At 51.8% G+C, this 113,088-nt stretch overlaps 8 protein-coding genes across 17 annotated transcripts; 7 read left to right on the plus strand and 1 right to left on the minus strand.

Moving 5' to 3' along the window:
• The first annotated feature begins 11,521 nt into the window (after positions 1-11,521).
• Positions 11,522-21,826, plus strand: FRMPD3 (FERM and PDZ domain containing 3). Its single transcript, XM_058196971.1, has 13 exons — positions 11,522-13,246; positions 13,725-13,827; positions 14,187-14,232; positions 15,098-15,202; positions 15,882-15,989; positions 16,256-16,387; positions 17,327-17,446; positions 17,708-17,844; positions 18,182-18,308; positions 19,741-19,830; positions 19,942-20,121; positions 20,309-20,453; positions 21,489-21,826. The coding sequence occupies exons 1-13, from the start codon at positions 13,081-13,083 to the stop codon at positions 21,692-21,694; spliced, it is 1,665 nt and encodes a 554-aa protein (XP_058052954.1). The 5' UTR covers positions 11,522-13,080; the 3' UTR covers positions 21,695-21,826.
• Positions 21,827-26,389: 4,563 nt separating this feature from the next.
• Positions 26,390-29,941, plus strand: PRPS1 (phosphoribosyl pyrophosphate synthetase 1). Of its 2 annotated transcripts, XM_058196973.1 has the most exons (7): positions 26,393-26,815; positions 26,916-27,099; positions 27,178-27,276; positions 27,473-27,597; positions 28,230-28,403; positions 28,657-28,816; positions 28,896-29,941. In XM_058196973.1, the coding sequence occupies exons 1-7, from the start codon at positions 26,694-26,696 to the stop codon at positions 28,986-28,988; spliced, it is 957 nt and encodes a 318-aa protein (XP_058052956.1). In that variant the 5' UTR covers positions 26,393-26,693; the 3' UTR covers positions 28,989-29,941. The 2 variants fall into 2 exon arrangements, with proteins under 2 accessions (XP_058052955.1, XP_058052956.1); XM_058196972.1 differs by having other exon boundaries at positions 26,390-26,815; positions 26,916-27,276.
• Positions 29,942-30,061: 120 nt separating this feature from the next.
• SLC25A53 (solute carrier family 25 member 53) lies at positions 30,062-35,540 on the plus strand. Of its 3 annotated transcripts, XM_058196975.1 has the most exons (3): positions 30,062-31,969; positions 33,880-33,967; positions 34,358-35,540. In XM_058196975.1, exons 2-3 carry the CDS (start codon positions 33,933-33,935, stop codon positions 35,241-35,243), a joined length of 921 nt encoding a protein of 306 aa, XP_058052958.1. In that variant the 5' UTR covers positions 30,062-31,969; positions 33,880-33,932; the 3' UTR covers positions 35,244-35,540. The 3 variants fall into 3 exon arrangements, with proteins under 3 accessions (XP_058052958.1, XP_058052957.1, XP_058052959.1); XM_058196974.1 differs by having other exon boundaries at positions 30,062-33,967; XM_058196976.1 differs by lacking the exon at positions 33,880-33,967.
• A 1,619-nt stretch (positions 35,541-37,159) lies between these two features.
• On the plus strand, positions 37,160-39,005 carry LOC131205203 (thymosin beta-15A homolog). Of its 2 annotated transcripts, XM_058197219.1 has the most exons (3): positions 37,160-37,533; positions 37,819-37,955; positions 38,598-39,005. In XM_058197219.1, the coding sequence occupies exons 2-3, from the start codon at positions 37,856-37,858 to the stop codon at positions 38,633-38,635; spliced, it is 138 nt and encodes a 45-aa protein (XP_058053202.1). In that variant the 5' UTR covers positions 37,160-37,533; positions 37,819-37,855; the 3' UTR covers positions 38,636-39,005. The 2 variants fall into 2 exon arrangements, with proteins under 2 accessions (XP_058053202.1, XP_058053203.1); XM_058197220.1 differs by lacking the exon at positions 37,160-37,533 and having other exon boundaries at positions 37,621-37,955.
• A 4,793-nt stretch (positions 39,006-43,798) lies between these two features.
• On the plus strand, positions 43,799-47,131 carry RAB9B (RAB9B, member RAS oncogene family). The gene is given in 4 exon segments (XM_058154604.1): positions 43,799-43,891; positions 44,667-44,746; positions 45,001-45,061; positions 45,064-47,131. Coding segments are annotated over 2 exon segments (735 nt in total). The 5' UTR covers positions 43,799-43,891; positions 44,667-44,746; positions 45,001-45,021; the 3' UTR covers positions 45,759-47,131.
• Positions 47,132-49,018: 1,887 nt separating this feature from the next.
• PLP1 (proteolipid protein 1) lies at positions 49,019-63,740 on the minus strand. 3 transcript variants are annotated; one of them, XM_058197199.1, is made up of 8 exons: positions 63,593-63,708; positions 58,870-58,977; positions 56,971-57,157; positions 55,719-55,875; positions 53,601-53,769; positions 52,993-53,066; positions 51,093-51,158; positions 49,019-50,754 (listed from the first exon to the last, which is right to left on the minus strand). In XM_058197199.1, the coding sequence occupies exons 1-8, from the start codon at positions 63,594-63,596 to the stop codon at positions 50,683-50,685; spliced, it is 837 nt and encodes a 278-aa protein (XP_058053182.1). In that variant the 5' UTR covers positions 63,597-63,708; the 3' UTR covers positions 49,019-50,682. The 3 variants fall into 3 exon arrangements, with proteins under 3 accessions (XP_058053182.1, XP_058053181.1, XP_058053183.1); XM_058197198.1 differs by having other exon boundaries at positions 55,614-55,875; XM_058197200.1 differs by lacking the exon at positions 58,870-58,977 and having other exon boundaries at positions 55,614-55,875; positions 63,593-63,740.
• A 9,495-nt stretch (positions 63,741-73,235) lies between these two features.
• LOC131183865 (glycine receptor subunit alpha-4-like) lies at positions 73,236-89,956 on the plus strand. Of its 3 annotated transcripts, none has more exons than XM_058154605.1 (9): positions 73,236-74,353; positions 76,342-76,472; positions 77,932-77,999; positions 78,376-78,599; positions 78,697-78,779; positions 79,339-79,479; positions 80,365-80,645; positions 83,814-83,963; positions 85,673-89,956. In XM_058154605.1, the coding sequence occupies exons 1-9, from the start codon at positions 73,488-73,490 to the stop codon at positions 85,949-85,951; spliced, it is 2,223 nt and encodes a 740-aa protein (XP_058010588.1). In that variant the 5' UTR covers positions 73,236-73,487; the 3' UTR covers positions 85,952-89,956. The 3 variants fall into 3 exon arrangements, with proteins under 3 accessions (XP_058010588.1, XP_058010589.1, XP_058010590.1); XM_058154606.1 differs by having other exon boundaries at positions 80,365-80,579; XM_058154607.1 differs by having other exon boundaries at positions 80,365-80,507.
• A 9,278-nt stretch (positions 89,957-99,234) lies between these two features.
• TSC22D3 (TSC22 domain family member 3) lies at positions 99,235-106,736 on the plus strand. 2 transcript variants are annotated; one of them, XM_058197086.1, is made up of 3 exons: positions 99,235-99,716; positions 105,279-105,330; positions 105,750-106,736. In XM_058197086.1, the coding sequence occupies exons 1-3, from the start codon at positions 99,424-99,426 to the stop codon at positions 105,996-105,998; spliced, it is 594 nt and encodes a 197-aa protein (XP_058053069.1). In that variant the 5' UTR covers positions 99,235-99,423; the 3' UTR covers positions 105,999-106,736. The 2 variants fall into 2 exon arrangements, with proteins under 2 accessions (XP_058053069.1, XP_058053070.1); XM_058197087.1 differs by lacking the exon at positions 99,235-99,716 and adding an exon at positions 102,922-105,185.
• Positions 106,737-113,088: the final 6,352 nt, after the last annotated feature.

Below are 113,088 nucleotides of genomic sequence, written 5' to 3' on the forward strand. Positions count from 1 at the left end.
AGTAGCGGGACAGCGGCCGCTCCCCGTTACCCCGGCGCCGGGGAAAGGAGCGCGGGGGGGGGGGGGCTGGAGAGGCCCGGGGAAGTCAGAAGCTTCTTTTGCAGACCCCCGGCCTCCCCCTGAGAAAGGAGCGGCCTTCTCCATCACCCAGGCAAGTGAGAGAGAGTCTGGCGGCCTGGGCTGGCGGTTGCGGTGTCCTTAGCAAGAGGTGTCCTTGTGTTGCTGCCTGCCAGGCTTGGAGATCGAGGGTTGGCCCGGGGGAAGGCTGAGACCCGGCTTTCCTCTCTGGGATCTGGAAAACTGGCGGGGTGATTTTTTTCCCCCGGAGCCAGGGAGGAGAGATCTCTTTCGTGCTCTTTGGTGGACGCTGCTGGGGGTGAGGTGGGAACAAGCGCTTGTCGGTCCATCTTGCTCTGCTGCTCTCCCAGTAATCGGGCAGAAATTCCGGGCCCCTCTTTCTATTCGGCGTCATCCTTTCCTATATTCTCAGTTTTCGGCTGGGAAGGGATGATAGGCATTGTGTCACGCGGGGTGGGGGGGCACTAGGTGAGCTGAGCATCGGAGAGGTCTCACAGTTGGCATGGGTGCTGTGGAGCAGGGGTCTCCAACCTTGGTAACTTTAAGCCTGGAGGACTTCAACTTCCAGAAGCAAAGCTGGCTGGGGAATTCTGGGAGTTGAAGTCCTCCAGGCTTGAAGTTGCTAAGGTTGGAGATCCCTGCTGTGGAGGGCAGGAGGCTCCGCTGTGTCTTCTCTTGGGGTAACTAGGCAAGCCAAGTAAGCAGGGCAATGGGGGAAGGTAAGAAGGAGGGCATGCCTTAGCCGGAGCTTCCAAAGGACTCCTGCATGGGGGGAGTCGTTCTGTAAGAACCCAGTCGCTTTCAGCTTGGGGTGCTGAGTTAGGGAATGGGGAAGGAAGAGGACTGCTAGAGCACAGAATTGGCGACTCACTCCGGGTAAGCCTCTTAGGTGCAATTGGCCATTTCAGTAAAGATTCCACCCAATATGTTTCAATGTGATGCATCATGCCTGTTGTATCACCACGGGCACACCTGTGCATATTTACTCTTCTAGCTTGTTTCTTCTAAATTATATTGGTAGACAAATTTATATGAGAATTTTCTAATAAAAGGAAGTCATTGGTATGGTGGAGTCAGGGAAACCAGCAAGGATCCTCCATGAAGGCCACAAGCAAGGAAGATGCTGAGCTGTTGGCTGTGAAGCCAAAGGTGGCTGTGCTCTCACTTCCTGGGGCGGAAGCCAGGGGGTGGTGGTGGTGGTGGAAATCTCTTGCCATTTTATTTCAAACATGAAGATTTCCCCCCTTTCATCATAAAATGAAAACAAAGGGTTTGGGGGCTTGCATGAAAAAAAAAGGGGGGGGGGTTTGAAGCACTTTGTGAACAGAATTGAAATCTTGTTTTTAACCCATTTAACCCTGTTGATTAATGGCTCCCTTCTTTGCACCCCTTTCAATTAACTGAATGCCTTTTGGTATGTTAAAAACAACTGCAAAAATGTATGATCATATAACTAATAAAGGTATTTTTGGCTGCCAAGAGATGGCTAAAATCCCCAGTTTTGCATTTAAATTGGGTTACTTTGGATATATATTCTAAAATCTGACACAGCTGTAGCTCCTTCACATACATACATAGACAAAAGTAGTCTTTCTCATGACTGAACTCTCACACCTATCATCCCTAGTATATTATGCGTATGGGGGAGGGGAGGGAAGGCACTGGAGAGCCCATGTTTCTGTTTGCATTGCCTCATACCAGTTTACCATTCAGGCTCTTTTTCCCAGGATCAGTGGGCTTTTGCAGCTAGAAACCAACTTCTTCCAGAGAATAGCAAGGCAGGGAAGCCCACCCATATCCTGCCTGGCACCTCACAGGCCCCCTTTCCCTTTCTGACCCTTGAAATGGGAGGGCAACACCAGGCTCTGCTGGGTGTGAGAGGGCAGTATCCTCGGTCGAGGCCAATAAATACCCCTCTGCAGTGGCTAGAAAGAGATCTGAAATGCACAAGATCAAGCAACATCTAAGCTTGAGTCTTTGGGTCATGATAAAAAGTTCCATCTGTGAGGCAGCCAAGAATTCAGGCAGTAGCAGAAAGGTGGAGGCAGAAGGGAGCCTTGGGGCACTACGACCTCGTCCTGAACCCAGCCCAACAGGCCTTTCAAGAATCAGGTGAAAGCCAGGTCTTTGTGGAGGGGCTACTGGCTTGGCAAGAAAGCCACAGGGCACTGCTTTTGCTGGAAACACTCTTCTCCGTTGGGGGTCTCAGCAAAACGCTCTTGGACTGCAGTCCTGCTCATCAGCCCCTCCATGGAACTTAGAATTAGAGTGATGGGGAGGCTGCCCTGAGCAACAGACAGGAAGGGGAAGATACAGAAATCCAGAAGGCCAGGATCCTCCACTTCCCTTAAAGGATGTCTGCTGGGCAGAAAGCAACAATGAGAAGAGGGTCTAGACCCAGGCAACATGAAAATGTTGGGGTGGGGAGAGATTGTGTCAACTTTGCAAATAAATGGGGATGGTAGTGACATCACAAGGATCATTGTGGGGTTCTTCTTGGGGTTCTTCTGAGGGATGTTTGCTATCTCCTCTCTCCTTAGGACTATAAGGCATGGTTTGTACAATGGGAAATAAATGATGAGTAAAATGATTCGCCAGATATGGCCCATTTCTAGCAGAATGGCTGGTGGAGAAATCTGCCTACAGTCTGCTGCATTGCAGAAGTCTGGCTTAGTTTCTGACCCTTCTCTTGGATTTTAGGGCATACTTTGGAGACTCTGGAGCTTGAATTCTGCCTGCCTTTGGAAAGAGAAGGCAGGTCCTGGTGCACCACACCTCTTTTGGAAACAGATGGTCCATTATCAGTTAACAGTAGTTAGTCCTCGTCCTAGTCGATCAAATTTATTCCTCTCGCTGGAGGGAATTCAACACATAATTTCCTACTATTCCAAAAACTTTTTCACATGTACTGTTGGCAAACCAAGAACCTGAAGATTCTTCAGGGCAAACCTTTGTAGATATCTGGTAATCATCCCAGCATCTTCAGATGTTCAACGGTTGGTTGCCTTATGATTTCCTAAGAAATCTTCCTGGGTCTAACTGGTCCATAGTTCCCCAATTTTTCCTCTTCCTTCTTTCTGAAGATAGGATCAACATCTGCCCTTCTCTAGCTATCTAATACTCATTTTCCATGACTTTTTCAAAAAATTCAGCCAAACTATCAGTAAGCTCCTTCAGGACTTGAGTGCAACCTATTTGGTGCGGAACATCTGCACATAAAATAAATATGGGGTTCTTCACTAGGTATATTGAAGGCTCAAACTGCAACCTGCTTTTCATGATTGCCTGGTGAAATATAGACTCTTATTGAAGGAAATAGTCAAAATTTCTTTCTTTCCTTTGTTCCTTGTTATAATTTCTCCATCTCCATGAAGCAACTATACAGTACACTGCTTTATTTTTTTTCCTTTCCTTTGAAAGAGTTCCCCCAGCTCTCTCCTTCTGGGTCTTATCCTTGCTGATGCTTCCTCCAACCTGTCCCTCTGGGCTCTTCTTCCGAGGCCTCTTTCAAGCTCCTTATTTTGTCTTCCTGTTCTTCAGACCTGAACCAAACTTTTTGTCTTGTCAATTTTGCCTTTTCTTTGCCTCACTGGAACTGCTCATAATTTTATTGTCCACCTTAAGCTCTCTTTTTTTCTATTATCATAAGGTATCATTTCATAATTGCCCTGATTTTATTAAAATTACTTCTCTTGGAATCCAAGCCATATATTTGATTGCTAAGTTCAGTTTCCCTTAAAATCAGGAAGGTTGTTTCATGGCCTCTTTCCTGCTTTCCTGTTCCTGCTGCTTCCACGCATATGTCCCTTGACCTCTGATCCTACTTCCGTTGTTCCATCAAGGCACCTCCAGGAAGGATAGAGGGTCACCCACCCCAGTAAGAAATCTTTGGGAAGACGGGCCCCGCAGTATTCTGCCAACAGAGGCCTAGGAAGTAAAATTCCTCAACCCACTGTTTCACACCTCTTGGAGAAGCTTGTGATTTGCTTTGGGAAAATACCACCCACACTTTCAACAATATTGTATGCACTCCATTTTCCACTTCTTTTTACTCAAATAATTTTTATTCATTCATCAAGTTTGCCAGCCTCATTCTCTTTGGCTGTTTAACATATTTGGATACTTTGGAAATGCAGCATAATTCCTATTCCCTTTTTATTGTTTCTGCTCCTCCTCATCTAATGGGATGTTCATTCTATTCCCTGTTTAAACCTTTAAAATATGTGTTGAAATGAAACTGCAGGACACACAGCAGAGACCGAAGACAGGCAGGGAAATGATTCTATAATACGTGGAGAGCCTTCTCACAGTTCTATTGGCACTGCTGTGGCGGGGGGGGGGGGAAGGGCCCCAGTCTGCAGAAGCACTTACAACAAACCAGAAATCCCTTAATCTTTGTTAAGTATTATCTTGGTGATTCAGAACCATCCGTGGTGAAGATTTATCAAGATTTGTGCACTACAGTAAAGCGAACTACCCATCACTAAAACCACCCTCCATTTATCATAATGAATGTCCCAATTTGGCTCTTCTAGAAGGAACTGGACTATCTCTGTATCAATTGCAAGAGGAAATCCTGGTGATGTTTGTGGAAAATAACCTAACTTGTCCTTCACCATCCCCACAGCATTTATTCCTTACTCGGCACTCTCGTGTGGAACTCCCTCCAATGTTCTCTTTCACACTGTATTTAGAAACTATGACTGTACAGGCAGCCCAGTGTGCATATATTCATTCATTCATTCATTCAGTATTGTGCAGATAAAATCGGTCCTCACCAGTGATTGAATCTGAAAAACAAAGAGGTGGAAGAATCTGTGCTTGTCTTGGAGCACTGGGTGCTTTTAAGGAAATGGCAGCAGGAAGAGATTTGACTGCATTGCATGGGAGAACAAATGAAAGAAAAACACCTGAGGGTTTAGACAGAAAATTATATTTAGGTGTCAATAACATTGAAAGCTGTAGATCAGGATGTGCTTCTTTATCCATAGGATGAAAATCTCGAGTATGACAGGGTAAATGTTTTGTCAGAATTTTCTAATTGTCTTGGGTTGATAAAGAACTGAATTCTGCTAACAGTCAAGAATTTGTCACACTGAATAGTCTGTTTCCAGGCAACCTTGTTAGCTCGTGAACTAAAGCAGTTTTTTTTTAACGCACATAGAATAAGTGGAATAAATAAAAACAGGAAATGGAACAGTGGCTAGAAAAAAGTGGAAGAACCACTCCAGCTCTGTAGATAAGGCAAGGACCCTCATGCTGACAGTAAAGCGAGCTCAGGTGCAGGAGTCTCCATCCCCTGCAAAAGGCTTTGTGCATCAGCCATGATTCTCTGGAGAAAAACATGAAGCACTGCTGGCCAGAGTCTTTCCAGCTATTTTAGGCTGTGAAGGACTCTCCTGCCAGTAGCTCTGATACAGGCTGCTTGCCAAAAAGAGGCAGACAAGGAGGGGGTGGCACTACCTGCACCCATCCTTCCTCATGCTGTCGGTGAACTGCCAGATCCAGAAGCGGGGGAGGACCAGCCTGTCTGCTGGGCAGCTTCAGGAAGTGAAGCTATCTTGTGGGACTCCAAACAGCCAACAATGTGGCACCGCCATGCCGAGACTGACCCAATCTTACAGTATTCAGCCCAAGTGTTTGGCTGTAAATGCAGCTTCCCCTGCACTAATACATAGTTTGGTAGCATCACAAGAGGCTTATGGGTCTCCCCTTGCTCTAAGCTGTCTCCCCAGATTTCTCTGCTGTGGGGATGGAATTTGCTATCCTCCCCCTCCCCCCACCGCTGCCCATCCTCTAGTTTCTCTGGCACCAAATTTGGACACCTGTAGTCTCTCAGAGGCAGCTGGAGATCTGCAATGGCACTGCAGCAGCGGACAAGAATCCCTATGTTCCAGAAAAAAAAGATCCAGCCTCTCTGGGACGATTTCTTCTTTAGAACCCACACAAGGGATCCAAAAAATTCTGCAAGACTTTGTGTGCTCCTTAGGCAAGCTATGAAGTTTCAGAACCCCCTGCGGAACCCCAGGAAGGGCTGGGCATGTAAATCAAATCCCAAGGTTGAAAGCCTCATGAAATCAAAGATTGCTTTTCTTTATCGCAAGAAAAGGATAGCAAACCCATCCCACCCCCCAGCCCATCCCGAAAAATGTAATTATGAAGAGGAGCATAGTCTTTAAGACAAATTAAGCATACAGGATCATAAACCTTTAAATTAATTCAGGAGCTCTAATACCTTGAAATCATTATATACTTATAAAAGGAATAATTTGTGTTGTCTATGCTTATAACTGTGAGATACATAAAAAAAACTAATGTAAAATATAACAAATGGTGGTTGTTTTTTACATATGTTCACTCACCATTTCTTTGAATCTGCATTTAGTTTTACATTATTTTATGAGAATTGTAACATCTTCACTGAATCTGGCTTCATGCTAAGTCAGCCTTTGCTAAATTAAGCCATGCTTCCTTGGATTCCCATGTTGCCTTAAGCCAGAAAGAAAACTTAAAAAGGAAAAATTGTGGCTGAGGATCCCTCCCTGCCATGACTTTTTCCCTTGCGCTCCCTAGTAGAAACGGAGTAGATGCCTGCTGATTCCACTTAGCCCTTTGTAACTTCAGTCATTGCCATCCACCCCATCCCATCCCATAAAACCTGAGAACTTGTTCCTCCACATTCTAAGCTCCCTCACAGCCTGCAGGGGATGGAGGAAGCCTGCCTTGAGAGCAGCTGTGCCGGAGGACTGTGGCACATCAGCTTGCGGATCATGATTGAGGAAGTCGGGTGAGCAAGCAATGAGGAAAGGGAGATGTTGCCTTTGCCAGAAGAAGCACTGTTTCTGGTGGTGACCTTTCCTCTGGCCAGCTGGGGGTTGATGCTGCCTTGGGCTTTAGGGGCTGATATTCCTGGGCAATTCCCGGTCTCCTTTTCCTGCTGCTGCTGAGAAGGGGCTATGAAATAGCAGATGCTCAGAGACAAAAGCAGCAGCAGCACCATGAAGGGACCAGAGCACCTGGGACCAAGGGGCTAGAAAGCAAAGCAGGCAGGGAGACGGAGGCTTTGTGCCTGCGGTGGAGGGGAAGGGAGATGCCTGGGATAATAAACTGAGGGGTTCCACTAAATATGAAGACACATCCTTTACTGTGACTATTAAATGAGGCTAATTTTTAATAATTTTTATTAATTTTTAAATAAAAGTATTAATTTTTAAACAATTTTAATTTTAAAAATTAATAAATTCTCATGCCACCCATCTCCCATATAACGTGATCCTGTATGGGAACCAGGGACTCTGGAAGCTGCAAGCAAACAAATATGAAGCCCCCTGGGATGGCACTGGAAGAAGGTTAATTTGCTGCCAAACCCTGCCAAGTGATGCGCTCCCCTTGCCTCCTCTTTCCTCAAAGTACTCCTTGCCACCACAGACTGAACCTTGCTACACCTTCTGCTGGTGTCAGTTCAGATCAGGCAACTTGGAAAGCACAGGAAAATGCATTTTAGCTGTCTTACATGCTTCCCTCTCAACACTTTCACGAGCAAGCTGAACAGTGCAGGCTTTCTCTCTCAGAAGTTAAGCATTTCAGCACCCTGGCCAGCACCCTTTGGAGGGAACCCCGACAGGCATCTGCCACTTCTAACGGGTTTTAAAATCATCCTACCGCATTTCAGTGCCGAGGGATGCCTCCTGTCATCATAATGTAGGCTCCAAGCCCAACTCATCTCACCAGCTCCTGTCCAAGGTTGTTTCTGAGTCTTCCGTGGGGGAGGGGCTCCCGGGGGTTATTGCTCTCCCTTCTGTTATATCCAATAGGAAAAAGATCAGCCCTAAAGCAACTTGACTACATTAATCAGAGATATAACAACCATAAAACTATACTCATAAATCCAAGATTAACTCGAAGAAAGCCTACATTATTCAACATGGGTGTCCTGCGCAAGGGGTTGCTGAGAAACCAGCTGTCCTACTCACCTGCCTGCCTCTAAACCTTTTGTATTATGAAAGGTGCAGGGCATCTTTAAACAAACTGACTCTCCCTCGCCGATTGCCAAACGCTGCAAGCCACAGGCAGGGCATGGAGCAATTCTCTTGCCCTCCTTTGCTTGGCTGTTTGATCTCTCCTTGGATTTCCTCCATTTGAGTATGCTTCTCTTCTAAGCTCCTCAAGTCTCAGTCCTTCCCCCAGTAGATCCTGGGCTTCTCTGGAGGGTCCGGGGTGCAGGGGAAGGAGATGCCTGGGATAATAAACTGAGGGGTTCCACTAAATATGAAGACACATCCTTTACTGTGACTATTAAATGAGGCTAATTTTTAATAATTTTATTAATTTTTAAATAAAAGTATTAATTTTAAACAATTTTAATTTTAAAAATTAATAAATTCTCATGCCACCCATCTCCCATATAACGTGATCCTGTATGGGAACCAGGGACTCTGGAAGCTGCAAGCAAACAAATATGAAGCCCCCTGGGATGGCACTGGAAGAAGGTTAATTTGCTGCCAAACCCTGCCAAGTGATGCGCTCCTTGCCTCCTCTTTCCTCAAAGTACTCCTTGCCACCACAGACTGAACCTTGCTACACCTTCTGCTGGTGTCAGTTCAGATCAGGCAACTTGAAAGCACAGGAAAATGCATTTTAGCTGTCTTACATGCTTCCCTCTCAACACTTTCACGAGCAAGCTGAACAGTGCAGGCTTTCTCTCTCAGAAGTTAAGCATTTCAGCACCCTGGCCAGCACCCTTTGGAGGGAACCCCGACAGGCATCTGCCACTTCTAACGGGTTTTAAAATCATCCTACCGCATTTCAGTGCCGAGGGATGCCTCCTGTCATCATAATGTAGGCTCCAAGCCCAACTCATCTCACCAGCTCCTGTCCAAGGTTGTTTCTGAGTCTTCCGTGGGGGAGGGGCTCCCGGGGGTTATTGCTCTCCCTTCTGTTATATCCAATAGGAAAAAGATCAGCCCTAAAGCAACTTGACTACATTAATCAGAGATATAACAACCATAAAACTATACTCATAAATCCAAGATTAACTCGAAGAAAGCCTACATTATTCAACATGGGTGTCCTGCGCAAGGGGTTGCTGAGAAACCAGCTGTCCTACTCACCTGCCTGCCTCTAAACCTTTTGTATTATGAAAGGTGCAGGGCATCTTTAAACAAACTGACTCTCCCTCGCCGATTGCCAAACGCTGCAAGCCACAGGCAGGGCATGGAGCAATTCTCTTGCCCTCCTTTGCTTGGCTGTTTGATCTCTCCTTGGATTTCCTCCATTTGAGTATGCTTCTCTTCTAAGCTCCTCAAGTCTCAGTCCTTCCCCCAGTAGATCCTGGGCTTCTCTGGAGGGTCCGGGGTGCAGGGGGGGGGAAGGGGAGGGAAGGAAGCCACTTCCCTGATGCAACTCTGCTGTGAAAGGATCTGTGAACCAGCCAGCAAGCAGCTGCTTGGCACATGCTACAGCTTCCCCCTCACTCGCTCTTTGGCCCCCGCCAAGTTCTGGGGCTGAGCCAGGCGGCTTTTTAAGATTCCGATCACAGATGGGGCTGGATTTCGAAGGCTTGAGAGCTCAGAGACTCCCTCGCTCTTTCCACAGGCGCCGCCATTGCCAATGACAAGCGAAGGAAGCAGCAGAAGCAGCAGTGAGCAGGCCGGAGCAAGCTGTCCCTGCTCTTGGCTGCTGGATGCCGACAGTGAGTACCTCGCAACCAGAGGAGGCTGCTGGGGGGGGGGTCCAGGCTCAGGCCGCTTCCTTGTGGGGGAGGAGTAGTGGGGCAGTTCGCTTTGGGGTCTTCTGCTATGAATGGAGTGTTTGGTTGTGCCCGCATCAAGGTGGACCCTCTAAAGCAGCTTCACCCTCCCAGATTTACTAGGAGGAGCCGGAATTGCTGAGATAAAATTCCTTGGCTGTATCCAACCACAAGCAGGCAGCAAAAACTAGGCATGAGGAAGAAGATAAAGGCAGAGACTGGGCATACAGATATTAATGGATTTTTTTGTGTGAAAGTCTTCCAGGAGAGGCAGGAAAGAAATTTCTTTGCCTGGAACAGCTGGGACTGGCACTTGGTAGGCCTGTTCTTGAGCCAACCAGGAGCTTCCTGTTCTTAATTCCTGGCTATTATCTTCTGCTCTGGCACCTTGACCTGTCCCTGGATAAGGAGGGTCCACAGCATCTTGTAGGTCTGCTTAGTCCAAGCAAGGCAGTGGAGAGTGCCTTCAACAGGCAGCTCCAGCTGGCCCTGGCGATTTTTCCCCCCTTTCCTTTCCAGAAAATGTCTTCTGGTCTATTTTTGGCTGGTCCTGGAGCAATGCTTTTTTTCCCATGGGATTCCCCTCCTAGGAAACAGCCCACCTGAGGACCAGTTCCATGAAATTGGTTGGTCCAGAAACAAACTGCTGAAGGAAGATTAAAGTCAGGCTCCCCACCTTCTGGGCCGGTTACATTTAGCCCTGGCAACTGACTGGACCAGCCTGGGTTGTCCATCAAATCGCAAAAGGGTTTCAGTGGAGTTCTGGTGCACAGCCCATATGGCTCTTGCGCTTGTGGATCTCCCTTCCTGCATCTCCTCCTGGCAAAGGGCATATGGTCAGGAAGGTCTGCTTGATCTGAATAAGGGCAGCATCTCACAATGAGAATTTCACCTGGATTGGGCTCTCAGAGAGAATCCAAGAAGCCAGAAGTCTTTGGGTGAAAATAATTCCTCTTCAGCACATCTCAAGGACTTCTGAGGGAAACGGCCAATCTCTGAGCAGGGCTACAAACCCATCCCACACAGGCACGTGCACCTGGAGCACATCTGTGCCAGCTGTGGTGGCACTTCAACCCTATTTATCTGGAGTAGGACTTGAGCCATTTTGCTCTGCTTCCTGAAGGAGCTGCCTGTGTTGGTCCCGGGAAGCTCTGGTGCAGCCTTCCTCCAGCTGGGGCAAAAAACAGTCCCAGAAGCATTCCCACCCAAGGGGCTGAGCTACCAGCAGGTAGCCTTAGCAAGGACTCGCTTCGCCTCATTCTTTTTGGCTTGGCACTTGGTGGCCAAGTCCTGCTGTCTTAGGGATGTGCTGAAGTGTAATATCCCAGGAAGATTCCTTGTGATTTGTCATCAAACTGACAGCACCATCCATAGGGCTGGCACCCACTGGATCATTCTCAGCAATGTTTCACCCGGGTTTTTCTGTAGCAGAGATCTGAGAGATCCAGGAATATCACCGCTTGCTTGTAGGATCTCCATCCAGCTTCGTTCCTGGCTATGGGAACATTTTATTTGCCTAGAACTCTTAACGATATATACTAATTATGCATGCTGTTCACAATACCTTAATCAGTGCAATGCACGTTATTTTCTTCCTGTTTCATCATGCTCAGGAAGGAGTAAAGAAAGGCCACATCTTTCACTCCCGTGTGCTTGCAGGTTGTGGTGGTGGAGAGGTTGCAGCTCCTTTGCCCAAGTGCTGCTGGCATTTTTAAAAAGGAAAAGAAGGAAAGCGGAGTGAATGAGACTTTCCCTAAAATGCAGATTAGAGAGAAAAGCAAGGAATCCTTCTGTGCCAGAGGCAAGGACCCAGCTGAGAGAGGCAAGCTAAGCCAGCCAGCCAGCCAGCCCTGGGGCCAAGAGACAGAGCAACCAGCCTGCCACAAGCATCTAAAAGCCCTAATTTTTCAAGAGTCCCCTGACTCCCCCACATCCCCCAAGGGAGGCTGGGGAAGCGGGGCTGGAAGTGGGGCAACTTGGCTGGGCCAGAAGCAACGTCTCTGAGCAAGTGGAGGCAAGTCCCTCCCCTACTCCTTCTTATTAATCTTGGGGCCCTTGGCTGCCTAGCTATTCTGCTTGGATTCAAAGGCAGAAGCAAACCAGTCCCCCTCCATCTTTGGTGTGGGAAGTGTTAGATTCAGTTTAGAGTCTGCAGAAGTGGAGAAACCAAGCAACGGGCTGCTGCTCTTCCTTAGCTGGCAGACTTTCCAGCCAGCGCAGGGGACCTCCAAAGGAGCTGAAGGACAAGTTGACTTTGTATATAATATACAAATGGATGAAGACTATTGCTTAACATAGCATAAGCTACCCTGAGTCTTCGGAGAAGGGCGGGATATAAATGCAAATAAAAAAAAAAACCTGAGGCAGGCTGGGCACCATTGTTGCTCCGCCACCTTCAGCCTGAATGCATCAGTAGCTATATTGTCTATGCCACCATGAACCTCGCAGACCCTCAGCCCAGACAGGTGGCCTTGAAGAAGGTGTCTTGTGGTGAAGTTGGGGGAAGCAGGTGAAGGAAAGAGAGAACACTTTCAAATATCAGCAGCAAGCATGAGATCTAGTGACAGAATTTGAATTTGTACTGAGATGCATGAAGCTGCCAGTCAGCCCCAAACACAGCCTTTCCCTGGCAGTGGCAAAGAGCCAGGGACAGCCTCTCTCCCCCACAGCAGCCACATTGGGCAACAGAAATCTCTTCTTGGTATAAGATACTCTATAAAGCGCTGGATGTACTGAGCATTGGCACCCTGAGAAAACAGATGAGAGGAGGACAGGACCTGTTCCACTGCCTGAGCATCTCGAAGGGTGAATCCTGCTTGCATTCTTCCTCCCTTCTTGCATTTCCTGTTGGAGCTGCTTGGGTAAATCCACCACAGGGAGCAGCCTCGCTTCGGGATAGGAGTCCAGCCCTCGGCCGGGAGCGTCTTTCCTCCCTCGGGACTCCTTTGCAGATCTTTATTTATTTATTTATTAAATTTTTATTTATTAAATTTATGATCTTAGTTGTCTGGCGTGCCAAAGTGCCAGGAGAATAGGCAAGGCTTTGCTTTGGAGAGAGACGGTTTGGTCTGGGAGAGAGGCGATGTCAACTGTGGGGCTGACCCCTCCACTGGCGCGGTGGTGGCCTCCTCCAGCCCGGGTGGTGCCAGAGAGGACCTTGTGGTCCCCCCAGGCTGTGAAGAAGAGCAGAAGCTTATCCAAGGCAAAGGGCGCAAGCAGCTCCCACTCTCCTCTCTGTTGTTTTGTGTCTCTGCATGCCCAGGCATGTGACTCAGGCAGAGTGCTGCTGGGATGATATGGAATGTGACCAGTTGTCTGCAGAGGCCCTCCGACAGGTGAAAGTCCAGCGTCACCCCGTCTATGGATTCGGCTTTGTGGCCGGAAGTGAGAGACCGGTGGTAGTTCGCTCGGTGACTTCAGGTGCGGTGGGAAATGCCCTGAGGAGCGGGGCGAGTGAAGGTCACAAGTACAAGGAGTTGGGCACAGGGGGCTCTGTTCACTGGGGGGCAGCTACGCCAGGAAAACCCACCCCCTTCACCAAAGCCATAAGTGGGAACAGGACAAAGTGGGAATGTGCAAAATTTCACAACAGGCAATTCTGATTGTTCTCAAGTCACATCATTTTAAGATCAAAACAGTTACTTTTAACTACAGAAAGCTTGGGTCAACCCCCACTCACTCCCCCCCCGCCCCCGATGGTAAGGACAGCCTGTTCCCAACACCAGGGATTCCAGCTGCAAAGGAAGGTGCAGGCAGCCAGAGAACACAGCCAGGCAGTGGCTGAGGTGCAGCAGGGCCACCAGCATGTGAGGGAAGCATCAAAAGCCACAGGGGGGCTGCCATGCCCCTCCCCCGGTCCCCTAGCCATGGCTCACAGCAACTACCCTTTCTTTGGCAGGAGGGCCATCTGAGGATAAGCTGTTGGCAGGTGACCAGATTTTGGCCATAAATCATGAAGATGTAAGTGACGCTCCCAGAGAGAGAGTTATAGAACTCGTCAGGTAAGAGTGGGATGGCAGGATGAAAGGGGAGGAAGGAGACCCTCCAGGGCAGCTTTGGAGAGCGTGGACTGCCTTAAGCCCACCCAGGGCTCTTCCCAGAATTGACTGCTGGGACGTTCTGCAGAATCTTTGGGGCAGGGAGAAGTGCAATCTGATCCCACCCACTGAGCTCGAAGGCCGAGGCATCCTAAGCAAATCCGTGATTGGGGGTGGGAGTAAAATAAAAACTTGGCTTGTGAAAAGGAAAGGCCGAGCCAGGGAGTGACTCCATCGGGGGCAGGGAACAGCCAACTCCATCTCTTGCTGCAAAGCTTCGCAGAATTCTCCTGAAAGCAGCTGCTTCTCCCTTCTCGTTGCAGAGGCGCCAAGGAGGCCCTGGTCCTTACGGTGCTACAGACTCATCAGGTGGGAGCCAAACTTTGGGGTGGGAAGGGCGCCACCTTTATGCCAGCGGCTCTTGTTCATGTCACATGTGAAGAAATGGCTGGTCCCCCACAGCAGGCTGGACTGGCGGCTCCCTGATCCCACTCAGCACCTGCTGCCTTGTGCGAAAATGACACGGGGTGGAAGGCAAGCTGGATGGCTCTGGCTGTCTGAATGTGCAACCCCCAAGCCAAAAAATGGCCAGGGCATCAAAGTGAAACTCACCCCCTTTTCAATGATTATTAGCAGCAGCAGCAGCAGCTGATCTTGGCTACTACAGTGGTTCTGCCCCTGGAAGGGCCAGGGCCTTGTGTTCATACTTTGACGAATGCCAAGCAGAAGGTGATGCAGCTGCTCTGCAGCCTAGAGACAGCACTGCTTTTCTCCTCCATTGATAAACTGGAGGTGATGTGGAGCCACCTGGCCACCCACTGTGGCATCCCTAGACCATTCTGGGCTTGGGTTTTCTCCTGCTTTCTTGGGGCTCCTTTGCTCTGGGGGCGGGGTGTGTGTGTGTGGAGAGACAACTGCTGGCATTTGTTTCCCAGACCACCAGCAGAACAGCAGGGAAGCAGCCCAAGTGGCAGTTCCGCCTTTAGTGATGAAGGGCGGTTTGAGAAGGCTCTGGACAGCCAGCACCTTTCTTCCTCAGGGGCTGTGTGGCCGCTGGTTGCATCCTTTGGAGAGCAGCATGGCCAGATCCACTGTGGCCTCAAGCAGCAGAGGCAAACCCCTTGGGCCATCAGGACCTGAAGGGGCGGGAAGAGCGTCCAGCCCAGGGAAACATTCTTGACTTGTAAGCTTGTTTGGCTGGGCAGAGCTCATCTGACCTGTGTTCTCTTTGCAGTCCCCCAAATCAGCCTTTATCAGTGCAGCCAAAAAAGCAAAACTGCGGTCCAATCCAGTGAAAGTTCGCTTTTCGGAACACGTCACCATTGGCGAGACGGATCCCGTGAGTGCCTCCCCAGGGGATCCCGTGTAGTTCCTGAGAAAGCATTGCTCAGTTCCCCCTCCCTCACAGCAAGAGTCACCTTTTCAACTGATCTAGAAAGCACAGCGGAGGCCAGCGGATAGAACATGCATTACGTACCGATTCCCATGCCCAGAAACTCCGAGGTGGGGTGAAAAAGGCCCTTTGAAACAATTGAGCCGGTCCATGTATCTCAATTTGGTATGGAAGTAAAGGGGGCCAGGCTGTTTCTGGGGACATCTGTCAAAGTCCCCCAAGATCTACAGGCAACCGTTTCAATTTATGTTCCAGTCCATGTGAAAGGTCATGGTTACAATGGTTACAACTCTTTTGAGCCAGTCAGGAGGCAGCCGACACCTCCTCACACATCCCGCAGCAGCTCCCAACAAAGGCCAGGACCAGGCATGCTTGCAGCCACCTCCCTGCTTTGAACCTCTGCCCATTGGGGGCCTCCATCTGGTCTGCCGGCCCAGCTGAGAGCACCCCTAGAGATTGGGGTGGCAGGGGTGCACATCTGGCCAGTCCTCCCACAGTCCGTTCCCCCACAGTGGCTAATCTTTAAAACCCAAGTGTGGCTGATGCAGTCTTCTCTACCCCCTCCCCCTTTCTGTTTCCCTCCCCCTCTTCTCTCTGCCCCGCCCTGCTCCCTCCTGTTCCCAAGGACATGCTGAAGAAGGAAGCTCTTCTCCTGATTCCAAATGTGCTGAAGGTTTTCCTTGAGAACGGACAGATTAAGTCTTTCACCTTTGATGGCCGAACCACCGTCAAGGTAGGGGACTGCCACAGAAGCCAGGAGACCCGTCAGGCTAGTCCGGGGAGAGGCACAATACAAACGATCCAACCAAGATGAAATGGTAGAGTGGGGAAGCAGTGATTCCCTCCTGTCTGGCGTCTGGCCTCATTCCTTTAATTCTAAGAACTGCTAAACTGCTGGACCCGTCCCTGGGGAACTGCACCACCCTGGGCCTTCCTGGGAAAGGGAGGGATATCTCTGAGCATCCCCTCCCATTAGCTCCTCTCCTCCTCTCTGGCCAGGATGTGATGATGACCCTGCAGGATCGGCTGTCCCTGAGGCAGATCGAGCATTTCTCCCTGGTCCTGGAATACTCCAGCCCTGAACAAAGTCACAAGTTCCTCCTTCTGCAAGACAAGCAGCCCCTGGCCCATGTAAGTGCCTGCCCCTTACCCCACCGCTTCATTCTCTCTGCTGCAGGGATTTGGCCTCCTCTTGGAAGGGCTGCCTGCCTGCCTGCCTGCTCTGCTCCTGGCATGGCTTGCAGGAGGGGAGGGATAGAAGGGGCTGCAGATAACACAAAGGGGGTGGGGAATGCCCTCACCTCAGAAGACCGGCTCATGGCTTCATATTACTGCAAGTCAGCAGTGTGCTTTAGCTGCTCAAAGAGCCAGTGCGGTGCTGGGCTGCATCAGCAGAGGTAGGATGCTGAGATGATGCCACCACTGGTCAACCACACCAGGAATACGGTGTCCAGTTCTGTTCCACAAACTACAAGATGGATGCTGAGAACAGAGAAGAGCAACAAAACTAGTAAGACTAGATGCTAGAAAGAACTGGGTACATTTACCCTAAGAGAAGGCCAAAAGCACACGAGAGGCTGTCAAAACTTTAAAAAGGCTATCCCAGGAGAAAAAAGGGGGCTTTATTCTCTGTAGGGTAAAAGAACAACCAACCACCGGGTAGTAGCTTTCCAGAGAGAGATCCAAGCTTGAAATATGGAGCAATTTGATGGCTACAAGAGCTATTAAGGACAGCTTGCCTTCTGGAGTCATGGAAACTCCATCATGGAAGCTCTCAAGCAAAGACTGCAATTGGAAAGCTGCTTTGGAAGATTTCCGGCCCTGGGGAGATTTTGTAAGGTGATATTGCCAAGTGTCTTGCCTGGGAAGGAAGCAGATCACTGAAGGGGGTTGAAGCTGGCACAGGGTTTAGGGAGGCAGAGGATGCCATGATGCCATCCCGGGCCCTCCACTCTGCTTAGAAAAAGTGAGTCAGTTCCCATCTGGCTCTGCCACATAGGGACCACATCAGCCAGATGCAGGCCTCCAATGGCGAGGGTTGCAGGGAGGCTCCCTTCTGCTTCTCCACAGGTGGTGCAGAGGACACACTACCAAGGAATGCGATGCCTCTTCCGGGTCAGCTTCTTTCCCAAAGACCCTGTGGAGCTGCTGCGAAGGGACCCGGCAGCCTTTGAGTACCTGTATATCCAGGTGAGCGGGGGGGGGGAGCCCCAGGTGCAGGGCCTTCCTGCCTACCAACAGCACAAGGTTCCTGCTTGCTTCGCAGCAGAGGGGCAGGTCCTCTTTCTGCCTTGGCCCAGGGTGGTCTGCAACCACTAGCCAGCTGCCCCGGGAGCACAGTACTGCTTCCCCAGAGCGCTCCCAGAGGGGCTGCCAAGACCTGGGGAGGGCCTTCTTGGAGGGGGATGCAGGGAAGCAGCTGTTCTGAGCAGCCTCATTCTCTTTCCCCAGAGCCGCAACGATGTGATCAGGGAGCGATTTGGGATGGAGCCCAAGCCGGAAATGCTGCTTGGCCTGACTGCCCTGCACATTTACATCACGGTTTCAGCCACACGGCCCAGCCAGAAAGTCTCTCTCAAAAACGTGGAGTAAGTTCAGCAGCGAAAGCTGCAGCAGCTTCCCCCTCCCCCTCCATCCACGCACAAGCCCCTTCTGAGTGTTCAGAGTCTCCCTCCCACACACTAAGCTGGCCTTCGTAGTGGTATTCTAGCAAGGCTTTCGGCCTCCTCTGGCCCCAGGATCTGACCCTAGAATCCTTCCCTGGCCATTGGCTGATCATTTGCCCTTCCCACCTCCCTGGTAGATGCTGCATGCCACAAGCGAGCCAGAGGGTCCTATGCCTGTCCCCACTAGCCCAGGGAGGGTAGGGGGGAAGGAGGGAACCCCGCCTGGCCTGCCTCACCAGCCCTCTCTCCCTCCTGCTAGGAAGGAATGGGGCCTGGAGCCTTTCCTGCCCCCCTCGCTGTTGCAAGGCATCAAAGACAAGAGCCTTCGGAAGGCACTGTCTCAGCAGCTGAAGGCCCATCAGAACCAGCCCCCCTGGGGCACCAAGGCAAGGCAGGGTGCAGGGAGGGCGGATGGCCTGTTGGGCCTAGATGGCTGCCCGGGAGGGGGGGCAGAGTGACCCTCTGGCTCAGAGGGTGCTCAACAGGCTGTGAGCAAAATGCATCCTTCAGGATTCCCAGAGCCCTTCCAAAGTGATGCTGCCTCCTCCCCCCAGTTCTCCCCTCTAGCCAAGTTGGCATCCTTTTAAACAAGGCTCCGAGGAGGGCTAGAGGGCACCTAGATGGACCTCTGTAGTTGGGTTGCTCTGTGCAGGCTGATGGAGAAACAACTTAAACATAAAGCAATCCAATCAATTTCTTGGTTACCAAAACTGAGTTTCTTGCTGAAAGGTAAACTGGATCTGGAAACAAATTCTGTTCCAGGATTTGGGAGCTTTTATTCCCGATTATTAGGTGGCTCATGTGTTTAGACAGGCTATTCGATGTGCACAATCTACTAAAAAAGATTGTACAATGGCTTTCTTTTTTCTACAAACGGTCTTTCCCCTGGACACTCTTCTGTAAACAGCAATAAATGGCATAGGAAGATTAATAGGCAATTCTGCATAAAATGTAAAACAAGCCGATGCAGAAAAACCAGTTCGTTTTTCTCGTCTTATTATTTTTATAGATAACTCAAGGTGGCAAACACACCCAATACCCTTTTCTCCTCCTATTTCCCCATAACATCCCATGAGGTGAGTTGGGCTGAGAGATATGAATTGGCCCAACCAGCCAGCTTTAATGCCCAAGGGGGAATTAGAACTCACCATCTCCTGGTCTCTAGCTTGGCGCCTTCCCCGTGAGATTGTTACTTAACCCCTTTCTCTCCGTTCAGAGAAGGGGCTGGGATGCAAACTTCTTAGAAAGTCCAAAAGCAAATTTTTCTTCTGGAAAAATCTCTCCTGGCTTCACACAAGCGGGCTAAGGCTGACAGGAGAAAGCTGACCAAGCCTCCCTCCACAAAAACACGTTTCCATATCAACAGCTGTAACCTCAGCACAAAGGAGACCTCAATCCAGCATGGGTCAACAGTGCTGCAAAAGAAGCCACCTGCTCTGCCCTCAGCAGCAGACTGGCCTTTGGGAGGGTGCCTCCTGCTGAACCAGGCAAATAGTCCCTTGGGCAGTTGGGCCGCAAGCCATCTAGACTTTTAAAGGTCAACGCCAGCATTTGAACCTGTGTTCAGAAAACAGCTGGCAGCCAGTGCAGGTCTCTCACTGCAGGACTAGTTTGTATCTGTTCATAGCTTGGCTGCCACAGCAAAACCCAGGAATCCACTGCAGTAGTCAAGCCATGGAAGTTTGCTAGAGGTGAACTGCTTCAGCTTCCAGAAAAGCCATCCTTGCCCTGCGTTGTTGTTGCCAGGGCAGAATAATTCTTGAGGGGATCTTGGCCTCCTGGCACTCTGACGTAGAAGGGCACAATGTCTCTTCCCAGATCACCACCACCCAAGCGAAGCTCCACTACCTGCGCATCCTGAACGAGCTGCCAACCTTTGCAGGCGTCCTGTTCAACACAGTGGGACTGGTACAGTAATGCTGGCGTGTAAGGGAGGGGAAGAGCAGTGACGGGCCCCCAGCCAGACCCCAAGGCCTGCCTCTGCCCTCCTGTCTCTGACTGGCATCTCGTCCCGCACAGGATGAGAAACAGCCAGCCACCACTCTCCTGGTGGGGCCTCGCCATGGCATCAGCCACGTCATCGATCTGAAGACAAACCTCACCACCGTGCTGTCCGAGTTCAGCAAAGTCAGCAAGATCCAGCTCTTCAGGGAGAACCAGGGGGTGGCCCGGGTGGAAACAAGCATCCTGGACGCCAAGGTAGCTCCAGCTGCTGCCTCTGGCTGCCATCCTGCTGGAACTGGAAGGCGAGCCAAGGGCAGGTCTCCTGGGAAGGGCACCTGTGGAGCCTTTCATGCCCAGGCACATCACCTTTCCCACGTGAGGTGGTTGTCCCGTGGCCAGGCAGGCTTCTGACCCTTCGGCTTCTCTTCCCTTCCCTTCCCAGCCTCTGGTGCTGCTAATGGAATGGCCGGAGGCCACCAACTTCACCTGCCTCATCGCTGGCTACTGCCGCCTTCTGGTGGACTCCAAGCGGATGATCCTTTCCCGACACACCAGTCAGCCATCACCGCTTCCACTGACCAAGGCAGGTGCGTTTCATCCTCCAAAATTTGTGCCCCTTGGTCAGGTTCCCATATTATCCCTCAATATTGGGGTTCCAACAATGGGCCTTTCCCCCAGATGGCTCTGTAGGCAGCAGCAGCAGCCCAGTTGGGACATCTCAAGCACGGGGATCCCCTCACCAGGCTGAGGTGGAGGCACCCGTGTGTTGGCCACAGAGCTTTTCTGCGTAACAGAGCTGCAGGCAGCTGCACTCCTCCCCCCACCCCTTTACTCACCCTTTCCTCATCCTGCAACTGTTCAGACAGGGGCTCACTGAGCACGTGGGGTGTGTGCACACAGTGTCATTGGGAGGAGCCAGAGGACAAGAGAGGAGCCAGGAATCGGGCCTCACAAGGGAGCGGAGAACATTCCCCAGCAATCACTCTGTGCTTCCGCTTGTGGCTCTTCCGAGAGTCCAGAAGAGTCTTTGCCCAGGTCCCTCGAAGGGAAGCAGCAGGCTTGCCAGGACAGCGGCCTACCCCACAAGAAGCACATCCTGAAGGCCCCCGTGCCTTGAGCTCAGCTGTTGCTTAAGGGAGGGATCTTTTTCTGTGCTTCTTGGTGACCAGTCGAGAGAGCCTGGGCAATGCAGAGGGAAGAAAATCCTCCTCTGGCCACATAACTTCTGTCAGTTTGGGGAAACAGTGGCCAGGCATCAGCCCCGCCTTCTTTCAGTGCATTTCATCTTCCTATGGGTGTATTGGAGGGGCAGTCCATCCCTTAACACCCCACCACAGCTCCAAATCTTCCGATGGGAAGCCATTTGCCAACAGAGCTCCAAAACTGGCCATTCTGTGATTAAGCTGGAAGTGCATGAAGGTGGGGGAGGGGGCAAGGAGCAGAAGGGAAACTTGTGGCAAGAGCATCTTCTTCAGCTTATTCTGCTCATGGGGTCCCCTGCTGGCCCTCCTGCCAAGTGGGCAGACGCTGGATTCTTCGGCTGCCTGTCCACCAGCTGCCTTCTTGGGAGCCACGGCAGGAGTGCATGTTTTAACGGCCCATGTGTGTTTTGCTCCAGACAGCAGCCCGTTCCTCGGTCATCAACCTCTGGCACCAGCAGGGCACCTGGCTAAGAAGGAGAGCAGGCTCCTGGGAGGCTCTCTCCCAAGCCCCGGAGGGGGTGGCCCTCCAGATCCCCTGGGCTCGGAGCTCCTCAGCTTTTGCTACCTGCACCTGCGGGAGCACAAGAAGGAGCGCAAGAGCGGGACTGACGTCAATGAAAACCTGATCCTCTTTGAGGAGTCCCGGCCCCGGACTAAATCGGATCCCACCTCAGAGAGCTCCGGGCGAGACTGCCATGTGGCCGCCCAGTACTGTGAGCCCCACGGCCCAGACCAGGAGCACTGGGCCAACAGAGCCAGGGCGTACACCCTGGACAGCCAGCAGGGCAGCCAGCCCCAGCAGCTGTACTGTGACTCCTGCAAGGCCAAAGTCAAGCGCCAGCAGCCGGCCCCTCACCGAAGCGGCAATCCTGGCCCCAAGCAGGACAACATGGTGGACCTGACCTCCCTCCCCCCTCCAGGGAGCGATGAAGAGGATGATGAAACCACATCCCTTCTCCCCATCGCCGCACCGCCTCCCGGCTTCCAAGACAACAGCTCTGACGAGGACGACTCTAAGCGCCGGGCAAAAGGGCAGGAGCCAGGACGCCAGCTCTGCAGCCTCCTATACGAGGAAATCCCCGTGACGCTCATAGATAGTATGCAAACACGGACTGTTCGAGATCACGCCCAGGACCTGGACGATGCTCTGGTCTCCACGCTGCAGGCCCTGGAAGCGCTGGCAGCCTCAGAAGATGCTGCGCACCCTCAGCCGCAGCAGACGGCAGGTACCCCCTCCTTTTAAAGTGGTTCCCATCAGAATGCACCCATCAAAGCAGCAGCAGCCCCCAAAACCTGCAAGTTTAATCCAAAGAGAGGGGCACTAGCAGCAGCATAGCTGCATATGGGGGTGTGGGGCAGAAGGACCTTAATTCCCAGGTCAGAGGTGTAGTGAATGGCTGGAGTCTTCCCAAGAGCTCTGAGGGTAGCCATCAGCTGCACTTTGGAAAGACTGCCTCTCCAACCCCATTTTGGAAAGGGAGAGGATTCAACCCTGTAAAATTCCTTGTGCCAGAACTTGGGCCTCCCAAAAGACAAAAGATCCAGCAATAGCCAGCATACATGGCTCCTCCCGTCTACCACTTGTTTACAGCCCCCACCCCCATTTCCCCCTCAGCACAGGAGCAGCTTTGCCTTTGAAGCAGTGGCATGCACACGCGCACACACACTATAATTCATTAGTGTGTGGGCCGGTTTAGCTCAGGCTGGTAAGGCCTGTTATTAAGAACACAAAGCCTGCAATTACTGCAGGTTCGAGCCCGGCCCAAGGTTGACTCAGCCTTCCATCCTTTATAAGGTAGGTAAAATGAGGACCCAGATTGTTGGGGGGGCAATAATTTGACTTTGTAAAAATATACAAATAGAATGAGACTATTGCCTTATACACTGTAAGCCACCCTGAGTCTTCGGAGAAGGGCGGGGTATAAATGTAAACAAACAAAAAAAAAATTAGCGTACTCTCCCCTTCCTTTTGCCTTCTCTGGTTGGCTAGGCCAAACAGCCAAATTCATCCAATGGCCAAGGGTGGGCTTGAGCCTCCTTCGGGAGGAGAGGGGCTTTCCCCGCCAACTAAAGAGCATGCCTTCTTCTCCTTCAGGCCTCATCGTTCTGGCCACCATCACTCCAGAGTCATCGATGGATTCTGGCCACGAAACCAACTCCTCCGAGATCCCCCACGTCCCCGAGATTCTCACAGCTGTGCAGCAACGTCAGAATGCTGCCTTCTTCCTGACTCAGCAGCTCAGCAAGGAAGCCCTCTTGGCCCGGAAGGACTTTCCTTTCCACATCCAAGCTGGTGGCGCCAAAGGGCCACCTCGGTATCGAGAGCCAGACCAGACCTCCAATGCCACCTGCACGGCAAACAAGCGAGAAACAGAGAAAAGCTGTGCCCAGTCCTCGTTCTCTCAGCAGTTCAATGAGCCCAATGCCAAAGGAGCAGTGCCTGAGCCCAAAGATTCCTTCTCCTGTGAGGCAGCTGCAGACCCCCACACCACGGCTGTCCCTGCCCTGGGAAACAGCCACCCAGAGGGTGGGCAGCAGGACCAGAGAGGAGCTCCTGTCCTCGTCACATCAAGTCTGCAGACAGTCGGTCACAAAGCCTCCCTTTCTGCAGCATCCTCGCCAACTGAAGGGAGCACTCCCCCCTGGGGTCCTGAAAGCAGGCAACTGTCTAGTTCCCAGTCCTGCTCTGTGGGCCGGCTCCCCTACAGCCTTCCCTGCTCTCAAAAGCAGCCAAGCAGTGAAGCCTGCCAGCAGAACCCAGGAGTCTCGGGCAGCCCTGCAGAGGCGGTTTCCCCTCCCCTGCCAGCAGCAGAAGAGAAGCAGGTGCCCCAGAGCTGCCAGCCAAAGGGGGCAGAGGAAGAGGGTGGCAGGCCACCTGGCCAGAGGGAGATGCTCATTAGCCAGGAGGAAAATGGGCAGCATGAAACAGGGGCCAACAGCCTCAGCGCCCTGAGGCCTCCACTCTGCAAGAGTCCACAGACCTTCAGTAGTCCCGGAGGGGAGACTCTGAAGGGGAAGACCCTCCCAGGTGCTCAGACTGAAAGCCTGCCTTCCACTGCCATGCTTTTAAAAAGGCCTGAAAAGGCACTGGCCATTACAGCCCCAGACTTGGATCTCCCGGCTAAGCCTAAAGTACCCAAAGCATCATTCCGGTTCAAGAACCTCATTTCTGCCACTTTCCCAACACGACTCAAGAGAGAGACCGATGAGCGGCAGGCTCAGCTCCAGAAAGTCAGGCAGTATGAGCTTGAATTCCTGGAAGAGCTGCTGAAGCCAAAGACCAGGAGAGACCCCGTGTCTCCGGACTGTCTGGACCCCTCGGCCACAGGGCGCTGCGCCTGCCAGCTCCGGACCAGCCCTGTGCAGACTGGGCCAGGGATGTCCAGGGAACAGAGGCGGAGTTGTGACTGCAAGCGGCTCAGCCGTGGCACCAGGCCCCTACCCGGCCAGTCCACAGCATCAGGCCTGGAGAGACAGAGCAGGGGCAGAGAGCCACAGCAGGCAGAAGGGCCAAGGAAGTCCTCCAAGGGCAGCCGGATCAGGTCCACGAGCCTGGAATCGAGGGATTGCCGGTCTGACCCTGAATACAGCCTGTCGTGCCTGACCACATGTGCCTCTCCTGGGGAATGCATAGGAGCACCACATTACAAGAAGTTAATGCGACGGTACAGCGTCAGTGAAGTTGAAAAGATGGAGCAAACGTCCCCAAGTTCTCCAGGCTACCTGAGCCATTACCTGTGCAAGCAGAGGGAGGCCACTACCCAAATCCCTGCCTCGAAAGGCAAAATGCAGGACCCCCACCCCACAGCGGCAGAATCCTCTTATGTTCAAGTGGTGGAGAAGAGCCAGAAAAGCAGTGCTGTGCTTCCTTTTCAGGAGGACATCTATCCAAGCCCTCACAAACTGCCAGAGGAGGATGGAGACGGGGACAGGTGCTGCTCCTTCCGGTACTGCTTCTACTACAGGAAGTGTGATATGACCGATGATGGGAGTGAAAAGGATGAGCTTTCTTACGCCATTCCCATGCCAATCCTCCCAGAAGGGAAAATCGGCCACCAGGCAATCCCAGTGGTCAGCAGAACTCTCCAAGTTCTGGATGCCAGCGTCTGCAGCAATCCAGACAACCAGACCCAGGAGATAGATCTGCGGACCTCCTCTTTTGAGGGCAGCTTGGCCAAGATCCACACCCTGAAGGGCCGCACCTACACCTGGCCCAATGGGTTCCTGGCTGTGCAGCTGGACACCAGTGAACTCTTGACAATCCTTCGGCAGTGCATCGTGAGCCCCGAGGCGCAGGAAGGCAAGTCATATCTCCCTCAGTTGACTGAGTACAAGCAAGAGTTGGCCCTTAAGTTCAAGGACTTCCGGGCCTCCTGCCGCAGAGTTGCCACAGTCAACAAGAGCCCAACCCGCATGCTGTCGGCAGTGAGTAGCAGCTTCCAAATCCTGGGAAGCTTGATTGAGACCTTTGTGCGGCTGGTGAACGTGGTGCGCTCGGGGTCTCAGCGCCAGGCGCTGTTGGCCAAAGTTGAAGAGATTGTGAGGAACTACACATTCTTGCTGAGAGCTGCTGAGGAATCCACCGCCCGAACCGGCCACCGAGGGGATCAGGAAGCCGAGCAGCTGAGCCACCAATCAGCGGCCTCCGTGGTGAACACTCTCACACGGTCCTGGAAGACACTGATGAACAAGTAGATCAGTGTCTGTCGCCCGGGCCTGCCCAGCCTAGACCAAGTGCCTGAATGCCTGTAGGGGTGCGAGCCGCTGGGAGACCGAGGAGGGCGTGGCCGGTCGTCTCCGGCCTGCAATGCCTCATTTGCCCCGCCAGCCCCATCTCCTCTACCGGCCCGTCTCAAGGGCCGAAACCGCGAAAGGCCCCGCCTCCGACCAGGGGAAGCCCAGCCGGGAGCCCCTGCTCGCCCTCCCCCCAGGGCTCGTCTCCCTCCGGCCGCCAGAAATGAGCAGATTCGCCCGGGAGCCGCCTCGGCATCTGAGCGAAAAGCGGCTTCTCCCTCCGTCTGCAACGGCCAGATCTTCGCAGCGAGAACTGTCGCTGCTGCAGCCGCCGCCGCGCTATGCCCGCGACCCCGGACGGGATCCGGAGGCCCGAGAGCATCTCGGCGCCCGGCCGAGCGAGAACAGCGCCTCGCGCGGACTCTGCGCCCCCAGCCTCCTCCCGCCGCCCCTCGTGTACGAAACGAACAGCTTTTCTTTTGCGAACCCGGAAGAGTAAATCGATTCCTTCCGCATCTGCCGCGTGGGAAATTTCCTTTCAGCGGCCCGCCCCGCCCCCTCCCCGCGCGTGCGCGTTGCCAGGCGAGAAGCGGTGAGGTGACAAAGGGGGCGTGGCACCAAGATGGCGGACTAGCGCGCGCGGCCCTTCCGTCGGCGCCTGCGCGTTCGAGGGCTGCCCGTGCGTCGCACCGTGCCTCAAAGCGGAGCCGGCGCCCGGAAGGCGGAGGCCGTGCGGCGCTGCTGCGGCTGCTGCTGGATCCCGAGAGCGGCGGGCGGGAGCGCCGCAGGGAGGCGGCGGAGCTGCTGCCGGTGCCGCAGGAAGGCGGCGGGCCCGCGGAGCGCGCCTCGTCCTCCGCCGCGTCGCGCTGCCCGCCGCCGCTGCTGGCTAGGATGCCTAATATCAAGATCTTCAGCGGCAGCTCGCACCAGGACCTCTCGCAGAAGATCGCCGACCGGCTGGGCCTCGAGCTGGGCAAGGTCGTCACCAAGAAGTTCTCCAACCAGGAGACCTGGTGCGCGTGAGGAGCGGCGCATGCGCGGGGGCGGGCGGGCGGGGAGGAAGGGAGGAGGGGCGGGGCCTGACGTCCCGCCCTGACGTCCCGCCCCCTGCAGCGTGGAGATCGGCGAGAGCGTCCGAGGCGAGGATGTCTACATCGTGCAAAGCGGCTGCGGCGAGATCAATGACAACCTGATGGAGCTGCTGATCATGATCAACGCCTGCAAGATCGCCTCGGCCAGCCGCGTCACGGCCGTCATCCCCTGCTTCCCCTACGCGCGCCAGGACAAGAAGGACAAGGTGCCCCGCGCCCCGCCGTGCCCTCCTCCCGCCGGCCCGTGCCCGGCCCGCCCTGACCCGCCGCTGCCTCTCTTGCAGAGCCGGGCCCCCATCTCCGCCAAGCTGGTGGCCAACATGCTCTCCGTTGCCGGCGCGGACCACATCATCACCATGGACCTGCACGCCTCCCAGATCCAGGTTTGGGGCGGTGGTGGGGCGGGGCCTAACTCTGCGGGGGGGGGGGCTGCCTGGATGGAAAGCTCCCTGGGGCTCTTAGGCTGCTCTGGCAGGTTGGGGGCTTCAAGTCTCTGCTCGGCTCCTCTCCTGCCTTCTGGGAAATGGCCCCAAAGCCTATCGTTAAAAGGGGACTAAGGAGCTGCTTCCTTTCCCCAAGGGCTTCTTCGACATCCCCGTGGACAACCTGTACGCTGAGCCAGCTGTCCTAAAGTGGATCAAGGAGAACATCGTTGAGTGGAAGAACTGCACCATTGTCTCTCCTGACGCTGGGGGAGCCAAGAGGTGAGACACCCAGAGCGACTGGGGTGAGGGCCTGTTTTGTTGAATGTTTTCAGTCTCAAATCGTGACCTCCTTGAAGGGGTGTGGCCAAAGTTCCAGATTCAGTGTGATGTGTTTCCTGACTCTTGACTTTTTGTAGTGCTAGGAGCAGAGGACGCGTGTGTGTGTGTGTGTGTGTGTGTGTGTGTGTGTGTGACCCAGGTTCCCATCTGACCATTGGCCTTTGAAAAGGCAGTTGCAGGAGGCTGCTTGCATTCATAAAATGCTTTGACTGGGACCCCTTTTGAGAAATGAATTTTCTTGTGGCCAGCTGTTGGCTATGCTGCTTCTTGGAACCTGGGAATTGGAACTTCTGATCATGTGCCTGGCACCAAAGAAAATTAACCTAGGCATTCCTAAATAATAAAAGCGGGCTCTGTTGTGAGAATTGCAGGACAGCCATTGTGCTGTATTTGCATATTAGTTACATGGACATGTGCTGCTTGCAGAGTTCACAGTAGCCTTGCTCAGCCTGGTATGTGTGGATGGATTTGAGGTGCCGGTGCTGATAAGAATTCAGAGAATTGCTGCCATGTAACTGGAAGGCATAAGAAAAACATTACCCTTTGACAGTATGGACCTACTCTCTCCATAGAGTGACCTCCATTGCTGATCGGCTGAATGTGGACTTTGCCCTTATTCATAAAGAGAGGAAGAAGGCCAGTGAAGTAGACCGCATGGTGCTGGTGGGGGATGTGAAGGACCGGGTGGCCATCCTTGTGGATGACATGGCAGACACCTGTGGCACCATCTGTCATGCAGCAGACAAGTGAGTATCTTACCAGAGTGTAGGCAGCCATCTGGGGTCAAGAGGGTGAGTGGCTACTTCTGTCTTGGCTGATTCCTCCTCCTCCCTGGCCTCATCCTGCTTTTTTGAATGCAGTTTGTGTGCTGAAAGCAGTAAGATGCTTATGTACGGTAAGGCTATATAGTTTTACTAATGGCAGATTAGAATGCTGGCTTTATTCATAGATGAGCAGCTAGCTCACCCACTAAATTCTGCCTGTCTGTCTTCCACATAGGCTGCTTTCAGCTGGTGCTACCAAAGTTTATGCCATCCTGACTCACGGGATCTTTTCTGGGCCAGCCATTTCCCGAATCAACCACGCCTGCTTTGAGGCAGTTGTAGTCACAAATACAATCCCCCAGGAGGACAAGATGAAACACTGCCCTAAAATCCAGGTGCGGCTGCAGAAGGAAAGGAGTCTGGGCACCTTGCATGCTCCAGATAACTTGACTTGTTGCTTCCTCTTCCTTGCAGGTGATCGACATCTCCATGATCCTGGCTGAAGCCATCAGGCGGACTCACAATGGGGAATCTGTCTCTTATCTCTTCAGTCATGTCCCTTTATAATTGTAGATGCTGCTGCTTGGGTGGCTTTTTGAAAAACCAAAATTTGTTTTAAGTTCAGTAGATGTTGCTTGTTTGATTGCCACACTCTTCCTTTCTACTTCTCTGTGTTTGGAGCGGGGTGGGGGAGATCATGATTCACATTCTCAGCCTGTCCATTGATTGGGGTGCTTTTATGCAAATTAGGCTTCTTGTGAAATTATTGACCTCTTTTAACTTGGAGAATAGAACCAGCGGTTTTTGGGCATCCATCCTATGTCCTTGGGAGGGTGTGGTGGCTAGTTGTGCAGAAGGTTAGGATTACATTTTGGTTAGATCTAGAGTGGTCGCTTGGTACAAGAGTATGCAGAGAAAGGCCTTTCTGTGCCAAAAAAATGCCCACATTTGGGGATTGCCTTGACTGAAACTTGCCTGCCTATTCCTCCCTACCCCTTTTATGCCCAGTTCATTTCCAAAGGAGTTGGTTGGAGTTTCCACACACTCCTTCCTTTTAAAGTCTTCCCAGGCAGCTTGTGCTCCTGGGGCATTCTGTGCCCTGTTACTTTCAGGTGTGTCTCTTGGCACCTACTTTTCTACCTGACAGCAGCAGAGATCATTTCCAAGCAATGGTGTCTGCCTCCCTTTGAGAGGCAAAAGCAGCAGACCATTCAGAGCGTTTGAGGAGAGGAGAAATACGGCTCCCAGAAAAGCAGAGGTCCTTACAGCCTGGACATGCTGCCTCTGATCCTACGGCACTTCAGCTGGGTTCTGAGCAGCAACTCTCTGGATTGTATGCCAGTTGCTCTGGTGTGTGTGTGTTATCTATCTACCTACATATATATCTTTATTTTGCTTCTTATTTGGGCCCTTCCTGCTGCCTCTGCTTCGCTTCAGCTGAATTCCTAGGATACTACTGTGATGTTTGTGTTACTCAGAACTTCAGAGCAGGAGGAATTAAACTCTTCCTTAAAACTCAAGAGCTTTCTGGATGCTGTTCCCACACACACTATATTCCGGCAAGATTCTTTGGGGCGCAGCACTTTCCCCCAGTGACAACAAAGGAGAGGGGGAGGAATAGGTCTCGATATGGGTGACCATACTCGTAGGTCATCCTTGGGACTATATAGGTATCTCTGTTGGAGCGGAACATGTGCTGCCTCCTTTGATGCAATGCAAGCTATTTTTCAAATTAGCAGCCATTAAGAACTGAAAACCACCTCCAAATTCAATCCATGCAGAGGCTGGGGGGGGGGTGGCATCTCATAATAGCTCCTGTGGTTTGCCCGCATATTCTTTTGCTGCAGCACATATGAGGCAACTAGGTACGTATCCCTTCAAGTCAGCAACTACCACACCAAGGACATATATATGGTATAAGAGCTGCTTGAGCAAGGGGTTGGACTAAAAGGCTTCCACCTCTATTCTGATTGATTGACTGCCAGCGCATGAGGAAGGCTGCTTGTGAAAGGGCATCTTTCCTGGGGGGGAGGAAATGCTGCTCCTGTCTATCATATGGGCTTCTCTTCTCCTGGGAGGGGCAAGTAGCCATGGGGACAGCGGCTGACATGGCTGGAGAACCTTACTAGGCAAAGGACAGGGCTGGACACAGGTTTCTTGTGTGCAGAGTTGGGGGCTGTGTGCCCCCTCCATTCACAGTCTGGAAAGCATATAATCCAGGAAGGCAGGAAGCTAACATTCCATGGTTGCGTGGCGTTCTGCTCCCCTGTGGCAGTAAGACATTCCTTTGGGAGGCTAGCATCTTGCTATTTAGGGTGCTGATTTTTCCAGGTTGAGGGTGGGGCACTTGGTTGAGGGGGTGCTCTATAATTTGATGCCTGCCTTTACCCCAAGGCCCAGAATTTGGGTCCACCTAGTTAGGAAGCCTTCCTGTCTTGCAGTGTCCTGAAAGGTTCCCTGGTTGTGAACAAGGTTCCCCAAATGGACTGCAGAGCATATCTGACAGAGGCAGGGGCTGTTGCTGAATCGGGCCCAGTTTTATTAGCAAGGGGTGAACCAGCTCTTTGAAGAGGAGTTGCCTCGTTGCTTCACAGGCAGCCTCCTTTGCTCCAGAGGAGTTTGGCCAAAAGAGTATTTCAAGGAGGCTCCCCTGAGCTTGCAAATATGACCAGAACCAAGTTCCGTTCTGAGTGACAGTCAGTGGCAAAGGAACTGTTCTTGCCTCTTCCTCTGGTTGAAAAGGAAGTGTTGCTGTCAAGGCAGAATTGTGAGGAAATGGCAGCACAGTAACGGGGGTCTGCTCCTTGCTGCACTCTCTAAAACGGGTCTCCAACCTTGGCAACTTTAAGACTTGTGTACTTCAAGTCCCAGAATTCCTCAGCCAGCTTTGCTGAGGAATTCTGTTAGCTCTCTAGCCCTCTATGGTTAGCCCAGTTAGCCCTCTACGGTCCTAAGGTTCTGGTAGCCCTCCAGACCCAGGAGTTTTTCCTTCAGCAATCCAGAGTGTAGCCTTTTCCACTGTTCTCTGGCATCCCCTTGAAAAGCCAGATATGCTTCTTTCCTCTCAAGGCTGCTGCATTCACTACTGAGTCTTCCATGACACTTAAGAAACTGCCTGTCAAGGTTCCAACACGAACCCAAACAAGCAAGCACTGTTGAGATGATCCAATCTCTTTATGCAAAACTTTACTGAGTACATCATTTCAGCACACTATGAGTGCAAAAGCAGCTCTGGGTAATTCCCGAGCAGTTTAGTATAATTGAAATATAGAATCTTCCTTCCCCCCATTAGTGCAGGTCACATTGTCCAATTAGATGTCATCCAATCCCTCCCTCCCTCCCCCACCCCCCAATCTGTTAGCAAACTGAAGTAATCAAAACGAGAGTAGCCCGAATACACTTTAAAGCTTGACGGTGCAGTGCAGTGTGAAGCAGCTGCCAAAGCCCCACCGGAAGCCCCAGGGGTGGAGTTCTCAGCAGGGAGGATGCTGTGCCAGCCAGCAGGTCTGCATCTCTGTGCAAAGGAGCAGAGGCACGTGCGGAAGAAGGTAAGGGCCGTGGGCTGCTGCAGGGGGCGGGCAGCATCCCCTGGGACATTTCTGATTCAGAAGGAAGGGGATTAAAATTTGCTTTGGGTCTGGAGAGTGGGCTTGGCACACTCAAGGCTAAGTAGCTCTGGAGAACGAGGGACTGGCGGTGTGGGAGCCCTGGTCCAGGGTTGGGGGAGAAGCCGTTCTAGGAAGGGTGGAGTTGAGAAATGGGTGAGATCAGACTAGAAACTGCAGAGGATCTGCCCCCCCCACACACACACACCCGCATCCCACTGGGCAGGAACTCTGCTTCAGCCCTCCTGCTGCTGCCTGGGTGACGAGGGGAACCCTCTGGAATTGCAGTACTGTGACTGATGATGGAGGGAAGGCTGGCTCTAATCCTTTTGAAGATTCCCCCAAAAGGTTGGACAAGAGGCCTGGCTTACGTTGACTTCCATCTGTTGCCTGAGCACCCTATGGGGAGCAGCAGTTCTCCAAGCAGTGGATTTCCCCAATTGCTTTATTAAATCATTTTGATCTGAAGTGGTCCCTAAGGAACACAGAGGCCAAACCTATGGAGAACAAAAAACTTTTTTAGCCAAAAATGATTGAGAAGGGACCAAGTTCTAGCATCCACTGAACTCAAACCCATTTCCAAACATAATGGAACATTCTTAATATCTTTTGAGACTGCAAAAACTGCTCTAATAAACTTAGTTTGAGGAATTTCAAAAACAGTAGAATTGGCAAGAGTAGATTTTGAGTATTGTGGTTAAGAAAACCCTACAGGCTGCAGGGACAGAATCGGCAACCTTTTAATGAAAAAAATATGCTGTGCAACGCTAGCCTGGCAGCAAGAGGTGTGGAAAGGCGCTCCAAGGTGTGAGCCAGGGGTGAAATCTAAAAATTTTCCCTACCGGTTCTGTGGGCGTGGCTTGGTGGTCAGATGACTGGGTGGGCATGGCCAATAACAATAAATAATAAAAATAATAAACAAAGTATAAAAAACAATAAGAGGTACCAAAAACCAACTTTCACACTTTACACACACACAACACAACACAACTGACTCACACACAATGTAAAAGCAGCTGCACTTCACACTTCACAGCCACAAAAAGCTCAAAAACCAATTTTCACACTTTACACACACACAACTGACACACACACACTCACACAAAATGCCACATACAGCTTTCTGAGATTTAGTGTGTTTGTGTAGTTAGAGTGAAACACTACAGAAACACACCAAATCTCAGAAAGCTGTACAAATATTTTATTTTATTATTTTATTTTATTGTGGACTTCAGTTCCCAAAGTTCCTCAGCCAGCAAAGCCAGCCACCCAGTATTAGTTGATCCCTGAGGAAATAGATTAGCTAAGCAATTGATTCTGTCTGGCTGAAAGTGAAACTGGGGCTTTCCGGCTGGAAAAAAAGGCATGCATTCATCAGTAATCAGGTAAGTGCCTTAGAATCTCTACTCTTACTTGTAGAAAACATGTTTTCTACAAATAAGAGTACAAGTAAGGTTCTGCTGATGAGGAGACTTTAATTTTTTTTTTTTAAGTTTAAAGGCTCTACTGATCTCAGCTGAGGGGCGGGATCCTCAAAGGCTTTTTATTACTTTTAAAGGCAAGTTTTAGCTGAAGAAAAGCCGGCTTTTAAAAGTAAAAAAAAAACCCTCTGCTGATGGTGTGGCTCAGCAGAGGCAGGGGGGGCGGGGCCAGGGATTTTTGCTACCGGTCCTCCGAACCAGCCACCGCCATCGTTACCAGATCGCGTGAGCCGGTCCGAACCGGGAGCATTTCACCCCTGGTGTGAGCATACACCTGCTCCCTTGGAGTCCTGCTAATTTGACATTATTTTTGTGACAGCGTTGAGCCAATACTAAAACTTTGATTTTCTCATTATCTTTTGAACCAAAAAGGTCCACCTGCTTCTCATTCCTGCTTCTGAAATGGACATATTGTTTTTTGCTTAATGAAGGGCCAGAATCACTCCTGCTTGAATAGGAGGTTGGTGAGCAGGGATATAATATCAATTGGATTTATATCGTAAAGGGTGTAGTAGATAACTTTGGAACAGCTTCAGAAATATGGCTGCAGGAGAGAAATCCAATTATTGGAGCGTAAAGAGACTTAAGTAGAAGCAGCCTTTTGTGAATAGGAAGTTGCCTCAGAAAAGGTTGCAAAAAGGGGGTGTCTGTGTAGAGAACATCTCAGAAGTCAAGTTTCCCTGATGAAACACCTGTGGCCCCAACTTCAGGGATAAGGGCACAGATTCCTTTTTATTTAAGGATTACATTTTAATTAAAATTAAAATCTTTCCTCCACTTGGCACCACAATGGCAACTCACCCATTCAGAACCCAGAGCTGTGACCCCTGTATTGCCTCTGTTCCCACAGAGAAGTCCGACGCTCTGCATCAATGGAGGAGGAAACCAAGAAGGGTCAAATGCAAAAGGCTTGCAAGAGTTACTTTGTGGGTGCTGCCTCCAACTATCTCTCCACCCTGGCAACCTTCCCCATTTACAAGACCATCTTCCGCCAGCAACTGCATGCCTTCTCCAGCATTGAAGCAGTGTGCCAGCTGTACCATGAAGGCTTCCCCCAAATCTATCGCGGCGTCTTTCCACCACTCATGTACAAAACGCTGCAAGGAATGTTGATGTTTGGCACCTATGACAATGTCTACGATTTCCTCTTGGCTCAGCCCTTGGGGTCCTGGCCCCGGAGAGCCATAGCCGGATTTTTTTCTGGCTGCTTGGAAGCCTTGGTTTTCTGTCCCTTCGAGAGGGTGCAGAATGTGCTCCAGGATGGGAGGAAGGTCCAGAGGTTCCCCACCACAGGTCACATACTGACCACCTTCCATTCCTACCCTCTCAGCAAGCGCTTCAGCCTGGGCTTCTACCGAGGCCTCAGGCTCATCCTGATCCGCAATGGCCTGGGGTCCTCCCTCTATTTTGCCTTGGAAGAGCCCCTCCGTAGCAGCCTCTCCACTCACAGCTTCCTTGCTGCAATCCCAGCCTTTCTGTCGGGTGGTATTATTGGCTCTTTGGTGTCCCTGCTGCTCTACCCTCTTGGCATTCTCATTGTCAATGTGCAGTCCCAAGTGGGAAGGCAGGAAACCCTCGGCCTCTTGGCCACGATGACTGAGGTCTGGCAGGCCCGGGGAAGGCAAGCCTGGCTGCTGTACAAGGGCGGATCTCTTATCATTCTCCGCTCAAGCCTCACCTGGGGAATCCAGAATGCGATTCACCGGTACTTATCCACGTCACAAGCTAAGAACTAGTTGTGAAGGGGTGGGAGGAGGGCCTTCATTGTCCTTGCAAACATGGTGTAAATGGAGAAAGTGACAACCAGAAGGAAAGGAGAATTGCCTCACACGTGGGAATCGAACAGTATCAGGCTGAGGAGAGAGAAGCGCAGAGCAAACTCAGAATTGGGGAATTTGGTTGACTTGGAGACTTTGTAGAAATCTGAAGGTTGCAAAAACATCTGGACTAACTTGATTTCATCGGAGCTCCAGAAAGCTCTGCTTCGCTCTCAGCTGGATCAGTGGGCCAGCTTAAAACATCTTTTACTTTCCTGCAAGGGCTGGGGGTGAGGCTGGGGGTGGGGTGGGGTGGGAAGAATTCATGATTTCTGCTCTTACATGCATGTTGCAAGCCGGACATCACAGCTGAATTAAACCCCAATAAATATACTGGGGTGCATTATTTGTAATCCTAATGCCAATGTGTGAATGAAGTTCAGGCTTAATTATTGGAACCATGTAATCAATTATATCAGCCAACTTGTCTTGGAGCCTTTAGAGGAAGGGCAGGTTTTGTTTTTAGTTAATAATTAATACTATTTTTATAAATTCTCTTCAGCTGAGCTGAATTTTAGTCTTACATTAATTTTGATACTTTGATAAGTGTAGCTGTTATGAGTTATTAAGCTGGTTATTCCTGGCCTGTTTGTTACACCTACAGTTTCCAGTAACCACTATGTTGATTGGAAGCCCACAAGCAGGACATATTGGACAATTTTGGCATGTATATTTTATCATCAAACTTTTGTAGACTTCTCTTTTTTATACATACACACAAGTGCGCGCTTAACTTTTATCGGCATAAAAAATGAGTACAAGTCTTCCCACAATTCACTAACAAATTGTTTGCAACCTGCACAGGGCTGTCTTAACACCTGGGCCTGATGGGCACTTGGTGGGTCCCACGAGCATAGGGACCCCACACTAATCTGAGTATGTTAACCCTTCAATGCCCCTTGTATCATAAAAATACAGCAACTGTATTGCTTACTGAGTATTACTTTGTTTTTCAAGCCTCCTGTATTGTTCAAATGCTTATCATGTTGATTAGTAGTTGCTGCACAGCATGTTGTTTCAACACTGATTTTGTTGGAAATGCCAATAAAATAAATATATGTTTAATTTTATCGACCATGTACATTTTTATTACTGGGAGTAGTTGTCATAGGGGCCCCAGTACACTTATTTCCTCGAGGCCCAGGATGCTATTAAGACGGCCCTGGGATAAGATCGTATAGAATTGATATGCACTGTCTTGCCCCAATATTTTATTACTTTATTTAGCTTGGCTTTAAATATATAAACGTTAAGTTCAAATATCCATCAAGGACACGCTACGCTTATTTACAAACAAATCAACCAAGGAAAAGGCAGCCGAGCACGGGCCAAACTCCCAGGCCGCCGCTGGGCGGTGCGCAAACCCGCATCTCCGGCGCGGGAAACTGACCTCGCCGGCCCGCCCACCTGCGAGGAAGCAGCGCTGAGCATGGCGGTAGCGTGAAGGTTGCTGCCGTCCCTTCCCGTTTCTAGCGGGCCGAGGGAGGCCGGGGCCGCGGCGGCCTCTGAGCCCATGTGGCGGTGGAAGTGCTGGAGTTGGGCACGTTCAGAACTCCAAAGCAGGGCTCAGTGAATGCCGCTCCCTGGCTTGGCCGAAAAGACGGGAAGGCTCCCCTATCACAGGGAAGCGCCTCCGACAGCAGCGTCTTCCCGTTAATCCACCGCTGCAACTTTCAGCAACCGTCATTTCTTCGAACAGTCGACAGCCCCCCCCCCCACACCCCACCCCGAGCCCCGGATGTGCGCCCCCAGCCGGTCTCCCGCCGACGGTCCGGGGAGACCCCACCCCGCAGGCGCAGGCGCAGGCTCGCTCGGAATCAGCGGTCGCCAAAGGCCCCTGAATTATGGTTCCCATCATCCGCAGCGAGCAGCCCGTGAGAGCCCCTTTAGCAGCCGCGCCCTGCTAGGAACCCGGGCAGGCCTGGAGAAAAGGCGGCGCGGGGGTAACGCAGGGCGCCGCTGACCATCAGGCGAAGAAAGAGGGCGGGCCGGGCAGACGGGCATCGCTCCGGTCGGGCCGGCCGCGCCCTCCGGCACGCGGGCAGCCGCGAGACCCCTGGGGGCGAGTCGGCTACCACGGCGCGGGCCCTCCCCTCCCCGGAAGAAGAAACTACACTTCCCGAGGTGCCCCGCGGTTCGGCCGCCAGATATAAGGGGCCGCCCCGACACGCTGGCTCAGAGGGCGCGGAAGTCGGAGGTGGTGTTGCAGGTTAGTGGCCGGGCCGGGCCGGGCCGGGCCGGGCCGGGCCGGGGCGGGCTCCCCACCGGCGGAGAGGCGCTTTCTCCTTTGCTCGGCTTGGCTTGGCGTGGAGGCTGGGGCGGGCGGGCTGCGTGAAGGCGAGCGGCCCTTCCGCGGCAGCGTGGCTGGGAAGAGGGGCCGGCGGGGCCTGGCTTGGGGCGAGTCGGGTAGCGCCCTTGCTTCCCCCCCTTCCAATCCGGCTGCCGGCCCCCTTGTTCCGGGAAGCCCCGCGAGGACCCATGTGGCCTTTTGCAGTTCTGAGAGCATCGACTTCGCTTCTTGCCTGGCCAAGATGTGCGACAAACCGGATCTGTCGGAGGTGGAGAAGTTTGATAAGAAGAAGCTGAAGAAAACGAACACGGAAGAGAAGAACACGCTCCCGTCCAAGGAGAGTAAGTATCGGGAGGACGTTGGGAGGGAGGGAGGAGCCCTCCGGCGGGTGCCACCTTCGTGCGAACTCCGACGGGGAGCTACTTCCGAGGCTTCAGGCCGGGCTTTCTCAGCCTATTCGAGTTGAGCCCTGCCCAGCCGCGCTGCCTTTAGGTGGGAACTGGGCATTGGCCGGCCAGCCTCGAAGTCCAGGGCCGCTGGAGGGCCCCTGCCCTGGGACGGGGTTCTTTCCCAGTAGTTCTGGCCTTGGCAAAGGATTTGTGGATGGGTGAGGTGGTCACTGTACGGAAACAGCATTTCACAGCGTTTGAAATCCTGGGAGGACGAGCTGCCTCCTAAGTAAGAACGGGGTCTCCACTGGGTTCCTTCCTGGAGCATCAAGACCGGGATTTAAGGAACACCTTCCCGGAAAGGAGCTGGAGAGCCAGAACTTGAGGGCCCCATCTCCAGTACTTGGGCCAGGGTGGGGGCCATGTTGGGAGGCGGCAGAACTAGGATGCAGTTGGTTACCCAGTAGGGTAATAGGTTTTGGCTACCCAGAAACTGCTTTCTGTTTCCCCCTCAACCCCGGCCAGGGACGAAGGGTGGGTGTCTGGAAGGCGGGCTCAGTGACTATTAACGCTCAGGGTGCTTTCTCTCCTCAGCCATTGAACAGGAAAAAGAGAGTGCCAAGTCATCATAGACCACCGGCATGAAGCTCTGATGATCTTTCTCAGTTGTTTCTCTAAAACAACATATATATAAACTTGCATCTCAAGAAATGCTGCAGCAACCCATCCGCGGCTGCTACCTCTTTGGGCCTTTCCTCTCCTCCCCCCCCCCCCACCTTTCAGGGCTTGGCCATGCCCTCTGCTTCCATCACAGAAGAAAAAATAATTCACAGGAAATTTCTGGGGCTTGCCCAGTATGATTCTCATTGTTTGCCTTTCTTGACAGATGGAATGATTTCATCAGTTAAATCCTAATTAGTAAAATTGTTTTTTGATTGTTTTTGCAAGTTTGATTTCCAAGAAACGGAAAGAAAAATCTATTAAAATTTTTAAAATGAATAACCTCAGGACTGCACAATGTGTATGTGTTGGTTCACACTGACTTGTGATTCTTCCCCAGAGCCCCCAAGTTTTGAAGGCCTCTTGCTGGGGGCTTTTTATATCCATTTGGCCCAGGTTTGTGCTGTGAGTTGAGAGACAGTGGTACTTTTGAAGGTGGGGGAGCAGTGTTCTGTCTGCTGGGGTTGGGGCAGAAGGGTGGAAGAGTCTGGGACCAGTGTCTCTGCCTCTTCCTGGCAGAGACATCATCTTTGGGGAAGTCAAAGGTCCACCTGAGGGATCAGGTTGAGACAATCCCACTACAGTTCTGGGGAAACATCTGCAAGTAGCCACTGGTCCAGGCTCAGGGCTTTGAGAAAGTAAAATGGGTCTAAGCCAATCCTGAGTAGGGGATGTAAGGCTAGAGACAGGCAGACAAGTTTTAGAAACAGAAAGAGAGCTACTAGCCTGTAGTTTGATGGCTTCTAGATGTGGCCTTTCATATTATGGCTGGCAGAAGATGTGCCCAGAGCAAGGGTCCTGGTATGTTTGCAGAGCAGTGCAAGAGGGCATCTTTGTAGCCAGGAGGAAAAGATCAACAAACACTCAGATTGAGAGCTGTGGTCTTCTAAAGTGGCCTCATTGTTTCTTAGATATTCAGATGGCAATTTACAGTGATGAAAGAAAACTAACAACCAGCAGGAAACAGAAATAATTGAGTGCCAACACAGCAGTGAATTTTGGAGGCACCACTTCTGAGCTAACCACCCGTTTCTGTGCAGACACACTTGCTAATAGCGGAAGGATTTGTAGAGATGCCAAAAGCCTGAAGAAAGAGGAAGGGAGCAAAACCTGCAACTTCCCCTCAGCGCTTTAGGCAAGAAAGTTTGTTTTGGGTGTGCCTTCCTCAGATGGGGCAGTTTAAGGGAAGGCAAACTACAGGAAAAGCTACTTGCGCTTAAAGCTTCACCCAAGACAGGAGCATCTGCTGGGAAGGTTGGCAGCAGCCCTGCAGCCTCTCTCCTCAAGAAGGGTATACAGCTTTAGATAAGCAAATGTCCAGAGAAGAGCTGGACATTTCCCTAAACTATGGTCACCCTGCAGATGAGTCAGAAGTCCTGCGGCTTCTGGTCAGGGCTATTGTGCATTGGTGCTAGTTTGTTCAAGGAGGAGGCAGGCATCAGCCAGAACTCTGCACAGCAGCTGAACAGTTCCCTGGGACTTGCCCCCAACAGGGTGGGGACACAGACGGGCATGCCCAAACCATGTTCTGCTCAGAGGTATGTCCTGATTTAGTGCACAGAAAAAATGGGTGGGCGGTTCTGAGGAGGAGAAAAATTTGCCAGCTAGACTCCTCCATGGCTGCCTCCCAGCCTGGGACAGGCAATTAGGGAGATGGAGCCGCTCCCCTCCTCTTCTTGAAGAGGGCAGAGCTGGCCCCCACCTCCATCCTTCCAGAGGAGCCTCAACCTCCATCTAAACATGGACAATTTTGCAGGCAACTCCTGGAGCCAGAGTTGTGGTAGAACCTTGGGGGGGACGGAGAAAAGCTACTGGATTTCCTGCTTCTTAATAATTCACTGGTGCATCTTAGGAACTCAGGGACACTGGCTGCCTCTTCAGTAGGAAAGCCCATTTCCTCCTGCACTGCTGCACTGAGATCAGAACAATTCTCAGCAGGATCCCGGTTCCATAGGAAAGACCACACTGCAGTTCAGTCTTGGAAGCTCAGCCAGCTAAAAGGGGTTTGGGAACGGCTGTTTCCACACAGCATAGGGCTACTCCAGTTTGACCAGGGCTACTCTAAGGATGGGGGGGGGTCCACTTGAGAGAAACCCAGCCCATCTAGTTAATTTAGGTCTGTAATCTGCGTATGTTCAGAAGAGTGGTGGGTTGCTCCTAATCCGGTCCGGTTCTATAGAACCGGTAGTAAAACCGGTGGGAGGCTCTGTCCACCTGCCATGACATCATCATGGGTGATATGTGCGTGCTCCTGTTGTGAACCGGTAGTAAAGGTAACTAGAACCCACCCCTGGTTCAGAAAGCATGTGCTTTCAGGAACCATGGTAAACTGCTCCACAAGGCCATCAGGTTTGCTGTGGCTGTTAGAGGAATGCAGCTACCTGGAAGCTGTGGGGACCCCGGCTGCAGCAGCCTGCTGACCCCATCCATCACGCTTCACCACTGGAATGCTCCAAACTGCCCCTTTGCACGGCAGCAACAACAGGCCCTGCCTTGCCAGTAGATGTTTGCTTTCCAGGTGTGCTTCAGCTAACAAAATGTGTGCCAGACTCGGGCAAGGTCTGCCTCCTTCCTGCTTTGCTCCCCAGTGGAAGGTCAGGAGTGGGAGACGCTCTCGGAATGCAGAACAAATCGATCGGACAGATCCGGGCTAGCTCGACAAGGGAGACGTCACCAGAAGTATGGTGGATTATGCAGAATATTTTGAAAAAGATTAAGTTTACTCCGCAGTTCTTTTTACTAGGAATAATTATGGACTGTACAGTTATAGAGACTAAATTGATTTTGAACTTAATAACAGCCGCAAGACTTTTGATTGCTCAATATTGGAAGAAAGAAGAATTACCCACAATTGAAGAATGGACACTTAAAGTATCAAATCTGGCAGAAATGGCAAAAATCTCTGCTTATTTGAAAGACTATACACAAGAAAAATATATTTTAGAATGGAAAATGTGGATTGATTATATTCAGAATAAGTATCAGATAAAAAAATATCGAATAGCATATGAGTAAATTTAGGAAATATTTTGTATTAGATATATTTCTGAAGGAGAGGGGAATTGAGAGTGTGATTAAGTGTGGAGAGACTAGAGATTATAATTTAGGAATTATTTTAGATTATGATTGTTAGTTTTGATACCCTGCATTTTGTTCTGGGAAGTCGGGTGGGGGGCGGGGGGGGGGAGGGAATTTGGGGGGATGAGGCTAGAGATGGAGTGATGGTGAATGTACAGGGATTAATGAAGATGTATAAATATAATTAATGTAGGGTCGGGTCTGCCCAGTTACCATTTTAGAACGGTGGGGAGGGAGAAAAGAGAGAGTAGGAGGTAGGAAAGAGGAGAAGAGGAAGGAAGAGGGGTAGAAGAGGGAGAAGGAGTGTAGGGTGGAGGGAGGAGAGGATGTAGATAAGAGAAGGAGAGGAAGGTTTGGAAAGAAGGCAGAAGAAGGTAGAAGAGGGAAGAGAGTTAAAAAGGGGGGTGGTGACTGGGCAAGCCCGACTAATTGTATATAATTGTACATTGGATGAATTATTTGTTATGATTGTAAAAATAAAACTTTTTTATTAAAAAAAAAAAAAAAGGGAGACGTCACCAGCTGGGACACGCGGCCTTTTTCTGTATTGCCAGCCAAGCGTTTTTCTGAACGCCACAGGAGGAGGCCCCGGAGCGCAGCCAAGCCTGCCTCTTCCCCCTGGAAGACCGACTGTGAGGGAATTATCCAGCGGCCCCGGGCTTTGTTGTGTGCTCCGAGTTGCAATTGGGAGATGGAAAGCTTCTTGTTGTTAGTTGCGAAGTCGTGTCCGATCCATCGCGACTCCATGGATGACGTTTCTCCAGGCCTTCCTGTCCTCTACTGAAGGGTTTGTGAAGGGCAAACATTTTGTTGTTCATAATGTATGCATTTTGGAATGTGGGTAGCGCTCTTATCTTGGATGGCAAACCTCATTTAAGCAGCGTTCCCAGCATATACAAGAATACATGATGAAACAAAGTTGTAGCCCTGAAACACTGTTGCATTTGCTTTCTAGCTAAAACACGTATTCTCACGAAAAGCCAATGATGTAATTACTAACCAATTATTGTGCCTTGGAGACCAATTAACCAATAATGAAGTAACACATATGTTAGGTGAGACATGAGAAACTGAGAAACTATATAAACTTTGTCTGATGCTCAATAAAGTGCTGTTGATTCTAATGCTGTTGATTCTAGACTTTCTATGCTGTTGATTCTGGACATTGTTTGCTGTAAAGTCTTCTCAATCATCTTCAGCCTCCTGGCCCCTGCAACACTCTACCATCCTCTGGAGTCCATTTAAACTCATGCCTACTGCTTCAGTGACTCCATCCAGCCACCTTGTTCTCTGTCGTCCCCTTCTTCTTTTGCCCTCAATCTTTCCCAGCATTAGGCTCTTCTCCAGTGAGTCCTTCTTTCTCATTAGGTGGCCAAAGTATTTCAGTTTCATCTTCAGGATCTGGCCTTCTAAAGAGCAGTCAGGGTTGATCTCCTCTAGAACTGACTTGTTTGTTCGCCTTGCAGTCCAAGGGACTCGCAGGACTCTTCTCCAGCTCCAGATGGAAAGCTAGCTGCACCAACTTCATTCACCTGTCGGGCCACTCACAGCCGCCGGCCTGAACTTCCTTCCTTGCAGTGGAAGAAAGGAGCTACCGCGGCTCAGTCTTCGCTCAACACGTCGGTCCAGGCGGAGCAGAAGCACACATGGCCTCCAGCTGCCGGAACCTCGTTCCCTGCGGCCGAAAAGCCGCGCTGGCTCCGGCCTCCTCAAGCCAGGGAGCTGCTGCGAGCGAGGGCAAGAGATGCTTCTTCCACACCTGGCCTCGCGCCATCCCCATTCCGCGGCTGGTCCTTCTGGAACTCCGCCAGCGCTCGCCGGGGCGGCTCGGAGCCTCCGTGGGCGACGTCGCCTGGATGTCTTCGCATGAAGCCTCGGCCGCCCTTCCGCTGGCGGCGCAGCCGCCGCTCAAAGCTGCTTGGCAGACTCTGCCCTGGAGCCGCGTGTCGCGTGCGCGTGCGCACAGATATCAGGCTTCAGAGGCTGTGGCGGAGTTGCGGGCCGGCTAGGCGGGCGGAAGCTACGGAGCGGCGGGTTCGAGCCTGGTCCGGCTGCGGGGCGGGTGCTCCGGGACAAGCCGCAGCCTACTGGTGAGGGAGACGTCGGGCGGGGGCGGAGAAGCGCCTGCAGGACGGGAAGCGTCTTCAAGCCCGGCAGCTTTCCCCCGGCGAGTCAGGGGTTGGTTGCCTACCCGCTGCTGCCGGGCAGAGCTGCCTGTGGGGGAGCAGAGGATGCCAAGGCGCGTAACCCCCCTCGGGACCCTCAGCCGCAGCGCCGCCTTCCCCACCCCCCGGGCTCAGATGCAAGGCCCGGACGCCCCCAGGGAACAGCTGGGCGGAACCGGTGGTGGCCTCGAGACGCTTGGGCCACTCGGAAAGGATTTGCGGGGAAGACCAAAGGGCAGGTGAAGCAGCTCTGGGGCAGGGGTCTCCAACCTTAGTAACTTTAAGACTTGTGGACTTCAGCTCCCAGAATTCCTCAGCCAGCTTTGCTGGCTGAGGGATTCTGGGAGTTGAAGTCCACAAGTCTTAAAGTTTCCAAGGTTAGAGACCCCTGCTCTGGGGCATGGGCCTCCCAGCTTGCAGCTAGCATCAGTCCTGGGCTTGTGGGGTGCCCGGCTGACTGGCTCCTCGGCACAGGTATTTGGGAAGCACCGTCCAGGTCCAGCGACAACTGGACAAGTGGCTAAGTGGCTCAGCCGGCTAAGACGCCAAGCGTGTCAATCAGAAAGGTTGGCGGTTGGGATCCCTAGTATAGGTCTCCTGCGTGAGCAGGGGTTGGACTAGGTGATCTCCAAGGTCCCTTCCAACTCTGTTACTGCTTTCTGTTACTTATCTGACTGGCCTCTCACATGGGGTTCTTCAGAAGCCTGAGACATGGCAGGAAGCCCTTCTGCAGCTAGCCAGGTTGTCTGAGCCGGGGACATCTGCAGCCAACAGGCCAAGGTACCTCAGAACTGCCAATCGGGGAAGGACTAAAGCCAGCTGTGGGTTGGGCTCCTGGGAGTTGGCCCTGCCCGCCCCACCTCTGCCAGCCACAAGCACTGGCCCCTCTTCTTCCAGCCCAGCTCCCAGGTAGGAAGGAGACTGCTTGGTGCCCAGAAAAGTGTGATTCTGAGCCAGGAGACGTCCTGTGTGCCTTCTCCAGGGAGCCGGGCCTGGCACCTGCCTGCTAACACTGTGCTCTGCTTGTTTCCAAGCTTGCTGCTGCCAGAGCCATCATGAGCCGGAAGTCTCTGCTGCTGAAAGTCCTCCTCCTGGGCGAGGGGGTGTCAGCAAGAGCTCCCTCATGAACCGCTATGTCACCCACAAGTTTGACTCCCAGGCTTTCCACACCATTGGGGTGGAGTTCCTCAACCAGGACCTGGAAGTGGACGGACACCTTGTGACTCTCCAGATTTGGGACACAGCGGGACAGGAGCGCTTCAAGAGCTTGCGGACACCCTTCTACCGCGGTGCGGATTGTTGCCTCTTGACCTTCAGCATTGATGACCGCCAGAGCTTCGAGAACCTGGGCCACTGGCAGAAGGAGTTCACCTGCTACGCCAGTGTCAAGGATCCGGAGCACTTCCCCTTCGTGGTCCTGGGCAACAAGGTGGACAAGGCGGAGAGGCAGGTGGCAGCAGAGGAGGCCTGGGCATGGTGTTTGGCACATGGTGACTACCCTTACCTGGAGACAAGTGCCAAGGACAATACAAATGTGGCGGTGGCTTTTGAGGACGCAGTGAGGCAGGTGTTGGCCTTGGAAGAGCAGCTGGAGCACTGCGTCCTGGGCCGCATGGTCAATCTGCACCGCAATGCCAAGCCAGGCTCTGTGTTGCTGAGAAGTGCCAGACTAGAACTGGCTGCTGTTTACAGAGGGAGGAAGGGGAGAACAACCCAAGGGGACAGAGAGTCCTTAGCTTTCCTCTTTAGCCCACTGAGCCCTTCACTGGTTGAACTGCCCTCAGCCTCCTGATCATGCAGTGCGGGATTGGGCTCTTGCGGAGGGTACTTCCTGTTCCCTCCCCTCTTCCCCTGCCCTGGGAGTGTAGAGACATGAGGCCAGAGTCCCCTGTCGGTCCAATATCCCTCAGCTCCTGAGCAGGACCAGGGAGAGCAACAATTGCTGGGGCTGTTTAGTCACCTGGTGGCAAGCAGACTGAGTCATGTGGGACTTTCTGGCCAAGGTGCCTTGTGCTGATGGGGGGCGGGGATCAAATGGGTGGGGGAGCTGAGCAGAATCAGCCCATCTTTATGGCTACTGTTAGTGCCAAGCAACAAGAGACCTCTCTGCTCCCTTTTCCACCTCTTCTGCCTTTGCTCCTGTTGATTCCCCTGGTGGTTGCTGCAGGTGGCTCACCAGGAAGTGGGGGATAAACCTCACTTTGACTTAGGAAGCAGATGGCTCTGGACTCAGTCTGTGGGGAGAGAGACTGTTAACTTGGCTAGCATATATGTAGGTGTGTATGCTTAAACTCAATGAAGTGTGGCCCATGTATGTGGCCATGTTGTATATCTGATTAGAGCAAAAGTCAATGCCATTCCCTCCATTCTGCTTTGGGGGTGGTACGGGGGGCAGAAAACTGGCCAAATCGTGCATCGCCACCGGTTGCACCATTCTTGGGGAAGTTCTTAGCTCTCCAAGGTTTCAGATGCCTGGCCTCTTTGGCAAGGGAGGCCGGGGTCCTCAAAAGTATGCTTTCTGTGCTGAACAAATACTGGAAGAGCTCTGTCCCCCTCAGAATGTTCTGGAAATGAGCACCTCCCACCACCTAGAAAAACGGGTATAGAAAAAAAGCCAGCTGCTCCTGGGGGCTTTTGGCCAAAGAACTGAGCCCATGAGAGCACCTTGTGACACCTAGCTGGCTTGGCAAAAACCCTTCTCCTACAAGCCACATTTTGACATTCCCCCAGTGTTTTTGGGGTTCAGCAGAGGTGGCTTCCAGAGCGGGGCAGTTATAGGTATGGCAAAAGCCTCGAGTTAATTTTGTGCATAGACTTACGATAAGAGAAGCCCCAGGCCAGCTGCATCTGACAGGGGGTGTTCCAAGAGGGGATGCAATAGAGGTAGCTATTCTGGTGACTGAATGAAGAAGGGAAAACTGCCAAGCAGATGAAAAGAGTGGTGTGTAGTCATGCCTCCCAAATGTGTTCCTTGCGTCTTTTGCGACGCATTAATACAAGCAAGGTGGAGTCCAAATGCAGTAACTTTTTCATTCGTTTCAAAGGAAAATGTACTCCTAGTGTTACAATGATTATTTTTTCCAAAGCTGTCTCCAGAGAGAATCGTATCAGTCTGTTGCAGGCAAACCAAGCCAGTAGCACTAATAAACATGGGTTTCAAAACGATCTTAAAAATGGCAAGTTCATTATGACATCAGAAAAGAGCCTGCTTTGCCCAAACCATCTCACACCTTGCCCTCCTGTGCATCTCGCCCTGCCCACTGACGAAGACACTTGATCTGAAAAAGTAGGCTCTGGTTTCTAAAACCTATCATGCTAAATTGGCTGCCTGCATGGCATCACAAGGCACCCTGGTGGCTCTTCTCTTTACCAGGCATCTTCTTCAAAAGCCTGCAAGAAAGCTGGTGTGTTGTTCACATTTTGTCCTTGCTGCCCCAAAAGCAGCTCTTCCAGTTTTCTCCCTGAATATCTGGGGTTGCTATAAGTCAGGTTGGCATGAGTTGGCAGCGTTAAGAAGGCAACTGTGAAAAGTATTTTGGGCAGCAAACGATGATTATATCCACATGATGCCAGTTTTCATCCTTTTGCCCATTTTAAAAAAAAAAGTGGAGATGTTATGTTCAGAGCGCATAACAAGTCCCTCAGAATTTGTCAGCAGTTACAGGTCTCCTTCCTCCTGATGGAGACTTGGGAACATGAAAGCTGACTAAAGGAGGGAGGGAAGTTCTGATCCACTTTACAGAGTGGTTCAACCGATGAAGTTAAACCAGGCCTTAAGAGCCTGAAGGATCCATCCAATCAGATCAATAGATCAATCAATTTCTACAGAATGCCTTACAAAAGCAACTTTGCCAGCACAAGTGGGTGAACTCGCCCAAAGACATCCAAAGATTTCAGGCCATTTCAGAAGGTCTCCACAAATACAATGTGTGTTTAACTACTGTGCGTGTGAATTTCAAAAGAAGGAGCTTTGTCTGTGGGTCATTCCTAGTTCTGAGCCAATCTGAACACCCACCAGGTCTGGAGGGAGGGAAGGGCTGGCACAAGGCACTCTGTGCTGTGCCTGGGAGAGGCCCCAGCATTCCCGAAAGAGTGGGTGGGGGTGTGGAACAGCCATCTGGCCACAATGGGAGAAGCAAGGGACACCGTTCTTTTTCTCAGAGAGCCTGCAGAGCCAAGAGGTTGAGCCAGGCACTGCCCAGTGGAGCCTGAGGGTAATCACCCCTCCAAGGTGCTTTTGAAGAGACAATCCCCACCCCCACTTACATTTTATCTCAGGAGATTTCATTAATGTGGGTGGACGGATGGATAGATAGATTGATAGATTAGAGGTTGCCCCATACCAGGGGTGAAATGCTCCCGGTTCAGACCAGATCACCCGATCCGGTAGCGATGGCAGCGGGTGATTCAGAGAACCAGTAGCAAAAATCCCTGTGTGTCCCCCCCACCACATGCCCAGCTGAGCTGTGCAATCATCAGAGATTCTTTTTTTTTACTTTTAAGAGCATTTTTTCTTCAGCTGAAAAAATGCTTTTAAAAGTTAAAAAAAAGCTGGCCACGCCCATCCAGTCACATTACCCCACACACACCAAGCCACGCCCACAGAACCGGTAGTAACAAATTTTACATTTCACCACTGCCCCGTACCCTCCATCACAGATGGTGAGCATGTTGCGAAGTATTTCCACGCCAGCATTGGCTCAATAACCAGAAAATGCCTTGCATCCTAATATCCCACCATTTTAGGACTCCTGAAATTGCAAGGCTGGCTTCAGTTTCTGCAGCACAGAACCAACAATGTGCATTTTTATCAATCTGGGAAGAGGAATCCAAGCAGTAAAACCTGATCTTTGGTCTGAGCTGCCATCAGCTTGTATCACCATGATGGCATTCTGAAAGCCATGCCAAGGAGGGCCAGGTGTGCGAGCACCTCTGAGAGGCCCGAGCCCTGCCAAGAAGTCCTGCCCCAACCTCCCTGGCAGAAAGAGGGAGAAGAGCAGCCAAGGAGGGTCTCATGGTGGGAAAACAGCCAGACAGGAAGAGAGTAGAGAGTTCTTCAGAACAGTCGTAACTTTTATTCCTTGAATATTACAAAATACACCTTGCAAGGTAAGTCTCAAAAAACAAATTTGTCATGCTTTGTTAAAAATGAATTTCAAAAGGAGAAAGAAACACACTTAGCTTATTAGCTGGTTCCCCAGTGTTTATACTGAGGGATTTCAGAGGGCTCAAGTCCCAGTTATATGCATCTCGATCAACGTGAAATATCAGGTATAGACAACTTCATTTGCCCCCAGTATTCATTTCTGCTTTCCAGGTGGGCTCTGTTCACATGTGCATCCGGAGTGGGTTTCAGCTGCCTGGGCCAAGCCTGCTCAGCAGGGCTGCCCTGATTGTTAGCCGTCCAGGGAACTGGCCCCTGCCTAGCCATCTCTCCCCGCCCCCTTGCTGACACAGACCCCGACTGGCTGAGCCTAGTTGGCCAGGGAGCTCCCGGCTAGGGCTTTGCTTCCGTGGACAAGAAGCCCCTCTTCAAACCAGCCTCCTCGCCGGGGGTGTCGGGGAGGGGAGCTTCGATGATACTTTCAGTCCATCCCTTCTTTCCGCTTGATATAATTGTGTGAAGTTCAGGGACGCTCCTTTCCCACAGAGACCAAAGCAATTTTGTTTTGTTTTATGGAAATCGTGTCCAGAATGTTCAGTGCGTTTCTCTTCTTTCACCATTCTATTTGGACCAAGTAACCAAGACAGGAGGCGCCATATAACTGGGATGGTTTACAGTTTGCCGAAAATTGGAAAGAGTAATTATAAGGAAAGGCATATGGGTTATATTCTGCAAATGATCCCTAATGAAGCACACTTATGATAGAAGCAGCAGTCACTGGGAGAGAAGAGCACCAATATGACGGTCAGACACTTTGGGTTCCACAGCTAGTGGCAAAAGGGAAAGCACACGGCCCAGGGTTACGATCCCCTCCTCTAACGAAGGAGCTCCTAGCATTAGACACTGCAGCTTCTGGTTATGGGTGCTCCTAAGATAAGGCTGACCTCTGCCCAGCTGGTGTGGTCCAAGGAAGCTGGAACTAATCAGCCTGGCTTTGCCTGGTCCTCAAAGGATGGATAGAAGAGCCCCTTCCCCAGGTTCCTTGGGACTCTTGGGAGGGTGGCTGGGGCTCTGGGCAAGGTCACCTCTCAACAAGGCAGTGGCTCAGTGCTCTCTTTCCCTCCTGGGAAGATCCTGGCTCTAAGCCCTCTTGCCCAGGAGATGGGGAGGTTCGTCTAGGGGCACCTTTTGTTCTCCGCTGCCTCTGGTGCCACTGCCGGAGAAAGCTGGTGAACTAGCATAGCTGGCTCTTCTCTCTCTCAGGGTGGCTCAGCCGGCTGACCAGACCCCCTGTGCCTCCTTTGGAGCAGGTAGCTCTCTCCCTCCCGGTATGAGGCAGAGAGCTCCCGGTTGGGTGGTCCCAGAGGAGCCCAGAGAGCTACCAGGAGATGAGAGCATGAAGAACTGTAGCTGCGGTGCTGAAGAGTCTCTCCTCCATCCTCAGGACACAGCCTGCTTCATTGGCACAAGGGGAAAGGGCAGTCAGATGGTGTTAAAGGAGGAGGAGGAGGAGGAGGCCAGGTGCAGCGTGACTGCCTGGTTGGGTTAAAGCCTGGTAGTTAGAGGAGGAAGAGCATCTGGTGAAGGTAATGGCTTTCTCTTTCGCTCATGCTTAAAACTTTGTGCCTCTTCCCATCAGTTTGAGGACTGCAAAGTTGTAGGTGGCAGCAATGATGAATGTGAGCTGGAGGGCAGAAAGTGGGAAGGAGGAGGTGAGATCAAAAGGCCCTGTGAAAGACACCCCTCTTCCCAAGCTTCCCTCATGGCCCCGAGTACTTCAGGCTTCTTCTGCACCTGCCTAGAAGTCTCCAGCCCCGCCCGCACTTCCCTGGCAGAAGAGACAGCAACAGCCCCAGGTGTGACTGTGAATTAACTGGAAGCTCCTTTCAGTGTTGCTGTCATTTGAGAATGTTGCCTTTTCAAATGTTTGGGCTGAAAGCAGTAACAACACTCCTGCCTCCTCCCTAACCCTAACCCTTGAATCAAAGGGAAAAGATCCAGGGGGCCCTTGGCTAGACTTACCAGGGCCACAAGAGTAACAGCAGCCCCCACAAATGCGGCAATGAAGAGATGAAAAGTCATCTGGAACTGCAAGCAAACAACACAGAGAGGTCTAAGCCCCCATCCCTAGAGGATGGGGGATCAAGGAGATCTCAGCACCCCCAGAGGTTGAAGGTCTGGCCAGGGTCATCCATGGAGGAACAGGTGGGTTTGCATTCGACGGTGACCAAAGGAGGCAGCACCTTTCTCTAGGCGCAGGGGTCTCCAACCTTGGTCATTTTACGACTTGTGGACTTCAACTCCCAGAGTTCCTCAGCCAGCTTTGCTGGGAGTTGAAGTCCACAAGTCTTAAAGTGACCAAGGTTGGAGACCCCTGCTCTAGGGGGTCAACCAACTGCTGGACAAAAGAGGCCTTCACTGATCTAGCAAGGCCGCTCTTCATGATGGCAGATGGATGATCTTACCCATCATGTTGAATATTCAAAGTTGCAGATGGGAATCTTCTTTTCTCATCCACATATAAAAGTGAGTGTCACCTCCAAAATAATGCCCAGATGATACCTTACATCCATTTTGTCCATCCATATAAATAATATGGATTGTTGCAAGAAGAGAGAACTTTAAGAGGCTGCATCAAATCAAGAGGTTTACTCTTCAGAGCTGTCGGACTCGTGCTGGAACCCATTCTCAAGGAGTATGGATTGTCTTTTACTAAACGGCAGTAGCTGACTGAGCTACTAAGATGTGTTTGGTGGCTCAATTTGGTTTTTTAGCAACCTGCTGATTGTCTTGAAACACAATCAATTATCTACAAACAGCAGATTGCCAGTACAACTTAGTAATAACTTGGTTTTGATTATTAAGTTATCAAAGAAAGGTTTGAGGAGGGCAAATGAACAACATGGAGGTCCCAGTAGATCTTTGTAACTGAAAATGGTCAGGGATGAACTCTCTGCTACAAAGATGGTGGGAGCCATCAGAATCACATCAGTCTGTAGACACTCTTGGCCTCTATTCCCTTTCAACCATCAGCTGCTGCACCTAAAGTTCTCTTCTTCTTTCTCTGATCCCGGAGGTGAGATTGCCCCCCACTCTGCTGGCTTTCCAGAAGAGTGTGAAGACCTGGCTCTAACAACTGTCATGGGATCCAAGAAGGAGGCCCAACCCCGAGCAATGGGGGGCTTAAACATGGCTTATTTTTGTACAGATTTTTATGTGGACTTTATTGGTGGTTGTTTTTTTACTGCTACACCACCAAGAGTCACTTAGACAATGAGATGGGGGAGAGGGAGGGAGGGAGGAAGAGGAGAGCGAGGAGAGCCTCTCCTCTCTCCTCTCCCTCCACTTCCTCCCTCTCCTATCCCTCCCTCTTTCTCCTCTCCCTCTCTCTCTTCTCCCTCCCTCTCCTCTCCATCCCTTGCTAAAAAACCAAGGGGAGAGGAGAGGGTGAAGAGAGAGGGAAGGAGAGAGGGAGGGAGAGGGGAGAGAGGAGGGAGTGGAGAGGGAGGGAGAGGAGAGAGGAGAGGGAGGGAGGGAGGAGAGAGGGGGAGAGGAGAGAGAGGAAGAGGTAATGAGAAGGAGGGAGAGGGGGGAGAGGGGGGAGAGTAGAGGGAGGGAGAGAGTGGGAGGGAGAAGAGAGGAGAGAGGGAAGCTGAGGAGAGAGGGAGGGAGAAGAGAGGGAGAGAGAGAGGGGGAGGAAGAGGAGAGAGAGGAGGGAGGGAGAGGAGAGAGGGAGAGAGAGAGGGAGGGAGGGAGGGAGGGAGAGAGAGGAGAGGGAGAGAGAGGAGGGAGAGAGAGAGAGAGAGACAGAGAGAGAGAATAAAACCATTTTTTTCCTTAAGGAACCTCCCCCCTGGTTCTTTTGGTTTGCTGGGAAACTCTAGCCCATCCTCCACTCCTCTGTCAAGCGGAAGACACTCACCTCAGCAGTCTTGCAGATGGAGAGGAGACTTTGGCCGCAGACTCTTCCCGGAGATGCATTCCAGGGCAGCACACCTGGGTGGAGCACAAGAGGCCGTGAGCACAGAGCAGCCCACCTCCAGCAGACCAGGAGGACTACATAGATGCGGGAAGCCCCCTGGCCTGAAACCCAGGCAAGAGCCCGCTGGACTGCCTCTCCCTAAGGAGCTCCTCTGCCTGTCTCGAGAAGCCAGGGGAGAGGCTGGGGGCAGTCGGAAGGCCTAATCACATCCAGGCTTAACAACCCACTAAACCATTCGGTGCTTTGATGTTGGCTTAGAAAGTTGAGTGACCCTTGTCAGTTGCAGCTGGTTCTGCCGCCCCTAGTCAAGCAGACCAAGGCTTCACGGGATGTGGACATAACCATCCCTGCCTCCTGAAGGCAACTTTCTCCCCATTCCTCAGGAAGGGCGGTCAGCGTGTGTAACCTCCCTGTGTGCCTCTGGCAGGGAGGGACTTCTGGCTTCCCTGGACTGACTCGGATGAGAACCACCCAGGCTGGTACAGCCTCTAGATGATCTCAGTTAGGAATCTCCTGGTTTTAGGCAGAAAGTTGCTTTTGCTACTCACCGTACATTCTGGCATCAGCACACAGGTTGCCGATACTGGCTGAGGTCTTGGTGGGGTTGGCAATGGAGTTGCAGGTGGTCCAGGTGCTGAAGTAGACATAGACGGGGACGGCAGAGCAGGCCAGGACCAGGAGCCAAAGGACGGCCAAGATGTAAGTGATGCCCACAAACTAAAACAGTCAGAAGAGGCAAGGGTCATCGCAGGTCAGGACCTTTGGCCAGAAGAGCATGAGACTGGAGATCTGCAGTCTGAGACGACTTCCCCACCTCTTTCAGCCGGAAAGGGAAGGAGAAACCCCTCCAGCACCAATGGGATCGCCAGGGATTGCAGCTCCCGTGTTCACAGCTCTTGCTCTCCTCTCCCACCCAGGTCATTTCGGCACAACTGGTGGCCAAGATACTCTGTAACCTCTCAAAAGGCTGACGGTCTGCTGGGCCATAGCAGCTGACAACACGGAGCAGAGTTGTGACCGGGTGTCACGTATAATCTGATTTATGAGCTAACCTCATGCAATTTAGAAAGCTATGCATTTGAAGTGCAGACATGCTCCCTTAGTTGTGCACTTTTAAAAATAGGGAATGCCAGTAAGTCCCTTCCCTCATCCCTGACACCTGCACTTTCCTCTCCAGTGGCTGCTTTACGCGGAACCTGCAGTTCACAAACTTTCGCCCTTCACATTGGACCTTCAGACACTGCATGCATCTCTGCAGACTTTTTGAAAGGAAGAAGTCAGCTCTCTGTCTTCCAAAGTGCGACCCCACCCCCATCCTAGCCAAACTGTTTGAATATACTACTGTTGCTTAGAGATCACAGCAGCAAATATCTGAGCTCGTGCTTGATTGTGCAGAGCCCCCTCCCCAGGTGCCAACCACACTTTCCGGCTGGGACAGTTGCTCACAGAAAGGCACACTCAGTAGGCCCAAGTGTATCTGGAACCTGCTTATAGCATCCAAGGGAGCCAGCGTTCCCATGTTCTGCTGTGTGTGCTTCTAGAATGTAGTGGTGAGAGGGTCGGGGGGGGGGATGTGAAGCATGTGTGACATTTAGCTGAGTGCAAGAAGGCCTACTGAGTGTGCCTGAGGGTGAGCATTTGCCCAAGAGGTGCAGAAGTAAGTGATCTTGAAAGAAAACAGCACTTGGTTTGCTCGGTCCTTGTCTGAGCCGGGGAAGCTGCTGGGCTCTTCCAGTGCAATTGAGCATTTCTAGGCAATGGCTGTGCTACGGATCCAGCTTGGTTCCCCCATTGGTTTGGCAAATAGCCCTCCCTCTACTCGTCCGTAGCAGTCCCCCACGCCCAGTCCCTCTAGCTCCCTGCACCCATGTGGCTATTCTTTGTCCCTCCCCCTGGAAAGGAGTTTGCTTGGGGCCCCTTGAGGAAGGAAGGCCGGGGCTTGGGAGGGGGCAGAGTTGCCCAGTGCCACAGGCACTTCAGCTGGTGGGTCAAATATCACTCAGAAGTATCCATTTAAGGCCTTCCCCATCGCTCAATCAATGCTTGGTATTTCCGCCCTCCCATTGTCTGCAACACGTCTGGCATGATGACTGAGCCACCCCAGCTGGAGTGCTTCGTGGCCAGGGCCCCACGCCCAACAGCCAGCCATGGGTTGCAAAGGGACAGGGGGGTATCACCAGGCAGCCGAGGCTCATTCCTTCGGGTCTTCCTTGCACAAAGGGAAGCGGGAGGGGGGGAGGGAAGGGAGTCCTGCAGGGGATGCCCATAGGTTGAGTGAGCCAGTTAGTGCAGGCAAAGGCCAAAGTCAATGGGACAGCTGGGGAGGTGTTAGGAGGGGCAGCATCCATCTGGCTGCAAGGAGGGGTGGGGTGGGGGAACTGCCGCCCTGTGCGGTTTTCTCTCTAAGATGCCACTGTCTCTTCCAGTGCAGCTGCTCCGCCTGTGCCTGGAGCCTTCTCAGGACCAGCCACTGGGCTGACCAGGGCTTCAGTCTCATGCCTGTCTGCCCATGCCCAGACCAGCCAACCTGCCCCAGAAGATGCAAACTGCAGATAGATCACCTTGTCAGGATGTCCTAGCCATTTGCCCAAACAGTGACACACCAGCTCCCAAGAGTGAGCTTGACGGTGTCCTCTGGAACCCCTCCCCTTGTGGCCCCCTGTTACCGTAGCGCTGAGGCCCTTGCCACAGATGGTGGTCTTGTAGTCGCCAAAGATCTGCCTGACAGCACCGGTGGTGTAAAAGCCTTCGGCCAGGAGGAGGGCTCCGAAGAGGAAGAAGAAACCAGCAATTCCATAAATGGCATATTGGAAATCGTGGATCCTACAAAGGAAGGTCAAGTTCAGGAGGGGGGAGAAGGGCAGGGGTCCCATCCAAAGCCCCCCCTCCCGGGAGTCAGGCTTCACAAAGTGTTTGGTCCAAACAGCAACCTGGTTCTGTCCAAAGGCATGCCCTGCAACAGGGGAGTCTCCTGTTTTGCAGACAGGAGATCCCTGGCATAGCTTGGCTTTGGGTCACAGGACTCTGCCTGCCTCACCCCTCCAGGCAAAGCTGGCTGCTGCCCTGTAGAGCTCTGCCTTGCCAGGTGATCTCTAGCTGCCATAGAGACCTCCAGCAGTGGCTTTGAAGCCCACTCTGCCCTTACCAGTCCAGGATCTGTGAGCAAAGCCCGCTCCCTCATCTGGCTGGCCATCATTGCCCATGGGCTGCCCCGGCCATGCCAGAGCAGCCAGACTGGCACTCAGGCTGACCTCAGTCCTGGACACATCTACACTACCAGCAGCTTTTGAGGTGCTGGGTGCTGGGTGAGGTGGCTGTGCCTTAGTAAACCCTTGAAAGGAGCCCAGTCTGCGCAGCTGCAGCTCAGATGCTGGGCAGTTCCTCAGCCACCCGGCATCCCTGGCACGAGGCTGCGTCTCCCCCTCCCGCTCGATGGTGACATGAAGGGGGCTTTGCAAAGGGTGCTTAATGAAAGGGGGAGGGGGAAGCTCCCTATAGAGAACTAGCCTGCAGCTATCTATTATTCTACAGTAAATATGTTAAAATTTGTAGGATTTTTGAAAGCATTCTTTAACGAATGCTTTAACTAATAGCAATTAAAATTGATTAAAAATTAGTATTAAACTCAGGCATTCATATTTAAGTTATTTTTCAATTTAGTGTGTGTGGAGTACAACTATATTTTCAGTTGAATAGGATTAAGAAAATTACTAATTTTAAATACCATTTTAGATCATTCTTTTTTTGAAAATCACAGCCAATCCCTAACCCCCAGCCCAGGGTGGCCCAGGCACATGGCTTGCCTCTCTGAAGTGAGGGGGAGGGGGAGGGTCTGACAGAGGTTAGTGGAGGGGAGGCCCCAGCTTTGCTAAACCCCTGCCCTGCCCACAGTATGCAGCCTTAGAGGGGAATACTTACACATCCACCAGGTACTCGTAGTCTTGGTAGTTTTTGGAAAAGTAGGTCTCGATCAGGTGCTCAGTGCCTGTGAGCGCTTCGTGGCCACAGCCACAAAACAGGGCTACTCCCAAGAAACACAGGCCTGTGGCTACCAGGGAGGCAAAGGGGGCTCCCACCAGGCACCTGGCACAGCACTCTAATAAACCTGGGCAGAGAAGGGTGGGAGAGAGAGACTGCCCGTTAGTCCTGACAGCAGCAGCAGCAGCTGACAAAATGTTCTGTCCTGGACGGAGAAGAGAAAACTGTTGGTGACTGCATCAAGTCAAGAAGCTGAGACTGGATCCAAATCTATGGGGCAACCGATCCTGGATCAACCTGAACAGCAAGTACTGGGGCGGGAGGGGGGGGCAGACAGAGCAAAAAGTGCTTCCAGAGAAACTGCCCAGTCGTACAAAAAGGGCCCAAAGAACCGTTTTTAGGTGTGCCTCCTGCTTTTCTCCCAAGGGGCAGTCAAAGAGGCCGATAACATTTTTTTCAGAAAAGCCAGCTGTGACATCAGTCAAGGGATACCAACTTCAGAAACTTAGCCATGGCCACACCCACTAAAAGCCACATTATCCACTGCACATATTTGCTTCCTGGCCAGTGACTAGCCTCCCCACCTTTTCCTGCAGGTGGGAGACCAAAAAAGAGGCAGGCAGCCTCCCTTGGAAAAGAGCCACAGACTCTAGGACCAGGGGTCTGCTGGGGAGAGGCACCTCTACTGGCACCATTTTGGCATGTCCTCTTCTGGGACGTGCATTTGGGCAGAGGGCTGCTGATTATTTGGGGGTGTCCACTTTTAGATAATTTTCTTCCAGTTTCATCTGGTTTCAGCAGTGGTGGGTTGCCCCTGGTTCAGACCGGTTGGCAAGAACTGGTAGTAAAACCAGTGGGAAGTTCCACCCACTGACCCAGACATCATTAGGAAGCTTCTGTGCATGTGCAGAAGCGTGCACGCAGCCCTGTTGTGAACCGGTAGTAAAGGTAAGTAGAACCTACCCTTGGGTTTCAGATATGTGTTTTAGTTTTCTTCCTTCCTCTGCTAGTCTTAAAAGTGACACTTGCTGAAAAAGGAGGAGTCCTTCAAGCAGAATTTGCTCTGGGAACAATGTCACCACTGTTTATTGTTCTTGAGGTGGGGGAAGGCAACACCTCTGGCTGTGAAGAACAGTTAGCAGGTTGCCTGACATTTAGCAAGATTTAAATCAAGTACTGACTTTTTCCCTGTCTGGGAAAGAAGTTGAATTTTGGATTGATCAGAATCTGGAAACCTTGACATGTCTGTTTCCATCTGTTTGATGACAGCCTCTTCTAATGGCTCCAGGCAGCCCTGTGGGTCCTTTACTCAGATGGTGCCCTCTTGGTCTTTCTAGCGGAGATGTCACACAGGCATGGTCGCCTTTCAAGCTGAAACCAAGATGTGGCTTGACTCTTGGGGTGCTCGACTGATTGGCCCACGCCTTGGAAGGGCTCCTGGGATCTACCTGAGGACACGGACCTCTGCATTTCCTCTGAATTGGATCATGCTCTGTCCTCCCTCCAGCATTTTCACTGGCAGGGAGGAGAAATGCCTGATCATTGGTGATAGACACAGGCCAAGGCCAGGACGGAGTTTTGCTCTCTGCCCTGGGCCAGAAACTGGCCTCAACTCCCAAAGAGCTGGTCTCATCCGTCTGCTGAGAGCTCGCTCAGAACTCCAAGCTCCATCTGGAAGAAGAAAAGCTGGACTAAAGAAGCAGGACAGAGTTCCTCGCCAGGCTGCTATTTGTGGTTTCGGGGCCCCCGATATGGGCCAAAGAGCCAAGGAGAAGCATGTTGCTTTGGACTGGAGGGGGGGTGAGGTTCAGAAGGGCAGATTGAGAGAAGGGGAGCTACCTGGAGACCTCGCCTGTGCAGCTGGATCCAGGTTGGGATTCTGAGGACCAGAAGGTGGTGGATGTGTTTGGCTCTGGGGTTTTGGCTCAGGCACTTCACTAATATTATCTATATTACAAAAAATACAACAGTAAACCTGAGAATCCTCCACACAACGCAGAAGCCCACCCCACTTCAATGGCAATTCTGTGGCAGCTGTGTTTCCACCATCAGACCGAGAAGAGAGCCTGTCCTCCCCCACTTGGCCATCTCTCCGCATCTGCCCCCCCTCCAGGCGCTTTTCCCATTCCCCCACCCCTTCTCCACTCCCTCTTTGTCCCTGGGTGTTTTTCTCAGCCCTGAAGAATGAGCCCATCAGAAGCTGCTGGGCCAAGGGGCAGCCTTGCAACTGTACTGATCTCTGGGTGGCACGGAGGAGGACAAGGGGGATTTGTTCTGTGCACTCTTCTCTCTGCCTAGGCTGGGGAGGAAAGGGGGATCAGCAGAGAACAATGGGGCCCTCTTTTCTTTGCCCTTCTTTGGGACCAGCCTTCCCCCGTTCTCCTCAAATGGGGTGTGGATCAAGTGCCCGAGGCCTCAAGCCAATAAGCTCCCCACTTGGGACTGGCATCTGATAGGCGCAAGGCAGTCATGATCACCCTCCTGCCACCTGAGAACCCCAAGTGCCCTCATCCTTCTGCCTCTTCCCTCCCCCCCACCTGTCCCACAAATGCCATGAGAGCAGGGCCCCATCTCCACCTCTGGCTCACTTCGTTCAGGGTTGTCCAGCTGAGCCTGCTTCTTTTGTCCTTTGGGAAGGGTGGGTTGGAAGCCTGAGCACCCATGGAAAAGTTCTGGATGGGGGCCTCCACCTGTCCCTCCCTCCTTTGACTTCCGCACCTCTGCAGCCCCTGCAAGCTGTCTCCAGGCAACGCTTCCATCAGAGTTCCAAGAGGACAAGGAGGGAACCACCATGGCCTAAAGACAAGGCAGAATGCACCTCTTGCTTTCTGGAGCTTATGGGAATCAGCCCGGTGGGTCTGCGGAGGGGCTGACTAGGGAGCCCCCCGTCCCCGGGGCTTTGAGCCATAAGCCGTAGGCAAAGACGGTTGTCCTGCACCCACAGGGGGATTGTGATGGGAGGCTGGATGGAGCCCCCCTTGGGCACAGCAGAGGTCAGGCTGGCTCGCCCATGTTCTGGCTCCACCTGGCCTGCCTGAGGACTTCTGCTTGGCCACTCTGGGGGAGAATGCTGGGCTGCAGACACTTTGGGGGTTTTGTTATTTTGCTCTTGCTGGCTAAACTCAATATCCAAGCAAAAAACTGGAACTAATAAAATATGTAAATAAAGGCAAAGGATTGTTCAACTCTGCTGGATCTGCTTCCAGCATGAGATGGATGGATGGATTGGTTGATTGATTGATTGATAATGTTTTAAATACATAAATAATAAATACAATTAAATAAATTTCCTGCTTTTAGTTAGGACCCAAACTGGGAGAGCTTGTGCTCTAAGCATCTCTACACTCTCTGCCAGATTTTGGATAGGTTGTTGGCCCAGAGGGAGCCACAGCTGCAGCATGGCAGCCGAAAGGCCCTTCTCTGCCCTCTTGGCCCACCTCTTGCCTTCCACCAGCCTCAGGGGTAACCCACTAAGCTTACATAATGGCTTGGGTGAGGGCGGGGGTGTGGTTGGTGGAGAAGATGACAGAAAGAGGCTCTTGTGTGAACACAATCCCCAGCCTTGTGTGGAGGGCAGAACAATGGACACAAGAAGACAAGCAGGATGAGCCTCCCCAAGGCTTGAGCTCAATACTTCCCCACCACACATACACGCACACAGGACTGTGTTGAGTCCAGAGGAGCTCTGGCTGGTACCAGCAGGGGGGAGAAGAGGCGTGGGTGCCATAGGGACAGAAATGGGGGGGAGGGGACAGCTTGGAGCTGCTTTTCCAAGGCTGTTTTGACAGAGGCCAAAAAAGACACCCTCAAAGTGTTTCAGTGAGGAGGAGGAGGAGGGATGAGGGCTGGGTTGATGCCAGTCCAGAGCTTTCTCTTAAGTGTTGTGGGAAGGGAAGGAGGCATCTTTCAGCCTGCAGTGGTGCTGAGCCCACCCTGACCTTGGCTTCAGCTGGGGAGCAGAGTGGCATAATGATCTCTCCTGTCCTCCTCTGGTTACCTTATGTCCCTCTCACTGTCCAGAGACACAGTGGCAGGAAAGAGCACCTGGCAGGAGCCCCTTCAGCCTAGCTTTACAGGCCCTCTTGGGATGGGAATATGCCTAAACAATCACCTTCCAGGTGCAGCTGCTGCCTGGAGGGGTCTGCAGGGCCAGGCATTTCCACTAAGAGCCTGGGGAGCAATGGGAATTTTTTAGACCTCCAGCAGATCTTTGGCCGGGCAAGAGAAAGGCAGGCAGCTGGAGCCACTCCACCTGGGGCTCTCTGCCCAGGCAACCACCTGCCCAGGGCCACTGGGAGATTTGGTGAACCTGCACATCTGGCCAGCTGCCACCCCAACGATGGTCAGACGAGAAAAAGGCTGCTGAAAGGGCCTTGCTGCCCCCACCCTCTGTGAGATGGAGCTGGAGCCGGGAAGTGGGGGCCTTTTGGCCAATCGGATAGAAGACTCCCCGGCCAGGAACACTTTGTGCCTCCTGCTGCTCTCCCTAGCCAGCCCCCCAGAGGAGCATGTGGCCCTCAGATGGAAGCTCCCGGCACGTGTAGCCAAGAAAGCCACTTCAGGAAGGTGAAGAAGCCTTCTAATATTTGCAGACAGGGGTTTATCATGGCTTAAATCGGGGTGGAAGCAGTTCCAAGAATGTGTTTGGACAGTAAGGTATAAAATAAATAAATAACAATTAAAACAAAACCCCAGAAAACAATTCCAATGGAGATGTTTACAATGAAGTAGAAAAGCTGTAGCGTGATGAAGCCAGAAGGAGCACTGGGGGCATGTTCTCCTCATCCCCTACCACCACCACCACCACCCTCAAAAAAATTCTGTCTGCAGCCTGCACACAAGGACTTCTCTATCCAACTGAGCCCATTGCAGCCCCGTTTAGGCTCAGCTGAGCAGGCAGGCACAGCCACTGCAGAACAGCCCTTGGCTGGCCCACCCAGATATCGGGCTGGCTCTAGGCAGCTGACATAAATACTCAAAATTTTCTTTAAAAAAACTCAGCTGCATTGCCCCATCTGATCCAATTTGGAAGGAAATTTAGAAGTCATCCAGTCAACTCCACTCTGCACTCATGCAAAATCCACTCGGAGAGAAAGCACCGCTGTGAGTGGCCTTGATCCTAGACTGCAGAATGGGTCCAATGAGCCCCTCCTGTTCTGCTGATGTAGGAGATTATCTAACATTGCAAAGTATTCCAGACCTACAGAGGGCACCTGTAATCTTCGCTTCTTATTTTTTTCTCCTTCTGGGGCACATGTTTAGCTTACTTTTAAGTGATGAGAAAAATACTGGGGGAGGAAGGAGAGAGTCTGTGCAGGAGGGAAATGGGGTTATAAAACTCTAGGAGCAGGTAAACTGCCTGCAGGAGCCGGGCAAGCATAAGGATCACTCCTCACCTTCTGGGGGGGTGGGTGGCTGTGCATGGGGGGGTCTCCTCCACTTGGAATTCCTCAGGAGCTGCTCTTGTTCAGAAAAATGTAATTGTATGTGTCCATTTTATTTTTACAGCCATATTTTCATGATTTAATATTGTACTAATGTTGGCTGTTTTGTTTTACAGCTTGGCACTCATCAGGCAGCCTGGCAGGGGCGGGAGGAGAGTTAAGTATCCCTGAGCAACTTGGGAATTGCTGGTGGCGGGGCGGGGGGACTAAGAAGCTGCACCCTCTGAACACAGGAAAAGCCGAAGCCAGGAGCTGCTTAGAGCTCCTTCTCCTGGGTGTCCTGAGAAGCCTGGGAGCTGCCAGCTGCCTGTCAAGTGGGAGGGCATCATGTGACTGCTGCTCTGGCCAAGGAGTCCCTACTCAGAGACCCTGCAAGAGCAATGAGGATGTCAACTAATTCAGCCAGGCTGCATGGAAGGGGCTGAGAAGAAAAGCCTAACAGGGGTTAATAGGGATGGCTGCCCATTCCGGCAGGAGGAAGAGGAGGATGGTGATGAAGATGCCTGGCTTTAGTCTGCTGTCCCTACAGAAAGAACTGTCTGGCACAGCATGATACCCTCCTTCTACAAGCTCTTAGAATGAAAAGACCCACAAAGCTTAACTACCCATCTGTATCTTCCCTGGCTTCCCTTCCCTTCCCATCCCTCACCCAGAACCCTCTCCCTGCCTCCTGCTTGGCCCCCATTCTGCAGCTTCAGCTGGGAACTTGGCCTCCCCGAGTGTAACTCCCTCGGACTCTAACCCTGCCTCTATTGTGGTGCACCCAGACCTCCACAGAGATTTTAGCACCGTCTCAAAGACCCCCTTCCTAGAAAGGGATCAGGTTCAAAGCCAGAGGACCTCGCAGGAGGAAACACTGAGCCTGGATGGAGATTCGGGAGACACTTCCTAAATCGTTTGCCAGTCACTGCCAGTCTTTCTTTAGGATGTTTTGGATGCTAAAATGGCAGTTTTAAATTTTAAGTAAATTAAAAATCCCAAGTGTCCAGAAGAAAGGGCATAAAAATCCCTCCAGCCCAGCACTTAAATGGCAATACAGTGATAATAGCCCAGCTTCTTAATTGTAAATTCTCCCTAATGGAGAAGGATTAGAGGCTTCCTTGGATTTGCCAACTTACCCATGGTTTCTGGATGCAAGTCAAGGTACCTTTCCTCAGCTTTTCCTGCCTTTGCTCAGCTAGAAGAACCCTTTGTGGTTCCCCGTTGTCTTCTCTCCTTCTTTCCCTCTGGTGACTCTCCTGTACACCAGCAAAGAAAAGGGCTCTTGGGTTGGCAGCCAGCCCCCTTAAAGAGCCAGCCCCACTTCATCCGCTCCACCCCTTGGACTCTCCCCTCTCTCTTAACCCTCCTTTGGATAGTGGATGTGTGTGTTTCTTAGCATGGCACAAGCCAGTTTGGTCTTCCATGTTTGCTCCCAACAGCCTTGGGGGCCACTCTTTGTGATATGCCTTTAGCCACTGGAGGAACAGAAAGGGCAGCCAGATCCAGCTTTGGGCTCTTCTGGTGCTCCCCAAAAACATTTTGGGGGGGGATTGTAAACTCTGATAACTGCTTCACTTTATTCTTTCGATGGCTAATCTTTTTCTGGCAGCATCTTTCTATATTTCTACTCTTCCCTGTAGAAACTGCCAAGGTTTGGAGGCATGGGACCTGTGCTGCGCAATAAGCCTCTTTGATGACAGACGAAGGCTCGACAGGCCCGGACTTCAGCCCCAGAGAGGGCTTTGGGCCTTGAAGGCCATTTGGGAATCCCCATCTCCTCTGTCTTCTGTTTGCAGTTAGCCCACACCAAGTAAATCTAGCAAGTGAAGTGAAGGGAGCAAAATAAAGGAGGGAAAGTGCAAAAGGAAAGTTGCTTTGGAAGCAGTTAAGACACGGATATAGAGCTGGCATGAAGCCAGGTGGGTGACCAGGGGCTAAGTATCCCCTCTCCCTTCACCCTGGGAAGCAAGCAAAGGCAGCCACTTCGGAATATCTCACTGGGACAAGCTTGTTGGGGGGGGGGAGAACACAGTATAAGCCACTAATTTTAACTTTTTGAGTTAACTTTTAAGGTTTAAAAAACCCTCGTTTGAAATGTCAGTGGTTTGTGCTAAGACATCAGCTAATAGTGAACAAGTTTCTTCCAAAGACAGTGCCATCGACCCTTCCAGACTGCCAGGATCTCCCGGTGGCACATTTCCCGTGACTAACCCTGATCTTTGGGGACGGGGGCGGTCCTATGGGAAGCTCCCGCCTTGGCTGAGAACCGGGGCTGTCAAGAATTCGAGCCAGCAAAGGCCTCATCAGGGGTCACAAGAGCCGTCCACGCCAAGGCGGAGCGTCCTGGGGATGGGAGAAGTAGATCCGGGCTACGCGGCTCCGGATGACCGTTAGGCGGCAGTTGGACTTCTGCCCTCATTCCTTCTTCTCCCGGATTGACACCGTCTCCGGTTGCAATACTTGCTCCAAGGGAAGCCCGCGGGGCGTGGGGGGGGGGCACCATGCTGCCGCCCTGCTTGCATCCCCCTCCCTGCCTTCCGCCCTCGCTGCCCAGAGTTCTCGAGCTCAGCGCGTCCCTTTGTTCTCCAGGGGCCTCTGGTGGCACTCTGCCCACCCCGGCGCTATCTCTATCTTATCTTATCCCGGCAACCATCTCTGGGCTCAGGGTCGGGGCGCAAGCACTTCGTAGAGGTCGGATTTCCGACCTGCGACTGGCAGGGGGCAGCAGCCGCCGCCGCGCAGAACCAGCTACCGTTTATAGGGTACTGCCGATGCTGCTGCTGCAGGAACTCCTGGGCTGTGGTGTCCAGTCTGTGGGGGTAGAAGGTCTGAAGGGTCTTTGACGAAAAGCTCCCTTCCATCTGCAATCTAACTGTCTCCATGTACCCACATGGAGGGGAGGGAGGGAGAAGCAATCAGCCCTTTCCCCACTCTGCCCCAAGGCATGGGATGCACAGGCTGGTGTCTTCCATTGACTCCCGTGCTTTTTAGGCGGGCAGGAAGCCCCTTTCTCCATAGAAAGAAAGCTCCAGCTGTACCTGCCCCGTCTCATCAGCGCCCTCCTAATGTTTCTGGGGTCTGAAGTAAGAACCATCCACCGTGAAGCCCGCTGCTGACCTTCCCAGGGCACTCTGATGCCGCAGGCAGGCCACATCCCCTCTCCTCCCTTCCTCCCTGGAGCAGAAGGGACCCCATGCTGCATGCATATGCCCATCCTGGAGAGGAAGAGCAAAGGGCTCCCTCTGCACTGAGTGGGCCACAGCTCTGTGGCTCTGTGCGCTAACTCATCTCTTCCATTGTTGGAGGGAGACCAAGTCATAAGGGGGGGAAGGCAGCTGCGTATGAGGCACCAATTAATTCGAGACACATTGCAGAAACAGCTGATGAGAAGACATCAGTCACAGGCACTGGAGACCTCGGATGGCAGGCAGGACTGCTGAGAGCAGAGCCCTCCGCCCAAAGCCACCCAACGAAACACCATCAGGAAGCAGAGGCAGCAGGGCTGCTCCCACTCTCACTTGTGGGGGCGGGGGGGAGCTTCAAGGCTCACTACTAGCCCCATAATGGGAGGTGCTCTTCCCGAGTCCAGAATGTTAAAGGGAGACCGGTTGCTCCATCTCCTCCACTCCCCAGCTGCTGCAAAGTCTCTCTGAGCCCCATAAGGGCCCAGTCAGCCCCACGGCTGCTTCTGGCAGGTGGTCTTGAGGCTCCAGGCTCATTTGCACTGCTGAGCTCTGAACCCAGGCTCTCCCTCGGAATGGCCATTGTTGGAGGAGGAGGAGGGGTACTTGGCAGATGAGGTCAGCTATCCTCTACCCGCTACAGCTAAGAACGATTCTTGCCTAAAATCCAGGCAGCTGCTACCAGCACTTCAGATGTACCGAAAGTCACTCTGGTCTCTTCCTGAGCAACAGAAAATAGGGTCCATTTGTGAGCCAGTCAGTGGAAGAAGGATGCTGCTTAAAGGAGCAGCACATTTACACCTTGAGCAGGGGTCCCCTCCCCATGCTCCTCTTCTGTGCCTGTCTGGATGGAGAAGGAGGACCTGGTTATCTTTTAACTGAAGGCATCTGTCACAGCCATCTATTTAATAAGCAAAGCTGAGCTTGGGGAACAATGGTGAAGGGGCCGGGAGACGGGGGAGGGAGGAATGAGTTGTTAAGCTGCCCTCCTTTTCCTCTTGACTCCAGATGGCATAAAAATTACACACACACACAAATACACACACATGGACACCTTTTCAATTGCATCTTCCAGGGGCCTGCCACATAAGCTAGACCCATTTGGCAGAAATAAAGTGAGAAAGGGGAATGAGAAAGACATTTATTTCAACAGCAGCCATGGCAATTTTGATCTCTTCTTGGTTCCTCCATCCTTGGGGCTTATGAATTGCCATGGCAACTAGGAGGCCTTCAGACTCCCACTGCCAACCAGCCTTGAGAGGCAACTTAACTGCTGGCATGAAACTTAAAATAGAGGGAGAGGAGAGAGGGGGCAGAGAGACGGGGCTCCCTCCATGGAGAGGGCATCACCGCACCAAGGAGAGCAGATCTACCTCCACTCCCTCCAGCCCTTTGCTTACAATTGGTTATTATTGATTATAACCAATCGTATTTGGTGACCCAGTTACAGTGGCTGGATTCACATAGCATCTGAAACTAAAATAAGGTTGCATAATTTGTAACTCAGTTTCTTATATGAACCTAGGCAAGGAAGCAGTGATTCAGTTAACAGCTATTAGCAGGTTGTGTATGCAGGCAGCATACACACAGCATGTGTTCCATTTCCCTTGCCCCAGGACCCATGTGGCTTTAAGCAAACACAGGATTCAAAACCAAAACCCTGGCATAGGAAGGTCATTTCAGGGAAGAGCCATATTGTCCGAGAGACAGTCTGGCATCACGGAGATTCTAATTCTCTAGTCAGATCTTGGGCCAGCGTGAAAAGGTCTCCAATAGAATAGAATAGAATAGAATAGAATAGAATAGAATAGAATAGAATAGAATAGAATAGAATAGAATAGAATAGAATTTTTTATTGGCCAAGTGTGATTGGACACACAAGGAATTTGTCTTGGTGCATATGCTCTCAGTGTACATAAAAGAAAAGATATCTTCATCAAGGTACAACATTTACAACACAGATGATGGTCAATATATCAATATAAATCATAAGGATTACCAGCAACAAAGTTACAGTCATACAGTCATAAATGGAAAGAGATTGGTGATGGGAACGATGAGAAGATTAATAGTACTGCAGATTTAGTAAATAGTTTGACAGTGTTGAGGGAATTATTTGTTTAGCAGAGTGATGGCCTTCTGGAAAAAACTGTTCTTGTGTCTAGTTGTTCTGGTGTGCAGTGCTCTATAGCGTCGTTTTGAGGGTAGGAGTTGAAACAGTTTATGTCCAGGATGTGAGGGATCTGTAAATATTTTCCTGGCTCTCTTCTTGATTCGTGCAGTATACAGGTCCTCAATGGAAGGCAGGTTGGTAGCAATTATTTTTTCTGCAGTTCTAATTATCCTCTGAAGTCTGTGTCTTTCTTGTTGGGTTGCAGAACCAAACCAGACAGTAATAGAGATGCAAATGACAGACTCAATAATTCCTCTGTAGAACTGAATCAGTAGCTCCTTGAGCAGTTTGAGCTTACTGAGTTGGCGCAGAAAGAACATTCTTTGTTGTCCTTTTTTGATGATGTTTTTGATGTTAGCTGTCCATTTTAGATCTTGCGATATGATAGAACCTAGAAATTTAAAGGTTTCTACTGTTGATACTGTGTTGTCTAGTATTGTGAGAGGTGGAAATATGGAAGTCTACCACCATTTCTACGGTTTTGAGTGTGTTCAGTTCCAGATTGTTTCGGTCGCACCACAAGGCTAGTCATTCGACCTCTTGTCTATATGCGGATTCGTCATTGTCTCGAATGAGACCAATCACTGTTGTGTCATCTGCGAACTTCAGTAGCTTAACAGATGGATTGTTGGAGATGCAGTCATTGGTGTACAGAGAGAAGAGAAGTGGGGAGAGCACACAGCCTTGGGGGGCACTGTGCTAATTGTACAGGTATTTGATGTGATCTTGCTTAGCTTCACCTGCTGCTTCCTGTTTGTTAGGAAGCTTGTGATCCACTTACAAGTCTGTTCCAGTACCTGTAGCTAGTTTAGCTTAGTTAGAAGAGTGTCTGGATGATGGTATTGAATGCTGAACTAAAGTCTACAAAGAGGACCCTTGCATAGGTCTTTGGAGACTCAAGATGTTGTAGGATGTAGTGCAGAGCCATATTAACAGCATCATCTGTTGATCTGTTTGCTCGGTATGCAAATTGCAAGGGGTCTAACAGCAGATCCGTGATGGTTTTAAAGTAGGAAAGCACTAACCGTTCAAAGGTTTTCATGACTACAGATGTTAAAGCAACTGGTCTGTAGTCATTCAGTTCCTTGATGGTGGGCTTCTTTGGCACTAGGATGATGGTAGAGCATTTGAAGCAAGAAGGAACATAGCGCATCTCTAGTGATTTATTGAAAATATGGGTGAAGATGGGGGCCAATTGGTCAGCACAGACTTTTAAGCAAGAAGGAGTTATCTTGTCTGGGCCTGGAGCTTTTCCTGGCTTTTGTCTGTGAAAAGGTCCTGCACTTCCTTTTTTGTGATCACGAGGGGTTGTGAACCCAATGGGATGGGGTCAGTTGTAGGAGGCTTGGCTGTTGTTGGTGTGTCTGAGATGGGGGTTGTGGAGATAGGTGGCTGTAGTTTCCTTTCAAACCTGCAGTAAAACTCATTCAGGTCATCTGCCAATTGTTGATTACCTTCAGCCTGGGAAGGAGGTTTGCCATAGCTGGTGATATTTTTAAGAGTTTTCCACATGTTTGCTGGTTCATTTGCTGAAAACTGATTCTTTAGCTTTTCAGAGTAGCTTCTTTTTGCTGCTTGATCTCCCTTGTTAGTGCATTTCTGGCCTGATTGTACAGCATTTTATCACCTTGTCTGTAGGCTTCCTCTTTGGAATGTCGTAGCTGCTTAAGTTTAGGTGTGAACCAAGGTTTGTTGTTACTGTATATTCACAAGTTCCTTATAGGTACACATAGGTCTTCACAGAAGCTGACATATGATGTTACAGTATCTGTGAGTTCATCCAGGTCTGCAGAGGTATCTTCAAAAATATTCCAATCAGTGCAGTCAAAGCATGCCTGTAGCTTTAATTTTGCCATCAGGTCTCCCATCTGAAGGCTGAAAGAACCTCTCTGCTGCCAGGACACAGGGAGGAATGGAGCGCTCTCTCTAGTGCCAGCCCTCCATCCTTCTGAGGTCTGAAGGGAGCTTGCCCAATCCTCCTTCGAAGAGCAAGCATGTCATAAACTCAAGCCAGGAGGGGGGCTCCCTGGTTGGTGCCTCCGCAATCGGGCAGAAGCCAGCAAGGCGATTCAGCCAGAACAGTGGATCCGGAGTTCCTTGAATCCCAAGAGTGGCAAATCAGGAAGACTCCTCTAGCAATCAGCCAGCCGCTCTCCTTTGGGGCTCTGAAGCTTGGAAAAGTGAAGATGCAGCAGAATCCTCCCGGAGTCAGCAGAACAGGAGAAGATTGCTCTTAGCGGCCAAAGCTCTCCCTTTCTCCTCTGGACAACGCCCTCTTGGCCAGAGGTGGTGGCCCAGGCAGGCCTTCCAAGAATCCCTTTGGCCTCTCCCACTCGCTCGGTTTGCTGCCTCCTCCAGTTCCCAAGCTTTTTCTCCCATGGTTTTGGTGTTCCTTGTGAGAAAATCCCAAGGCAGAAGATACAAGAAGGCCAAGTCGGGTCACATTTGCCTGGACTGGAGATGAGCACTAATGGGCTTACCTGCTCCCTCTACAGAGCAGGGCTGGCCATTTGATGGGAGCTAATCACTGTTAGAGGAAGGCAGGATGTTCATGGAGATTCTCAGTCATCCAGGTCATGGTTGCCCCAAAGGTGCTTTTTTCAAGACTTTCTGCTTTTTCTTTGAAGATGTTTCGCTTCTCATCCAAAGAGCTTCTTCAGTTCCTCCATTCTCCACCATCCGGTCAGGGTTGGAAAAGTTTCTTAGATGAGAAGCGAAACGTCTTCAAAGAAAAACCAGAAAGTCTTGAAAAAAGCACCTTTGGGACAGAAAGGCAGGAAGCAGCTGAGGCCCAACGGAGATGCTTAGGAGGTCCTCCAGACTCCTGGTCATGCAGAAAGACAGACATCAGGCCCTCCTTCTCGACCAGCTTAATTTTCTCACTTCAGTGAAAACACCATAGGACCATTCCATCTTTATAAGGCAGCAAAGAGAGGCTATGGGGTGGAATGGAAGACTCAGAGAAGTTCCAGCAAAGTTCCACACAGGCCGAAGCATCTGCAGCTTCATGTCTTTGAGTCCAGCTGCTTCCCACTTGGCTCAGGCCTTGACTGTTTCTGGCTCATTGGAGCCTGCAGGCAATTCCCACTGAAGCCACCTGAGTATTTTTAGCTCCAAATGGAGGGCAGAGCAAAAGTGTCCTCATGTTGGCCAAGATCGCCTCTCTAAACTGGGATTTTAAGACCCAAAGGTCCTTTTTCAAGAGGCAACTGGACTTTCTTTGAAGACATTTCACTTCTCATCCAAGAAGCTTCTTCAGTTCTGAGAAGAGAAAAACATTTTCAAGGAAAAACGAAGTCCAGTTGCCTCTTGAAAAAGCACCTTTGTGGCAACCATGACCTGAGTGACTGAGACTCTCCATAGACTCAGTGGTGCTTTTAAGACCTCTCCTCATGTGGCCAGAGCAACAATGGGATGGTGTTGAGCTCCAAGCAGCAGGTGCGGCAAGTGGTGCTTCTTCAGGTAATCTTGCAGAAATGCAATAGCAGCTGTGTGATTCCCACCACGGGTTTTTCTTGCTTCTCATCAGCAGAGCCCTGTGCGGGCTGCCTGGCTTGTGCTTGCAAACCAAATACCAATGTGGTGCCAGAAGCTGGGAAAAGAGGCCAATGGAGCCGCTGATAGTGGTCAGAGGATCTTGGGACAATGTCCAGCCTTACCTTTGCAACCCAGCAGAGTCCCAAAGGGGGCTTGCTCTGAGAAGAAACACGATCCCACTCTGCCTCTTCTGGGGAGGGGGTGCTCAGTGCAGCCACAGGCCTCCCCCTGTGGTGGAGGTGACTAAATTCCAGCTGCCCTTTTGAATGGAAAAGGGTGTGCAGGGAGAGATTTCCACTGTGGAAGGATTGTCCACCAGGAGGAGGCCAAAGCTTCGGAGCCACACCCTTTGCGGCTGCCTTCCTGAATCAAACAGCTCATTCTCCCACCCATGGTGGCTCATGGCGCTGGCCCAGAGTCTCTTAATGGGCAGGGGCATACAATCTGTAGCTGGGTAGCACTGAGCAAGGAGTATGCCCGGCCTGTGCTGGTTACTCAGGGCCTTTGGTGTCTTTGGCTGGCAAAGGGGACTTTGCCCTTAACTGAGGGGAGCTTGAGCATTGCCCTGTGGCAAACTGGACGGTCTTCGTCCTGCTCAGGTGGCACCCATGGTGGCCTCTCCTGCTTTCAGATTGTGCCCCATCCCTCTGAATAAAAGAGCTTTTTCCCCACAGCATTGGGTAGCAGTGGGAAAATGGTGGAAGCCTTCACTCATGGACAGAGCGTCTCTGTCTTCCCCATGCTACCAATCATAGAGATTTCATGTCTAGATAGCCATCATCCATAACGAAACCTTTCTGAGAAATCCAATGTCTGAGCATTTTGAATCCAATTTTCTTCAATGTGATAACTTCCTTTTCCAGCGAAATAAAGATGCTGGGATCCCAGGACAAGTGGCGCTTCCACCAGCAGCTCACTTCCAGGAATGTCCACCTGCTAAAGTATGCTGGAGTCCACCTGAAGCCCTCGAAGAGTGTGAGAGCATGTGGGGTTGGCAGGTGCGCCCCATAGCTCCCCGTGGCTGGAGGCCAGCATGGGGTGGAGCAGAGGGGTGCTTTCATGCCTTTTTTGGCCCATTTTTCAACCATGAAGTACGGCCAAAGTGAAGTGGCTTGTTCCCCAGAGCAAGCCAAGGAGCAAGGGCAGGGCACTGCAGGTGCCACTGGGCAGTTGTCCCGTTTCTCTTTGCCCAGTTTTAAGCATTTCTTCTACTAAACTTCAAGGCTGGAAGGGCAGAGAGGGGCACAGAGCTGCAGGTGGCCCACTGGCATTGTCACCTTGAGCTGGAGTTGCTGGTCCACCTCCCAAGTGACAAATGATTGTCCTGCTGCCATGTGCTAATTTTAGCCTTGCAGTGGGAACAAACAGCACTGCAATCTTTTTTGGAATTCACCTGAACTGCTGCAAATGCTCCTGTCTCTCTTCAGAGTCCCCTGTGGTTTGGGAGTGATTTTCTCTTATTACTTCTTCCCTTCCTGGAGAACTGAAAGATTAGGAGGGAGTGGCCAGAGGGTGGGGCGGGGGTTGAATTCCAAGCAGATAGTTGTGCTTTTTGCCATTCCAGCCCTAGCCATTCCCAAGGGCCCAGTCACCACCTGCCCACTGAGCAGGATGGGGAAGTCTGTCCTTCCTTTGCTTTCGCTATAGGCTTTTCTGCAGACCTTCCTTAAGCAGGGATGGGGCTGTTAACCTCAAGACTCCCTTGCACTTCTCTTCCTAGGGGGATCCTCTCAGCGGGTGGGTCTGGCTCACTTCTCCCACCACAGTTTAGAAAGGCTGTTGCACCTTCACACATTCGCTGCATCACAATACCCCTATGGCATGCAGAATTAGCCAATGTTTCGGCCCAATAAAATTATTTTATTATTTATTAAAATTATTTGCCTATCTGCCAAAGCACTGGCCCACCCATGCAAGTTGCTAAACCACTCCAAAAGAAACAGGCTGAAAATCAGCTCCCTTCAGATATCTGGAATATGCCGTGGGATTATATTTTGAAAGAGCCTGGAAGCAGAAAGGTCTGAAAATTTTACTCCCCAGGAGTGACAAGGCAGAGTCTTCCAGCTTTATAGGTTACTATTTCTCTCTGTTTCAATTACAGACTTTAAGCTGAAAAGTATCTGAAGGAGCCAAGGAGTAATGTGTGAACACAGCACTACAGCAGAAAGTGATCTAGTGAAGGAAGTTGTGGACTCGGTTTTGGCAGTGAAAAGGGAGCCCGGCCACTGCTCAGACGGTCCCTCCACCACCATCAAAAAGAAACGTGTGAGAAGCCTATGGAAAGGGAGGAAAAGCCTTTCAGCCCGGTCTAGTCGAGAATTCTTCCATCCGCTCTGCGGGGGACGATCGGGCTCCTTCGTCAGGCGACAGCCCAGGGATCCCGCGCTCGTCCTGGGAGGTGAACCAAGAGCTTCGCCACAGCCTCGCTGGTGTCTCGCCAGCCAAGCGGCAAATGCGCTTTCCTTGTCTTCCGGGCGGAAAGGAGGCGGGCGCCCAAACTTCAGGAAGCTTCGTCCTCGATCCCCTTCGGGCCGCGCAAGAAGGGGCGCCTCGGACATGCCCCTGCCTGCTCCTGGGCTTGCCGTCGAGGCTGAGCGCCCGCAAAGAAGCCAGAAAGGAGGCTGCCAGACCTGCAGCCGAGCGTCGACCGTCGGGGCTGTCCTTCGCCTGGGTGGACAGCGCCCTCCCCGCTGGAGGCGGGGAGAAGTGAGCCAAGCGTCTCGGGCTCCGGCAAGGCCAGCTTGGCCAAAGTCCGGACGCCTCGGTTCGGCACTGTTGCTGCCGCTGCTGCCGCCGCCGCCGCCACCTTCCCCTGCGCGGAATAATAGCAGCGGGACATGCCCGCACGTCTCCCCGGATTGGAGAGCCCCGCGAGCTCCCGGATTCGCAGCCCCGCGAATCTCGCCGTCCATCCGCTTCGGCCTCAGCCCCTTTGGCCTCATGAGGATGCCCCGGGCCCACGGGGTGAGACTACCACTCCTGCTCCTGCAGGGCGCTCTCCTCGGGTGAGTGGAGATGGGGTGGGGTCTGTCTCGGCCGCGGGGGCGGGCTTCTTGGAGGGCCGGCTGGGATGCTGCACGTGCGGCGCGGGCGTTTCCTTCCTGAGGCTGGGACCGGATAAGTCTCCTCCTCGCCCAAGCCCTCGCCTCTCTTCCCCTGAGCAACCGAGAAGTTCCGATGTACCCGCAGGAAAAGCCCGCCCGCGGCGGGTCCGACTCACTCTGGAGCTGCCCCGCAACGGCGCAGCAGAGTTTCCTGAGGCGAAGGAGCCGCTCCGAAAGGGTGGGCTGCCCGACCTAGGAAGCGCCTTTTCCTCTCCTCGGCTGTTTTTTTGCGTGGCACCTTCGCCCTTCCCTCCCAGCTTCGCGACTGGTCGTGAATGCTGGTGGCCTTTGCTCATAAGTTGGTTTCTTGCTTTTCTTCAGAAAGTATCATTTGATGAAAGAGGCTGTGTGCGGCTCACGTGAGCCTTTGTTTCCAGGTTGGATTGATGAATGGGCGCCACAGTTTGGCCCCGAAGAGTGAAGAGCCACCATCCTTTTCTAGCCCACACGAGCTCCAGGGGTGCCCACTTTCAGCTTCTGTGGGCAAGAGCTCCTTAGGGCCACCTGGACTCTGACCCAGCTGCGTTTGCTTGGTTCTGGGAAGATCTGTGACTTTTGTGCTTCGGGTTCCCCTCGGAATTTCCAGACAATCTTTGCTCCTCTTTCCAGAGCTGCTCTTGTTATTGGGCTGTTTCCCTGGTCTTTGTATTTTAACAGGCAACATTTTCTTTTCAGAGCTTAAAGTAAATCGTTCAGGATTACAAAGTGGGAGCAGGTTAGTCTCAGAAGAAATGTCTTAGGCCTCCTAAAACTGCTAGAAAAAAACCAAATAAGAATTTATAGCTGGGTGGGGGTTGGGGGGAGCAAAATGGCCATGTGCACTTCCTTCATCTCAGATGCTTAGCATAGATCCGTGTGTAAAATGGACCTGGGGGAGCCTTGAGGTGCTCCTTTGCCTGGGCAATGGGGTGGAGGAAGACATGATGTCCATGCAACCCCATAGGAAAAGGGGGCTCCTTGGGCTATGAAGAGCTCCATCGATACCATGCGAGCTTTTCAAGGGCCTTGTGGAATGGCAGAAGAGTGTCAGGACTGCAGCTCTTGGGGCAACAGAAGAAAGCTGACGCAATTTCATTGGCAGTCTTGATTGGTTTCAGCAGTCTGTTGAGTGGCAGTTTGGTTGAAGCATTTTGACTAGCCAAGCTCTGCCCTCTGAATTCTGGGCAAATTTCTTGAGAGGGAATCTTGTAGCTGTTTCTCCATGAAGGCCGAAACGAGTGTTTCCATGGCACACAGATGCTGGGCCATGAGTGAGCAGCCCTCAAGGTCCAGGGTCCTCCTCACCTGCTTTTTGGCACACCATCATTTATTTGCTCTGCTCGGGCCAAATGATTCCTCAATCAAATGTTGTGCCCGTGGCAGTCTTTATGACCCCAAACCCTCAGCTCTGGCGGGATGGGGGGAGGAAATGTTCTATCTGTACCTGCTCCCCATCTGGATCTGTCTGGGGTTGTTCCCTAGCAGGTGATCTCTACTGAAAACCAACATCCCTCCTTGTGCTGCAGAAGGAGAAGGCAACCCCAACTGGGAGAAACTTAACGTTCTAGATTTGCATGGCACTCTAAAACAGTGGTCACCAACAGGTGGTCCATGGACCACTGGTGGTCTGTGAGAAAATTTTGGTGGTCTGCAGAAAAATTATTTACATTTTTTATATTGCACTAAATACTATTTATCTTTTTAAAAAATTCATATTAGTGGTCCGCAGGATTTAAAATTATGAATTTAGTGGTCCCTGAGGTCTGAAAGGTTGGTGACCCCTGCTCTAAAATACATTAACCAGGTCACATATGGCCTTCTGCTTGGTGTGTGTCCCATCAAGAAGGTGTGTGCATGTGGAACAACTGTCAGACTGACACCTGATCTATTCTCCCCCACCCCACCCCCAGATCTGTGGCAGGGAAAGAAGTCAAATCAGTCCTGCAGAGCCTCCCCCAGCCGATGTCTCCCTCTGATTTCCTAGACAAGCTGATGGGCCGGACGTCAGGCTACGATGCTCGCATTAGACCAAACTTCAAAGGTAATATATGAGCTGTTGCAAGACAACCTGGATTCCTCTGGGCAGCAGTGAAATGAGACCCTGCCCCGAGACAGAGATCTTTTCCACCCCTTCTTCAGCTTGTGAAGGGCTTGCAGCACCTAGAAGCAGCTTCTGCACAAGCCATCCCAAAGCTGGCAGGGCCAGAGGTGCCTCAGACAAGGGCAAAGCTTCCTGGCTGCCTTGCTTCCCTCTGAAAAGGGAGAGAGAGGCTAGGTTGCTGCAGAAAGCACCTCCCCAGGCCTCTCCTGGAGGGAAGCGCCCTTTCAAAGAGCCACTCGGCCTTTGCGCCATCTTCGTGTTTTCCTTCACCTCCTAACAAAAGTGCTCCGAAAACATGATGACCCAGGAATGGAAGACTGGTCCCACCACTGCAACCCTTCTCCTCTCTGAGTTCAAAGGGAGAGGATGCTGGGTGTGGCTGAGAAGGTAGTTGGGCTTCATGGTGTGGTTATGGGTCAACTGCTTGGCAGGTAGAAGAAGCCTCTGTGCTTTGTTCTTGTCGACTCACTGGAGAGGAAGGTCCCAGGGAGCTCCTGCATACCTTTGCCTGAGATCTTGAGGAGATGTAGATATTAGGGTGTTTAGGTGACAGAATTATGAGGGGCAGGAGCAGGGGTGAAATCCAGCAGGCTTTGTCAGGTTCTGGAGAACCGGTAGCAGAAATTTTGATTAGTTGGGAGAACTGGCAAATACCACCTCTGGCTGGCCCCAGAGTGGGGTGGAAATAGAAATTTTGCAATATCCTTCCCCCAGGAGTGGGGAGGGAATGAGGATTTTGCAGTATCCTTCCCTTGCCATGCCCACCAAGCCACACCACTGGGCAGGAGTCCCTGCATTTAGAAGACCACCAACCTGATTTTCTATCAAACTGTTTTATGGGTTCTTCATCTCAAGAAAATCACTGTAAAAAAGGCAACTGAGGGGACATGTAATCAGGGTGTAGGAAACATGGATGATGTGATGAAATTGGACAAATTAGAACTAGGAAACACCCCCACCCCACCCCCCGCTTATAAAGCTGAACGGGAGCAGATGCATGACAGACCAAAAGAGAGCATTTGTTCCTTCAATACATCATTGAGCTGTGAAATTTATTTCCACAAAATGGGGTGATGGCCATTGACTTCATAGAGGGGATAAATTCATCGATGGCTGTTGGAAGAGATTGGATGAATTCATGGAGGAGAGGGCTGCTCTAGTGGAAGCTCTTGCTTTTGAAGACCTCATGTCCAGTCTGGGTTGGGGAGCTGAGATTACAACTGCAGGTGTGGCAAATGTCTTCTGCTTGGAAAAGCCATTTGCTTCTCCCCTGGACCATGACGGTCCTTGGTCTGATCCAGCCAAATGGTTCTTACATTCTTATCTGAGTGGGACCCATCATCAGACTTCAATAGCTTTATAACATGCCAGCCATGAGTCCTCTTTAATTTCCTCACAGGCCCACCCGTCAATGTGACATGCAACATCTTCATCAACAGCTTTGGTTCAGTCACAGAAACGACCATGGTAAGGCTTAGCCCGCCCTTCTCACCCTTCTCTCTGAAGCCAGCCGAACACTGCAGCACCTTTGGCTTCTAGAAGCTGCAGGTTTGGGGGGGGGCAGTCAACAGGTGCCAGCTCTTCCTGATGACTCTGGCCTCGGAGGACTGTTTCGGGATAGCAGTTGGAGACCAGGGGTGCCGGAGGAGGAAGAGGGACTGGAGAGCCAAAGAGCAGCCCTGTGCTTGGCCCACTTCCGCTCCTTGCAACTGCCCCTTCCAAGCTCCTCTCTGCCCCCTCTGCCAGGCATCTCTCCTTTGCTACAGTTCTTGTCCTAGCTGCCAACAGGCCGGCCTTCTTTCACCTTGGCTCCACCCATGACAGCTTCTCTTGGCTCTTCCAGGATTATCGGGTCAATGTCTTTCTGCGGCAGCACTGGAATGACCCCCGCCTGACTTATTGGGAATACCCCGATGACTCTCTAGATTTGGACCCCTCCATGCTGGACTCCATCTGGAAGCCAGACCTGTTCTTTGCCAATGAGAAGGGAGCCAACTTCCATGAGGTCACGACAGACAACAAACTTCTGCGCATTTTCAGAAATGGGGGTGTGCTGTATAGCATTAGGTATCAGCTTCAACAACATCTTGTTCAGCCTAACTACCCACAAAATATGGCTCAGCATGGTCCTGTTTGACTGTCCTGTACTTTCTCTTCCCCATAGGCTGACTCTTATCCTCTCCTGCCCAATGGATCTCAAGAACTTCCCTATGGACATTCAGACGTGCACCATGCAGCTGGAGAGCTGTAGGTACTTTTATTTAACTGGAGCATCAACAGAGTCCTTGGTGCTGTAGATAAGAGCCACCATTCCTGAGTTATGCTCACTTGATGGGCAATGAGAATTAGTCCTAGGTACAAGGAATAGTCTGCTGGTTTACACAGTATGATTAGGTATAGTGATTGGGTTTGCACAATACGCTGAGCTTCACTAACAGTAATCTTGGATCATCGTTGTGGCTTAACCATTCTGTGGGGTGGTCAGTGTATAATTCAGAGCATTGCACAAACTCAAAACCTGGGTTGAAGCTATAGCTAGATGGGGTTAGCCAAAAAGCACGAGATGGTGCAACAAGGAGGGATCTAGAAGGCCAATAGAAAGATGGATTTGGAAGCTGTGTTACCTGGGCACATCAGACATCCTGAGCAATGGAACACCAGGAAGACATTGTCCCTCTGCATTGGAGGAGCAATGAAAGCTGGAGGGGGGGGCAAGAGAAGGGCTGGCTCTATGCGGAGTGGTGGGTGGCTCTGCTCTGCCTCTTCTCTGGGTTCCTTGTGCTGCCTGTCTCTGCTTGCCTTGCAGTTGGTTACACCATGAATGACTTGATCTTTGAGTGGGAGAAGGAGCAGGAGGCTGTGCAGGTGGCCGAAGGCTTGACGCTCCCTCAGTTTATTCTGCGGGATGAGAAAGATCTGGGCTATTGCACCAAGTCCTACAACACAGGTGACCAGATCTGTCTGGTGGAAGGAGGCTCAGCGCTTCTCCCAGAGCTAAAAAGGCCTCGTACACTGCCCTTCATCCGTCCGTCCGTCCATCCATCCATCCATCCATCCATCCGTCCGTCCGTTCATCCATCCATCCATCCATTCACTGTCTATCACAACTCTAGGCAAGCACAGAGTATAAAACCATATGATACAAAGGGGGCAAAAAGGAAACACACACACAAAAGTAGAAAACGGCTTCTGACAAACCAAACCCCCCATATGAAGTCCAGGGCTTGGGGAGAGAACCAGCTTTTACAGACCCATTTAAACGAAGTCAGGCATGTGGGGTCAGAGGGTCTCACTCCATGATTTGCCGAGCACAGCCTGAGAAAGCCATTACGCTTCATGGGGGACAATTATCGCCTCACCCTATCCTGGGATTGTGGTCCGGGCCAAACCCAAGTCCCAGGGGAGTTTAACCCCAATCAGGTTGTGGATACAGGTGGCCTGTTGCAAGCTCACCTGGCATCCTGAAACAACAACTGGAGCCCCCCAGACCCAATTCTCTGGCCTCAGGGAGGTCTTACCCAGCAACCCTGCTACTCCCACCCTTCGCTTCTGTATCTCCATCTGCTATCATGGCTTGGACCGAATTAGGTATCCTCTTCCCTTGCCCCCTCCGATCCTAGACCACATTCTCTACCTTCTCCCCCATAAAGCAACTTCCCCAGCAGCCCTGCCAGAGAGTGCGTTGATTGATGCATCAGCCACCCCACCTCTCGCACCCCTCCATTGCCAAGCATCACCTCCCCCATGGGAGCCTCTCCTTCGCTTTTCAAGGGGTCCCTCTGGAAAAGGGGCCCACAGCTGTGGCTCAGCCCTCTCTCTCCCTTCTCTCCAGGGCAGTTCACCTGCATTGAAGTAAAGTTCCACCTGGAGAGGCAGATGGGCTACTATCTGATCCAGATGTACATCCCAAGCCTGCTGATTGTCATCCTTTCTTGGGTCTCCTTTTGGATCAACATGGATGCTGCACCAGCCCGGGTGGGGCTCGGCATTACCACTGTGCTGACAATGACCACCCAGAGTGCAGGGTCTCGGGCATCCTTGCCTAAGGTCAGGGCCTACGGCAGGGCATCCTGGAGCACCTTCCCAGCACATGAGTCTCTGGGCGGGCAGGAAGTATGTTTGCTTTGCCAGCATTCCCCCCTGGAGGTGGGACAGGGAGGTCACATCAGAGTCCTCCTATGCTCAGTTGGCCCCTATATGTGGCTTCCAGCTGTTCCCTCAAACCACAGCATGAAATTACACCAAGAGAAGGTCCTAAATATCTCTGTGCGCCATCCCTGAGCTAAAGGAAGGGGCCTTATTTTCCTCACACATGTGGTTTTTTGGTCCACTTACTTTGGTAAGAGCAGAGACAACCTTCCCTATCCCACCAGGTGACCTACGTGAGAGCCAGGATAGATAGGCACATGTCACGTACCCAATGGCTACCATGGAGAGCCAGGGGTCTCTGATGAACCCTCTGGGCATCTTCAAAAGCCCAGTAATGACCACTTGAAATTAACCCTCTTCTTTGTGCTACATGCATGGACGCTGGGCACTGCGATGCCACTTACACAGCAAATGAGGCAGGAACACCACAGCACCTCAGTCTGCCTCTTAAAGCCAGCAGCATCAAGGGGGTGTTTCGAACTGGGTAAAATGGATGTAGGTAAGGTTTAGATGCCCAGCACTGCAGGCCTAAGAAGGAATCTTTCCCATGACTATTTTGGTCTTTGCCTCACCAAAAGGAGGAGAAAGACATCCTTCCGAGATTTCCAGCCCCATCTGGATCTGAGCATTCCGTGAAGCTGAGCTTGCAAAGAGAAGTCCCATTTCTTGCTTCTCTATTGCTGGGGGAGTTTCCTCCCCATATCTTCTAGCATCTGCCTCCCATCTGTTCAAGCTATTTATATTTCCAAAGGAAAAAGCCACTGTTAAACTACACCTTTGGCAAGTGGCCAAGGGGTCTTATTGAGGAAAATCAGATGCCAGCTGGTGTGAGGGGGGAGGGGACTCAACCTCTGAATGTGAGTGTGCACTCCTAGGAGGGCAAACAACAAATGCCTGAAAGGCTTAGTCTTGGCCTGGCCCTTCTACTTATCCAGAAGCAGCTGAAGTCCCTGCAGCCATCATTGGCTTCATTTGGGGACAGAATAACGAAATAACAGAGTTGGAATGGACTTCTGATCCAACTCCCTGCTCAAGCAGGAGAGCCAAGACCATTCTGGACTAACTGCTGTCCAAGCCGAGGGGTCCTTGGTGCTCTCTGAGCTGGGTTGTTTTCTTGCAGACATTTCATTACCCAAACTAGGTAACATCCTCAATCTTTCTTAAAACCCTCCAATGATGGAACACCCACAATTTCCAGAGGCACTCTTTAATCATTCTCCCTCTCAGGAAATTTCTCCTTAGTTCTGGTTGGCTCTCTCGTTGATAAGTTTCTGTCTGTTACTTCTTGTCCTGCCCTCAGATGCTTTGGAAAATAAGTTGAGCCCTTCTTTTATGTGGTAGATATTGAAAGATGCTATCATGTCACCCCTAGTCCTTGTTACATTAGACATACCCAGTTCCTGCAATTGTTCTTCATGTTTTAGCCTCCAGTCCCCTAATCATCTTTGACGCTGTTCTCTGCATTCTGTCTAGAGTCTCAATATCTTTCTTAGATTGTGACCAAAATTGGACACAGTATTCCAAGTGCAATGCAGTATAAAGCAGTACTAGTACTTTATGTGATCTTGATACCATCCCTGTGTTGATGCCGCCTCGGACCGCATTGGTTTTTTTGCAGCTGCAGCACACTCTGGCTCATATTTAAGGGGTTGTGCACTAGGACTCCAAGTCCCTCCCACAGTTACTGCTGTGGAGACAGGTATCACCTTTTCTATTTTGACTTTTCTTGCCTAAATGTAAGACCCCACTTTTTTCACCACCGGATCTTGCGCCTGTCATTTGGGGTATTGCCTATTACTGCTAGCTGGGTGTCAGTGCAAATTTAAAACAGAACAGAATAGCAGAGTTGGAAGGGACCTTCAAAGTCTTCTAGTTCAACTCCTTGCTCAGGCAGCCAATGCTGTACCATTTCAGGCAAATGGTTTGGACATCTCTTCTTAAAAACTCCCCATGTTGGGGCATTCACAACTTCTGGAGGCAAGTCGTTCCACTGATTAATTGTTCCGTTAGGAAATGTCTTAGTTCTAGATTGCTTCTCTCCTTGGTTAGTTTCTATTCATTGCTTCTTGTGCTGCCTTCAGGTGCTTTGGAGAATAGCTCAACTCCCTCTTCTTTGTGGGCAATGCCTGAGTAATTGAAAGACTGATATCATGTCATCCCTAGTCCTTCTTTTCATAAGACTAGACATGCCCAGTTCCAGCAATTGTTCTTTATATGTTTTATCCTTTTAACCATCTTTGTTGCTCTTCTCTGCACTCTTTCCAGTGTCTCAACATCTTTTTTATATCATGGCAGCCAAAACTGGATGCAGTATTCCAAGTGTGGTCTTACCAATGCATTAAAAAGTGGTATTAATACTTCATGTGATCTAATGCAGCCTAGAACTGTGCTGGCTTTTTCGGCAGCTGCTGGCTCATATTCAAGTGATCATCCACTAGGATTCCAAAATCTCCCTCACAGTTACTACTATTGAGTCAGGTGCCACCTATACTATACCTGTGTATTTGGTTTTTCTTGCCTAAATGTAGAACCTTACTTTTTTCACCACTGAATTTTATTTTGTTAGTTAGCACCCAATGTTCAAGTCTGTCAAGATCCTTCTGTATCTTAAGCCTATTTTCTGGAGTGTTGGCTATTCCTGCCAGCTTGATGTTGTCTGCAAATTTGATGAGCTCCCCATGTATCTCTCATCTAAAGAGTTTGTGAAGTCGTTGAAGACTGCTGGGCCTAAGACAAAACCTTGGGGTACCCCCACTGCGTGCTTCCCTCCACATAGATGCAGCTCCATTGAGGAATCACAATGGTGAAGAAATGGCGCTGTCCCCAGCTCTGGGGTGCTGAACCTGGAGACAGGATGGGGGGTGGGGGCGTGCCTGGTCCTTGCAAGACAAGACAAAGCCCTACAAAACATTCACCACAGGAGAACCACCACACTCCTGGCATCTTGGTGCCTGCCCGGCACAAAGGAGGGATCATGCCTTGCTGTGCCAAATGAGAAGTGCTTTAGAAAGTCTTTGGTGCTTTCTGGGGGGTTGCAACAGAAGCAGGGCTGAAGTTGGGGAGGTGGGGGATGCTTAGGCAACAGTCAAGAAGGCCTGGGGAGTCTCTTGCCCATGCCCCTCTCCTCGGCAGGTCTCCTACGTCAAAGCCATTGATATCTGGATGGCCGTCTGCCTGCTCTTTGTCTTCGCCGCTCTGCTGGAATATGCAGCGGTCAACTTTGTTTCGCGCCAGCATAAGGAGCTCCTGCGTCTGCGGCGGAGCCAACGGCGGCAGAGGATGGTGAGCAAGAGTTGGGGGGAGGCTTCTGGGGGGGAGGCAATAGGCCCAGTTCTCCCCGTATGCCCCTGAGATTGGTTGGAAGGTGGGGGAGAAGCACCTAACAAGCCAAGCCCTCCTTCCTTGGGTGACTTCTGCTTAGCCAGTCAGAAACAGCTGGCGCTTTGGACAGCATCTTTTAAAACAAGTAGCTCCTAAAGGATGCCCTCTTTTGTGCTGGCTTTGGTTTTGCTCTTCCCTTGTTTTGCCCCTCGCCCAGCCTCAGGGCTGCTCAGCTGCATCAGTTGAGGAAGGCAGCGTGCTGGGCAGGCCCTCTGCTGACGCCATCTGGGAAGGTGAAGGGGCTTCCCCTGGGGTCTGCGCCAGTTCATCTGCGCTTCTTCCCCTTGGCAGCAGTTGTGCCTTTCCAGCCTTCGCTAGGAGGAGCTGCCCTCTGGTGCTTGATCAAACAGCTGTGGGCCCCAGTTTCAAGCAGAGCCCTTGGCCAGCCTCTTCCTGCAGGCCCCGTTTTACAACCATGAAAGAAGGTGGCAAGAGAGTGCTGAGCTGAGCAGCCCCAAGGCAGAGCCTCAATCCACAGAACAGAAGTTGGGGTTTGGCATTCAGAGGCTGGCAGGGGGACACAGAAGCACTCAAGACCACAGCCTTGAAAGCTGGCATAGCAAAGGTACCAGCAGTGGAGGCTTTGCTGCTCTGGCTTCAACACTTTGGACTCAGGGGCAACCTGGAAACCAGATAAACCCAGTGGCATCTTACGTTCCCTGTACGATGCTGCCCTTCTCAGTTCCACACTGGAGGGGAGATGTGCAGGCAGCCTGGGCCAATCCCCCTCCCTGCTGGGGGATGCCGCTCCCTCCCAACACTTCCCCACCAGGCAGCAAGGATGCAGCGGAAGGTGGTGGTTTGTGGTTTCTACATCCAGGATAAAAGGGGGGAGCATGGAAGAAAAGTGCTGCTTTTGAAGACATCAGATGATGCTAGGAATTGTGATAATTCGGCCTGGAACATGGACCTGGCGACATGCAGCCAGGAATGTGTCCCTGCAGTGCGGAGACAGAGCTGGAGGGCTAAGGGAGCGGCCCTGAAGAAGAGGAAGAAGAGGGCAACCATGAGATCAGGGGGACTGGAAATGTAAAATTTGTTACTACCGGTTCTGTGGGCGTGGCTTGGTGGGGGTAATGTGACTGGGTGGGCATGGCCAACTTTTTTTTTACAACTTCAGCCAAAGAAGTTGTAGAAAAAATGCTTTTAAAAGGTTCTGACAATCCCAGCTGAGCCGTGCGATCATTAGAGGCTTTTTTTTACTTTTAAAAGCATTTTTTTGCCCAATCAAAAAAGGCTTTTAAAAGTAAAAAAAAACCTCGGATGATCACGTGGCTCAGCTGGGCATGGGGGCGGGTGGGCAGGGATTTTTGCTACCGGTTCTCCAAACCACCTGCCTCCATCACTACCGGATCGGGGAATCCAGTCTGAACCGAGAGCATTTCACCCCTGGACTGGAGCTGAGGCCAGGAAAATAACTCAAGAAAATGTCCCACTTGCCTCCCCCGGTCAAAAGAGGCATGACAAGGGGAGGGAAAGCAGGTTCAACGGGCAAGATTCCATGGCTTCAGCCATGCCAACAAATGTAGTCCTGAACTCTATGGCCTTGGAGTCTTAGCCTGGCCAACAACCAACAACCCCCTCCCTTACTCTTCCCTCCCTCTCCGCAGGAAGAAGAGGTGATGCGTGAGAGCCGCTTCTACTTCCAGGGCTATGGACTGGGCCATTGTCTGCAGCACATGAAAAGTGGGGCAGCCATGGAAAGCCCCATCTACAGCCCGCCTGTGCCAGCCTCCCTCCTGCGAGAAGGAGAAATGCTCCGGAGGCGCTACGTGGAGCGGGCCAAGCGCATCGACACCATCTCCCGAGCCATCTTCCCCTTCACTTTCCTGGTCTTCAATATTTTCTACTGGGTGGTCTACAAAGTGCTCCACCAAGCAGCCCCTTGAGCTCTGAGCAGGACTTGCCTTGCTGGTGGCTTCCTCGTGAGCTTCCGGGCTGGAGAACACACAAATATCGATTCCTTTTCCAATGCCATGCTGAGAAATTTGGCAAACTCTGCATGATGCTCAGGTGTGCAAAAGGAAGGTATGGGAAATGTGTCGCTGCTAAGCATGATAGATCTTGGGGTGGCCATATTTCATAAGGAGGACCACCGTGGGGCTGTTTTTCTTTTCTAAATTTATGCTGCTCCCCTGAAGTCCAGGAAGCCTTGGAAGAATTAAAGAACTGACAGGTAAAAGCGAAGCTGTAGGTCACCCAGTCCGACCCCCTAACCGGTGCAGGCATCTGCTAAGCTTTCCCTTACAGGTGTTCAGCCCCTGTTTTTGAAAACCTCCTACAAGGGGAGCACATCTTTTGTGGTCTGCTCTAGCCAGAGATGGTCGGCTGCTCTGAGTGCTTCTGGCAGGGCTTTGGCTCCAAACCTCAGTTGCCCTCGGAGTGACCCTCTGAAGCCCCCGCTGCCCTTTTCCAGTTTGCAAAGCAGCATAGGACCCAATAGAACAATTGCCTCCTGTGGTCTGGACACTGCTGCTCTTAATGCAGCCCAAGATTGCATCAACTTCTGAGCGGCTGCAACAGGGGCTTTGCCTTTGTCTGCCTGCACTCCATATATCCTCCTCACATGCCAATTCAGCCTGACACTCAAGAGTCATGACAATTTTCAGGAATGGGACTTCAGGCAGCACATTTGCAGATCTTCAATTGTGGGTCAGCCCAGCCTTCAGACCTGTCAGAAACCTGTTGAATTGCACCGTGGCCCTCCAAGGTGTTATTCAACACCCTTACCTTGATATCGTTCCTTCCAGGCCATCCTCTGGGCCCCTTAAAGAGACCATGAATGGTCTGGCCAAGGATGGAGCCCCGAGGGCCCTTTTCCTATTTGACAATGCAAAGCCATTGATCCATTGACCATGGCTGCTGAATCAGTTGCAAGCCCTCAGACTAGCCCACGTCTCTAACTGTAACCAGGGCAGGTCCACAAACCCAGCCCCTCTTTTGTCAGCCCCTTTTAGGGCTACAGCCATCGCCTCACCCATAAACCCTCCCAAACCCGCTACTGGAGAGCATTGCCCAGCGGGGCTGTCTAGCTTCCCTCTTCCGGAGCTGTGCCATCAGCTTTCTCTCCCTCTCGGGCTCCTGGCAGAGCCCGCTTGGCAGCAGCCTTGCACACTCATTTATTATTACATCAGTGAAACAACTCTTGGCAGATAACAATTGAAAACATTTAAGGCAGATAACTAACAGAATACAACTCAGAGATGAAACAGCTCAGGAATAAAAGCAGAGCCTGGCTAGAATATCCTCTGAAACAGTTCAGTTTCCAGCATTTTTCTGAAATGGCTCAGGGAAGGGGCAACACATCCTGGACTCAGCCCCCTCAGAACCCTCCCAGAAGGGTTTGGGACAAGCACTGGGAGTAGCTTCTCCCTGCATGGCTGGGCTAATTGCGGTGTGAACATGCAGTTGCCGGGCTATCCCAGTGCCAGGAAATCTAGGGCTGCTCGGGGTGAAGGGAGAAATCCATAAGTCTGAGAGACATGGCTGAACCACGGGCTTATATGCCAAGGGGGGAACCACCTCATGAAATTTATTGATGGAAAATGTTTGTTCGGCCAGCCGCTCAGAACACAATTCTCAGCAGTTCACAGTCTCTGCTTACTGGATTCGGAGCTGCTGAAACTCCGATGGAAGTAGAGTTACGTGCTGTGTGCAGCAGTTATTTTAAAAGTGCCCTTTTCCTGCCAGGTCCTCCCTTATGGCCACTATGGGTTCAGTCATAGTGTGAGAGAGTCTCCCTTCTTGCCCAGAAGCCCTTCAGGTTCCTCCCTTTCTCAGCCTGGCTGCTCCCTGGCATGCTGTGGTTCAGCTGCAAATGGCCCTGCAGAGCAGGAGCAGCTTGGTGGGCTGCAAAGAAAGAGCAGGAGTGGAAGTCCCCCCCCTCCCCCAATGCTTGGACTTTAAGAGCCAGTCCTGGGGCTGAGGCAGCCTCCATCAAGCAGGATGAAGCTCATTGGTGGATCTTAAAGAAGCTGCTAAAATGATGAGATTAAGGTCAGGAGCCATGAGGAAACTGCACTTTACCTAAGAAATTAACCTTATATCTGGAGAAGACCTGTCAAAACTCCTGAAGTGGGACAGTTGAACAACATCTGGCAGTGAGGAGGGAGGGAAGGCAGGAGGGCCCCTTTCAAAGGCCAAAGAAGATGGGGGGGCACTGGTTGCACTGGAACTGAAACAGATGCCACAGGAACAGCTTCTTAGTCCACTCCTGGGGCCCTGAAGTTCAATAGGGCTGGTGGCCAGCCTGAACTCTGTCTGGTGGCCCCTTCCTTCCCTGTCTCCCCACCTCTCTGCGGTGCCTCTGTCTGTGCTGCACTGCTTTTTTCTTCCCCGCTGCTTCCCAGTTTCCTGATCGGATATGTACCTCCCATTTGTAGCTATGGTTCTCCCAGGAGTGGAACCTCCGACAACTGAGAGCAACTTCCCATCTATTACCCTGAGAAAGCTGGAGCTTGTCTGCCTGCAGGGTTTGCCAAATAGAAACGCTTCCCTGTCGGCAGGGACCAAATGGGATTTTGAAAACAAGGCATTTCCAAACCACTCTGCTTTCCCTATGGAAATAAAGTGCTGCAGGGATTTTATTTCAAGTTGTTTTTTTTCAATTGGGAAAAGACTCCCACTGACAGAGGGGCAAGGAGTGCCTAGGCCAGGAGCCAAATGTGAGCCCCTCATGGCAGGGGTGAAATCCAGCAGGAGAACTGGTAGCAGAAATTTTGAGCAGTTCAGAGAACCGGCAAATACCACCTCTGGCTGGTCCCAGAATGGAGTGGGAATGGAGATTTTGCAGTATCCTTCCCCTGTCATGCCCACAAGCCACATCATGCCCACCAAGCCATGCCCACAGAACCGGTAGTAAAAAAAATTGGATTTCACCACTGCCTCATGGGCTGAAAACTGCCTGTTGTGTCTTGCCCGCTCTCACCGCAGCCGGGGTCTGCTTATCTGCTTCCGAATGCTGAAGAATGTCCTCCCGGCCTCAGCCCTGGCTCCATGCCCAGACAGGCTGAGGAGGGGGCATCTCCCGGCCCCAGCCCTGGCTCCATGCCCAAGCAGGCTGCAGAGGAGGGAGCACCCCCCGGCCCCAGCCCTGGCTCCATGCCCAGGCAAACGGAGCAGCTAGACCCCTCCCCCTCCTCCACAGCATGTGAGCCTGAGGAAAGTTTATTTCCAACAGCTGCTGATTGGAGTGACCCTCGCATCAGAAGACTGGATAGGCGGAGGCAACAGAAGGAAGGGAGGGGCAGGCCTTAATGAGTGCTGAGTCATGGAGCCACACCCCATGGCCTATATAAAGGATCTGCTTTCTGGCAGTCTCTGAGTCAGGCAAAGTCGAACTTATCTTGCTGAAGTCACTTTCTGGTCTCCTGCCTGCTCTGAGGACTTTACTAGGACTTTGGGCAGAGCTGCAGAGGCAAGCCTGATTCAGATTTCCCTGACCCGGCCATCAGCAGAGGAGTGGGACACGACACTGCCCATGCCAGCCGCAGCCAGGATGAAACTGGCTTCTTGCATCCTCAAAGCTTTCTCGGTCGATTTCTGCCATGGAGGCTGGTGAGATTGTTGCTCCAGGCTGTGTGAGTTATGCCAGGAAGGGGCCTGATGTGGCTCTGAGCTCCTGAAGGCAACATTTCCTTTCCGCAGCAGAGACCAGGCAACAGTGAATTCTCTCTCCCCAAACCTTGGAAAAATGGAGGCAAGGAGAGCGCTGAACCGCCCTGCTGGTTCCTGGGAAAGGCAGCTCTGATCTTGTGGCTGTGGACCAAACAGAGAAAGAGGCGCTGCTAGAGAGAAGGCCAAGCGGTAGGACTGCTTGCCCAGGACACCTCGTGGCAGGAGGAAAAGGGTCTCCTTTGAAGATGCTGCTGCAAACAGCCCCTCCTAGACCCTCTACTACCAACATGGCTCTGCATGCTCCTTTTCTTGACCCCCTGGACATCAGGTCTGGAGGGCAGGAGGGTCAGGCCTCCTCCTCCTCCTACTGCTGGTCAGATGCCAGCTTTAGAGAATGGTTAATTGTCTTAGAGCCTTTCCCTTGGACAAGCAGCCCGCAGTACCAGGAAGGGCTGGCACGTCTGGTGACAGCTGGCATCAGAGTGAGATGGCCTTCACAGCTGAGCCCACTTCTCTGAAGCAAGTCTCAGTCCCCCCCCCTCCAGCATCAGAGAGGAGCCTCCTGTGAGCTGCCCTGGCTCTTTTCTTGCCCTGCCAGGTTGGTCCTGAAACGTCCCTTTGCTTCCCCCAAAGGGGGCCTGGTCTGCATAGGAATGCCTGGGCAAGATGAGCTGGGAGCAGCAAGCGCAGGGCCCTTCCTCCCCTCTCCCTTCCCAGAAGCTTTTCTCAGGTCCCAGGCCTACGTGGCAAGCAATCCTCGACTCCCACGGCAGCCATGACAATATCCAATGGCCCTGGGAGAAGCCAAAAGGGGTGGTGGTGGTGGTGGGGAAAAGAGGAGGAGGAAGGTGTGCTGGATACCTTGAATGATTTATAAAAAATAAAAAAGGCAGAATACAAATAAATAAATAAATAAATGTGGATTGATGACCATCAGCTTCTGGTAGATTGGGTTTTTGCCACGCCCTCCTTTGCCTACCACTGGGCTTCTCCCATCATTGGTGCCTCTCCTTCAGCTCCACCCACCAGCAGCACCAGCAGCTTTATCTGCCTCCATGTCCTCTTGTGCGAGAGACCCACCCCTCAGTTTATGGACCACCTCTCCCAGCCACGGCACAGCAATATTAAGCAGTCTGTGAGAGTCCTGGGTGCCCCACAGTGGATGGCCAACTCCTCAGCCATTCCTTCCTCTCCTGTTAACTAAAGGTCTCTACACAAGAAGAACCAGAACTATGTAAGCTATGTAAATAACCAGAGCTGTCACCACCGTCACTGTTGTGGAACAATACCTCCAGCCCCAACCTTGAAGAGGGCCCAGAAGACTATATCATGACCTGTCAAGGGATCCAGCAGGGTCCAGAGGATGGGAGCCCTCCATCTGTGTCTCACTACAAGAGTGACCACCTCCAACACTTCCCCTCAAAAAGAAAAGAGTGCCAGGGCAAGCAATGCTTTAAGATTAACAAATTTATATGGGAAGGTAAAAAGGCCAGGGTTAAAATGAAAATAATTCAAGATTCACGGGAAAGGGGAGGCTTTAAAATGCCTAATTTTAAATTATATTGTGAAGCAGCTGTTCTCTCTGTGATAAGTGATTGGTTTAATCTAAGGGAGGAGAGAATTTTGAATATAGAAGGTTATGATTTATTATATGGATGGCATGCATATTTAATTTATGATAAAAAAGTGGATAAGGCTTTTAAAAACCATGTGTTAAGAATTGCTCTCTTGCGTGTCTGGAAGAAATATTTTTATAAATTAAATTATAAGGTTCCCATGTGGGCAAGTCCTAGACATACAATAGAAAACATAAATTTAGAACAGACTCAGGAAATGACTACATATAAAGATCTTTCGTATACTGAAAGCGGTAGTTTGCAATTAAAATCTTTGCATGTATTAAAAGAAGAAGGGAAAAATTATACTTGGTTCCAATATGGGCAATTACGTGCTAGATGGAAGGAAGATCAGAAAATTGGTATAGTCCAGAATGAGGAAAATTTGGTAAAGCAAATTAGAAATCAATCTCAGGAACATATAAAGAGATTGTATAAAGTGTTACTTGAAATAGACTCTGAAAGGGACTTGGTAAAGGACTGTATGATAAAGTGGGCACAAAATTTTCAGGAGCCAATATTATTGGAAACTTGGGAAAAAAATTGGGTTAGAAATGTTAAATTTACACAGGCACAGAATTTAAGGGAAAATTTTTATAAAATGTTTTACAGATGGCATTTAGATCCTAAGAAATTATTGTGTATATATCCAGATATGCAAGCAAAATGTTGGAGATGTAATTGTGATGATGCTATATATTTTCATATTTGGTGGACTTGTAAAAATATTTTTTTTTTTTATAAAAAAGTTTTATTTTTACAATCTTATCAAATAATTCATCCAATGTACAGTTATATACAATTAGTCGGGCCTGCCCAGTCACCACCCCCCTTTTTAACCTTCTTCCCTCTTCTACCTTCTTTTACTTTCCAAACCTTCCTCTCCTTCTCTTATCTACCTCCTCTCCTCCCTCCACCCTACACTCTTCTCCCTCTTCTACCCCTCTTCCTTCCTCTTCTCCTCTTTCCTACCTCCTACTCTCTCTTTTTTCCCTCCCCACCGTTCTAAAATGGCAACTGGTCAGACCCGACCCTACATTAATTATATTTATACATCTTCAATAATCCCTGTACATTAACCATCACTCCATCACTAACCTCCACCCCCAATTCCTTCCCTTTACCCCCACCCCCCACCCCGACTTCCCAGAACAAAATGCAGGGTATCAAAACTAACAATCATAATCTAAAATAATTCCTAAATTATAATCTCTAGTCTCTCCATGCTTATTCACACTCTCAATTCCCCTCTCCTTCAAAAATATATCTAATACAAATTATTTCCTAAATTTATTCATATGCTATTTGATATTTTTTTATCTGATACTTATTTTGAATATAATCAATCCACATTTTCCATTCTAAAATATATTTTTCTTGTGTATAGTCTTTCAAGTAAGCAGAGATTTTTGCCATTTCTGCCAGATTTGATACTTTAAGAGTCCATTCTTCAATTGTAGGTAATTCTTCTTTCTTCCAATATTGAGCAATCAAAAGTCTTGCGGCTGTTATTAAGTTCAGAATCAATTTAGTCTCTATAGCAGGACTTGTAAAAATATTAAGGCTTTGGATAAGAATTTGGTGGATTCTACAAAATGTTCTGAAAAAGAAGATAAAGTTCCTGCCGCAAGTTTTTTTGCTGGGAATTATCACGGACTGTACAGTAATTGAGACTAAGTTGATTTTAAATTTAATAACAGCGGCAAGATTACTAATAGGACAGTATTGGAAGAAAAAAGAAGTACGTACAATAGGAGAATGGATATTGAACGTTGCCAATTTGGCTGAGATGGCAAAAATCTCAGCCTTTTTGAAAGACAATATGCAAGAAAGATATTTAAGTGAATGGAAAAAATGGATTGACTATATTCAAAACAGATATCAGACTAAGAGTTATCAGACTGCGTTTGAATGATTAGGATGTATTATTTTTGATTGTTTTGGGGGAAGTTAGGAATTGATGAGAATTGAAGGATTATAATTTAGTTAGGAAGGAAAAAATTTTAGTATATGTTTGCTTTATATTTATTTATTTATTTATTTATTTATTTATTTATTTATTTATTTATTTATTTATCAAACTTCTATACCGCCCTTCTCCCGAAGGACTCAGGGCGGTGTACAGCCTCCATTTAAAACAATTAATATACATATTAAAATAACAATTAAAAAACTTATTCAATAAAAGGCCAAATTAAAACTGTCGATTGACCATAAAAATACCCAATAAAATTACCATTAAAAGTTTAAAATTTAAATTTAAAATTTAAAAATCAGGCCAGTCCCGCTTGTATAAATAAATAAGTTTTCAGTTCCCGGCGGAAGGTCCGAAGGTCAGGCAATTGGCGTAAACCGGGGGGGGGGAAGTTCGTTCCAGAGAGTAGGTGCTCCCACAGAGAAGGCCCTTCCCCTGGGGGCCGCCAGCCGACATTGCTTGGCGGACGGCCCTGAGAAGACCCTCTGTGAGAGCGCACGGGTCGGTGGGAGGCATGTGGAACAGCAGGCGGTCCCGTAAGTACCCGGCCCTAAGCCATGGAGCGCTTTGAAGGTGGTAACCAAAACCTTGAAGCGCACCCGAAGACCACAGGTAGCCAGTGCAGACTGCGCAGGAGTGGTGTTACCGGGAGCAACGCGGTGCTCCCTCAATCACCCGCGCAGCTGCATTCTGGACTAACTGCAGTCTCCGGGTACACTTCAGGGGTAGCCCCATGTAGAGAGCATTGCAATAATCCAGTCGAGAAGTGACGAGAGCGTGAGTGACCGTGCATAAGGCATCCCGGTCAAGAAAGGGGCGCAACTGGCGGACCAGGCGGACCTGGTAAAAAGCTCTCCTGGAGACGGCCGTCAAGTGATCTTCAAACGACAGCCGTTCATCCAGGAGAACGCCCAAGTTGCGCACCCCTTCCGTTGGGGCCAGTGACTCGCCCCCAACAGTCAGCCGCGGTTGCAGCTGACTGTACCGGGATGCCGGCATCCACAGCCACTCTGTCTTGGATGGATTGAGTCTGAGTCTGTTTCTCCCCATCCAGACCCATACGGCCTCCAAACAACGGGACAGCACTTCGACAGCTTCGCTGGGGTGGCCTGGGGTGGAAAAGTATAGCTGGGTATCATCAGTGTACAGATGATAACTCACCCCAAAGCCACTGATGACCTCGCCCAACGGCTTCATGTAGATGTTGAACAGGAGAGGCGAGAGAATTGACCCCTGCGGCACCCCACAAGTGAGGCGCCTTGCGGCCGATCTCTGCCCCCCTGTCAACACCGTCTGCGACCGGTCGGAGAGGTAGGAGGAGAACCACCGATAAAGGGTGCCTCCCACTCCCAACCCCTCCAACCGGCGCAGCAGGATACCATGGTCGATGGTATCAAAAGCCAATGAGAGATCCAACAGGACCAGGGCAGAGGAACAACCCCTATCCCTGGCCCTCCAGAGGTCATCCACCAACGCGACCAAAGCTGTCTCCGTGCTATACCCGGGCCGGAAGCCGGACTGGACCGGGTCTAGATAGACAGCTTCCTCCAGGTACTGAGGGAACTGCCGTGCCACCACACTCTCTACAACCTTCGCCACAAAGCGAAGGTTGGAGACTGGACGATAATTACCCAAAATAGCTGGGTCCAGGGAAGGCTTCTTGAGGAGGGGTCTCACCACCGCCTCTTTCAAGGCGGCGGGAAAGACCCCCTCCATCAAAGAAGCATTTATAATACCCCGGAGCCAGCCTCGTGTCACATCCTGAGTGGCCAACACCAGCCAGGAGGGGCACGGGTCCAGTAAACATGTAGTGGCATGCAGCCTCCCCAGCAACCTGTCCATGTCCTCGGGAGCCACAGAATCAAACTCTATATAACAAGGTATTTACTATACCTTGTGTTTGTTCCGGGAAGTCGGAGTGGGGGGAGGAGGGTTTGGGAAGGGAGGGGGGAAGGGGGAAAGGGGGGAGGGGGGAAAGGGGGGGAAATTTTGTAAAACTTTTTCAATTAAAAAAAAAAGATTCACCTCCAGAGTCACCCATGCCCTAAGAAGGAGAAGCAGGCATGTTGCCAAATGTCAATATTTTTCTTCTCCAAAACAGCAGAAATAGCACTTATGCTTCATTTTCTCCCTGCAACATTCCTGTGAGCTACCTTGAGCTGAAACAAAGTGACTAACAGTCACTCAGTGATTTGAACCAGACCTTCCCTCTGCCCCCCCCCCCCGGCTCTCAAAAGAGGGGATGGGCTTATTCTACAGGGCACCAGAGGGCGGGAGAAGAAGTAATGGGTGAAAGCTCCAACCTAGAAGAGAGGAATAGTTTTCCAACAGTGAAATCAGCTGACCTCCAGGGTTTACGGTTGCTCCATCACTGGTCAGCCATTCGGCTGGGACGATACCAGAGGTCTCCTCCAGCTCTGATTTTGTTTATTTTTTTATTTACTTGTATTTGTCAAACATAACAGTATATATGCATGAAATAACCATACAAATTGAATACAATGAAAGGGAACATTAGGACAGGAACGGTAGGCATGCTGGTGCTCTTATGCACGCCCTTAGAGACCTTTTAGGAATGGGGTGAGGTCAATAGTAGATAGTCTTTGGTTGAAGCTTTGGGGATTTTGGGAAGAGACCACAGAGTCAGGTAGTGCATTCTAGGCATTAACAACTCTGTTACTGAAGTCATATTTTCTACAATCAAGATTGGAGCGGTTCACATTAAGTTTAAATCTATTGTGTGCTCATGTATTGTTGCGATTGAAGCTGAAGTAGTCTTCGACAAGAAAGATATTGTAGCAGATGATTTTATGAGTTATACTCAGGTCATGCTGAAGGCGGCGGAATTCTAAATTTTCTAAACCCAGGATTTCAAGTCTGGTGGCATAAGGTATTTTGTTGTGATCAGAGGAGTGGAGAACTCTTCTTGTAAAATATTTCTGGACACACTCAATTATATTAATGTCCGAAATGAGGTATGGGTTCCAGACAGGCAAGCTCTATTCGAGAATTGGTCTAGCAAATGTTTTGTATGCTCTGGTTAGTAGTATAATCTTTCTGGAGAAGAAGCTATGCAAGATTAAGTTTACAACTCTTAAAGCCTTTTTTGCAATGTAGTTGCAGTGGGCTTTGGCACTTAGATTATTTGATATAAATGTCTATAGACTTGGCTTGTAACTCTCTTTAACCCTGGGCTAGAGGAAGCGCTCGTTCCCTTCTCAGAAGGGGACCTGCTTCTGCATGCAAAGTGTCCAGAACAAAAGTTAAAGGAGTGGTTTTATTTCAGATCTCACCTGGCTTGTTTTCTGCATTTGAGAAAGCTGCATCAGCAAAGGAAGATGAGCCCCACCCCTCTTGGTCCTGCCTGTCTGCACTGCTGCCCCCTGGTGGCCATGAAAGGCAGCTCAGCAAGGCAGAGAACAATATCTACATAAATCGTAAGGATACAAGCAACAAAGTTACAGACATTCAGTCATAAGTGGAAGGAGGTGAGTGATGGGAACGATGAGAAGAGTAATAGTAGTGCAGACTTAGTCAATAGTTTGACAGTGTTGAGGGAATTATTTGTTTAGCAGAGTGATGGCGTTCGGGAAAAAGCTGTTCTTGTGTCTAGTAGTTCTGGTGTGCAGTGCTCTGTAGTGTCGTTTTGAGGGTAGGAGTTGAAACAGTTTATGTCCAGGATGTGAGGGGTTTGTAAATATTTTCACAAACCTCTTTTTGACTCGTGCACTATACAGGTCCTCAATGGAAGGCAGATTGGTAGCCATTGTTTTTTCTGCAGTTCTAATTATCCTCTGAAGCAGGGGTGAAATGTTCCCGGTTCAGACCAGATCACCTGATCCAGTAGCAATCTTGGCTGGTGGTCAGAGAACCTGTAGCAATCGTGGTGCGAGGCTCTGCCCACCAGCCCGGCTGTCATTACTTCCTGGTTTTAACCAGGAAGTAATGTGTTTTGTACCCTCTGCGTATGCACAGAAAGGTTTTGTTCATGTGCAGAGGGTGTGCACGTGCATGTGATCCACACAGCGAGTGAAGCAAGCACGTGCACTTCAGAACCAGTAAAGAAGGTAAGTAGATTTCACACCTGCTCTGAAGTCTGTGTCTGTCTTGTTGGGTTGCAGAACCAAACCAGACAGTTATAGAGGTGCAGATGACAGACTCAATAATTCCTCTGTAGAACTGGATCAGCAGCTCCTTGAGCAGTTTGAGCTTACTGAGTTGGCGCAGAAAGAACATTCTTTGTTGTCCTTTTTTGATGATGTTTTTGATGTTAGCTGTCCATTTTAGATCTTGCGATATGATAGAACCTAGAAATTTAAAGGTTTCTACTGTTGATACTGTGTTGTCCAGTATTGTGAGAGGTGGAAATATGGAAGTCTACCACCATTTCTACGGTTTTGAGTGTGTTCAGTTCCAGATTGTTTCGGTCGCACCACAAGGCTAGTCATTCGACCTCTTGTCTATATGCGGATTCGTCATTGTCTCGAATGAGACCAATCACTGTTGTGTCATCTGCGAACTTCAGTAGCTTAACAGATGGATCGTTGGAGATGCAGTCATTGGTGTACAGAGAGAATAGAAGTGGGGAGAGCACACAGCCTTGGGGTGGAGGCTGTGCTAATTGTACAGGTGTCTGATGTGATCTGCTTAGCTTCACCTGCTGCTTCCTGTTTGTTAGTTACCCAGGTCCTCCCCAAGTTCCTCTAGAAATTACAATTTAACAGATAAAAACTATCTGAGAATAAAAAGAAAAAATAGGTGGAGAAAACAGGACAGGAGAGGAAAAAGGAAACATAAAGAAGTAACTTCCCCGTTGTCACAAATATAAACAATTTTGGTAACATAATCTTCTCTTAAAATACAGCAAATCCTTCCTTCCCATTCTCATCTCTTAATCATAAACAGAACCCTAATACATTATTCCTGGTAGAGCAAAAGTCCATTAAAGGTTAGCAGAGATAACTACGTATCTATTTTTTATAAATCCAGTAGGGAAACATTATCCAAATCACTCTGTTATTCATATGTCCCTTTTAATTATTAACACCTCACGTCAATCAGCGTGATGATAAACACGTTTTCTTTGGAACCCTGAGGGTGGGACGGCAAAGGCCCAGGCTGGGAGAGGGGCGACTCCCCAGGGCTGCCTTTGACCTGCCAGCTGCAGTTTGGGCAAGGGAACCAGGGTGGGACTCGGGGCTTGAGGGCCCCCTGCTGGACATGGAGGAAGCAGCCGGGAGCCAGGAAAGCAGGGCTAGGGAGGACCCCACGAAAGCCAAGGGCAAAATGCTGCCCCCAAAGCAGAACCCGTCGCAGGGGCTTCTGCGCCCCAGGTGTCCCAGCCTTCACCTTAGAAGAAGAGGAAGAGGCCGTAGGCATCTCCCGTGAAGTCTGACATCGCCCTGCTCTCCGGGTCACTGGACGTGATGTCGAAGTTTACATGGCGGGCGGGGGGGATACTCTGAAGCATATCCAAGCATGTGGGCTGCGGTGCCTCCCCTCCCCTCGCCGTGACCACAGGACAGGGGAGCCTTCCCAAGGGTTCCTTGCTTGCTTGGGGCCCCGCGCCCATCCGCTCTTCCCAGCTCACAACCGTGAGCTCTCCTCTCCTCTCCTGAACCTGCCGGGCGGGCACCAGGTTTGAAAGCAACCGCGGACCAGTTGAGAGGGGAGAGGCCAGAGGCCCGGCTGGCCAACCGAGGCTTCGCAGCCGCCCGCAAGCAGGCGCACCGGAGAGCCGCCCCGCCGGGACCGGCGGGAACAGGCGGAGCGCGCGCCTCTTCCCCCCTCCCGCCGCTGTGGAGGCTCCACCCTGGAGCCCGAGCTTGTGTCGGCTGGAGGCGCCCGGGGGAGGCGACCGAGCAACGCTGCCCAATCCGGGCCAGCTCCGAAGGAAGGGGGTGGACCGGGAGGCGAAGGGAGGCAAAAAGGGGGGCCGCCTGCCGAGCAGTCCGGAGAGGAAAGCGAAGGCGAGCGCAGCGGGAGGGGTGAAGTCCCGACCGATCCAGCGAGGAACCAAGGCCGCGGGGCAGAGAGCTCCTGGCCAGAAGGGAGGGCAGCAGCGACCCAAGGGCCTGCCTGTCCCCGAGCGCCGCCGAAGCTGCCTCAGCCACCTTTCCGCGCCGCCAGCTTCGGCCTCCTGGCCGGGACCGGAATGTCGAGCTCCTCTCTGAAGGACCGCCGCTCGCCGGTGGGGCTGGACTGTTGCAGCTGCTGCCTGGACCTGGCCAACGGCCCCCTCGGCTACAACGGCAACCTGAGCCCCCTCTCCCAGCTGCGCGAGCAACTGGCGTGCGAGAGCCTCGGTGCCGCGTCGGAGCTGAGGCGCCTCATGCGGCAGGATTCCCTGGAGCCGGTGGTGCGCGACCCCCGCTACCTCCTCAGTCGCGGGATCTGCAACCGGAACATCGACCAGACGCTGCTCTCCATCCTGCTCTTCTTCCACAGGTAGGGAGGTGGGGGCCACGGGACGGCTGCCGGACAGGGGATTCCGGGGGAAGCGGCGGGTGGTGGTGGTGAGGCTGTTTGCCTAGGGGGAAGGGCCGATCGCAAATGGGGTGGGGGGAGAACCCTGCAGACCTCTGTCTCCTTTCTGGCGGCTTCCTCGCTGGGACCGGGACCCTTCCCTGCTCAGGACGTCTCCCTGCTCCCTTGCCCTGAAAAGGCAGCAGAGTCCTGGGTGAAAGGGAACGCACAGGGCCGGCATTGGCGGGGCTCTGGGCCTACCATCCGTGGGCAGCCACAGGCGCTGAGAAGAACCCGGTTTCCCCATTTCTATCGGCTGGTGCAAGGGGAAGAAATGGCCTGATGATCCCCCCCAACACGGCAGCTTAAGTGACCATCCAAGCTGCTGGATCCTGGCAGGTGCCCGAGAGGACTTTGCCCTGGGAGCGCCTGTGGCTGACCAGACAGTCCCGCCTTCGGCGTCATTTCAGAGGAGTGGGCGGGGCCGCTTTCCCAAGAAAAAGGGCATCTCTGTAGGTCCTGTGTTGGTTGCCTGCTGTGGGGAAGACAAGTCTCCTCGTGACAGGGTGTGCCCGGCGGGCCGGGCGAGGCTCTCTCCCTCTGGCCTTGGAAGAGGCTCCAGTCTGGGTGCTGGCAGGAGCAGATCCTTCCTCTGGGTAAAGGAAACGACAGAGGACAGGCTCCAGTCCGGATGCCCCTCTGCCTCAAGCACGCCACCAATTGGGAGTCAGCCTGCCTCAACCCGCAGGGCAACTGAGACCTATCAGGTGTTTCCTCTGAGAGCTGATGCATCGTCCCCCCCACCATTGATGGCATGGGCTGGCCAGGGATCGTGCTGGCAGGTGGCACGATCAAAGTCCTGGGATGAGCATGTCAGTCAGCAGTTGTGCTTGTTTGTGTGGGGACCACTCATATCAGCTGCTCAGGTGAGGAGGGGCTCTCCTGGTTCCTCTGCTTTACCCGAGAAGATCCTGGCAACTTTTCCTCCCAAATGTGCAACCAAAGGGATTGGGACCTGGGCAGGAAAACATACCCCTCCCCCTTTTGCTTGCATGCAAGGGAGAAGGTCCATGCTGCAAGGCCACAAAGAGGGAAGGGCTGCCAATTCTGAAGAGACCCAGCTCTTCTCAGACCCTCAGGCCAGAAGTGCAGCACCTGGTTTCATTGACTGTATCATCAAGCTTGGCTGCCTTAATTCCCTGCTCAGCCTTCCAAGCAGTGCTTAGGGAAATTTGGCCAGAACATACGGTTCAGTTTCAGAGGCTTAGAACTTGTCCTCTGCTGCTTTGGTGGCAACTCCTGACTGGACTCTTTTGACACCACTGAAGTACCACTGAGGACAACAACTACTAGTCACATTAGCAGCTTCCAGCTTTCAAGAGATGTCCTGGGTCTGAATTTGATCAAAGGGAGATGGGGAGTTGGAGATGGCCAGAGGCTTTGCAGTCGGGGAGTGCAGGAAAAGCCAAACTCTGGGGTGGAAGTTCCGTGGCTGATGGTTAGAAAGGACAGTCGCTTCAGAGGGAGGGATGTGTTGGGAGCATTGAGTTTTCCTATCCTGTTTTCTTGGTCAAAGACTAGAGGGATGGCAGATGTGAGATGGGCTGATGTGATGTAGGTATTGGCATAATGGGTATAGCAACTTTTGGGGAAGGCAACGGTGGCCTTAACTGGTACCTGGCTGAAGACAATTGGACTTCTACATGGGAAAATACGTGGTAGTAACAGGCCATCTGCATTGCTTCTTTTGCTGGGCACCCAATGGGAAGACACACCTCCCAGGTTCCCTCTCCATTCTGCTTTCTTGGCTGGACTGTGCTGGGAGGGGCGATAAGCACCACAACCAGGCCCCCATTATTCCAGAGGGACAGGGCTCAGCAGGATCCCCTCAGCTGAATGAAGAGCGTTTCACCGTGGTACCTACAAAGGAGCTGGCAGGTTTAACTGAAACAGTTAACCCACATGGAATGAATGGGACCAGCGGTGCCAAAGAAGGAACCACTCAGCTGCTGAGCCATTAGGGTCTCTACCCAGGAGCCGGTCTCGTGTTCATCATCTATTCACCCCTAAAGGCTCCGAAATGGAGGTTCATTGAAATGGGAATGCTGATTCCACATGGAGCCCAAAGATGCCCACATGAATTTCAAGGGGGAGCAAAAACAGCAAGAGCTTCATGCCTTTAGATACGTGCATGGAAGCATGGAGCCATGTGTGGATACGAGAGGCCTTGGGCACAGGGAGTGGAGGCTTAAGTCAAGCAGAAGCAGAAGAGAATGCTGGGCACTTCCTAGGGAAGAAACTGGGATGGCCCAGGATTTGGGGAGGAGAGTGAGGTCAGCCAAAAATAGCACAGAAAAGTAGTTCTTACAAATCTTGGCTTGTTGCAAAAGGCTTGGGGGGGGGGGGCATTCTCCTCAGACCCTTTCCCTGGGCTTGGCACGTTTCCAACAACAGTGACCCACAACTCTCAATGCTGCTACTGCTCTGTCCCCAGGGAAGCTGGCAACCTCTAGGCCTGCAGCTGCCTGGGCAGGGGGCCATTTCTCTTTGCTCCCCAGGAGCAACCCCCCCCCATGCTCTCCTTATTTCACAGCTAGTTTAATGGGTCACCAGATAGAGTGGACAAGGGGGGGCGGCAGCTTCTAAGGGAGTTTTTCCCACACCACAAATTCTGCATTGTGATATGATCCAGAATGAGCAGCTTATCAAAACATGGGGCGCTCTTCTGCATAAGCCAGTTATGGGCCCCAAAGAGTAGCTGAAAGTCAGGGAATGCTGATCCGATTCAGAAAGTGGATTCACATTCATATCATATCATAGCTTGCCAATCAGAAAAGATGATCTGGCTTAGTATATGATGTGAATGTGAATCCACTCTGAATCAGATCAGCATTCCCTGACTTTCAATCACGTTTTGATAAGCTTCTCATCCTGGATCATATCACTATGCAGAATTTGTGGTGTGGGAAGCTGCCCCCCTCCTTTGTCCACTCTATCTGGTGGCCCACTAAACTGGCTGTGAAATAAGGAGAGCATGGGGGGGGGTGCTCCTGGGGAGCAAAGAGAAATGGCCCCCTGCCCAGGCAGCTGGTAGACCTAGTGGTTGCCAGCTTCCCTGGGGACAGAGCAGTAGGAGCATTGCGAGTTGTGGGTCACTGTTGTTGGAAACATGTGCCAAGCCCAGGAAAAGGGTCTGAGGAAAATGCCAGCATGCATTCTGTATGTGAATGCAGAAATCAGTGAGGCTGCTGGAGCAGAGAGGCAGAGCCCCCCTCTCTCCTGGGACCTCTTTCCTCCCCAGCCTTTGCATTTTCCCTTCAAGAACTCTCATGAAGGGGCTGCTGGCCTCCTCCAGAGATGCCCATCCCCGCCCTGAAGCTGCACAGATCTTCCAGGCACTAGGAAGGAGGGTACCTGGGGGCTGCAGAAACCCACCAGCCAAAATGTGCTGGTGCTAACACATCCATGTGTATTCAAGTGGTACCAATAAAAACAGGATAGGGGTGTAGCATAGTGTGCAGGTTTCCGTGTAGATAACAACACCTGGGAAGACCAGGCTTTCAGTGCCGATTTGAAAGCAAACCTTTAAGATTACAACTTTGCTGACAACACAGCGGAGGTCAGTCAGCAGCTCCCGTTCAGCGGTTTAGCAATGGGGCAGCATATGTGTTCCCTCTATGCCCCTCTGAGCAATTTTTCCCCTTTCAAAGAGTCTCATTTTCCATTCTTGGAAGGAACAGGGACTCCCCCGCCCCACCTCCCACTGAGGGAATAGCTTCCTTTTAGGCAACCTAGTTGCAGGGTCCTCGACAAAGATAGTGGGACTGCTGCCCCCTTAATAGCCTGAACAGTGTGGGGGTGGAAGGGAATCCCTTCTGGTTCCCAGGCTGTGGAGTCAGGGAGCACAAGGCAGCCATGTGCTGCATGCCCCGCCCAGGCCATGTGCTGGCGTGCCAGTAAGCCCAGAACTGGGAGTTCTGCCAAGGCCTCCACCAAAGGGAGTGGCCACCAAGCAGCTGGAAATGGAGCCCGCCAGCAAGTCCTCGCTCTGAGACAAGCGGAGGAAGAGAGGCTGGTTTGATAGAGGTTGGCACAGCCGCTGCTTCCCCGGGAAACCCACCTCGCCCTCCCATCTCCCTGGAGCTGCTGTCTCCTCCAGCCACTGGCTGGATCCTGAACAGCATTCCCCTTTACTGTCAGAGGGCACCCAGCACAGATGCCCAGCAAGGGGTTCTGCCCTGCAGAGAACTCTGCGCACGGGCCTTGGTCTGTTCACTGCCACCACAAGTCCTCTTGCTGCCTGCAGGGAAGACCTTCTTTTGGGGAGCAGCACTGGTGGAAAAGGGAGGGGGGCGCTCTCTTCCTATAGGGAGAAGCGGGAGGGCGCGCACAGGGAATGGCCGCCAGGGGTCCCCCTCACGCGGTTAGAGAGCCGCTACTTGGCTCACCTCCGGCCTTGCCAAGTAGCAACAACAACATGTTTGGGTGGCTTCTTACATAACTGCCAACCACGACCTAGTTCCGCGCTGCGCTTGGCCAATACTTTACATTTCTGACTCGGCCTCCGTTTTTGCAACGCCTTCACTAGTAGCCAAGGCAGGTTAAAGGGGGGCAGTGCAAGAGTTTGGCAAGGGTTTGGCAAGAGGTCGAACGTGGGAATCCGGGGGATGAGGAGGTGGCAAGTTGCCCTGTGGATAAGCGGGTCTTCACTTTGCCGGAGAAGATGAAAGCGGCGTTGTCCCGCATGTCTCCTGCAGCCCCGGAACTTGCCCCCGAGTCCCCAGCGGGAGGAGGGATCGGATGAAGCTCTCCTGCGCCCCCGACCTGAAAAGGAAGCTATCCACTTTCACGGCCGGCGTCCTGGACAAAGGACCAGCGGGTCCCGGTCTGGAGCCGCAGAAATGGAAAAAGTGAAGCGCTGCTTCAGCCTACGTCGCGGGGAGCCCAGTGCCAGCAGGGTCTTCAACCTGGTGCCCTTTAGATGCTTTGGCCTTACTTCCACAATTTGCAGCCACCCCCGCTGCGCCTTCGGCCCCGGGACTGCAGCTCCTTCGCGGCTGATGCAGCTGGAAATTGCTGAGCGTCTCGCCTGAGGCTCGCAAACGCAGGGCGCGGCTCGACCGGCTGGATTACGCCGAACCTTCCGGGCGCAGCTGCGCGAGGTCCCGGGAGGAGGGGCGTGGCCTTATTTGCATAGCACGCTGAGACCATGTGACGTCTCGAGAGCCTCACTTTATAAGGCGGGCGTGAGCCGAAATAGCCGCAGCCCTTTCTCGTAGTGGTGTTGTGTTTCTTCTTCTTTCGGGCTCTCTGTGTGCTCGGCCCAGCAATGAGTACAGGCGTCTACCCGCTGCCAATGGAGGTGGCTGTCTACCAGCTGCACAACTTCTCCATCTCTTTCTTCTCCTCCTTACTGGGGGGAGACGTGGTCTCGGTCAAACTAGACAACAGGTAGAGGAGCTGGCGGGCTGGGGAAGAGGGTGAGCCGGGCAGCCCCGCCTGTCTCGGATACTTACGGCGACTCTGTTCTCTTGTTTCTTGCAGTGCGTCCGGGGCCAGCGTGGTCGCCATCGACAACAAGATCGAGCAGGCCATGGTGAGTGTCTCGGGGGCGACGCGCCTTGGCCCGCCGCCCACGGGCTGCGCTGCGGCACTGGCTGGCGGAGAGGAGGCGAGGGAACGCCGAAAGAAACAGCCGGACCAGGGGCTGCAGCTCCGCAGGGAGAATTCAACGGAGCAGCTGCGGGGAACCTTTCAGTTTCCGGGGGCGGGGGGCGGGCGGGCTTCGGGGGTTAATTTTAGGCTAGCGAGAGGAGACGGGCCTACCCTCTTCCCGGAGGGCGGCAGACGCTTTCGCGGGCGCGCGCTCTGATGCAAGAACCCAGGTTCTTTCGGGAGGACTTAAGCAGCGAAAGCTGCCGGCCGCTCAGCCCTTTGTCTGGCTGCGGTGGGCGGAACTCGCGCGGAAGCTGCAGTTCTGTTTACTCACAGGGACTTTGTTCCTCTTCTTTCCAGGATTTGGTCAAGAATCACCTGATGTATGCGGTGCGGGAGGAGGTGGAGGTACTCAAGGAGCAGATCAAGGAGCTGGCCGAGAAGAACTCCCGCCTGGAACGGGAGAACAGCTTGCTGAAGAACCTGGCCAGCCCTGAGCAGCTGCAGAAGTTCCGCTCCCACTTGCCCCTGGAGGGTCCAGTGGCCCCTGAGAAGAAGAGCCAAGGGTCAGCTGCCCCAGCCCAACACAGGGTGGGCTCTGCGGTGTAAGGTGGCTCTGTCCATGGGGTGGGCAGAGCCACAGAACTGTTTCAACTTGATCTCCAAGCAAACGTGGTTTCCTTGCATCTCCTTTGGAGGACTCCAGAGGGGGCCTGATGGGGCCCTTCACCTACGGCCCCTTCCTTGGGTTGGCCAGAGACTCTCCTGAGAAAAAGGAGCAAGGCTGCATTGGAGTTGCTATGGGCACATGGCTGCTCCGCCTGCAGGAGACCCGGGTTTGCCTCCCCATGAGCACCCCTAGAGAAGAGAGACTGCTAAAGGGGGTGGCAAAGACGTTTAGAAGAATCCAATTGGAGGTTTTCTTCAAGTCTCAGAGAAAAGGCAGCCCCCACCTCTCCTGGGATAGGAACAAAAGCAGCTGGTGGGCTGGCAAGGATTCCCCCTTGTACTTCATTAGCCCTTCCATGCCAAGATCCAGACATCTGTGTACAGCACCCACAAGTGGACAAGTGGGGTGCTGCCAAGATGCAGACTAGAATGAGGACTGTAAGCCAGAGGGGAGAGGCTTCTCCTGCTGTGGTTTGTCCACTGACTTGTATACTGACAACAGCCTCCCCTGTGGGGGGGACTTTATCGATGTTCCCTGCAGCCCCTGGATCTGTTGATGAGGACCGAAGAGGAGGTGGCTAAGGGGCTCTCACATACCCCCTGGGGGGGAAGCTTGCTTATGTAGTGCACTCTGAGGATGGGTGCATAGTGAGATAATGCAATAAATTTTGTTGTACACATCTGTCTAATCAGTCTTCTTTCCCAAGGGGAGGGGAGATGCAGAAATGTATAGTGGACATTAGCAGTGGGACCAAGCATAGGAGGGCTGTGGAATTGGAGTAATAGAAGCATCACTTGGGAAAGACATCCCAATTTCTCAATCTCTTCCCCCCATCCAGCTTTGTATGTCTGGGAAGAAGGCGGGGCAGTTTCTCCAGTGACTAGGAGAATCTCCAAGGTCCTGATTAGGTTGCAGCTTGCTCATAATCCATTTGAAAACCTTGTGTGTTTGTGTGTGCATGTACACTGAACACATTTTGATGGCTGGCTCAGAGCAGCCACCTTTCAGCATTAATACAAAAAGCTGTATTCATGGAAATAGCTGATTAATGTGATTGTAGTTTGTTCAACCCAATTTTGGCTTGTTCAGTGGAATCCTAAATTAGCCACAGGGCTGAATATGTGCCACTATAAAGCTGCTGCAACCAGCCACCTGCCATTTTGGATTGGGTGAGGTAGAACCCTGACAGTAACCGGATCATCATCATTGCCCCAAGCTAAGCTGCCCCCCTCACTCCCTGCAAAAAACATAATGGGGCTTCCCAGGACAATCAAAGATGCCTCTGATCTTGGTCACATAGCTGTGTTGAAGGGTAATTGAGCTAAGGAGCAGAGGCCAGGGTCCTGTAGGCTCGAGGGCTTACATACAGCCCAACTCTGCTGCCATGAAAACAGCCAGCCAGGTTGCTATGGAGCACATGAATGCTTGCACATAGATCTTTGCCAGCTGCAAAAGCACTTTTCTCACAAAAGACCGGTTGTGAACACCAGCTACACCTCATTTTGAGTGGCTGGTGATCACTGTGAGCCCACTTCCCACTGGAGAGGTGGGTTCAAGAGGCAGGGGTCCTAATGGCCAATTTCAAGCCCACCTTCCCTCTTCCAGCAGCTCAGCCAGGCCTTTCTTGGCTGGATTGCACACCTTCAAGCACTCTACCTCGTGGTCTGCAAAGCTCAGGTCATCCCAGCATTTGGCTTTGAAGGGGAATATCTGAAGGGCGCTTCCCTGGGGCCCAGAGCACTGCTGCTTTGCCAAGAGGTGCTCCAGGCTCAGGGCCCAGTAGAGATTGGACGGCTTGTTCGATCACCCTTGGAGCAAGATCCGCAGCTGTGTGCAGTGTAAGGCAGCCCCTGCCCAGCTCGGGACGGCTAAATTGCGGCGCTAAGTTGGGGAAAGGATGCCCTCGGAAGCCAGGAGTGCCGATGCATCATCAAATGCTTTTTGCTACAAACAGCGACCCAGAGCACTGAATGGCGGCTGTGGGGAAAGGGGCTGGGAGATACAGAGGCTGATCGCATCCACGCCCCGGGAACTAGCGGCCTGCCCCGATCTCCACCTCATCCCCTACAAACGGTCCTTCTCGAGCCGCTCCAGCCTGGCCATTTCGCGCCCGGCCTCAGTTCCTCGCAGCTCCACTTCCCCACGTATTCGCCGGGCCCGTGGGCTGGGGCTGGGGCTGGGGCTGGGGCTGTTCTAGGGCGCGCCGCGTGTTTGTTTATTGGCTCCATGGAGCCAAGCGGAGGCGCGCCTTCCGCTGCGCTGGGGAACTGGGTGACAGCACCCTTCATCCGCTGGCGGCTTGTTTTGCAAACGAAAGGCCAGTCACCGCAGCAACCAGCTGGCAAGAGGCTGCCTGCGCCAATGGAGGCCCCGGTAGAACGCAGGTGATCTGACGTTGCCGCACAGCTTCCTTGGAATTGGAGGGGGGGCTGAGCTGTTCTGCGGGCTGTTGTGCTGCCCCTCCTCTCGGTCTACGCTGGGGCAGCTTCTCTAACGCGTTCGGGGCATTTGGGCCATGAGCGGGGAGGACGCGTCCTGAGGTTGGGGCCAGACTGAACTCGCTCGCTTCCCCCACGCACGGAGGGAACGGACCTTCTGACGGTTGCAGCTTCTTCCGGCTGCTGGGGAACCCTGGGAGATATGATCCCAGCCCCGTCCGATCGCATCATTTGGGGAAAGTACAGGTGGGCCTCGCTTAAGGTTGTTTGCAGTGGCCCCGTTTGGTAACTTGGGTAGTGTTTAAAAGGGTACTTAAAGAGGTAGGAGTGCCTCGCTCCCTTCCCTTTGGCTGCCGTATCCAAAGCCCTTTAGCTAGCCAGGCTTTGCATGCATGCAGTGGGGGAAGGAAGGAAGCGAAAAAGCTACGGTGGGTCTGCCTGGAGCCATGGGCTGGAGAAGGTCAGAATACCTCTCTCTCGCCCACCTTCCCATCCTGCTTCCATCAGGACAATTCAGAGAAACGGGTGAGCTTTTGCCAGGAGTGGTCGATAAATTGATTCTTTCACCTGTGGCTGCAGGACAGACACAGTCTGGTTAGGTTCCAGAGCCCCCTGGGCCCCAGTTGTAGGGGAGCTCTTTTCTGGGGTGATCTAATCCAAGCGATTCTTGGGAATACTGTCGTTTTAAAACCCATTCCACTGCATAACAATGGTTAAGAATGAAGAGGCAAAACCTCTCGCCCACTCCCCCCACCACACACCTGCTAGTGAAGAAGAACCAGATTCAGCAGGAAGAGGTAGCGACCATAGTATCCATATCCATCTAACCTTGCCCCTCCCCCCTCCCAAAACTCAGGTTAGAAATGCTGAAAGTCTGAGCTTCATTTGCTGGTGCTTCTAGTCCCCAAAGCTGGCCATAAAGAGGGACCCTGGTTCTGAGCCAGTCCCCTTTAGGTTTAGGGGGGCTGGGTGAGAGAAGCTTCTGAAGGCAGGGAGGGTTGTTTGCAGGGTTCTGGGAACAGGTTGCTGATTAACCAGGCACTCCTCCGAGCGAGCCAAGTGCCAGCGAGAGGAAAACTTTCCCGGGCCCCTGGATGGCCCCTAGCATCTAACCAAAAGCTTTGGGCTCTTGGCAGTTTTTGAGGTGAGGAATGTTCTTCCTCCCTCAAGCAGGCAGCCTCCCCCGGAGCTTTTCCCCTGCCGATGGTATGCAGAAAAGAGTTGGTGGACTCCGAGGAAGCAAAAGCCTCTTGACCGCCTGTCCCTGGTCACCCAGTCAGAGACTCTCCTGCAGGGGAAGGCATGGAAAATCTTTGTCACACATTTCAATTCCACCCACCCCTGCCCCTCCCCATGTCCAGATGAAAGAAACCAGTGGGTTGCACACTAGCCAGGCACTGATGCTCAGCAGTGAGGACACGGCAGAAGGGCCAGAGGGGGCAACAGCTGCTGAACAAGGGCGGGCGGGTCTATGGGGAACAAGGTGGTCATTCAAAGCAGAGCCCAGCTGGAGGAAGGGAGCATTCAGAATGTGTGGGTTTGGGCAGCCCAGGGCTTTGCACAAGGGAAAGGAAATGGACCACAGAGCTAGTCCCTGGGCCCATGTAACCCCCCATCCCCCAGATCACGACTGGAGTAACCCACGGCTGGCATCTCCCCTGATCTCCGTCTCCATTGTTTCCATTGGATGAGCTCCCAGCCACTGACTTTTTGCACCTCTAAATCAATGTAGGGAATCAATTGCAGCTGCCCAGGTCTCTCTCCCCACCCCCACCCCTTTCCTACCGATCACTGGGCCAGGACTCTCCTTGGACTTTGGCCTGGTCCCTGTCCCTGGTCTCAACAATCTAATAATAATGTGCTCCATCACTGGAAGTTTTTAAGTGATTGGACATCCATTTGTGGTATGGCGTCTCCTGCTAGGGCAGAGGGTTGGACTAGAAGACCTCCAAGGTCCCTTCCAACTTGTTTTATTCGGAGTGCCTTTTATGTGCCCGCATTTGCATATGATCAAGAGGGTCCTTTGACTGAATGCCCTGCAGAATCTGGCTGCCATTTGTGAGCGTCTGCTGGGCTTTTGGCCCATCCCTTGGCTGCTGACTTCTGTCACACACTTCTCTGGAAAATGGGCACCAGCACAGAGGGGCCTGCTGGGTTCAAAAGCCTGATGAAGGAGGCCATTCAGTTGCCTTGATGCAGCACTGACTGGCCTCACAGCACTAAGTCCTGGTTTTCCTCTGCTGCCCCAAGCCCCCTTTCAAATTAGCCCTGCCTCCCTCTGCCCCCCACAACCATCTGGCTCATTTCCCCAACCAAGTCATGAGAGGGTGCACTCGGTGGGGGAACTGCCATCATACCATCCAGGCTATAATTAGCTGCATATCAGGTATTAGAAACCTGGCTTGAAATGGAGAATTCCAAGGAAGCCATGCTTATTAAGCATAGAACTGCCCAGTTAGACATTCCCAGGCCATCCCTTGCCCTGGCCTCTGCCAGACATTCACAGGATGATTTCAAGGCTGGTGGGGTTTCCGTGCCCAAGTGAGTAGAGCTGTAATCTTACCAGCTGAATGGGGAAGAGGCTCTCTCCTTCCACGAGACTCCAGCACAAGAAAAAACCCTGTTCAGGAATCCTGTCACAGCAACCTTGTGAGGTAGACAAGGTTGGAAGCCACAGAAGCCCAAGAGACGAAGTCCAGGCTGACCCAACGGGGAAGGGATTCCAAAGGGTGCCTCACTGAACCAGGACCAAAGGCTGCTGATTCTGTGAACAGCTGGAATACTGCTGAACCCAAGTCTATAGCAGTCAGACGGGGTTCCTCCTCATAGCGGTGCAGCCAGCCATGAATGCTCATCCTGTCAAGGGCAGAAGTGCCAGCTCTTGGTCTGGAAAGCTTCAGTGAAGCCATGCATTCCCTTGCCCCAAGGCCATTTTTTTCTCCACCCCGTGTATAGGGCAGATCCTTGTTCCAGAGAAAGTCCCCCCGCCCTGGGCCAGGCTTAGAGGCATCCATAACCCTGAACCTGGGCCCCATTCCAGGCCACCTGGCTGTTACCAGGGGATGAAGGGACTGTGTTCCACCTGCAGACAAACAGCATCTGTGCAGGAGCAGAGGCCAGGCAGGAGAAGCCTCAGGTGACTTTGGGGGTGAACGCAGAGATGCCTTTCAGAGCCTCCAGGAGGGGGCTTGAGCTGCAGAGATGAAGGTGGCAGACCAGGCTCACTTGTCTGGATGGCAACCGCAGATTGGCTGCTTGCATTCCTACAAGCCTGCTTGCAGCCGGCTTGCACTCTCACGGAGTGCTGAGTGATTAGCCTAGACCTGGACTGGAGAGACGGGGAGACGGGACACAGACTGCCCTGCCCTGCCCTGCCCTGTTGCAACCCAGCCTTATTCCAGGTTTTTAACTGATCCATGAGGTTTAGCTTTCTAAAGTTTCTGCTGGAAGGAGCAGGAGGTCAGTTACCACTGCTGGAGCAGGGCAAGGGGCCAAGGGGGGCTCTTCAACCACAGCAATGCCCAAGAGCATCACCTGCCCCCCAATACAGGAGCCTCCTGGCAGGAGAGTCTTGATCTGGGCCAGATCGCTCCCCACCTCCCCGTCAGCTCAGGGGGAAAAGGTGGCTGCAAAAAGGTTCCTGCCCCAGAGGTTTGGTGACCTACATCTGCCTCTCCAGACCAGCCCCGCCCCCCACTCCAAATGGCAGCACAAGCAGTACAGTTATGTAAGCAAAAATCAGATGTGCCTTCCTGCGTAAACATGGCTGAGCCTTGTTTGCTTACTGGGAAAGAAGCACCCTGGATGGAGGGCGCAGGGCGTCCCACTGGCCAAGGCTTGGCCTTTCCTCCTGCACAGGCATCCTTGGGAGGCTTTGGGCCGTTTGGAGCTCCCCCAACCAGCAGTTTAGGTGCAGGAAGAGCAGCTTCTCTGCCAAGATTACACCTGGTTGCTCCAGGAAGGGTTGGCCAGAAGAGCTGGGGGAAGGGGCTGCAGCGAGAAGCTGCCTGTTTCTCAAGAGGAAGGGAGCCCCCCGAAATCTCCCCGATCCAAATCTCCCCTCTACCGCCTCAGCCTTTGCTCCTGCAAGCTCAGCATTGTGCAGGTTTCCAGGAAGAGAGAGAAGCACTTCCAGACTTGTTTATGCTCCATTTTGGTTTTATGTCTTTGCTTGCCCTTTGCTTAGGCCCAAGTGCAGCCAAGGGAAGCCGGGACAATTCGGAGCTGCTCCAGCACTGCATCTTGGTCCTCTCTCTGGAACCTCTCCCTGCCTCTCTCAGGTCCTCTCCTGCTCCTCCTGGCACCCCCAGCTGGAATCTGGGGGCTTGGAAGGACACTGACCACATCTGCCACATTGCTCCTGGTTAAGCATCAAGTTGGTTAATGGGTGGGGGGTGACTTGCCCCTTGAGGGTGGCTACTTTGCTTGCCTCCTACAATGCCTTCCCATTTCTTCCCAGAAGAGGCACGTGCCACTCTTTCTCCCAGCCTGCTGGGCCTCTGCCAGCCTGTGTTGGAGGCAGCTGCCATCCAAGGAAGGGAGAGCCATGTGCCTTCAATGTGGCTCTCCTCTGCACAGCCCCACTTCTCTT

Source organism: Ahaetulla prasina, chromosome 11, assembly GCF_028640845.1.
Source record: "Ahaetulla prasina isolate Xishuangbanna chromosome 11, ASM2864084v1, whole genome shotgun sequence".
Lineage (NCBI taxonomy): Eukaryota > Metazoa > Chordata > Lepidosauria > Squamata > Colubridae > Ahaetulla > Ahaetulla prasina.

Bases quoted from the DNA above. Each gene is read 5' to 3' on its own strand.
- TSC22D3 (XM_058197086.1), top strand. From the start codon at position 99,424: ATGTCGAGCTCCTCTCTGAAGGACCGCCGCTCGCCGGTGGGGCTGGAC. The intron at 99,717-105,278 runs GTAGGGAGGTGG...TGTTTCTTGCAG, and splicing joins ATCCTGCTCTTCTTCCACAG to TGCGTCCGGGGCCAGCGTGG. The intron at 105,331-105,749 runs GTGAGTGTCTCG...TCTTCTTTCCAG, and splicing joins ACAAGATCGAGCAGGCCATG to GATTTGGTCAAGAATCACCT.
- SLC25A53 (XM_058196974.1), top strand. From the start codon at position 33,933: ATGAAGGGCCAGAATCACTCCTGCTTGAATAGGAG. The intron at 33,968-34,357 runs GTTGGTGAGCAG...CTGTTCCCACAG, and splicing joins CACTCCTGCTTGAATAGGAG to AGAAGTCCGACGCTCTGCAT.
- LOC131205203 (XM_058197219.1), top strand. From the start codon at position 37,856: ATGTGCGACAAACCGGATCTGTCGGAGGTGGAGAAGTTTGATAAGAAG. The intron at 37,956-38,597 runs GTAAGTATCGGG...TTCTCTCCTCAG, and splicing joins CACGCTCCCGTCCAAGGAGA to CCATTGAACAGGAAAAAGAG.
- PLP1 (XM_058197198.1), bottom strand. The intron at 57,158-58,869 runs GTAGCTCCCCTT...TTCTCTGCCCAG, and splicing joins TGCACAGGCGAGGTCTCCAG to GTTTATTAGAGTGCTGTGCC. The intron at 55,876-56,970 runs GTAAGTATTCCC...CTTCCTTTGTAG, and splicing joins TACGAGTACCTGGTGGATGT to GATCCACGATTTCCAATATG.
- PRPS1 (XM_058196972.1), top strand. From the start codon at position 26,694: ATGCCTAATATCAAGATCTTCAGCGGCAGCTCGCACCAGGACCTCTCG. The intron at 27,277-27,472 runs GTTTGGGGCGGT...CCTTTCCCCAAG, and splicing joins TGCACGCCTCCCAGATCCAG to GGCTTCTTCGACATCCCCGT. The intron at 28,817-28,895 runs GTGCGGCTGCAG...TCTTCCTTGCAG, and splicing joins AACACTGCCCTAAAATCCAG to GTGATCGACATCTCCATGAT.
- LOC131183865 (XM_058154605.1), top strand. From the start codon at position 73,488: ATGTGTGAACACAGCACTACAGCAGAAAGTGATCTAGTGAAGGAAGTT. The intron at 74,354-76,341 runs GTGAGTGGAGAT...CCCCACCCCCAG, and splicing joins CTGCAGGGCGCTCTCCTCGG to ATCTGTGGCAGGGAAAGAAG. The intron at 79,480-80,364 runs GTGACCAGATCT...CCTTCTCTCCAG, and splicing joins CACCAAGTCCTACAACACAG to GGCAGTTCACCTGCATTGAA.
- FRMPD3 (XM_058196971.1), top strand. From the start codon at position 13,081: ATGCCCAGGCATGTGACTCAGGCAGAGTGCTGCTGGGATGATATGGAA. The intron at 17,447-17,707 runs GTGAGCGGGGGG...CTCTTTCCCCAG, and splicing joins TTGAGTACCTGTATATCCAG to AGCCGCAACGATGTGATCAG. The intron at 18,309-19,740 runs GCAAGGCAGGGT...GTCTCTTCCCAG, and splicing joins AGCCCCCCTGGGGCACCAAG to ATCACCACCACCCAAGCGAA.